Source organism: Molothrus ater, chromosome 9, assembly GCF_012460135.2.
Source record: "Molothrus ater isolate BHLD 08-10-18 breed brown headed cowbird chromosome 9, BPBGC_Mater_1.1, whole genome shotgun sequence".
Classification (NCBI taxonomy): Eukaryota; Metazoa; Chordata; class Aves; order Passeriformes; family Icteridae; genus Molothrus; species Molothrus ater.
This window is the reverse complement of record NC_050486.2, coordinates 14,911,029-15,019,512: the sequence shown is the minus strand read 5'-3', so window position 1 is coordinate 15,019,512 and position 108,484 is coordinate 14,911,029. Positions and strand designations below refer to the sequence as shown.

Here is a 108,484-nt window from a genome sequence, read left to right as displayed (position 1 = left end):
GAACAGGCAAGAGAGTTTTAGAGTATTTTAAAAGACATTTAACAACTGGTTTGCTGAAAATCTGGAAACAATATCTGCTTAAGTTGCACTTTTTTTATTAACACATAGCACTGTCAAAAGGAATATCTAGAATCTAGGATAATCTATCATCCTATTACTTCTGTTTATAAATCTAATTATTTTCCAGCACTATGAAAAATTCTTTAGAGAAACTGAAAGAAAAACCTGAAAAATATTACAAAATTTCCAACGAAAGAGTTTTTCCTTCACTTAAAGATTATTTGAGAAGCAGGACATGTTACTATAAACACTTAATCCTTTACTTTCTCTAATGGGATTTTCTGTTATCTGTTAAAGTACCCTCAAATTATGAACTATTCTCCTTTGACACATTTCAATATTTTTCTTTATAATCCTGAAAACAGCAAGGTCAACAAAAAATACTTTAATACTTGTAAAGCAAGATATTATTTCTTATGTTCTATAAATTCTACAACAAAACTGGTGTCTAATTTATTGTATATTCTATGCAGCAATCCAGCTATTAATAAATAGGTATACAACAGGAATCAAACTCTCTTGACTGGAGCCTTACTGTAAAATTGACTGTAAGTTCTTTCCCCAGCACTTACAATGTATTTTGTTTACATGTTTTACAAAATACCATCAAATATTCCAAGAAAGGGCTTGACATCATTGGTTTCATCATCAAGAAGAAATCTAAAGAAGATGAAGCAAACAAACAAATAAGGTATAGCACATCAAAACCTATGGAATCAGGAACACCATAGAGTCAAGAGAAACCAAGACAAGCAATTTTAAGTAATGTCTCTTAAGAAAAATTATTTGTTACTATTATTGTGAAAACTCAACTTTTTAGCAATGAATATTAGAAACTAACACATTGCCCAAAAGTCTGTATTCCATGAAGAACTAAGCACTGCAACACTGAAGAAACAGAAAAACATATGTAAGCTTTTCTTACCTTGGATCTACTTCTTTTTCCTGCTCTTTTGTGAAAATAAAAAAATCTTCTTTCCTAGTGAATTTAGAAGAGTCTGAGATTATTTCTGGGATGGAAGAACACTGTAAATTTTTTTGCTCTTGGGAAGGACTTGAATGTGTTTTTTCTTGAAAACTGAACTGCAACACAAACGTTTAAAAGTATACATGGTTAAACCAACTGAAACTCCCAGATTGTTGTACAATGTAGTACTGGTATTTAATTGATATTATGATATTTGACAAGGACCAAGCATGTGATGAATCTAAATATATACTGGACAGACAAATGATCAAATTGAGTAAATAGTTTTGAGATTGTGCTATATAAAGTAAATTCATATCCTTTTTCTTTGTATCAGGAATATCCCAATGAACAGAGAATGATTTGGACAATTTGAAATTAATGATATCCTAATTGATTCATCAGTCAGATATGGCAGATATATTTACACAATAAGTACTCAAATGATAGAAAATTCAGTTGTCAATATATTTTTACTCACCAAAGTTATATTTCTATTCTGTACAGATAAATTCACTTTTGATGTGCTATTGACCACAGAAACATCTGAGTTGTGAATACTGGACTCATCTTGTACCATGCATGAACTGAAAATACCAAGTTGAATAATTTCAGTATTTTTATGGAAGGGAAAAATTATTTTCTGTTCAATTCAGGTTTTTCTACTTATTTCTCTGCACACTTAAATAAAAACCAAAATAAATGATGCAACAAGGCATGCCTTTTAAACACTGAAATTTCACTCACTTTTATGAGTGAACAACCTTCTATACATTTAATTATACAGATACATGTGAAATACAGACAATATTTTAAACTGAATAAAACAGTAGTAAATTATGTAAGGCTTACTCTTTTGAGATGTTATTTGTGACTTTGCTTGATGTATACTGGCAGAGGGGCTGACATTCATCTGGACTTCTAAGGCAGATATTTCCATGTTCTGTGAAAGAATGAAAGCTTTAAAAAGAGGGTTGAGAAGAAGCCACAACCCCTTCTAAATATTTCCCATGTTATGATAAATAATACTTTGAAAATTATGAAAGTGTCTTAACTCTTGCAATATTTCTTCTTTGGGTTTTGGGCTAATATAAAGATAAGCAGAGATATACAGTCAATATACATTATGAAACAACAATTATGCAGTTGCAGGCCACAAAAAACTTTAATTGTGAGTTTTTCAACTCTCCCTTCTGTATTGGATTTGTCAAAATATATGTGACATTCAAGGCAGAATAATAAATCTGTCAGTCTAGTCAATTAACCAAAAATTTCAGGTGGTTCTATTCATTGTATATTATTATAATTTATTCTCAAATAATAGCCTGTAGAATAATTTTGGGAAAGAAAAAAGTTTGTTGAAATAACCTTACCTAATTCTCTACTGACAAAATTACTGGCAAATACCAATTTCTCATCATCAATATCATCCCAAACATCGTCTCTCAGTTCAAAGTCCACATTCAAAGCATCTGAAAAACAGTATCTGCTTTTATCTTTGGCAGAAAAGTATGAAGCATTAATTTAAACATCAAAACAGTGAACCCTGCAATTTTAAACATTAGCAATAACTTACTACTCTTTCCACAATTCCGGGATTGCAGTTGTTTCTGAGATACTTCTAAGGTATTAATATTATCCTCCTGGTCCACTGAAGGTGATAAAGATGACAGTTTATTGCTAGACCTATTTAAAAACAATAAATCAATTACATGTCTGTAAAACAATTACAGAAAGTTGCAAAATAAATTTATTCAGAAAGCAATTCCAATACCTTGGCAAGGCTGGCAATAAAGACTTAGGTGTAAAAACAAATTGTTTGAGATCCACATTTTCAGCTTGATTTAACATCTGCATCTAAAGAAAGCAAAATATTTTAACTTATAAGATATAAACATACTAAGAACTATTATTTTTTAACAGGCTTGATGGCATCATTAATATTGTTAGCACAATTTTTACATGTTGTAAAAGCTTTCTGATGTCTGTCTATCTAATCCACTCAGTTAAAAAGGTTTGAATTATGTGCTTCTAGTGGAGGTATGCAAGCACCCCGGCACAGCCAGACTGGTTGACTCTCATCTGTGTTAGTGTAGGCTAAATAATCCTCTACTGCAAACAAACAAGCAAACAAAACTGTGAGGTAGAAATAAAACCCTCCAATACCTCAAATGTCATTCTTGCTGCAGAAAGACCTAGTTTACCACTACATTCAGAGGAATAAAGTGCAAGCCATGAAATGTTTCAGAAGTTTAAAACCAATAGGGATAGTTTTCTTATAAACAAGTGGATCTACTTGCCAGTGAAAAAAGGACTCTTAGTAGCATGACTAATAAATGCCACAATTTGTTTCATTCAGGTCATGTTTTGCCAAACCAAGTCACAGTGCAGTACCTTCCAACAATGCCTCTCAACCTCACCAACCACAACCTATCAAATGCCATAAAAGAAAAAATATAGAGGATGTGCACAAAAGTGGACCAATGGAAATGTCCCAAAGAACAGTAGAACCTCTCAAAGATTCCTGGACCTTTGTACTTCCTTACTTTTTGCACTCCACACAGAAAAGTCAAACTTGGATGTTCATGTTTAGTGATAAAATTCTCTCTGCAAACAATGCCTACAAATATGTAACAGATTAAAATAAACCTATGAAATGGCTGACTGCATTCAAGCGAACCTTTAGACGTTTTACTGGGGGTATAGATGAAACTGAGTTCCTGCTCCTTAAATCAGCTAGGTACAAAGAAACGTTTGTGTCTCCATTCATCTGTGATTTTGGAGGTACTCCAGTTTTACCTGAGAAAATGAAGTAAAATAATCTTTAGATTAGTTATAAGGGATAAATCCTAACTGTTTTCAAATTACTTTGAAAAACTTTGCCACTAAGCTTAATATCTTCTGTTAAAAGATTCTAAAAGATTTCACATGCTAACTACAAGATCTAACATAGTATTTATATAAAAGCATAACAAGTTTGACATTTTTTAAGATCATATGCTAAGTACAAAAAGTATTATTAATCATTGTAGCACCTATAAAAGTGCTATTGCCAAAGCTACTTATAATTGCTTTTATGACTGCATCATAACAACCCATTCTCTTGCTAGTATTGTTTCTATTAACGTAGCCATTGGCATGATGGGAGCTGTTCTCAATTGCATTTCTCTAAAAGTATCAGAAGTAGTAGATTTAATGAAACTCACAGCAGTCATGCCCACACACATCTTTATTTTTACAGCGGTGGTTGCATTCTCTGTTGCCGTATTTCTTGTAAGCAATCTCCTGTTTAAATCTGCCTCCTAGATAAATATAATACAGAAATTCAAACAGTAATATTGGATACCAAACACCCATGATTTTTCTTACTTTCAAAATCATCAAAGAATTGCAGTGTAGTACTTTACAAGTAGAAGCAGCAGAGTTGTATTTTTATTACCTTTGAGAAAGAAACAGCAGTGATGAATAAAGATTTAGTTCCCTAGTGAAAGCAAAATTCAATTTTCTGTTGACTTTAGTATCAGCCAGATACTGTGATCTGACCATTTACCTGTAACTACTTTTGCTGCTGGCAAGCTTTGGGGTGAGCTATAACATTTCTCAAGTGTAGATTCAGCTTTCAATTTTTGATTTGTAACCACCTTACGTCCCTCTGGTTTTGGTGTTAAGTAGAAGGCTGTATATGCTCGCTGTATATCAAGGCCAACTTGGAAAATAAAAAGACAAAAATATTAAAACTGCATTCAACTATTTCTATACTACAATTATCTTCACTTTTCTAAAGTGTTTAAGAAAGTAAATGTTACTCAAAGATCATGGAAATTTAAAAAATTAATTTGCCCTTAGAGCACACTCTTGTATGACCAGATTCTTCAGGACTGAGATTAAAAACCCCAAACATTTTTTAGAATTAAATACATAGTTACTAGAAGAAAAACAAAATTAGTTCCTTTAACCAAATGTTCTTGTATTGTGTTAAAACTACATTTATCTATGACTTGCACAGCTGATAAAATTTTAACTTTTAAACTCTACTCCAGTCTGTTCAGGAGTATCAGCAGCTCTGTACTGGCAAAGGCAAAAAATGAATATGTTGATAATGCTTCTCAAGCTGAAGGCCAATATTCATGACAGACTGAGAGACACCCTTTGTAAAAAGAGTAATTTTGTCTTTTATTAGGGAAATAAAATTTGCTGGAAAACCAGACAGGCTTTTAAAAAATATGAGATTTCCTTGAAGTCTGAAATAGGAACAGACGTAAAAATAAGTAGAGACTAGGAAGACCTGTTTTTAGTCTAATTTCACTGTTACCAGTTTCAGAAAAATTAACTGTTGTGCTGAGTTTTACTGAACTCAGTACTGAGTACTTTATCTACTGTACCTGCAGATAAAAGGACAATTTTCATTTCTGTGTGGTTAGAAAACCCTTTTTTCCAGAGCCACAGGTCTAGCTATAGAAATATAGATTATTCCAGGCTTGATTACTGTAATAATCTCAATGTCAATATTTACCATGGAAGCATCAACTACACTTCAGTTAACCTAACACAGAGCACTTTTTCTTTACTGGTGGGGCACGATGACAGAATTGAACAGAGCCAGTTTATCTTTAAATTGTTTCTCGAAGTTTTGTGTTTCAAGGTGATAAGGTGCTCCTTGGCTGCTATAGTTCAAACTGCATGAAAATTATCACTGAGGGGACCCATGTTTAAATCTGCATATAGTAAGGCACAACATTTCCAGCTGTAGGAAGATCTTGTTACCAAAGTGGAGATGAACCACATCCAATACCTCTTTACTACAGTGCAAAACCTAATCATTCACAAAGACAGCTCTGCTCAGCATAAATAACCTGTCAGGCTGATAGGTTATCTCTACTGTAAGTTAGCTCACTTGAAGGAGAAGGACAACAGAGAATCCCAACCTGTATCAACAGAGCAAAATACTGTCTCCTAGTAACATCCTAGTTTTGATGCTTCTCAGTTCCTTAATGTGGTAGTAAATTAAATAACCTGATAAGTAATTGTGAGAGGTAGTATGCAACCCAGTAAAATACATGTTATAGAGGTTTGTTTCCAGACCAGCTCACTTTATTATACTTTGGCTTAATAGAAAGTGTTTTAGTAATTTGTTCCAAAATCTTATGCATATTGTTTTTAATTCAAAGAATATCTTAACCTACCATAATCAGAACTAATTAAATTTATACTAATGTCTTCTGATTTAACAGCTCTTTTAACTTCAATTTTCTTCATCCAATTTCCAGTTTTCAGGAGCACAGAATCCCTGTAATGCATCAGCAAAGTTGTTAGACAAGGACAACATACTATGGTATGCATACTGTGGTATCTGTAACCAAGTGAAAGAGCCTGCATTTGGTTCTAGTTCTTTCATTTTGCTTGATAATTGGCCTAAGAATAACTCTTCAATAATGTTTGATTTATGGCCATAGGAGGGCCAGGATCCTGCAGATGAGTTTCAATTTTGCCCAAAGTGCCAGATTTTGGCCAGAATTCTCATGAAGGTCAAGCAGTTGGAAAAGATTCTGTTTCTCTTTTCCCATTTGCTCCAAGCATCTCTTAGCCAACAGGAGAATTTAAATCTATCTCTGAGGGAAAAAAAGACTTTCTAAAATATAATTAAAGAAATATAGCTAACAGGAGGAAGCAACAACTGGTTTACCTATGTTTTTAAAAGGTATTTTACTTGTTTTATATTTATGGGAAAATTATTATGACTTTTCCATAATATGACACTGATGTTTAATAGATATTTACACGTGCTCTCTTCACTGACAAGCACACTGGCATGTTTTGGGGGTTTCTGAATCTTATGTAGCATTTTAAATGACAACAGTGACTAGAAAATGCTGTAGGAAAAAGAATAATTTTGTACTATTAGACATCAGTAGGAAGTATTGAAAATCTGCCTGAAAGTCACAGAACAGATGAAAAACCAACACCATAAAAACTATGTGAGGCAAAAAAACCTGATCATACATACATAATTTTCTGATTAATAATGACTTGGTTGTCAGCATCTCCTATGACCAATGTAACATAGTGAAAGTCTGGCGCTGTTCTCTTTGTCTGGAGCTGCTCATAGTTTGTTAATTTGATGGTTACTAAGATTTCTGCCAACGTGTCACTGTATTTGGGAAGCTAGAGAAAATGATACAGAAGACAGCACTGCTAAAATATGCAGAGGAAAATATATGCCCCTCCATAAATTTCTATCCATTGATACAAGCACAAAAACTCAACTCAAGCAATTTGATTGAATTTGTGGTACAATTTTATTTGTTCCTCTGAGACACTGATTTTCAGTACTAACTTGGTCATAAGCTGAATACCCTAAGTTTGATTCAGTACTGAGAATCAAGGACAAATGCAAAGAGAAATATGCAAGAATAAGACTTGTTATATAGAAGTTATATTTTGGCATCCCAACATTCCTCTAGAAGATATTTATAATTGTTAAATCTTCATTCTGAGAATTGCGCTACTCATCTGGTATTATGTCAAGGGAAAAGTAAACTAGAACTGATTGTTATACCAATAGAATTTCACACATCTATTGAGCTTTTAACTTCAAACGTGTCTTCATTTCTATCAACTTTAAGGTTACTTTTCAAATTTTGCATTTTAGAAAGCTAGAGTGTCTTTGTGATCCATATAAAGACAAAATGCATATCAGAACCTCAAAGCTTTTGATTACACATAGAACTGTACCCTTCTTTTGAAAGGGCACCAGCTAGGTTAATGTAATAACTTACTGTTTCTCTATATTCCTAAGTGTGCTGTTGAAAATAAACATGCATTAATACTATTTCAGTAAGCTGTATTTGGATGTTTTGCTGTCTCTAGGGTTTGTTTAAATTCAAGATAGAAGAGACCTCTCAGACTCACATATAATGCTAGAATGTGAATATACTGGTATACATCTGTAAGATAAAATGCTATCAACAAGAGAGGCCAATATATTATGGGATGTCTGTTCCAAGGCTCTCCTTTGAGATTTAGGAGTTTCATTCTACCTGCTAAGTGGGAAGGAGGTCACAATATTGTATGATCTTCTATCTGTGAAGACTCAGAACTGCTTTAAGTCAGTACTTGCTTTTTCATTTAATACAACCAGCATAAAAACATAAAATAAATATGAAAGAATGTACCTGTTCAATTTCAAGTTCATATTTTGGAAGGTGCAAAACAGACTCTTTTATCTGGTTTCCAAAAGGAGGATGTCTGTTTAAAATCTGCAAAGATGTAAATCCAAGGAATCAAAGTCACCTGAGTAATTATGTTAGCAACAAAAGCCCCTTTCACTCTTGGTTCTCTACTGTCAGTGATGCCCAGAATAGCAACATTACCAAAAGGAAATTCCAACACTTTTACAAGTTGCTACTGCTTCAGTTTAGTTAATTCAATCACCTACCAATGACTACTCAGGTTTTATATGAGATGACTCTTCTATGCTGCACAAGCTTTAACTAAAACAGAACAAATTACAAAAAAAAACCCACAAAAGGAGACAGAATGATAAATCAAATTTCCAAAGTCAAAACAGAAAAATCCAAGTAAGATTTAGAAGTCTGTTATATCTTCCAGAACACTGGAAAAACAGCTTCCACAGAAAAGAAGCCAAAAGCCAAAGAACCAGTCCTAGGGTAACATTTACCTTTCCTAAAATAAGAAGTGCATTATAGATGATTTAGAAGATTTTTATTCTACTCCTATCTCAAACTTGCAATAATGGAAACTTGGGATTTTCATAATTGAGATACACTAAGAGAAACTGTAAATACATATTCCTTTTTATAGTTTTCCAACACTCCTAATAGAGAATGTTTCAAACCATGTAAATGATGAAATTCTACATATTTAAGCATCTGCTTTCCACAGCCAACCAAATCAGTGAAATCATCATTCACATTAAATTTGCTACAACAAAACATCATACACATTTTCAAGGAAAACCAGCAGTAGCTACACAGTTTTAAAAATTCTACTAGATAAAATGAATAAATCACCCAAACATCTAAATTTTGCTATGGTCATATAGCAAATACACATTAACTATACTGCTTTTACTGCTAACAGTATTAATCCTCAGTATTTTTCCCTATCATATTTATCTATGTACAAAATAATAAGTTACCAATTCAAGCTCTCTTGCATTTATGTCTTCAATTTTTTTAAATGATGTCAGCCCAGCATTTACCATGGCATTTGACAATGATACACCTGTGAAAAACATGTATACCAGTTTTATGCTGTTAAAGGACAATGAATAACCTCAAATTATTCTAACAACTGCATTACAGCAGGTAAACCCAAAGCAAAAATACCTCTGTTACATTTGATGCAGCTTTCTGCCCAGCAAATCACTAAACTTATTTTCACTTAAGTATTTCAGTAGTAATTAATTTTTACTCCATTAGTAAAGAGAAAAAGAAATGCAATACAAACCAAACATGAAAATATACAATATTTCAATGATGACAACTTTTGCATTTTTACAGTAAAACAGACTTTAAATCGCTTTCTGCAGGAGTCGAGAAATGTGTTCTGTATATATATGATAAAAAAGCATGCCGTGCAGTCTCTTTGTCTCAGAATGTTTTCCCTATTCCAGAAATTATTTAATTATGTTAAAATCATAAAGACCTCAATGTTTTTTAACAAGTTAATAAGGAAATTCACTGAAAAAGAATTATTTATTATAATCTTCAAAGAGTCATTCCAGCTTTAGCAAAAAACTTTCCCATGGCATGTAAGCCACAAAAGCATAGAATTCCACGTACACATTTATTTCTCTTTGTGATTCACCATACTTCCAGTGAGATTTAGACTTATCACAGCATACGAACAGGCATTTAACTGACCTGGCATTACAGCCTATCATAATAACTGCAATGACTGTATGTAAAAAATAGTACCAAATACTTAGAATGAGTATTTGGATCCTTCTCACACAGTTCTGCTATGAATTCATGTAAGTTCTGCTAAAGAGCTCTGCTAAAGAACTAGTGTAAGAAATCTGAAAATTAAGTGGGAAAACTCTTTATATACTTTTAGGTTGCTCTTGGAAGACATTCCTGTAATCTTATAAGAAAATACTTAACTTGAGAATTTAATACTTTAAAGAAACAGAAGACCTTTTTTCTTTTTATGTGTATTTGAACATAATACACATGGGTCTGACTTGGGGAAAACATCATTTACCATCTTCCTGCTCCTTTGCAGAAGCTCTGCAGTCTGAATACTGAGAATTCTCACATATAACTTCTTCTGCTAGAGCTGCTGCTCTGTTTCTTTATAACTGAAGCTGAAGACTAACTCTTTTATCCTAATTCCTAAAATGGTAGAAGGATTTCTGCCAGTGAAGAGAACACCAGATATAAATAAGACTTTTTCTCTTTATTTTCATCTACACTTCTGAGCAAAAAGAATAAATGAAGGTGGAAATAAAATTGAACAAGTAGTAAACGTCATAAATCCTGTATGACAACTGATCATTATCCTGTCTGTCAGAACAAGGAAACAGAAATCAAACCTACCATTCAGTAACAAGAGGGAGCATCATTATTGGACAGGAGCTGTAGAAATGCAGTAAGAATTCAACTGAAATATCAGTCCCAGTAAGGCCAAGTGTCAGTCAAAGAACTGTCACTCTTATAATGGAAATACCAACTAATAAGGCATTTTAAGGTTCAAAACCAGCAAACTGAGGTAAGAGTTTAAAAATTAAGGATTTCTGAATGCTACATGGTATCAGCAAGTTTCTAGGAACTTAATTCATTTAACTTCAGAAAGAAACAGAAGATTAGCAGCCATAGGCAGAGGTTAAAAAAATCGCATCAGACTACAGGCATCAATTCAGTGTTTGATTCAGGAAAAGAGTGAATTGTCAGAAGAATGTTCAAAGAAGCTTGTGAGGGGAACAAATGACACTTTGGAAGTTAGCAGTTCTTTGTAACATATGCTGCAAGAGCTATGACAGCATAAGAAAAAAGTACCCAAAAAAGGAAAATTGGACAGAGATGTCTGTATATACACCTCTTATTAAAAAACTAAACGTGACTTTATTCTAGCGAATATAGTGTACAGGGAAGGATTTGTCTACACTGCAAGTGCCATATTTATCCCACTCATCCTAACTCCACAGAAATGCTGAACAAGAGGCAGATTCCTCAGATGATGGTGTCAACATTGCCACAGGTGTGGGGTAGTGGAAATGTGTTCCAGCACTGTGCACTGTGCTGTGCACAAGCTAACAAGCCCTGCCCTTGCTTTGAATCCACATGAATGAAGCATTACAGCCTCTGGCCTTGAGCAGGAAAGCCTGTAAAGCACTGGACCCGATGGACCTCTGGGTTTAGCCATTCTCTAATTTGCAGATCTCTGTACTACACTCTTCAGTGCAGAGCTGATGTATCTCTAAAGAAGAAATACAGAGAATGCTGCAGTGAATTTTGAAAGCATGAAGGTATGATAAGACCAGACATCAAAGCAGGAAGATACACTACTACCTCAAACAAGTATGACTACATTTTTATAAAACAGAAGACTCAAAAATTTCTGAACTCCTTTTCAAATAATTATGACAAGCCTGTACTTCCAGCCAGAAGTTCATTCAATAACAGGATACAGTGAAAGGAAGATCATTAGAAACTTTTGATCATCATGTGTATAAGAACCTCATGCATAATAAATTGATTTATATTTCATTATTCCTATCCTTTTCAATGTGAATTAAAAGGTTTTAATGCATACAAATAAGAGGACCTACAGCAACAGCTGCCTGGAAAGGAAGGCACAGCCTAGTCAGGGACACGCAATCACATCAATGTGGAATATGCCTGGGATACTGAGAGGAATAGTAAGGAATAAGAATAATTCTGAAATACTTTGAAAGCCTTAAGAAAGTTACTAAAGAGCTTGCTTTTGTTATGGCAGATTCTTCTCTCAACTGTGGTACTAATTGTGGCAAATAAGTAATTAGCAGACTAATTCAATTATGTACATAGATACCACAGAAATCAGCAGGCTAATTATGAGTTGTGATTCTCTGTCAAGATTACACTTTTATAATTTTTAACTAGTACCTACCAATTTTTTCCAATTGTTTAGACACATGAAGTGAATTTTCCCAAAGTCTGCACCTGAAACACTTTGCTAAAATCAAAGAGTTTAATAAAGCAGAGAAGTTGTTCTTAGATGATGCCAGAAAGTCCGATAGCCCTGTAAAAAGAAGAGTGACTTATGTTAATAAACTTAATGTACCTTATTAGGAGATGCACCAGAAAAAAAAATTAAATTTTACCATACATCTAGTAACTCTCAAGCCATTTCTAAATATTCTGCCAGTATCTTGTGTCAAAGTAAAATCTTGAATAGGAATACATCCCAGCTGAGCCTGAATAAGACTGGAAAAATAATGGGTTTGTAAACAAAGAACAACACCAAAGTTTTTCCATGGGAAAAAAAAGGAAATTCAGAACAGAAACAACAAAATACAAGATCTGGCCCTCTGCAAAATGACAAAAAATTTAGCAGGGACTTCAACAGCCATAAAATGGCAGTTTTTCAATAACAAATAAAAAGGCAATATAATATTTACCAGTTTACTTTCATTTCTCTTGTTTTTATCTTCCCCTCCATTGGAAACCTATGCATGAAAACATAAATATTTTCTAAATTCATTTTATTTATTGTTAAAAATGTACTTTCAATTTTCAATGTGTTTTTTAAATACCTGATCGTTATTTTGTCTTTCTCTTTATTCAAAGTGTTCAATATTTTCTTTTCATTTGTTCTTAACTTCACATCCACAAATTCTGTGCAGTTGGAGATCATTGTAATCTGTAATAATTAAATGTTTTTAGTAATTGCTTTAATTTGCCATTTTTTCTATTACTTCTTCTAATTTGTTTTTAAAAGAACATTTAAAAATGTATTGCCTCAACAGTATGACCATGAAGACACAGTCCATCAGTTCTTTTTAATACTGACCAACTTTCTTTCCTCTTCCTATAAAGGCTATTAATGAAAGGGGAAATTTTTTCTTTCAGCTTTTAGATTACTATTTCAGTTGAGGTTATCTAAAATCAACCCCACACTTGAAAACAAAATGTCTTGTGCTTCAGATAGCAACTTGTTAGCTGAAAGAGGAAAGTTACTTAAAACAGAAAGACAATTCCCTTAAAAGTAAAACCTGCTCTTGATGCAGCTTTTTTTTCAACAAGTAAAACCTACTAAAGCAGAAAATACATAAACAGAACAGCTTCAGCAACTTTGCATCTTCATAAGCAAGGTTAGTGAGTGAAGAAAGAGTTGGAAATCAAAAGATCTCAAAGTACAAAGTCTCAAAAATACTCCATATAGAATTTAATTAGATGTATTCTCTAAAACTTTATACAAACAAAGCCTGAGCTCTTTAAAATAAATAACACCTTATGCTTCTTTTCTCAGACTGTTTAAAAAAATTGAACATATGTAATTTTGAAAAAAAACCCAAATTACCAATTCATTTAGTGTCTCAGTTCCCTTAATTGTGAAAAACTGCTTCACTGTATCAAATGCAATGTAATACCATGCCATTAATCTTCCAGTCTCTGTAAAAGAAGAATATACCATGAAAAAATAAGTATGTCAAGTGTATTTTAGTAGCTTAGAGTTTTTTAAGCCACAAAATTAAATTAATTTTCTTGTTACAGGCCTCTGTGAGATTTACCCCCACTAGTCAGTATGTTATTGTCCCCAGCTGTGTGATGGACATGACTGACCCGATCACAGAGTGGCAGAAGGAGCCATGTGCCAGTGGCAATTCTCTCCAATGGAGATTAAGTCCCACTAACACACCAGGCAGTGAACTGTGGCTGCTAAGAAGCCAAACACCCCTCGCAGAGGACTCTAGAGCAGAGCAGGTATTGACAAAACCTGCCCTTCCTTGCACTGTGCCACAATCAATTATCTTGTCACAGTATTCTGCAATCTTCTAATCTGCAACAAATTTTCATCAACAAGAGAAGATCTATTCATGAAACAAGATTAAGAGAATGAACATCCATGACTTGGTCAAGAAACTTGTCCATATATTCTACTCAAAAAATCCCTCAGACTTTACTCTCTCCTACATTTATGTACTCTTATTAATGGGTCACAAGGGTAGCTGAGACCCTTCGTAGTTCACTACTATCTCTACATCACTTCTGAAAATTAGTTTATTTGAAACAAGTATTACCTGTTGGTTTGAAATGATTTGCTTCATCCATCCTGATCAAATCAAAAGCTGATAAATCATTTAAGTTCTTCAGACACAGTTCTGCCAAAAATTTGAAAAATGTTTTCTGCATGTACTAAAAATACCTTATCCATGTACAAACCACAAACATCATCATAAAATGGTATGAATGTATACCCAAGTAATTCCACTGAACACAAGTAAAGGTTTTGGAATCCTTCTATTAAAGTTGGTGGTAAACTTTTCTCTGGGGAAACTCACTGAAAGATAATTGATAAGGACAAGCCAACTCTTTTTCAGTAAGGCAAAAGTAGCAAAGGAAAAGAAACTAGAAGCTGGAATGTAGGTTGCCATATTCAATTTTGAATGACAGGTCAGAGAACCCACAAGCACTTATACAAAAGACTTTGCTATAGAGTTAACACTGAAAGGGTTCAAATTTCGAATACCCACAAGTATTCATGAATCCTTCATTAGATATTTTCATGCTGTATCAGGTGCATTTGTATTTATTTCACAAAACCTGTTGTGTCAGGTATCTGCATAAGAATGACCAAAGTGCTTTTCAGAATTTAAAAGTCAGTTAGAACAGCACTCAGAGATAGTTCCCCGAGCAATCATTCACTTTACAGATGAAATATAAGAAAACTTTATATACATTACCACAAAATATTTCACGTTGCAAGGAAGAGGAGCTAGTTTTTAACATCACAACTGCCACACTAAAAAAGCATTAATTGAATTCTTCTAGCACTACCTGTACATTTTAAACCATGCCTTCTCCCATAAAGGCTTATTTAGGTAGTATCACACTTCATTCCCTCTATTCCTTTCAATCTACATGGCAAGAATAGAAAACTCCTGATGTAAAAGAAAGGAAAAGGTAGAAAACTACTGAAAGAGGCAAAATTTCTTACTGATAAGTACTCCTCTTTTCACTGTCTGCAAGTTAGAGTCAATGTCTCTCACACTTGGGGACTTCAAGTGGTAGCAAATGTACTGTGTTCCTGAAGGCCCCTGAAACCCTTACACAATGAACAGCCTCAGCATCATTCCATGAAGCCCAAAATCAATCACAAATGTTTCCTCCACAGTTATGTTAAAAATGTGTAAGTGGAGTCCAAGTACAAGCTCTACAAATTTCTGGGCATTTTATCTGTTCATGTTTTCATGGACCAGACCCTCCTCCAGATATTTTAGCTCCAAGTGGTCTGCATGGACATGAGGACTTTGACCGAAGAAAGAAAATTTTATTTGTAGATTTGCAGAACTTGATAGCAAGTACTTTTTACAAATATACTAACATTTAAAGTATCAGAAAACTTACATTAAAATAAATTAACAAACAAACTACACGAAGAGTTGCATGCTATTTCTGTATTTAAAGTTAATAGGCACTGATTCCCAAAATGATTTTGTCCACTGTATGTTTTCTAATGGAATTGCAAATAGCTAAAATGCAATATTTTTAAAAAAAGGTTAAAAACTGAGTCTAAACCTTTTTTAAAAAAAGATTAATATTCAAGTCTTAGCAAAAAAAGCCTCTTAAACTCATGCCATTTTAAATTGTTTCTGGACAAGGCAAAGATGTTTACATTTTATATCCTTTGTTTCCAAGGCTAAATTTATGAATGGAAGGTGACATTGTCTGAAAAGAACTTTTCTGAAAGTATAGTAACAGAAATTAATGAAAGCAAGTGAGATCAATTAAAGGAAAATTAGGAAGAATGACAAACAATCAAAATTAAAGTGTTCTGCTCCACACTTCAGAGTATGTATATGGAGATGAGGTAGGTAAAGGCATTTAATTATTTTCCTCTATACGAGAAAAAATTTTCTACCAGTTAAAAGGTACCGATAGTATTTCAAAAATATTAATAACACACAGTAAATTACATTTGTTCTGCAAATGGATCTATTGAAATTAATGGACATAGATAATAAACATGGTTGAACCTGCCCTAGATTGTAACATTTTACTGAAAAAGGCTAGGAAGCCACTTACCTTGTAATTTTGCTTCAATTCCAACTTTATCTAATCCAGATGAAAAACCTTAATGGCAAAGACAAAAGTTGTTTTAACCTATCATATCATAACCTAGTACTATGATACACTTCCTCCTCAATGTCATCACCCATTAAAACTGATTTGCTGATTTTTAGGAAGCAGATAAATACCCCAAGTGTAATATGTGGGAATATTTATTATACTGCAAACAAGTCAGAAGTCTTACAGGGTGTAACTCTCTAAGTATCAGTAAGAGGCTGCTAGAACAGATGTGCAAAGGTAAAAGCTGCAAACATTGCCCCATGTAAAATATCAGAGTCCCAAAAGTTTCAGAAATGTCAGTAGAAACTTCCAGGTACAGTTTTCTTATTTTGGAATACAGGAAGCCACGTAAATTGTAACATCCGTTCAAGTACTAGAGGTGCTATGTTCCTTAAGCTATAAATCCTTATAAAAAATTGTCTCCAGCAATTATCCAATGACTTCAAAATCAGGCATAGAGCAAGTGGGCAGGAACAAAGATATGGTCAGGGCTGGGGACTGGGATAATGTTCTGGACAAGACAAACTGAAGACAGTGGAATTAAGATAACTAGAATTTTATTCTAGAAAAAACTATTAAATACTAGACTATTTTTTTTCTTAACAGATTACATATTCAGCAGTACAAAATACATTATGGCTTGATACAGTATTAGTACATGGTCCAGCATATTAAGATAAAAAGAAATGGATTATGAAGTTGTAAATGGCTTCCTCACAGTTTTTAAATGTTATACCATGCTGTAACTCCCACTGCTTATGTTAAAGAACAAAATGTTACAGGCCACATTGCACATCTTGTTTTCATCACATTATGAAATAACAGTCCATAAGAAAATTATAGAAACAAGTAATACGGACATAACACATCCTAATGCCATAGTTAGATGAATTAAAGAAATGAAACCAAACAAACCATAGTGAGTTGGATTTTTTAAGGCTCTAATGTACAAGAATGTTGATCGTATCCATTCCAAAGCTACACTGACATCCGTGACAGTATGCAGCACTATTTCTGCATTTAAGTGTTCAACAAGGTGCCTGTGCAAGCTAGCGCAAAAAAACCAAGAGTTAAGGACATTTACTAATGAGCAAAATAAAAAGTGCCAAAACTAATCTTTGGGAAGAAACAAAATCAAACAAACCCCTCCCCCCAAACCACAACTGTTCACTGTAATCAGTGAAATTGATAGAACACAGTAAACATTATGTAAGTAATCAACAATGTAATTTGTTTATTATGGCATAATGCCTAGCAAGCAAAAATAAACTGTCAACTGTGAAGTTCCACATTTACTAGAAAACGAAGTTACATGCATTTAAAAATAACAGCACAGACATTCTGTGCTGTTGATATTCTAAATATATTTGAAAAATTAAGTGTTAACAAAATTAAATGAGTAAAATTTCCTATTTTACCTTTTAATGTCCTAACTTTCCTACATATTTCTCATGATAATCTGTTAACAGCGAATATAGGTCTAGTACTTCCCAGACTCTATAATCTAGAAATTCAGAGGCATGGGCTGCATTAAATTCCTGCTCCTTGTCTTTGCAATAAATACTCTTTCAGCTTCCTCAGTCTTCCAGCAGGAATCTAAAACTATTTTTTTTGAGCTTAAGATGTCCTAAAGATTTTTTGGCTGATGAAACAAGAGACTACTAACTATGGAATAGCTTGACTTTATTTTCCTTAATTCTTTCTTGATTTCTTCTAAATAGACAAAAGCAGAAGCCCAAAATACATGTGAAGAAAAACACATTCTGTAGACACAATGAAGTTTAGCTACTATCTACAGAGTCTCATAAAAACATACTTAGTTACCTGCTCTCTATTATATCAGCACCATTTAACATCTGTATATATCTCTCCTTGGTACTGCAACGCGTCATAATAACTGCTGTGGCGGTAGTGTCAAACTGAAAAATAAAACCCCAAAATTAAAGCTGCTCTTTAGTTCTTAGAAAAAAACACAGTTGAATAAGCATCACATACCTGCTGAATTCACTAAAACTCTTTTCTCAAAATCCTGTCTGAAATGTTATTGAATGCCAGTTTCCTACTTTCTCTCTAATCCTCATTCACTATGTAACCCAAATGTAATCTTAGATCTTTTTGCACTGCAAGGTGAAGCAGTGATTTTTGATGGACAATACAAAAGCAAACAGATTTCTTTCTCAACAGAAAATTTACCTAGGAGTAATTTAAGTATTGATAAATGCTGCAATAAAATTCCTAGTATTTTACTTTCTTCTGCAAGAATAGCTTCTACTAATATGCCTATAGACAGCATCAATACAATAAAACATTCACTTACCTGAGGCCTTCCAGCTCTCCCAATCATTTGCAGAATATCAGTTTCACTGTACTCTTGAAACACTCCTCCAACATAATGCATTGTGGATTTTATAACCACCAGGTGTGCAGGCAGATTGACTCCCATAGCTAAGGTGCTAGTAGTAACTACATGAGATCAAAGTATACGAACACCATCAAAATGTCCAGCAGACTCTAATCAAGCAGCAAATAGGTAACTTAACTCTTGATGCCTAAGAGTTCTTAGTTTCTAGTGGAATCAGTGGGCACCACAAAGAAATTATGTAGATTACAGACAAGTACTTACATAACAGTTTCTGTGTATCTGATCATCAGCATTCATTTGTTCTCATATTCTTTAACAAATTACATCGCAGATACTTTTGCTTAAACATTCCTTTATACTTGGAGATAATCCAGAATATGATCCATGTTCAATATAACAGACACACAATGGAGAAACTTTACTCTTATTTCTTCAAGGGTATGTATTTGAATAGAGCCATGGCTTCATCTTGCTTAGTAGTGATCAGTATGAAGATATATTTTTTTAAGTCATCAGTCATTAGCATTGTTTCTACCCATGGTACCAAACCAGAACCACCACCAATACTATCACAACACTTTACCAATACACACTCTCACACAGGAAACATCAGTCAAGTATGTGGCAAGTAATCTTATGCTCATGTTTCCTAATTCACTTTCTCCAGAATGTCAAGAATTCAACACAGAAAGCCAGTCATATGGGCCAACTGATATTACTATTCTGCTAGGAAAACAAAGAATTATTGGAATTTCCAGTTCTTTTGGAAATGAATCTACAAATCATTTAATGTTGTATATGAGCCACACCGACAATTCCCCATAGGGTCTGGATCTTTTTTTTACAGGAAAAGAAAGCCCAGATGAGATGAGACAATCACATCTCAGATCTCTTCTCATTTCACATAACAACAGATGGAGTATTTCTTAGGGACCTCCCCATCAGTCACAACACCCTGCATGGGAGTTTGAAGATAGCATCCTACCCACCTAGGATGCATAAATTATTACCTTCAGGGAAGCCACAGTTGCAAAGAAAAGATCTTGGAAACCTGGAGGAAAGATTCACTAGCACAGAACTCTACCTCAATGGCAGGGTTCAATGGTAGGAAAAGGAAACAGACATGGCCAGACCTACATGGACGTAGGACGGGGATCACTTCCATGTGTGGTGAAAGGAAGATCTATGGTCTTTAGTAACAGTGCGTCTGTAGGCTCACAAGGTAAAAGTACATGTGAAACACAAAAACACCTTTACCTGGATTTCACAACTTCCAAAGGTTAAGCAAACTACAGAACCATAAAATATTACTTCCAAACTGCAATCTTCTCAGGATACATAAACGTAATTTTGGCTTTCTAAGTTAATTTTACTTACAAAGTACTGGCAAGTCTCCTACGGTAAAAGCTCCTTCAATTATTTTTCTGTCCGATATCTCCATACCCGCATGATGATAAGCCACACCACACGTCAAAAGGTCTGATAATGAAATTATTATATACCTCATTTGACTAGGTTTTCTCAAGCAAATATTCAATCACAGAACAGAGAAGTTGTAGGTTATATTTACCTCTCAGTTTGGAGTCCTTCAATGAGTTTGCAAACCCCTGTAATCTATGCAACACACACAAACAACAACAACAACAAAAAATTAGAAAACATACATTCTTTGGTTATTTTCAACCACTACCTTTCCCATCCTCACAGAGAGAACAGAGTGACTCTCTGGGGCAGCTATTGCAGCTTTTTGAGCCTGGTCATCTTTCCAAGTGACAATCAACAACCTTTACTGTGTTGCTTGCATAAAGCAAGTAAGATTGTATTTTAGGTCTAAAGCCAGGAGTAGCTTCTGCAGCTGCCATGACTAGGCAACCCTGAAGTAAATAATAATTAATATGGCTCTATTTATTAACAGTATCTGAAAAAGTAAAGACAACTCAAAACATTAGTAAAGTCACATCCAATTCAACTATTCATATGCTTAATCTTTGCATTACAAGGTCTCAGAGGGCCATAAGAATTAGCATCTTTATGTTCAGAAAGCAGCTTTGAGAAACAACGTTTGTGAAAAGTATCCTAAAACTCTGAGAAGCAAATAAAACTTTCCAAGAGTGCCAATTTACCAAAAAGAATGTCAACTGTGATGATGATTTTGTTGCACACTCCTCTGCTAGAAACTGTATTAGCTCAACAGCTTTCTTCACAGATATCACGGGTTTACTAAAATGTACAAACACTTATTTCCAATTTAAATAGAAAAATACCTTTGTTTCTGTTCTATACTCAGTAGAAATTTAGCATCTTTTGCAAGAACAGAAGCAGCCTGCTGTACTCCTTTTCTTGTGGCACAAAACTATAAATAAAAGATATTTTTTTGAATCAACACTTTCAAGAAAGAAATCATTTCAAACATGATAAAAAAAAGCTGCTGTACCACAAGTGCTGGTTTTTGCTCCGAGTATGTTTGTATAATGCTAGCAATCTTGTAGTTAAGAGTTAAGTCAAATTTGAATTCTGTCTGATTGTCACTGCAAGGAAAACCAAGGACAATTTTGCGTAGCTTCACTGGTCGTTGATCCTCATCTATTTTCAGGCACACAGCAGGCATCTTACTATCTGAAAGCCATTCTGCAATCTTTAAAAAAGAAGTAGAACAGAAAAGATAAATTAATTTTTTAATTGTGCTCCAGCTCTAATAGCATCACAGAATAATTAACTTATAGTAAACTACTAACACATTTTTTTATCATTGAAAATTACAGGTGAGGGTCTGCTTTTTGTAGGACCAATATTATTTGGACTGAAATCTCAAATCTGTAGTGATTTGTATGTAAGAGGCAAAAATCACAAGCAGAAATCTAAAACTGAAGCATGTTCATACATGGCTGACATTTCCACATGGTTGAAGGTAATCTTACATTAGCAGCAGCCTCATAGCTGTCTTCAGATGACAGCTTAAAAATTACTATTTTGCTATCAATCTAAAATTGTAATTCCAGACAAATTTAATAAAACACAACTCCACCGATCAAAATACATTAAAATGTAACTCTTACATCTTGAGTATTTGGGATTGTGGCCGAAACAGCTACAAATCTCAAGGGAAGAACAGTGTCATGTTTCTCTAAGAGACGCCAAAGAGAAGACTGAATAGTTTTCATCCGACTGACTACAACTTCCAAAGTTGCGCCGCGGCTTTCATCCTTTATAACGTGTACCTATCAGGAATTTTAAAAGACATGCTAAATATTTTCCAGTTACAATCTAGCTATGTGCTAAATACATTTAATATTTTCTAAGATTCCTTTTTATCTTCACAAAAGATAAAAAGCAGTGCATAAATCCTCATTCATTTTCTTACCTCATCGATGAGAAACAGTCGCACAAGCTGGACTATAGAGTTGTCTCTCCACCTTCTAGTCATGCTATCCCACTTTTCCTTTGAGGAAAAAAACAACACATCAAAACAACAACAGAAGCTGAAAGATGTTTTAAATGCCAACACAAGCCACAACTATAGTACATGGAGACATGCCTAAACTTAATAAATCTTTAAACAGAAACAATTAAATGAATTCAAGCTAATGCCATCTATGTTTCATCTGGCACATTATTATATTACTAACTTTTGTTTATATGAACTGAGAGAGTGTACAGCAGTGTGCAGAGAAACAAAAGGATCATAAAATCACTGTCTATTACAAAAAAAAAAAAAAAAAAAGGCAGTCCTTGCAGTATACAATTAGAAGACCGCTAATGTCTGTTTATTCTAAGTAACTGGGAATGAAACCTACAGGTGTAGTGATAATAATGTCAGCATGATGTATTTCAAATAAATCATCCATCAGTGTATCTCCTGTCAACTCCTTGCAGGTGAGTCCTATAGGTCCAAATTTTTCTTTCCAGTCATCAAAACGCTGACTGCATAGAGCTTTTATTGGAGCCACTAAAAACAACACCAAATAATGAGAATTAAATCAGGAAAACTAAATCTTCAACTGTATTAGAAATGTATGCCTTAAGTTCTTTAGTAAGATGCCTTCATGAATTTAATTTCCCTAATTTTCAGCTTTGCTTCCAGAACCATAACATCTGTAACTGGTGTTACTGTTCTTATTATCCTGCTCCATGTGCACAAACAATGTAGAGCTTTGGGCCCTAGTTCTTCCCATCAGCAAGCAGAAACAGAACCCTTTAATTAAGATTATTTATGCTCTCTCTTAATCCTTTATCCTGTTGGGTTTGATTTTTTTTTTGCAGTACCACATGGAAACAATCATTCAGCTATCAAAGGTTTTCTCACAGATGGAAGAAACCACAGGAAATACATCTTTTCTAATGGCAGATCAGACAAATACCAACCTTTTCTCAGTTAAGAATGATTTGAATACTCTGTATTCAGACAACAAAGTATAAGTGAGAAACCATCCAAGAGCAAGAAACAGACCTTTATTTCTTCTGGTACTCTATCAAAAACAAATGTACAGTTAGGTGTAGGGTCATATGAAGCAGCTAACACAGCAGGTAGCAGTTCACATGAACAGAGTCCTAAAACAATCTACTTTTTTTTTTTTTTCCTGAGAATACAGACTGTACTTTTGCAGACTCTTTTTTCCCAGAAATCAGACATCATTCTCAATAAGGACTGGTATTAACAATACATGTAAGGCTATACTAGATGATTAATCTATAAGGAAAATGCAGTGATTTAAGTGAAAGAGACAATCTATGCATGAGCCCTAAAGAGCCCTAGTATAATGTATCTTGCAGTGATTACATTCTAGGTTAGTTAGAGGCACTGGAATATGAATGATTTCTGCCTATTAGCTCACAAATGACCTTCTTAAAGAACCAGTGTCTGCTTCAGAAAGAGGTGTAAAATCTCATAAGAGTATCAGAGAAATAATTAGCTCCAGCAAACTGATTAAGCTACCAGCTAGTAATTCACAAAATCACAAAGCTAATCATCTTCAGCAATGCAAGAATGTGAGATGCAAGTGACTGCTCCTGGAACTACAGACACCAGTCCTTCCATGTAAAGCTACTGGAAAACAACTCCACAGAACTACTGCACGCTAATGCACATTTATGGGGCCACTGATGAACCAGGCACCAGTGCTCACACCAGCAGGACATGGTCTGGTTACCACCTCTGCTCCAACATTCAGAAAACTGACAAGTCTCCTTCTCCATCATTGTGGAATCTGGAAAGGTCAGCAGATTTAACTCTTACTGGCAGCTGACTGCTTCTTTACTGCCAGTTCCAACCAACCAAGTTGTAGCAATTCTACCAAGGCAAATGGAAACTATTACCATACACTGGTCCAGCTGACAGAGAACCTGTAGCACATGCCTGCTTCTAAGATCAGTTTACAATACACAGTAAACTCTAAAGCAACACTAGCTTTATTGTAAGAAATGGAACAAAATGGAATAAAAAAACAAATATGACGTTTTTGTAAATATAAGGATAAAACCTTTAACAGCAAGGCTGACAAACACGTATGAATAAATTAAAACTGGGAAAAAATCACCAATTTAACCAAATTCACACAATATTAACTCAGTTCTCCAGGAAAGGAAAGAAAAAAAGTGTAACTGATGTGAGTATCTCCAAGTATTTTCATATTTCCGCACGGATCAGTCGAATTCATGAAGATCACAGTTCTGGTGCCTCTGAGGTAGTATTCAGAAAACAGCAGGAAACTTTGCCAGGTAAGTAAATACTGGAAAATTTGATCCTCATCTCAGAGCAACAGCCAGTCATACAAAAGATAGTGTCAGCCAGAAACCACGCATGAAGAATTTGTTTTAATTTCCTTTGCTTCCTCCTTACCTTTTTGTGTACATCTCGCCTTCTTGGAGGACAAACATATACAGGACTTCCTAATTTTTATTTGTATAAGCAATGCTGAACACTACAATTACACAGTGCTGTTAAATACTTATAATAATTACAATGGTACCACAAATAAACACTGAATCAACTTTTTAAAGAATGAAGCAGGTTGAAATATCTTAATGTATTTAATCTCAGTATTATTCCTGGACTCACTCCAGATTTCTGAATTCCCAGAATGACATTTTCTGTTTTGCCACCAAAATATTTAAAGCTGCATAATACTTACTGTAAACAACTTTAATATTTAACCAAGGCAGTGGGGCTTCCATGAGTAATCTGGTAATAGCTAGTTCGAACATTACAGTCTTTCCAGAGCCAGTTGGTGCACAAATCACAAAGTTCCTATCTGTATATAAAAGCTAGGAAAGAATTGTCCTGTTAAGTTTTCAATAATGACAAATGAAAGATTTGCATGACTGGGCTTCCATCATATTTTATCCTTCACCACCTTAGAAGCCAAGTGTGTCCATGTCAAGCTCCCTCATTTTCCTCTGACAAGACTGATTCTTCCCTTTCCTCCTCTGCAGTGTCACTCACCCATGTCACTCATTCACCCACCCTTCCTCCTCCTTGCAAATATATTACCAATCTGTATGCATAAATATAATTCTCATCCTAACATAAAAGTATTTTAAACTGAGAAAAACACTTTTTAAAGTTCTTCCAGTCTCTTCTCCCAGCTGAGCACAACCCTGATAAACTATTCCAGGAAGAGATTCTAGATATATTATAGTTTTCTAATTCCTTTTATGCTCTGAATATCAAATCCCCACTTAAATTTATCTACAAAGCACTACTTGCAGCTGCAGTTTATGTTACATACTTACATCATCCAAAGCTTTTGACTGTGCATAGTTAAAATATGGGAACTCCTTAAAAACACTCCTAAATTGGGTTGCTTGAGAACATTAAGGAATTTAAAATACTAGAGCATAAATTATAAAATTATAGGAATGTAAGTGCATCTTGTCCTTGCAATCTAAATGCAAACTTAAAACATACCACAATATTACACATGCTTGTAAAAAGTTATCCAAAAGTAACCTATTAAATGATTCAGTAATTTTAGATTCTTGGTGTGCCATACATAAAGTAAGAAACAGTTTTCCATATCACTGAAAAAAACTCAACTTATTTGAACAAAAGCAGTTAAATATGGGTAAAGAAAAGCAAGTAACATTAGAATAAAGAAAATAAGGATATAAAAAAAAAAAACTTTTTTAAAATCCCTGCTCTAAATAAGTGATTTATTTGTAAACTAGAAAGCATTAATGATCCTTAATTGCTAAATTCACAACAATGAAATCCTTACTAATTTTGAAAAATGTGACTTTTTAAAGCAATTTACATGAATTTAAGGTGCCTAAATTTAGACATTTCCTCTTCCTGATATTTAACCTACCATTTGATAGGTTTCTAGAAACAAAATATTGAAAAGAGTGTGTAAAAAACCCCGAAGTTTGATAGATATAGATGAATACTTGATTATACTTCATGTTCGAGGCAGGGCCAAGAAGAAAGAAAATGATGGTAAAATCTGCTTTAAGAATGGATATACAGTATAAGCACACTACAACATAGGTACAGACCAACAAGGAATATGTAAAATTAATTTTCTTCTAAGAAAATGGACAGAAAGTAAGATACAGTTTTCTTATAAGCCTAAATAAGAATTATTTTTCCTTCATTTAAAGTGTATGGAGATATATGTGTATATGTGTGTTTGCATAGAAAATGTCTGAAATATATATTATGCAAATTAAAATTTTACATTTTATAAAGAATGTTTTGAGGATAAAATTTGAACATTTGAAATAAGAACAAGCTTTCTTAAGAATGATTGATCTACAAGTTGTCTTATTTCAGTCTTGTTTTGGAAGTCAAAAGAAACACATATTGAACATTTGATTCCAAGCATTATGCTACAAAGTGAAACTCTTACAGTGTAATGCATTAATTTCTATGCCTACAAATCAAACATAATAATTTTGCAAATGTAAAAGCACTGTAATAAAATCAGGAAAACCAGATCCAGCAAATACAAGGATACGTATTTCTGTAACGGCCCTCAAAATTTCCAATTTTCTTCCTGTAGTTCCTAAAGAAGTAAAAACCAGTACATTTATAAAATAAGATTCATTTTCAACCAATAACCATGAAAAGTATTTTCCTGACCCCAAGCTGTGTGTTCTGTAAAGAGCTTCAAGGCTGCAACAAGGTTCAGGTGATAGAAAGAAGATGAGATAGGACAGGGAGGCCACTAGCTCATCATTTAAAAAGGCCATAGTGGTGGCCCTTTCATGAACTCATTCCAGTTTAAGGGTATCTTGCATGTACCAGAGACTCAAAACTTGATGGAGTATCTAGTTGTGGTCTCAGAAGTGCCAAGAAAGGGATAATCACTTCTCTAAACCTCCTAGCTTAGTTAACAAAGCCCAGGATGCTGGTGGCCTTTGTTACTGCAGGGACACACTGCCCACTCAAGCTCAGCAAGCTGCTGGCCAGGCCCCAGGCACTTTTCCACGAGCTGCCCTCAGTCAAACCATTCCAGAGGAAGCCCAGAGGTTCTTCTCTTTCCCTGGGCCAGGACTGTGATTTGTTCCCGCTGAATTTGATGAGATGGCTGTCAGCCCCCTGCTGCAGAGCACACCCCTGCAGTACTCCCCTTGGTGCTGGCACGTGGGCAGTGTGACCCATTCACCACCCCCTCTGAGCCTGGCCAGCCACTTGGACACCAGGCAGTGGCTGATGCTCTCCTAGTGCCCCACGTGGGTACCAGAATGCCGTGGGAGTACTTTCCAACCTCTCTGTGGGATGAAAACCCTTGCTGAAGGCAAAGTGAACGGCACCCACTGCTGTCCCCTCACCCACAAATCAAATCACCACTGCTCATACAGCAATCAGAGGAATCTAATCTTGCTTTCCATTCCTGACCTGCTTCCAAATCCCATCCTAAGCCACTACTTTACCCTACATTTTTCTGCTAGAACTAATTTTCTACTCCATATTTCTGTAGTAGTCAGGCATATAAGGTACATTCCACAGGTGTCTCATGTCCCAAAAAGTTTAAAATCTAGAAATAAACTGCACTTACTTAAAAACTATTAAAAGCCAAAAATAATTTCTAAACCACGTATTTTATAATTTCATCAAAATCTCACCACTTCCCTCCATTTTCTAGATATCTCCTACTTAAAATATATTTCTACAAAGATACAAATATGAGTCACACCACAAATAAACATTTAATTCTCAATTTCTGTTTGCAAATGAAGATGAAACTCTTTACCGCAAAAAGTGACAAGGCTGGTTTTTTTTCAAATTGCTGAGGGGATGTGAAATGACATTTTCAAACAGGTTTACATGACTTAGCACTTCTGAAAATGTGAATCTTCTTCATAAATTGTGTAGCCAGTTCATATTAAAAAACAATGCAATCAAGTTCCACAGGACTGCAATACATTCTATCCATTTTAGCCAATTATCTCACTTTGAGCTGGTGGGAAAATGTTCTTCACTCTTCCTCAGATCTTGGATACCCTTTATTAGTATATACCAAAGACAGACAATGGACTATTTTTCTTGAAATAGAGTAAAAATAATTACCTGTCATATCCAGAATCTCTGAAGCATTAGAAAATGATTGAATTTTAATTCCATTTTCAGACACAATCTCCTCATTATTTACCCTATGCAAAGTAAAATCTGAGTCTTTAGTTATTGGAGCATGATGATTATTCCTCAAAAAACCTTCTTTTGTCACTTCTTTCATGTTTTCACTTGTATTTAAGTAAGTACCAATTTCTTTCACATCAACAGAACCAGCTTTAAATTCTGTATTTTTATGCACATTGCCAGACTTTTTAAATAAGCTGCAAAAGACCCAAAATTTTCATTAGCTTGTTGTAATGTTACAGTTTATCTAATATTTGAAAAATACTAGATATGCAATTGTATTAGCAGCAGAACTAGTAAGATAAATAGTAAAATTTTATCTAACTTTATGTAATCTGACCTAAAGACTCCTCTCAAGATACATTTTAACTTCACTTTCATTCCAGAAAGAATATGAAAGAATAAATTGCTTGTGCAGATGGGCCCTGACTCCTAATAGCAGATTAATTCTGACTTTCTGTAGCATTAAAACCAATAGAGAGATCCAGGTTCTGAGGAATGGGAGGAGCTGGACACAGAAAAGCAGTTTATTGATAAAATCTCTCCTCCCAGGCAGCACTGAAATCACACTGAGAACTGCTCAAGGTATTCCTGACTAGCTGACCTCTGCTCAGCAAAGCAAATGATCTCAGCCTTCTTCCTCGTCACCAGGCAGATAAAGAATTCAGAGCATTATTTTCCAAAAGCTTTGTTATCTAAAGACTTATTTAAAATTTAAGCAACAAACCAACGCTTACTTTTCTCATGAATGAGCTGAGTTCAGGACACATTTAATTAACTTACTAAAATATTGCCAAAAAAGATTTTTTTTTTCCTTACACTGAAGAATTAGCACCTAGAGCCTGCTAAAGTAGCTTCAATTGATGGATCCCAAACTTGTGTTCAAGAGATTTATCTAAAATAATAATATGATTCTGGCAGTGATAAATTGTCTGAGTTGACTGGACACATACCTTTTTCTTAATGTTGAATGGACGCTCTCATCATCACTGTTTTCACTTAATGCTTTATTTTGTGGTTGCTGAGAAAAATCTATTACTCTTTTAGATTTATTTTCATCAAAGGAAAGAAAAGATGAAATCACTTTCAGATTTTCATGCTGAAAACTAATTTTATCTCTTTCTCCTAGACTTAATTGTAGGACTTCCTTTTCAGGGGCTATGCCAAAATGAATAGGTGCTGATGATTTATCTTCCACTTTCTCTGTGTTACTCTTACATTGCTGTATAAACTTCTCATGCTTGCTCCCCCCTACAAAAATGATAAATTATTATTTCATTAATATTCATATTCTTATTCACAGTTATTTAATCAAGTACCTTTCCCAGAGAATCAGCCAAACTCACATCTATTATACAAACTGATATTTCTATCTTATTGCAAGAATTTTAGTGTGTATTTTATGACTTATGCTAATGAATGTAATGCATGCATTGTCAATAAAAAGTTATAAAAATAAGGTCACTTTCTTTCCTTCCTATGCAAAATAAAGGATAAAAACTATTCTTCAGAACTACAAAATAGTTTGTATGACAGAGCTCTTCACCCTGTCCCAGAATAAAGATAGTCTTTTAAAAAAAGGACACAATGACCAAGCTTGAAGTTCCTGCTACAAACAGCTGAGATAACTACTGCAATCTCAACAGTCAGAGCTGGTGCTGATGTTGGCGACAGGCTGGTTTCATAACCTTCTTGGTTAATTATCACATTTGACACGGTTAATTCTCAGTAGAATCAGTGTCCTGATCTGGCTGACCAGATCAACAAGCCTTGCTGTTGGCAACAGGAAGGGAAAGGGACAAACAGAAACAAGCAACTAAATGCAACAAGATAACAACAGCTCTATTTTGCTGTCTTAATTTCAATGGTATCCATCTAGAAACTCAAAATTACAATGCCCTGTTTGTAGCATAACCCCAGCAGTTCTAATTCTACAAAAATCAAAAAGCTTGTTTGAATAAGTAGCTCTTAATGGAATTATTTTTGCATAAAGCAGAAAAAAATTCACCTTCTGTTTTACTAAAATTCCTAAATAGGGATTATTATAAATCAGCACAGCAGCTAATATAAATGCACAGATCTAGCTGACATAAATAAAGAAATGGCATTCTTTAAAATAAGTTTCCTTAAGATAATCCTGAATGTCTAGGAATATGCCGCTTAGCAGCAGTTCACGACCAGATTCAAATTTGGCTGCCTGATCAATTTGATTAAAGCCCCAAAAAGGGAAAGAAAAAAGTGAGTTTCATATAAACTCTCTGTTCCTTGGGTGGCAGACAGGCCATCAGATCCATGTGACAACATTATGCTCTTACAGCCACTTCCCACTGTGTTACAATGCTTTGTGAAACAATGTGCAGTGACGGAAATTTTGACTATACCTCTTACCTTGCACACTTCTGCACAGCAAACCTGTGGCATGTTTATGCCTAAAGAGGACTGCTAGGCTCCTGGCACATCTAACACCACCATTCTCAACTCAAATACATTCTTTGTCTCTATTTGCATACCTAGAATATGTCGTATTTCCCAGCAAAAGAGGAATGATCTGTCACACTAATTATTTGTTGAGTAATTTAATATCAATGTCAAGTAATGCTTGACATTGTCTGACACTAGTTGGACTTTGCAGTGCTGGGTTTATGGGCGCACTCAATCATCCTAAACATCTTTTCCAATGGTTGCAATGATTCTATTCTCTGATACTTTACCCATGTGAGTGTTAGCTGAGCTTTTTTCCAGTTCCCTCTGTAACTCCTCTGCAGCTGGAATTTCAGCAATAGCTGGAGCAGGTGCAATAAACCAAGTATTACGATCTTCATTTTCCAGACACCTACTTTAACACACAAATGTGAGGTAAAAGCATTTTTTAAGCACCCTCCATAACAATTAGCTCAAAATCACTAGTCATAAATAACCTAACTTCTGCTAACCCTTATTTCTCATAGCCCTAAGATACACCTGCATCATTGAATGTGCTTGGAGAAACATTTCAAAGTATGGGTAATGGAACCAGAAATTTCTAGCCCCACATTTCTATCAGTGGATGAAAAAGTGAGCCATAAAAATGCAAAATTATTCCATTTGGAAAACAATTATATATATATAATAATAAAGATTTACCTTTGTCTCATATGTGGTTTTTCATAAAATAAATTATCCAGTGAAAAGACCATGTCTGCAGAGTTGAACATTTTTAGATCAAATGTGAAGTCTCTTAGTCTGCAAAGGGCAGCACAAGAAAATGTAAAACTGAAATTACTAGACTTGAACCTGTCTAAAGCAATACAAAGTTTATTAGTTGTAAGTAGCAATATTTAATTTCTATATTGTTTTCTTTTAGAGCTCTTGACTGCATTCTTAATCCTTCTTCAAATAGAGAATCTCTTTCCTGATAAAATGTGGTTCCTATTGCTTCTGCTAAAAAAGCCCTATGGGGCAGCCCTTGAAGCAACATTTTACTATCATGACATATCTGGGAAGAAAAAGTGGGTAGGAATCAAGATCCAGATAAAGTTAATGTTGAAGTATTTAAAGTCTAATAACAATGCTAAAATTCAGCCTAGAGAAGGCTAGGGAAGAAGAGACTGAGGGGACACACCACATTCTTCAACTTCCTCATGAGGAGAAGAGATGGGCAGGCACTGAGCTCTTCTCTGCGGTGACCAGTGACAGGACCCAAGAGAACAGCCTGCAATTGTGTCAGGGGTAGTTTAGGATGGACCTTAGAGAAGGGTTCTTCCCTCAAAGGGTGTTTGGCACTGGGACAGACTCCCCAGGGCAGTGGTCACAGCAGCAGCCTGACAGAGTTCCAGAAGTGTTTGGACAATGCTCTCAGGCACAGGGTGTGACCCTTGAGGTCTCTTGTGCAGGGCCAGGAGTTGGACTCCATGATCCTTGAGGGCCCCCCCCCAACCCAGAATATTCTCTGATTATTTTATACAACTGCAGCCAATGTTCTTTTTCTCCAATTGTTTTGTTATGATCACAGTCTGTCAAGTTTTTGCAAAACAAAATTATACTGTTATCTAAAAAAATAAAGTTATACTGCTACCCCAAAAATTATTTTAATTAACAATTAAAAGAAGAAGGAAAAAAGGCGGGTGCGGGAGTGGTGGGGAGGAGCCCAAAACGCTTCCAAGATAGCCACGAAACAAAGCGTCTTTTCCAGACGCTCAGTGCTATTGGATTCCACAGGGAAAATGCATATTCCAGATGGCAGAATGAGGGAGTTAGGTGTTCGCAGGAGCGGCACAGACCACTGAATCACATTTACTGAGAGGTGTTTGCCAAATCCTGGGAGCAAAGACCTCCCTCATGTATCTTCTGCTTTTAGAAACACCTTACTATAAACACCGCAGGCCACGAGGGAATTTTTTCAGTTTTGAAGCCATTTTACTTTTCACCTCCCTCCTAAAACAAATCCTTTCCTCGGTACACTTATTTCATCACAGTGCTCTCTCCAGGGGCCCAAAGTGAAGGTCATAACCTTTAAGGGTGCTGACCCAAACAAACCGCAAGTGCCCGGTGCCCCGGCGGCGCCGAGCGCATCCCCGCCTCACTGCGCTGCTCTCCGGGCCTGCGAGGCCGAGGCCCCTCACGGCCAGGCCCCCGCTCCCTCCACCGAGGAACGAGAACGCGGCGGCTCCCGCCTCACCGGCAGCGCCTCCCGCCGCTTCCACCGAGCAAAATGGCGGCCGCGGGGGCCGTGCGCTGCAGCCGCCCCAGCGGGAAGCGGCGATGGGGGCCGCACCTCCCCCGCACTGTGCGCGCCCGGCGCTCCCTCAGGGGCTCTCACACTCCCCCCTCAGGGGCCCGGCCCTCCCTTAGGGGCCCCAGCGCCGCTCCAGGGCTCGGCGCTCCCGCCGAAGCGAAATGGAAGGCGCGGGCCCGCCTCACGCCCGCTGCCTGCCCTCTGAGGGGCGGCCCGGCAGCAGCACCTGACAAGCCCCCTACTCGGAGATCCTCTAACGGGAAAGAATTGGCCTAAATTCCCCATAAAATCTGCCAGAGAAGAATGTGCAGACACTCCACTGGTGCTGGATTTAGAGCTTGTCCAAGCATGGATTTATTGGGAATTACTCTCTTGAGAAGTCCTTACTCACTTCAACCCTGATGGAAATTAGAAAAGGCAGCTGATTCTTGAGCCATACAACTCAGTTTGGAATATTATTCCTAGAGACAGAAATAAGGATAGCAAAAATATGGATCCTTTTTGTGGATTTTTGAAAATAATGGTTTTTTCCTTGCTGTTCAAATGGTACAGCAAAATTCTTCAAGCTATATGAATTGAAACAATATGACAAAGTACTTGCAAAACGCAGAATTAGGTCACTTACCTTGCTCCTCCCTGAAATACTGCAACATAAAATTCTGGACTTGCCATTAGAGCATAGCTTTTGAACTAGCAAATTTTAAATAAATGGCACAACTGTCTAAGAAAGTCTAAATTTTAAGCTGGTTCAAAGCTTCATGACATTCAACAAATACTATAGAGGCAGCTACTGTAAATATGTATTTCCTCATACATAAATAGATGAAAAGGAGAATATTTTCTCAAATATTGATTGATTTTAACATAAATAATTTTTATTTAATCAACTTTTTTTTCTTTCTTGAAAATATTAATTTTTAACTTTTCATTTCAAATTCTTAGACATTGTGTGTATTTACGTAATGTTTGTTCACTCAAGTTGTCCAAGCCCAGATCAATTAAGATCCAGTTCAATGCAAGAAATATTATGCTTATTTTTACTATCTAGTGTATATTGATGTCTTTCCTTTAATTTATTCTTCCATTTAAAAGACTTGCATCCGCATTGTGTCGTATTACAGTATTCCGATTTTTATACCACACATTTAGATGCTCTAACCTACCTCCCCATCTAATTACTGGGCAGACAGCCGAAGGTGAGAAGCACTTCATTCCTACTTCCAACATGACAGGATCTTGGCCAGCACGGAATAACAAAAGATTTTATAAGGAGCTTAGAATACAATCAGGATTGATAATGAACCCATTGTGTGAAATTAGATTCTGAAACCATCAATCTTATTCAGTAATCTGAATAAAAGTGGGAAAATGTTTGTGCATAAGCATGCAGTAAGCATTCATTTTTTTGCTTACAAAAAATTCTGAAACCAGAAAGCATTTTTCCTTCTTACTATTAGTGAATGCCTTCTTTGATTCTGGCCTCAGGCAAGTTTCCATCTTAGTTCACAACATCTGCTTTTAGCTGACCAGACTTTAATGTTTAAAGCCATAATACAAACAGTTCATTTTTTCAAGCTATTTTTTTTTCTTCAATTCCTTTCCCTAGGTGACATCTCCCTCAACACACACACAAATCACATAAAATATATAGCAAAGCAGTCTCTCAACTGCTCTGAGACAGTTTAATTTTTGATTTTCCCCAAGCCTAACATCTGATCTGCCATATGTTTTGAGTCTTTCCAGCTCATGGAGATCACATACTAAGTCATAAACTTGCATGTTCTGGAGCAACACAACTAGAAAATCATGAACACCAGACATTGGTCAGTGATCCATATGAGAACAGAATAATTCTCATACTTGCTAAATACAGGGCTGTTAGAACATTCGGTTTTCTCCAGAACTTACAAACTGAACAAATCAGCAAATTAAGGGTAGAAAAGTAGGAAGATGTGAGCTCACAATTGGTGCGGACTTCTCTCAGTTTCCTTTGCTGAGCTTTATCCACAATTTCAGAGACATGACAACACCACTGGTCTCTAAAAAGCCATGAGGAAGTCTCTGCCTTCCTCATGGCAGAAACCACTGGGAAATGTTAGAAGGCATGAAATCACAGGCAACCCCTGAACTGCATGACTTTTGTCAGTGCTTGAGGTGGTTGCAATCATTCATTCATTAAAGAAATTGTAAAACTCAATAATTTTAAAAAAATATTTGCACCTATAACCTTTTCCAGTAAAATAAAATATAAATGGAAATACTGCAAAAATGAAGTTAGCTAGTTAGGTGAGGAAAAGGGGAGCTCCTTCCATTTTATCATGTAGGCTTTGATGGATTTACACCAACATTTTTAAACGTAGAATTTACAAATGTGGGCCGGATGTTGCATCACCCCTACAAAACCCTGAAACAGGTGAATCAGTAGGTTTGCGGCAGCTGCAGTTACTCCCGTGCACGAGTGTTTCAAGGCCGCGCGTTGGGAGAGCGGAGCGCGCTCCCGCGGGGCCGCCCCAGTCCCGCTGCGCGTGTCCGCCCCGGGGCTGGCCCGGCGCTGCAGCGAGCGCGGCCCCCAGGGCGCTGCCGCCCGCCCTCGGCCGTGCCCGGCACAGGCTGCTCCCTCCTAGCTCTGATTCTTGTGTGGCTAAACTAAAATATTTTTAGCACTATTTTTTTTCCCCTGTATTGTTTTACTTTTGTTTCCTTTTTCAATTTCTTACCCATACACATTTTCGGGTTCTTTTTAACACTTTTAAGAGATGAACCCTCCGGTACAGACTAACCAAGTATTTTCATTATGTATAGTATTAGGCTCATGCTTCAAATTAACAAACCACACACATTCCACATTTACAACCCCACCCTGAACAAATCTTGTCACATACGCACACTTATTTTATGTCCTATACTGATTAGAGGCAATAGCAATTTTGCACATAGACAAAGGGGATATCGTATTGAGTATAGACTTAATAGTTCAATAGCTGATACTTGACAATTCCTGCATATCTAAATCAAGTGCTCAGCTGATAAAACAAGACATACACAGAAGGAAAGAAAATGAGATTAATGCTGTGGTGATACTTACTCTTTTGCAATGCACCTCCTAGAAGCCAAGTCATTGCTGCTTCCCTTAAAAATGAAACAAAAATGTCTCACTGAAAAGTGTCCGTGGAGTCTGCTTTTGCACAGATGACAAACCTGAAAGTTATATCTGCAAGCCCTGGTTTGGAAAATATCTGGCTATTTTCATCTTGTCAATTCCAACAATATATATTTTTAAAGGTAGGGATGGAATGGATTTTTTTAAGCTAGAACTATTTTGTTGAAGCCAGCTCTCAACAGAAATACAACAAATGCTCTTATTTTTTAAGCTTTTTGTTTTAAATTATTATGAATCAATTCTGCTTGCAGCTATACAGCTAACATCTGGATTCCAGATCATCTAATGGTTCATGCCCTTTGAAAATGTTTGCTGTCAGCAAGATTTCTTGCTTTGGATTGGAAATTATAATTCTATAATTTAAAAATATCCAGAACTCCTGAAAAGTAGAACTTTTTTTGAGTTCTTCCTTTAAATAGATAAGTGTACTAGGAAATCTATAGATTATTTCCCTAGAATAATTTTTTCATTTGTAAAAAATAAATATTTGTCTGTAGTCAAGGAAAAAATGATGAAAATTTGTGAATTTTGAAAATACGGGTCTGATATATGATGAATTTTTAGAATACATTTTGTTTTACACATAGCTTTTTTATTCATCAAGAAAGTTTATATTTTTTCAAATGTGGTTTATTACTCTGGCAAACAATGATTCGAGGAAACCGTGATACTATGGCCACTTACCAACTATGTGTCTGATTCCTCCTCAAGAGAATTTATTTTCTTGGCTTTGTGTCCGCTCCATTTTGTTTGGAAAAAAAAAAAAAAAAACAAAAACAAATATTTTAGGTACTGTTTTCATTGAAATGCTCATCCAAGTATTTCTAGAAAACTTAATCTTCATTTTCTGCCTTCCCTGGTCACATCCTAACTATTAAATTTTTACTGATTAAGGTGGAACAAAACAACTCGACCACAAACAGTGTTTAAAGCAGCAGTGTGATCCATATGCAAGGTGTGGGGGGTCCAGCCAGTATGATTAACGGCTTGATGCAGTCAGGGCTAAGACACATAAGTATTCCAAAAATAATTCTGTTAATTTGAAACTGTCTTTCCTAGAATGACAGCCTACTTACTCAGTTATAATAATCCTCCTTAATAATCCTCCATACTGTAGCTATGCTGTGCATTTTAAGTTAAACAGCAACAATATGCCAATTAAATTTCTACAGACTATATGATCTGAACACCCTACAGATCCTTCACTCTTTCAAAGTAGGTCCGTGTATACAGATTTTGTTTGATCTCTGGTTCATGTCAACCTGGTTTTGAAACATACCATAACTAGAAAATGTTTCTTTATGATATGTTAGTTATCAGGATTGTGATCTATACTGATAGAGGAGGAAACAAGTTCATGCACTGATCTTTCTTCAGAAATGAAGTTTATTCTTCTTGCATTAAGGGAGAAAGAATACATTCTTCAAAGTTTATATTTTCTCCCTGTTTCAACTTCTATGATCATCGCCTTAAACCTTATGATTTTAAATTTACTAACTTAATGCTGGATAATATATTTACTGATACATCATAAGAAGGTTAAGTGCAAAACTGTGTGTCTTGTACACAGGTACGAGACAAGGTGGTCTAGTCCTGAGGAGATCATTGGGATATTATTGCAGTGCAAGCAATGCACAACAGAAAGTGAAAGTACAGAAGTATTGTGCATCCTTGCAGATGATGGAATGGACACAAGCCAACCCTCCTGACTCATACATATCAGATACTAGGAAATTGTGTTTTACAGCACGGGAACTAAATCGATGTAGGAACTCAACATGACTTGACCTTTGAAACTGTACTCTTGTAGATGCAGCAAGATCCAACAACACACAAGAATGACAGAAGTATCTGATATCAGGATAAGAAGAAATGGCCTCAAGCTGCACCAGACAGGATGCATATTGGATATTCTTCATGGGAAGGGTTAGCAGGCATTAGAACAGGCTGCCCAGGGAAGTGGTGGAGTGACCATCTCCTGGTGGGTGGATTTAAAATGTCTGCAAACATGGTTCTTAGGGATGTGGTTTAGTGGTGGACTCGGCAGTGCTGAGTGAACAGTTGGACTCGATGATATCAAAAGTCTTTTCCAACCGAAAGGATTCTATGGTTATCTGTTCAGTACTTCATCACAGTCCATGGGCTCACTGCCCTTCATTACAAATCTATGCAATTCCATTGCACAAGTCTCAAAGGCATTTGAACAGAATATTTTTTTCCAACTCAACCAAATTTGTACCACTGTAAACTCCAGCAGTATTGTATTTTGGAACTGAAAATCCTTGTGAAACAGTATAATTCAAAATTTTAAAGTAGCAAGTGTCTTACATTTTGGAATGCAGTAACTCAATACAGATGTTCAGATTCCAGCTGGGGCACTTGAGGCAATTGTTCCTGATATATTCTGAAAAACAACCCCAAAACAAAACAAAAAATTTTATGAGAAACAGTAGAATAGAATGTCTGAGTACACTCACATTTAAGAACTTGTCCATCACCAGATGGGTTTGTTCCAAGCAAACTGTGGACTCCCAACAGCTGAGCATCTCAGGAGTAGGCACAGTACTAAACAGAAGACATTCTGGGAAACTTCCAAACTAAGAAGTAAAGACAATGACTGAAGCTTGGGGACTTCTCATCATCACAAAAACATTTGAGTACAAAATCCCACTGAACTTTGGCACAAAACACTGAAGATGGTTTACACAGACTCAACTTATCCTCAAAATAGCACAGCTGCTTTGGTGACAGTGGAGAACCTGAGATATCAACACGTTTCAAATAAAAACTTCTGTCACACAGAATTTTTGATAAAAATGGAAGAGGCAGCAAGGAGCACAGCTGAAAAATGCAGTATGTTGACACACTACCAAAAGAAACAGAGTTAGATATGAAACACTTTTATAACAAGCTGACTACTGACAACGATACAGAAAGTAGGTGACAGCATTTCAAAGTCAAGACATTCTACATACTTGTTGATGTGTTTACAACATAGATGAAAGAGCAGTTTCAAGATTTCACAGAGAAATGCAATCTGACATGTTGACATTGATAAAGTTTTTAAAACATCTTCTCATATAAAGCCTCAAAGAAAACTTTGTAATTTGCATATTTAGTCCAGCTATTCACTAATCAACCCTTTCATGTATTAATTCAGACCATACAGACCTATTGGTAAATTTTGGGTTAAGATGTTCAGAAGAGGACATATACATTTAAATACACAAAGAAAAGTCAGAATGATCACTGGACTTTGTCTACAGAAGAATTCAGGGTGTCATAATGGTCTGACAGTTTTGTGAGTCTTCTTCTGGAAGGTGGTTTGTGTGTTTTCTGCTGAAACATTCTGTAGAAAATTGGAAGCCCTGGCTTCCTATGTATTTCTAAAGAGGACTTGGGAATTTATTAAGTCTAGCCCAGCACTATGAAGTATGGTAGGGTTCTCCCTTTTCATTTTACAGCATTACAGTATTCACTTGAGATCCCTTCCCTTTCTGTGAAGTGATTTCAGTCCACATCTCCCATCTCATGAGTGAAAGCTCCAGTCACTCCATTATTGAGTTTTGTGATCCAAGCCTGTACCAGCTCTTTGAGGGTAAAATCATTTAAAGTTCTTTGGAATAATTAAACCTTATGTAGAAAGAGCACATATGTGCCAATAACCACTGTTTGGTTACCACTAACCTTAGACTTGTGAGACCCCCCCAAACCAAATCACTGCATTCCCCTAGTTACAGAGAATACAGTCATTTGTGCTCTTGTCCAAATGTTTATTTCATACAAAGGAATTAAACCCACTATATTTGGGAACCAAATACCCACTATAAGTAAGCAAAGTATTTCTAGTGACATCAGTGATGTCTGGATCACATTTGCAAGAAAAGCCAAAAAGTCAAATCACTATTTAAAAGTGAAAAATTGTTCTCATGCTAATAACATTGAATTGCAGGAGTGGACTTAATATATGTCTTTAAACTGTTTAATTTAGTATGGAAGAAACTAAAGATTAAAACCCCACGCCTTAACAGAATGTTTCTGCAAGTCATACTAACTTACAAAAAATAAGTTAGTATGCTATAGCATAGATAAATGTTATAAAGTGTGAATTTCTAGTGTTTATTACTTCTTTGTACTTGTGTCATATTTTCCTGTTAAACAAGCTAGATTTGCAACATCTAGGCAAATTACTTTAACATTTGGTCTTCATAAGCTGACTACAAAATACCCAATGTGAAAATAAATTATTTCATAAAAAGTCTTATTTTCTTTGTTGAGAACTGGCTGACAGATAAAATTCTCATTATATTCAGACAGTATTTTTATTTATACATATACAAAAAGAAATCTATCTCCTATCTCCTTGTTTTAGCTCTTTGTTCTGACTTAACCTCTACAGAGCCAGAATGGTATGACCAAGGAGGCTGTAAGAATCCCCAACCTGAGCTGCTTCATGTAAAAAGCCATTAAAGTTCACTAAGTCACCCCCTTTTTGAGACCTGTAACTTTTCTCTCCACCCTCCTGTATTCTCCAAAGCATGACCTATGGCCTAAATTCACAGTCTGTGCATAGACTGTGGAAGCAGAGGGATTTGAGGTAGAAACATTTCCTTGGGCAATAGAAGTGGTAACAGCAGGAGTACCAAGGAAAACAAAGTGTTAGGATAAATCTCTTCTTAACAACAAAAAAAAAAATTCACAAAAAAGGTGTTCCTCATAGCTACTCTATAGGTATGGGGAAGAATCTTTACCACCTGTGCACAAGATACAGAATATAGATCTATAGAATTAACTAAAACTTACAGTATATTTTAAAAATAATAGTAATTATAAATTGTAGCATGAGCAAGAAAAATGCACTAAAATATTTTAATATTAATATTTTAATGCATTAAAATATTAAGCCCAGCAATAATGCTGTTTTAGAGCACATCTTTATAATACTGCCAGTCAGCTCCAACCACTGCTTTCCAGATGGCAGAGGAGAGCAGAGGCACAAGGCAGTTATCCCGATGGAGCTGAGATCTATCACCACAATAGCAACTCTGCAATAAAACAGGAGACAGCAGAAAAACAGAGGAAGTTTACTCAAAAAAAATCCCCAAAACCAAAAAACATAGGAAAGGGCTCCAAGAGTGGCTAGGGCTCCTGAGAGGGATATCTGGACCTTGAAGCCCCTTCTGTAGCACCTGCCTAGGTCAGCACGAAAAGAAAGATCTGGTTACAGATCTTACTTACAGGTATTTCATGTTTCAAAAGAAAATTCCTATTTCTCCAAATGTGTTCCAAGCTTTTAATCAAGGTTGTTACTACTGGTTCTTGTCATCTGTTTCCCAAAGATTAAAAGGAATTTGTCTTTCACAGTCTTTCTGCTTTGTCATTAGCTCACAGGTGTGGATTGTGTCTATTTCAAGGTTTGAAAACACAGTTTGGGTGTCACCTGGTCCTTTTTATCTGACACTGAGGGCATGAAACATGCCTCTAGCACTAAACAGAACTAAACTTCCATAAAAACCTTGGGCCAAGTTTCTATCTTCAAGTGGAATACTCTTATTATGGTAAAAATTCAGCAGATTGTGGCTTTGCTTCAACAGTACTTCAGTAATTTCTAATTCATTCAGAACAGTCTTGTAGAAAAAGGCATTAAAATTAGATTTTTAGGTGCAGGATTTTCAAACATTTCAGTTATATTTTTACATGATCCAAATTTTTCCTAGTTTTACATTAATAGTGAAAAATCTCAGCAACGTTATTTGCTATTGTCATAAAAACAAAACAATTTTCTCCTGATGATTTATATAGCTAGACAGTATGCAGCATGTATCTCAAGTCCTATACAACTGAAATTTTCACAAAATGGTATTTCTAACATATATTTTGACATTATACAAGGAATTGTGTGCCATATTTTTGGAGAGGATTAAAAAAGCACAATCCTCACATTAAACTGGGCACAGGGGCTTGCTACTTACATTATTTCTATTCATGTCACATTGTTTCAAGTAATTTTATTCTATTTTAAGCATAACAACCCTCAAGAAATATCTACAGAAATATTGGAAAAGAGAGGAAAAAACCCCCCTGATACCAAACACAAAAGACAATGCTGAATTTCATTACTATAATTGTTGAGTTAAACCGAGCATCCAGGTTAGTTATCTACCAGCTCTCAGGAAAAAGAAACAAAATTTCATTCATATACATCCAGTTTCTCTGGTTTAAAATTAATTTCTTTCAAAGAAGGTATCAGTTAACACCACAGAGTTTTGTACCCCTTTGCAATGCTCTATAGTTCTGAACCACTAGCTGAAAATAGGACTTCAAGGCACTGGAGGAGAGTATAAGATGAGTTCAGGAGCTTTCTGTGATTCTGCATCCATTGAATTATTAGTACTTCTGAAAGTCAAGAAAACTGGGTATTGTGTAAAATAGCTTGAGGGAACAGCTTCAGTACATTAAAATACAGTCCACAGGCAATTTTCTAAAAGAACCCTCCTTACCACAGCTCTGTCCTCCTTGTTAATGTTTTAAGTTAGATGCCTTAAGTGACATGTGCATGACTCTCCTTTCGGTATGGCACTTCCCTTTGACAGAGTGCTCTGGTGGGAGGGCGCTCCCAGCTGCGGGGGCTCCCTGTGCCCACCGGGATGCCGGCACAGCTCCACCAGGGTGCTGCCGGCCGGGCAAACACAGATTCTCTCTCCTGTGTGCATTTCCTCTCCTTCTGCACGCAGCTGTGGAACCCTGCTCTCGGGAACCCCGGCTCTCTGCTCCTGGGCTGGCAGCTCTTGGGAGGAAACCCCAGACAGTCCCATTTTATGAGCTAAGGGTTAACTCCACCTCTGTTATACTGATGGAAACGAGGAGGAAATACAGTCTACTCTACAAGGCTACGCTAAGAGAAAGTATACATTAAAAGGAGTAACTAAAGCCTAGAGTTTTGGAGCAGGGATGTGGCGGCTTTTAGAGATTTGCAATCTTTTGATTTTTATTTGTAACATCACCCATAGGGGTTTGTTTCTTTTTTTACAAACAATGAAGAAAAAGAACTAGAGTTTAAAAGCTACAGTTCAAAAACATAAATACCTGTAATTTCTTCTGGGTTTAGAGTAGTAAATCCTTGTGCATGCATATTTGCAGATAAGTGGGCACAGTTTTACTTGTCTGGAAAGCTAAGTGTTAGATTAAAATAACTGTTCTCACATCAGTGACGACTTCAAAAATAATATAAATGCTACAAGTATAAAAGATATGACAAGGAAGGTGTTTCAAACAAAGTCAGTTTTCCAGCTTATTAATTCTGGGAGCTGACTCTCCTCTTTATCGCCTTTTTGTAAACCACTGATGCCAAAATATGGAGAGCATGAATACTAAGCAGCATAGCAAAAGAAAATCAAACAAAGAAAAACAACCTCTAATTTTTTAAAATGAGGATCAGTGGGTACAATGCACAAAGAATTCTGTTTTAAAATCGGAATAAAACTGTTCAAGAAATAGAGAACAATATCATGCTTTCCTAAAATGATCTTTTAACTTGAAGAATTTAGTCTTGCTAAAACAGAAGGCCAGTAACAAACAGGTGAATTTTTACTCATAGAAGATACACAAGAGAAGAAATTCAGCTAAGACCCCAAAGTAATAGCAGTGAAACAATGAAGTTACAATTGCCTAGAAACAGCACAGGAAAGTGGAAAGTCTAGTCTTGTGCACTGATTTAAATAAAAGCCTGCATATAGGTTGTTAGATCATATTGGAAGTGACATTGTGTTAAGAGGTTTCAGCCATTGAAGTTGTACTGATGCAGGCTCGGGCAGGATTTGGCCCTGCCTATCACATTTATTATACATGTGCTGCTCCCTCTCTTGTTTTGCTCCAGCCTGACCTATTGGCTGTCCCTGCTGGCTGGGATGCTGGCTTCATCCTTGACCCTGGCTTTCTTCCACACCCTGATTCTCCTGTGGCTGCACATTACTGCTCTCATTGCTTTAGCAATCTATTTTTTACCGTCATTTCATCCTCACTGAAGTCTCCCATTAAGAAATCTGATCATTTCAAGCTATCATCGAAGCTGTTTGCTTTCCTAATTTGAAATACTTGTATTTTGACCTCAGTGTTTCTCAGTATAAGCACCCTGCAGAAACATTAAAATTAATCCTCTAAAGGCCAATTTTAATGTAAAATTATGTCAGTTTTCATCTTCAGCTATCCCTACCAGCTCTTCATTGATTGCAGGCTCTGTTAAGAAATGTCTCTCCTTGTTTTCCTCCACGGATTTTCTCCAGACTACCTTTTCATCTAAGGCTGGACTTTTAATTCCACCTCTCCTTAGGAAGTAACTTTCATCAGAGCTGTGTGGATATCAAATGCCATCAAGTAAAACTGTTACATGCAGCTTTGTTTGCATTGTATATATGCAAATGCAGATAAAGTCAGCAGAGAATAAGGTCCCATTGGTCAGTGCTATGCAAGAATGCACTGGGATAAACAGACCATCTACAACACAATACCCCTAACTGTGCCGAAAGGATGTATTTTGGATAAAAAACAAGAGGAAATTGAGTTTCTGAGTTGAGAGGGAATGGTTAGGACACAAAGCCTGTGGCTATACGAATATTGAATATAATAGGGATCAGAAAGGCTGAGAGGCTGTGCCTTTCTTCTGGCATGAAAGGCAGTGTTCATAGCGGAGGGAGGCATTACAGTTGCCTTATTTCCTTTCCCTACTCAAATCTCTGAAGGAAGACACCCTGCTAAGCTGTGTGTTTCCACAACAGCTTTAGGTCCTTGCTAGAAGAACAAACACCAAGACTTCATCTCTCTCCAGCCACTCCAAATGAGCTCTGTGATGTTCCTGTGAGTTCCCACTCCCTCATTAAGCACCACTGGCTCCAGTCTGTTCTGTCCTTTGTTAGAGTTTTACCAGCATTGGTTACAAAACTGCTTCTGCTATCTGTAAAAAATCCTTTTCTCAGTCCTTCCATCCAATCCTATTGCTTTCCCATTTGTTTTCAAAATTCCTATGATAATACCTGTTTCTAAATGACTCCTTGTACTTTGATACAAATTTCAGTTAACAGAGGGTCAAAAGAGAGAATACAAGATATTTCAGTGACAGAGAGCAACATCTGAGAATGCCATGGACTTGCATAAAGGCCAGTTTGCTACCACATTTGTACCAAAACCAGGGACATTTCAACATCCTGTGTTTGTTGAATACACGCATTTGTCACTAGGTAGCTGACAACTCCTATGGACAAAATATGAACAGCAGCCATTGCATCCCTCACGCCCCTTTCAAGGAATGCTAGCAGAAATCTATTTTCAGTTCGGCAAAATATCTGGAATACTCCCTGTGCTACTTGTGAAGTAAATTAATTTCCAGTTTCCTTCTTAACATTAGATATTTTAGAAATGCCTATTAGAAAACAACATTTCCATTTTCACAGGTAAGTGTTTTGGGCTTGCTGCTTTCTTGAATAGTGACATAACTTTTGATCAATTTAACTCATAGTTTCCATATTTTGTAGCTGTAATAGGAAGCAGTTTTGTAATGAGCACACATATTTCTGTAGCTATACCATATGGTCCTGTGGCTTGCATACCACAGAGTGAAGAACAGAACTAAAACCAGAATGTAGTCACCAAAAGTCTCCCTGGAAAGCTCATGTGCAGCAAAACCCACTACTTGGAGCATGCTCACACCAAATTACAGCACTAAAATATTTCCTCACCGAGGATACAAAAGGGATCCACAAACTCCAGAAATGGTGGTGTGTAGGAACAATTTTGGAACAACTAACGTCCTGTATGCCTCCCCACAAAAAACATATTACAGCAGACAGCAAGCAACCAGATATAGGCAAGGCAGTGTCACAAAATAAAGTATTCTAGGTGAGTTTCTGTGCTTAAAGGAACATTAGAAGATTGAGGCAGTTGAGGGCTCAAAAGGGTTCCTTTTTAAGTGCATGTCCTGTCTATTCCAGATGCAGCCATATGTGCTACTTGGTCCATTGCCTCACCTGCCTGGAGAGGGCTTGTCTGAGACACCTGAACATGGAACTTGGTAACAAGGAGAACATGGCTCCCATGTATGTGCCAGAGGCCACAGCAGACTAGAAACATGGCATGCTTTTCCATGCAGGGAGGAAGAGAAGCAGAACTGCCTTTCCACATGATCACATCCCTGCCTTCCCTGTGCCAGTTTGAGAAAAGCCTTCTGCTGTACCCTGACACGTGGGGCTGAAGCCACAGTAAACTTCAACTTGTTCCTCTGCCAGCCCACAGAAGTTACCACCTTATTCTGGCATAAGAAAAGTCACCTCATTGTAGTTTTTCATATAATAACAATGAAGCTAGTTTTCATTTCATCACCTGTAGCTGAGAGTAACAACAAAAAAAGGAAAAATAAAAAACCCCAGACAATTGTCTTTAAAAATAAATGAATCAGTCAAGTCACAGCAAACTACTCACAAGAGAATTCATCCTTGGAATTTAATACAGAACAAGCTCTGCAGTGCACCAGTACACACTTAAAATAAAGCCTTTCCAAGGCATGCTATCCTCTCAGTGAAAGGGAAAACAATCCAAAGCAAAAAACAACCAAAAAAAGGTCTATATTCAAATTCAGTACTGTTATTCCTACAGTGGCTGGCAAGCACTGCAGTAGTATTGGTGGCAGCTGACTTGGAAATATTACTACTTTCAGTATGAGAGATTGCAAGAAATAATTAACTTTTCTCAGATTTTACTGTTTCTGCCCCAAGGAAAAATTGAAGTGGCAACAGGAGAAAACTACAAGTATATCACAGTCCAGAGCAAGGAATTGTTCCAATTTACTCCTGGGCTGTGAGAGCCTAAAAATTAGGTTGCCTAGTTGCCCAGACTAGGATATGTGGCACCCAATTTAAATTTCTATATTTGCTTCCTATGTCCAAAGAACCTGGGAGTCTGAACCAGCAGCACATCCAGTTATGTGCAAAGAGCTGCCAGGCTTGAAACACCTGGGCCAAAACCTACCTGCTCTGGAAGGCTTCCATGGAGAGTCTCTGCTGTACATCTTTGCTCTGGAGGAGAGGAGTACAGGAGAACAGAGTCTGGCATTTCTTCCTCAGTAAAATTTACCTATAATAATCATAATATAATCTTGGAGGGCTGGGAAGGACCTCCAGTGTAGGCAGGACCAGAGCAAGGCAGGGCAGGGAGGAGACAGCCCCCAGAGCCCTCTGTCACCTCCTTGGGCACAGGGACAGCCCAGGACACCAGCCCACAGCCAAGAAGGCCTGGAAGGAGTAAGAGAGCAGCAGTCCTACAACATCACCCAAAGCCAGGGCAATGAGCCCAGGCTGGGCTGAAATGGGGAGGTGGGCAAGGTGGGGAGAGGCCTCAGGTGGGGATGATCAGGCTCATCATTACTGTACTGACTTTTTTCTTTTTAATTAAACTTCAGAAATTAAAATTACAGAGTTATTATTCAAAAATTGATGCAATGACTACTTTAGGTGTAGTGTTTTCAAGTCTTATTCAATGTTATAGAAATAAGTGGTTATACAAGCTAGCATGAAAAGTGGGTGGTTTTTTAGGAATTTTCTCATTCAAAACACCTGGTCACATGTTAAAGGGCCAGAATTAATTTACATTATTAAGTTTTGCTCTGACCATAATTATGTCCACAATGACTATGCAGAACATCCTTTGCCCCTGTGGTTGCGTTATCCAAAGCAGGATCCTTCAGGTAGCTGCCTGCCCATTTACACACACTCACAAACTCACTTATCTACCTGGCACATGCTGCTAACAGCAGCACACTGCTGCTAACCCAGCCCCTCTGCCCAGAGGAGGCATTTTCTCTACCTGCTTCTCCCTGGCATTTCTTATAGTCTTTCTTAGACACCTTCTTTTATTCAAAATTGTTTCAGTGTGTATGATTAAAAAAGGTATTAAGTTTCTCTGCCTTTCATAGGCATTTCTTAGAACTTAGTGATGGAGACAGGTTTTGTCCATTCTCCAGAAAGTGCCTCTGTCAAGGAGAAATGCATAAAGAAAACAGTATTTCATCTGGATAACCTAGTGTTTCCATTAGAATCACATAATGTCTAATTATGTACTCCATAAATCTTCATATTTTGTTATGAAGCTCCTAATAACAAAATCTGATAAATAGATTCTCTCCCCTGGCCACTACCAATTGAGTAGAAAAAATACTTATTTATGAAGCTTTATTAATAAAATCTGAATAATTCAAACAGCTTCTTCAGTGAAGAAACAGCATATTCCTATTTGCATATAAATGAAATGATGCTTTAGTGTCAGAGTGAAGAATTAAATAATATGAATTTTTACAGTGCAGTCTTGACAGCCTCATAAATATTATGGTCATAAGCTGCAGTTTCCTAAAAATCTCATTTTATCTTTTATTACAAAAATATGACCAAAGGGCCAAATCCTATTCATTTTACATGTGTGAGTATTCCCAATGACAACACAATCATTCAGTAAGTGAAGTTAGCACATTCAGCTTTAAGTCAGCTACTAGAGCAAAACCACAGTGTTATCTGCATATCTACTAGGAGACCAGAATCTCTTATTTAACCATGAGGAAATTCTTGTGTGTTGATAAAACATAAAGAACAAAGAAAACTGTAGCTCTACCTTCAAAGAGACAATATACAACATGAGGAAAGGAAAAGCACACAGCTCATACACATAAGATGCCAGATTTGCTCTTAGTTACACAGGTACCAGTTTGGCCAAGCCAAATACTTCTGTTAGGTGTAAGCAATCACAAAAGCTGCTGCAATTACAAGAACACCTGAATTACTTCAGACAGACTGTTGTTGCTGAGGAAAGCTTTGATTTTATCCCTTTTCTTTGAAAGGTTGAAAAATCTCTGAAGCACAACCCCAGAGCAGCTAGAGAGAGAGCTGAACTGGATGAAGCACATTCTCCTAGAGGTCAAATGAAATTGAGGGCCATGACACTAATTAAGAAACTTCTCAGAGAGGTGTTGTGCAGTCTCAGCAGCTGAGACAAGAAGTGGGTGCCTCCTTAACCTGTCAGTGATATTTATCCAGCCACAGTGCTGTGCAAGTGGGACAAAATTGTCATATACAGATGAGACACACATGGAAAGTAAAGCTAAACTTGGGGTGGGAGGAAGAAAAGAATTATTTATAGATGTTTTGGAGAGTTTAACAAGTACATAAATTTATTTATAAAGTCTAAAGAAGACTATGGAAGTATATAGTGTGATCTGTAAATTACAGGCAAGTGTATTCAACCCTGAATACACTGCTGTACTCGAACACAGCACAGCCTATGTTTGGCTAGCCTGTGTTTTCCAGGGAAGCACTGGCTCTCAATCTGAAGACACCCAAAGCCAAGTAATCAATGACAGCCCTTAACTAGTCCAAGGAATACTTTATGACAATACTGAACACTATTTTATTTTGCTTGATTCCAGCTACTAGACATTATTCCTTCTTATTTTGGTCTGCCAGGTTCAAATGTCCCTGATATTCAACATTCTTTTTGTGCATTTATGTATACAGTTATTGACTCACCTTTCAATCTTTTTGATTCAGTAGGTAAGTTAAGGTTTTTAGTTCTTCATTGCATTTTCTCTGACTCCTGATCATTCTGTAGCTCTTCTCTTTGTTTTTTAGTATCCATCTTGCAATGTGAGCATCAGAACCATGCACACCATGGCCCAACCACTCTCAGCACTTTGCACATACAGATAAAAATTGTAACCATTAACAGCTGTGCTCTGTCTATAAGTCAAGGTTTACACAAACCCTTTCTGTTACAGGAAACTCATCAGCTTACTCAGCTTGGCCTTTTTCAACTTTTCCATTGTGTAGGAGAGCCTACAGTTCCTTATTAGGTATATATCAATAGATTTTATTAAAACATACTTTGTTTGAATGAGACCCAGTTTATAAAAGGTTGAGAATTCCTCTGTCTTTGCCTGAAGTAATTTTTATATCTATTTTTAACTGCCTTTAAATAGGCTGTAGAGACTGTTATTGTGGTATGTTTTCTGACACCACAACAATTCTTGATATTTCAGATACAGCTGATCAGAAAATGCTGGCAGAGACAGTCGCTGACACATCTGAGTTCATTATTCTAGGGCTGCACTCATCTGCATGTGAGAGCAAAGCTGGCAATCTCAGTTCTCCTGGTTAAGAAATGGAAATTGAAAAACAGAAAAAAGGACTTTAGTCTCATGGTTTTCAAATCAATCTCTTCATGTTAGTGCAAGACTCATGAGTCCTGAATAATTGAATTTGACAGTATTCCTAAAGGGCACAATAGCATGAAGAGATGTGTCTCAACCTGGTGCCAAAGAGAGCAAACTTTTGCCATAGACTCATATTGCTAACAAAAAGAGTAATTAGAAGTAGGAAAGCATGTGTCATTTAGGCTAATGAAAACTGAGTAGTACATTTAACGGTCTCTACTGTCATTAAAATTGACTTTTGTCTATATGGGTATATGTACACTTCTAATACTGACAGGGCAACACCAGCTCTTATTTGCCCATTTCTAAATAGCTTCTGACTTCTAATTTTAAGTTTCTAATTTATGAATGGATATTCTTGGCAGCAAGAGGATGTTAAGGATCTCCTGCCTCTGTTTGTGCTGGATACAATTCATCAATTACCTTCCTGGATCTTGCTTATTGTTTTTCTAAGGCTGGAGGACAGCACAAACACAGGGAGGCTTCTGGTTTAATTGACCTAGGGAGCTGTTAATAGATGTGCTCTAGTGTCAGCACAGATCCTTTTAGGCCTGTCAGCAGACAGCAAAAGTTTGATTCAGCTGCAGATTCTGGCAGCAGTGGATGCAATCACACAGCAACGTTTGGATCCTTTCTTGGCAAGCTCCCAGATGTGGGTTTTGGCCATTGCTTGTCAGCCGTAGGGAACATTCTGCACGGGCCTGGCTTGTCATCTGGCTTCTCACCCTTCATTTCCAACCTGGAGATAAAGCCACAAGAGAAGGCAGTGCAGCAGTTTGGCTCACAGAGCATTATATGTGCTGCTTTGTTTGTCAATTCTAGTTAATGCCATTTCTTCTCTTTCCTTCTGAGAGGTTCCTGCCGTGGTGCAAGGCTGGAACTGGATGCTCGGTGTTGAATGAGAAGATGGAGCCTTCTCTGCCCCACGAGTGAAGGAGGAGTTTCTGCTTATCCAAGCCAAGAGCAAACAGGGAGTGTCTCATGCTACAGCAGAGGCAAAGAAGCTGTGCAGATGCAAAGCAGAAGCTATACCTTTACTTTTTCTAAATTCATTCAAATTAGAGCAAAAATAAGCTGAAGATACTTAAGCAAGTACTGAGGAAATGGAGTGGAAATGGCACATATAATCTCTCTCCTGTGAAGATGTACATGCAGAAAAACATTGATGAAGAGGTGACTTTTGAGAGGATATGAGAACAGTCATATCCAATTTGACTTAACTTCCTCCTTAAACAGAGGAGAAACAAGAAGGTAAAAAGACAAATGAAAGCAAGCATGAAGGCTGGCGTTTCTGGCAGGCTAGAAAGAGTGGGGCAATAAATTAAGAAACAATATGAGATTATACTGTAAGGCCAGTTATGCTCATGGGACCAAAAACTATAAATTTGACATGATAGAGAACCAGAATCACTGGAAGGATGGCATGAGAGAGCACAACATATTTGGATCAATAAGAAAGGAGGAAATGGAGAGGAGCTAATGATCAAGCTAGATAAATGACCTGGGTCTAAATGAAAATAATTTTAAGTGTTGAAACCAAGATGAATTGAGACATTGCAGGGAAAGAAACCACAGCTAGACAGGGTCTTGATAAGAAGACATACAGAAAGCAGATTTCTTGCTATGTGAAAGTGCAACTGAAGTTATGAGGAGGAAGTTAGCATGGATATGACTGACAGAGAAGTGCCAATAATGGGAGCTGCATAGAAATGGTGATTTGGTATTCCACATGAGGACAACTCCAAGGCAGGGAGGCCAAGGAAGGCGGATGAAACTCTGACCTGGCCAGGAGGCAGCAGAGCTAAGTATGCAACCTGTAAATAATCTGCAGCTATTTTGCAAGTATTAACTGGCAGATAGAATTCCTGGTTCAACAGTATTCAGAAATGGCTGTAGGTAAGATTGTCCCAAGAGGTTAATTTAGAATGATGTTGCTTGTCATTAGCACTAGGACAAACCTGCACTCATGAATGCTTAGGGTGCCCGTTGAACTTCTGTAAGATTACATGGATAAAAGAAAGAACAGAATTTGGCCTACATTATTTTGTCATTATACCTCATTTAATTAATGTTTGAGATAATCTGCTTTTAAATTCAGTCACACTTAACTGAAATTAACTTCACTAAATCTCAAACTGCTGCACTGACTTCTTAGAGCCCTAAATAGAAAGTGCAAATGAGAACAACTGTAGGAAAAGAAAACCCCACACATCAAATCAAAACCTACTAAAACCAACAAAGGAGCTCAGCAACTCATTTCAGCACCCTCCTTCTAAAACGTGTAATAGGAAGAGCAGCTTAACAAAAGTGGTGGAACCTGTTTCTGCATTTAACGATTTGTTAACTCAAGTACAGCTTGCTATAAGGGCTGCAGTTACAGATCTCTGCCTGAATTATGCAATAAACAAGATTATTTCAGTTCATATTGTAGTGAAGAAGAGATTTATGTATTATCAAGTGCAGTGGAGCTACTCTTCAACAAAAGAAGCTTTTTTATCTTTAAAAAAAGAAAAATTGACCAAAAATGGGTAATAGACAAAAAGTGCTAAATACTTTCATTTACAAGCATACAACTGCATTAGTTTCAGTAAAATCCAACTACTCCAAACATCAGGAAACCTTACAGTGAATAGTTCCAAAATTTCCACTACGTTTCCTAGTCCTACTCATTGCTGGTCAGCAGTTACAGCGCAGACCAGAGCCAAGGTGCAAATGTAATGTTGTACTCTGTGCGATCCTTTTCGCTGTGTAATCAGCAGTAAGGCAAAGCTGCAAGCCAAGCTCCGTTACAATGGTGTGGGTGGAGCCTTCCTTGGCCTCTGGGTGATTTGACTGAATTTTTAGCGAACCTACAGAGAACAAGAATTTGCTGCGGACTTGAGGTTGAGTTATTTCGCAATAACCACGGGTAGAAAACGAACTCTAAGGCACAAACACCGTTCCGGTGCCCAAGACCCGGCGGGCTGCTCCCGTCCCTGGCGGGGCCGGGCCCCGGGGCGGGCGGGGGCACAGCCGCGCCCCGCCCCGCGCGCGCCGCTGCGGGAGGGCCCCGCCCCTCGGTCCGGCCAATGGCAGCGCGTCCTTCCCCGCCCGGCGCCGCCATTGGCCGGGGCCGCGGCTTCCGCCGAGGGTCGGGATTGGCGGCGGCGCGCGGGCGCGAAAGGTGGCGGCAGCGAAACCCCGGCGCGCGCCGGTGTCCGCGTGAGTGCCCCCCGCTCCCTCCCCCCCCCCCTCCCTCAGCCTCGCCCGTGCCGCCCCAGCACCGAACCGAACCGAACCGACCGAGCCGAGCCGGCACCGAGCCGCTCCTCTGGGGGGCCCCGCTCCGCGCACCCTCCGCCCCTCGGTGCCCGCCATCCCCGCGGGGGCGGCTCCCCTGGCCGGCCGGAGTGGAGCTGAGTGACGGCTCCACGCGGGGAGCCGAAGGGCCCCGTCTGCGTCCCGTGAGCCCCGGGGCCGATGGGGAAGCCCGCGGCGTGCGCTGGGCCCGGAGCCTGGCTGGCGGGGGCTGTCCCGTAAGGGCAGTGCCGAGCTCGGGCTGTTCCCGCTCGGTGCGGCCCTGGTGCCAGCACCGGCGTTCGGATGTGCGCCGGCTCTCGCTCGCCTGCAGCGGACGGCAGCTCTGTGTGTTAGCTTGCCGTGCTTGCGCTGCTGCTGAGGCCTGGTGGTGCGCGTTGGGAACAGGCCAATGTGCCTGCTGACCTCTAGCAGCGGGAGTGCCTACCTGTGAGAGACTGGAACCGCCTCTAATCCCGTTCCAGCAGCGTCCCAGGCCCGCTGCACTAAAGCTCCTGCAGAAAAACGGAGCTCCAAAGAGACGGCTCCTGCCTCTTGGCCCTGTTGTTGCACAAGGATGACAGAGTAAAGGGAGCTCAAATTCTTTGGGGACAAAATGTATTTCTGGCTCCACAGCTGAAACAGATGAATCCTTTCATCAGGAGTTTTTCAGAATTTGTTTCCCATGTGTGGAAAAGTTCATCCAGATCTTTAAAGGTTTGGCAAAGTAACAAGGAAGGAAAGTTTTTCAATGGAACCAGTTTTAGTAACTGTCAGAGCTGCTGCTTCCAGTCTTACTTATCACTGGTATTACTGCCCTGGGAGTCCCTGCCACTCTTTTGCTCCTGAAAAGGGATTATCAGTTTGTTTTTTTTATTGTACAGTACTAGTGGACTTTATTAGTTCACAGTTTTATGTAGTGTTTCCAAAATTTGGGAATAAGCATTTCAAAATAAGCATGTTCTGTTTTTCTTGTGGTGGGAGGGCAATGAATAATTATGTTTTGCTGAATTTATCTAGGAGGGAGAGATTTCTCATATGGAAAAGGTATTTTTTTCTCTTATAATTTCTTTCAGTCTTTCTGGCTTTCTATAGCTTTTGCAGTGTGCAGTGCAGCTATTTCTGTGTGCATCCATTCCTTGCCTTTCAAAGCAAACTTTAGGGAAAAGACAATGCTTTAATGCGAATGAGGAAACATGAGAGATGAAAATCAGCTGTATTTAAGCTTATCCTGCTAAAGTCTTCCTTCCCTTTCCCTCCCCCTTCTATCCTCATTGCTTTACTGGTTTACTGTTTCACTGGGATGGTGGGTGGCACTTTGTTTTAGGTAGCACAGAGGAACTTCCCCAGACTCCCTGAATCTCATCTCAGGAACTGAGTGCAGGGCTAGGAAGTGTCTTACCAGATATGCTTGCTCCCCCAGGTGTCCAGAAGTGGCCCTCAGAGTCTTGGATTTTTTTTTTTACTTCAGACTTGTTTTGTGATGGAGGCGGTGTTGAAGTCTCCCTGTGATGAACAGCACCCTCGGCAGGCTGAAGACTTCCACGGGAATCTGGAGCAGAACAGCAAGCTTTCAGGTATCTGCTGAAAGAGGAATTGTCAACATTACATTTTGGTGTTGACAGGCTGCTTCATCACTTAGGGAAATTTCAGTATTGATTATAAGCCTGTCTCTATATAATCCTTTTATATAAAGAATTAATGAAATGAAAACATTTGAGGTGGCTTTTGATTTTAAGGTTATTCCTGCTGTTTGTGTGTTACAAAACTTCAGCAACAGTAGTTTTGCTAAACCTACTATTAATATATTACAGAACATATTATAAGAAGATACCAGAATAAAAAAAGCCAGCCCTTGAGAATAAAACTGACCAGACAAGTGCACAAACCCAGTATTTTGCCCAGATTGATGCTGAATACTGCTGGTATTGCTTTGCAAATATGAGAAGAAATCACTTTAAAATCTGCTCACAGAAAATGCTGGCTAATATTACTGGTATCACTACCCTGATGGCACAATGACTGTATGCTCTCTGTACCCAGTGAGGATTCAGGCCCCCAGAAGAGAGCGGGTGATGTTTACACTGCTGTCCTTCTGCATGGACAGTCACTGACTTGTTCCAGCACTTCTCTCTTTCACCCAAACCAGCTCTACTGAGCTCCTAATGCTGTCAGTGCCTTGGGTAGGCACTGCAGCCTCTGCCACCTTGCTTCAAATGGTCTGACAGCTTTAACTTTCTCCAGGGAGGAATCTGAATTCAGTGTTGGACAAAATGGGGTATCTGGCAGATTCTATAGCAGTTGTTGAGTTAGTTCTCCATGGTGGTTAGTATATACCTTAGGAGTTTTTCATTCCTGAAATATTTCCCAAAATGTCTTAAAACAATTTGAAGAAGCAGAGAGAACAACTTAAAGGAAAAAAAAAGGAATGTACGTGGATAGTTAAGTGAGGCAGTAGGTTTCACTTCTCAGAAGCATTTTTAGTATGTTAGTTTTTATAAAATCTTGAAATAAAAAAAAATTGAAAGTGAAAGCTAACTATGACTTGAATTACTAGCTGATTTTTTGGGGTTTTAGCAGGAAGAATGTTCTTGAGGCAGTTTTTGTTGTTGTTTAAAGTAAGCTACACAGAAGGCTAGAGATGCATGCTAATCTATGCTTTGGTTCTAGCACATCTGATTTTTAAAAACAAAATCTTATTGCTTATGACTTAATGCCCTGGTGGAACATGATCCATTTTGACATATACAATACATTACAATTTATCTGTTTATGTTAAATTTAATTTATTTATTTTTAGGATGAAAAATGTATACTCATTTGATTGACTTTTCAAATACCAGTTTGTGCTTAGTTCTGTATACTGTAATATTCTTTACCCCTGGCTTCACAGAAATTAGTCACAGCCTCTACACAATTGGTAGCTTCAAAGGAAGTGTATTCTTATGTGGGGTATAGAAAAGGCTTGAACAACAAGGATTTGTAAACTGAATGGAAAACTACATGATTTTTTTGAAATAATCCAGTACAGCATCCTTGTCGTGCCATCTAGTGATTGCAGCATGAAGTGCAGCAGCTGAAATGCAGAACAAACATGGGCTTGGATGCCAGCTATTTTAAGTAACAGTGGGAAAGATCGCATTACCAATCTTAAAAATATCTAAAAAATACTGCTTTTTCTGCATTTGTGATTTGCATCTTATGGATTTGCACCTGTGCTTACAGAAATTGTTAGAGTTTTGCCTTTTGCAAAATTGCTGTTGCAAATGCCACATAAACATTTAGTGATGAGCTGTAGGTGTCCTACAAACCAGGCAGCTTTTGCCCTCTCAGAATCTGCTATATATCAGATAAGTAAAAAAAAATAGTTTAAATGTTGCAGCTTAGAAATGAGTGTGATGAAGAACAACAATATCAAGTATCCACATAGTAATGTCAATAGGATAGAATACCTTTGTGCTCTTCTTTCCTCTGTGTATGTGAATCCACAGTCCTATGAAGTGTAATTTGTGATCTCCAAAATAGATCAGATATTGAATCAAGTAATAAAATTTCTAACTTATTTTCCCCATTCTTCCCACAGCAGGAGTAAAAAAAGATATTGAAAAACTTTATGAAGCAGTGCCACAGCTTGTAAATGTGTTCAAAATAAAGGAAAAAATTGGGGAAGGTAAATGTTTCATTTTATCTTGCTTGCAGTTAAGATTTCTTTTGGCATTTCTAACTTAAAAAGTATGAATCTAAGATCCCAAATGGTCTCTGTAGGAATTCTTTCTGAGCACATAGGTGTATTAATTAGGAACACTTTCAAGCTATTTTTCTTGAATATCTGGTATATTAAAGCCTTTTAAAAAAACAGCATTCCAGTTTTGGCAATTAAAAACTTTTTAGGTAGATTCAAGTAAATAGTCTTAAAAATCCATTCGTTTTTCTCCCTTACATGAGAAATCTACTTATGTGTAGCTGTGTTTTTGACATACTTAATTGGTGTTCCTTAAGTTAGCTTTGTTTCCACTAAAATCTCTTGGGCAGAAGTGGATGAGGAAACTGAAAGGTTGGAGCTGCTTTACTTAAAAAATGAACAATTTTTTTATTTTTGAAGACATACGGTATCAAAGTTTAGGATGCTTTTGTTCACCTTGCCTTCAACAAGACAGTGTTGCAAATACCTTAAATTAGTGTCAGCCATGACTATAAATAGATCCAGGTTCTTCTGAGCGTGGGATTTCAGCACTTTTTTAGATGCCTAAGAGTTTTTATTTCAAAAACCACCAAGCTACTTAAAAGCCCCCAGCTCCATTCCCCACAGGAATGTAAAATTAAAAAAAAAAAAAAACAACAAAACTTTTTCCTATCATAAAAAAGATTGTGTAATTAAACAAAATTTCTGGTTATGAATAATACTCTGATATTGCTCTTGGGAACAAACAGTGTTTTTTAAGAATACTATTTGCAGTACAACAGCATTATGAGAAAACAAGCTTCAACTTAGGATTCCACTCTGGAATCACTTTCATTTTAGCAGTTCTCACCACCAAAAATAATGTCTTAAGTCAAATTTGGTAACCCTTGTTGCTGCAATCAATTCTGTTGGAGGTGTGGGTCTCCAGGTTGTTTGGGATTTTTTTTTATGCTTGCATGAAGTATTTAGGTTTTGCTGGCATTTTGATGTATGTTTGCACTCAGACTGTTGAACCAGCATGATGCAAACACCTTACTTAAAATGTAATCAAAAGTAATTTCTATTCTTTATTCATATGGAAGAACACTTCAACTTGTATGTTCAGATATCTCAGATCATTAGGATAAATTAACCTCCTAAGAGGCTTATTAGGATATCCTTAAAATGAAGTGGCTGGGTAAGCTTATCATACTGGCTGAATACTCCCTTGCTCAAGCACGGGTATCACATTGGATGGGGTAAAATGCTCTGGGCAGATAAACAGTGCAGTGAGACATCACGTGGGAAGCCTTACTTTATAGATAAAGTACAGAATTAAGGAAAATGTAGCAATTTCAGAAGTGCTTTGAGTAGCACTGGCAGTGCTTTCCAGATTAGCATTATATATTCCTCTTACATTGTAGGGAGAGGAGGTAGATGTCAGATGAAAGTAAGCTACCTAAACAAGAAAGCAAATCAAAGATAGGAAATTTACATTCAAAGAGCACTGTGTCCCAGGCAAGTTAGACAGTGTTATATTTGCATTTTTACTGACATAAAAAACTTGTATACAAGATCAGTATATTCAGTAGTAGAAAAAAGGAACTGGATTTTTCTCTTCTAGAATCTGCTTTTGATGTAGTATCAAGTGTACTGCAGGATTGTGAACAGTCAGATCATTTCTGTAAAAATCTGCATTGACCTAATTAAAAATGTTGAAGACTGTGTTTTTCTCCTTTGTTTACAGGTACTTTTAGTTCTGTTTACTTGGCCACAGCACAGCTACAAAGAGGATATGAGGAAAAAATGGCTCTGAAACACTTGATTCCAACCAGCCACCCTCTGCGAATAGCTGCTGAACTTCAGTGCCTCACAGTGGCAGGGTACATAAACTAAAAAATTATGATTTTCATAACTGCTGAACATTGTCTCACTGTTCTGTATTTAAGTTTTGGCACTTGTCTTGATTTGTATTTAAACACACACAAATACATTCTTTTTCTTGAGAACAAATAACAAAAGGAGTGTCTTACCTGTAATGGATGCCCTTTGCTGCTAGTCTCAGTTTGGAGGGGTGCTCTATTTACCAGCTGAGAAATTCCATTATATATCTTTGTGGTAACAAAGTTCCAGCTCTGAAATGCTTGGAAAAAAGAATCACTTCATTAGAAATGTGGTTTTAGGAATGGATATTTGTTGATGGAGTGTGCTGAATAGCACTTTCTTAAAGTAGTAGGATCATGAAAGTTAGGGCCTATATTAATTGCAGTGGTAACTACAAACTACAGCCCCAAAGACAATCTGCAGAGTTCTATTCCAAACTGGAGAATAGAGCATAAAATGGAGTTCAAATGGAACATAGCTGTGAGCAGCAAGAGCACAAGTGCTGATTGCTGATAAGACTGCTGTCAAAATATAAATTAGGATTAAAAGAAAGCTTGACTGAAGTTTTTATTTTGAAAAAATAAAGGAAAATAGACATCCATCTTCTGTTCTTTGTTCAGTAATACTGCTTTTCTTCTAGGGGACAAGATAATGTTATGGGAGTTAGATACTGCTTTCGGAAAAACGATCACGTTGTTATTGTTATGCCATATCTGGAGCACGAGTCCTTCTTGGTGAGTCTCAGACTTCTGATATGTAGCAAAACATTTAATTAAAAGCAGATGCATAATTATTCTATAATTCTATAAATTACGGTATCCAAATATTCTTTCAGGACATTTTGAATTCCCTTTCCTTTGAAGAAGTGAGGGAATACATGTTTAATCTGTTTAAAGCGTTGAGGCGCATCCATCACTTCGGCATTGTTCACCGTGACGTCAAGCCCAGCAACTTCCTCTACAACAGGCAGCTAAAAAAGTGAGTCTGGCCACACTGTGGTCTCATCTGGGGATGTGTGCCTTGGCAGAACAGAGTCAATTAGGCTTTTAAGCTTCTTTCCTTCCAGCTCCATAACATGTGCTTAAATAATAAAGCTGAAAACATGGGGTTTTATGTGTAAAATTTTTCTTTCACTGTTAAGGGACTTGAGAAGAGAAGGATTTCTTTTTTTTACTTAAGGTAGTATCTGCTTCATAGAGTGACAAAGACCTGATAAAATGAAGATTTTACTACTGAGTAAAAGTACTGCATTTTCAAATAAGAATGAGAAGAATAAAATATGGGGTTTTTTTAAATAAGAAAGTCAGTTATGACTTGTGGTGCAAAGAATGATCCTTGTACATTTTTAATAGTGGATAGAGTAAAACTGATACAGGTAAGATAGCTGGCTTTGGGCTGTTTTCACCTTACATTGAATGAATGTTTATAACTAGTAGAGTTGGCTCTTTTGCCTGTAAGTTACAAAATATAAAGACTGTAAAAAGTGAGGTACTGCTTCTTTGTGAAGAGCTGAACTAGACAGAGTGCTACAGTGCTAGCAGTCCTATAGCTGTACTTGTTAGCATAGTGCTTGCAAAGCTGAGACACTGAGGTATTGGAGTGTGTCCAAAACAAAGCACTGTAGCAGGATGCACATCCCCAATGTGGAAATGATAGGAAACAGCCTCAAGTTGCATCAGGGAAGGTTTAAATTAAATATTAGAAAAAAGTTATCAAGCATTGGAATGGGCTGTCCAGGGAAGTGGCTGAGTCACCATCTCTGGAGGAATTGAAAAGACCTGTAGATCCAGCACTTAGGGACACGCTTTTGTGGGACTTGGCAGAGCAGGGTTAACAGTTGGACTTGATTTTAAAGGTCTTTTCCAGCCTAAATGTTTCTGTGATTCTATGCAGTGAAACTTTGTAGGGGAGATTTGATTGCATTTTGCTAAATCACAAGCTTAAAAGTTTGAGAAATACTGTTTTGTTTTTTTAACCTGTCAAAATGAACATGTACTGTCATCTTGCTCTTCCCACATTTTTTTGAGCCTTAATCTCTACTTTGTGTGTAGAGGTGTGGAGTTGAGTTTGAGACCTGGGGGACAGATAGATTGTCTCTGTACTGGTTGTAGCAAAAAATAATCCTTTTAGAGACAGATCTGAAGTGTGAACTAATGTAGCCTTACCTGTTTGAAGACTAAAGTAAATTCCAGTAGTATTTGCCAGAACTCTGTCAAAACTTTAAGCACTGTTGGTCTGGTCTGTCTTCACTGCTACCTTTGTCCTGTGCCCATGGGAATCCTGCACGAGTTGAGTCACTTGTACATGATTGCTGGCTGAAGGTTCAGGGCTGTAGGATTAGAAAAACTTCAGAAAGGAGTTGCTGGAAATATTTTTTTAACACCTTTGGAGGAAGGATGCACTTGATAAGATTTTGGGACAAGAAACAATGAACAATGGTGTAGGGTGAAAACATTGAGGAGATAGGTAAGATGGGTCAGTAGGAGGAGAAGGAAGAAAATAGGACTGTGATGCTGGCAAGAGTACAGATAAGCAACATTGAATGAAGTGTGAAAGAAAGATAAATAAGTAATGAATAGTAAATTGAATGACTAATAGATACTTTGTGACTCCTGATTCTGAATTTGTCTTTTCAGGTATGCCTTGGTAGATTTTGGCTTGGCACAAGGAACCCCTGATACGAAAATTGAGCTTCTTAAAACTGCCCACTCTGAAGACCAGCAGGGAAGTTGCTTGCAAATGAATCCCATTGTAACCTTGGGAAATGGGGTTTCTGTCAGTGTCACAGCACCCAAACAGATAGCTCAACAGTCAGCCTCAAAAGCAGCTGACAGAAGGTCCAGCTCACTTTCAAAAGTACAGATGAAACAAGGAAGAGGAGGAAAGGTTCTCAATCTCTTTCCTTAATGCTGTTGTATATGTTTAATGTGTTCCTTCATCCAACAGGGGGAGATGCAGTACTTGCACAGAAGCTGAGCCTGCACAGCAGCACAGTGTTCATATCTAAGGAGCCACTTCTACAAAACTATTGGCTTCATCATTATCTGTTAGATGTAATACAGGGCTGAAGGCATTATAAACCCTAACATGAGTTACTATTTAAACAGCCTTAAATCCTTTTTTAGAGACATGGATGGGGAAACTCCTCCCCAAGCCAATAATCATTCACCTATGTTTAGTTACTAGTTGCATAACAAGTGCAATACAGACTACACTTGGATTGTCTTCGGGGCACTTCAGAAGTGTGGTTTTGTAAACGTGTTTGCTGTTCTGTCTAGACCATGTTTCTTCATCCACAGTAACCTGATGCCTGAAAATTACTTACATGCAGCTGTTTTTGTTTTGTGACACTCCACACATTTTTGAACTGTCAGTACCCAGATGCCTGTTAAACAGGATCCTTACTGTCCTTTTTGTTGGTCTGTAGGAGGACTCTGTGCACCATTCTGTCCAGCGCTCTGTCTTTGGAGAGAGGAATTTCAATGTCTACAGCTCCACATACCAGGAGAACTCAAGCACAAAAGTAAGAAGTATTGACTCATCAGTAGGATCAATCTGCTGCATATTTAAAAAAGTATAGAACTGGTTGTTCTGGAAGACAGAGCACTGCTCCAGAATGCTGTGCAACTAAAAGGTTTTGAGCAGACTATTAAACGTGTCTTTCCTGAAAGGCTCAAAGAATTTTTCATTTCTGTTTGAGTCCCTTTTGAAGCTCCTAACAAGGAATTCTGTAGCTGTCTCCCTAGCTGATCTTGTTTGGATGCTAAGTTAATCTTTTTTCCTATACATCTATCTGTGCAGCTAATCACAGAATCACAAAATAAAGTGAGTTGGAAGGGACCCATGAGGATCATAGAGTCCAACTCCTGGCCCTGCACAGGACACCCTAGAGTCACACTGTATGCCTGAGAGCATTGTCCAAACACTTCTGGAGCTCTGGCAGGCTGCTGCTGTGACCACTGCCCTGGGGAGCCTGTTCCTGTGCTAAACTACTTCCTACTTACCTTGTGAAATTTAAAAAAAAAATATTTTGCAGTTGAAGCTGAGGATAAAACTTGTAACTATTTTTTTTTGTAATCAGTATTTAATATGACAAGGGGCAAACCCCAACTAATTAGAGGGTTTGGTTTATGGTATTTTATTGTAGAACTAGAGTTAGTGTGTTGTTGTGTAATTTCATTTTTTTTTTCTTATTTTCATATTGAGCCAAAAAAAATCTTGAAACACTATACTAACTTGAAAAATATTTGCCTTGTAGCTTCAGAATATCTAATATATATTGGTTTTTCTGTAAACACTGAAAATGTCTTCTGCAAGGGAGGAAGTCCAGCTATCTAGAAAGTTCCAGTGTCTGTTTTATAGTAGTTTTGGTACTGTTAAAGAGGTTTGCCGTCTGTTTTAAAATTCTTCTTGTTCATCACCACCTGTTAGGTCAGTATTTTAGGAACTGTCCTATCTATATGTAAAGGAAGACTTCTTAAATATGTCACCTTCTCTAAAATATCTCCATTGCAGCTCCTAAAACAATCAAAGGTGATAGATGTTTCATCCAGGAAGTTAATAACAAAGAAGAAGATTATTTCTACCAGAACTGTGAGCAATGGGGCAGCCAGGAAAGCTGCCAGTGCCTGCCCGTTAAACCTGACCTGTGACTGTTATGCAACGGACAGAGTCTGCAGTGTTTGCCTTTCAAGGTAATTTGCTTTGATAATGTTGTAAAATTGTCTACTCTGCTGTCAAGCAAAGTCAGAAACTTAGATTTACTAGACTGCTGATTTAGTGTGAAAGATAGTATTTGATCTCTGCAGCCCTTAAAACACTGAGTATGCTCTTTTTAAACAAAAATAGTTGATAGAATTCATGGATTAGTTCACTGCTATCTGCAGCTAGAAAGATTCACTGGTAATTATTTTCTTGTTGTGTTTATTTATTCACCTACATGTGCTGTAGAAAATCACTTGAGTTAATTACAACACTTAGAAAAGTGTTCTAAATTCTGTCATTTAGTAGTTATCTAATAGGCCTAAATTATAGCAATAGTCAGAAATCAGGATGTTTACACATCTTACACAAGTATATTCTAAAAATAATAGTAAGTATTATTAGATTTAGAACTTACTTATCAGCTTCTACATTCTAATATTTTTGTCTCTTATTACAAGGCGTCAGCAAGTGGCTCCCAGGGCAGGAACACCTGGGTTCAGAGCACCAGAAGTATTAACAAAGTGCCCCACCCAGACCACAGGTACTGCCCAACAGACTCAAACAATGGCTTTTTTCACCTTTTCATCCTTCTCCTTTATGCATATTTTGTTGTCTTTTTTATGGGAGGATTTTTTTAACTTCTGAAATTCATTTGTCATCTTTCTAATGCTTTTCAGGTATTTCCTGATTTTAATTAAAAGTTTATTATTCAGAGGAAGAAAAATCTTGAATAAATCTTGGGGAGAGGGAGCATTGTTTAGCCTTTTCTAGGCAAGTTGTAACTTATGCTGCCATAGCAGGCATAATTAATGTTATAATTGCAAATGTGTTCTAGAAAGCATTATTTAATGGCTTTTTATCATATTTTTTACTTTTTGCTAGTGGTTTAAGTAGATGGTGTATAATTGTCGTAATTTTTCTGAACTAAAATTTTAATTTCCCTGTTAAAATTTAATTCATAAGATTCAGTGGTTTGGGTAAATATTGGGACAGAGCAGAGGGATGGTTAATGCATTACCTGGTGCAAGCAAGGTGGGAGAGGTGGTGCCTACCTGCAGGATGGAGAACCAATAGGAGCAAAGTTACCCGTTAAATATTTGCTGTATGGCCAGGAGTTCTAACTTACAAAAAATACAAATATCCCCAAAAACTGGATTTAAAATATAAGGTTTAGCCATTTTTTTTCTGAATAGCTTTTGAGAAAGCTGTCAATTTTCAGTAAAGTATGTAAGAACACTCAAAATAGAATTATCAATATATTTGATCAGCTTATGCCTAGGTAGCTTACTGCTGTTTGGAACAGCATCTGTGCTGTGAGTATGACTGGGATTTCAAAGGTATGGCAGCTTGTTTGGAGTTCTTGTGCCTGTGCTGTAACAGCCAGCTTCATGGGCTAGCAGTCATCCAGAAATCTAGGACAAGTTTAGACAACCTCTGAATCTGTCTAGACAGAACTGAGGCAGGAAGAAGACGTACCTAGGAAATCTTGGACATGTGCTGGTGTTAAGCACGCTCTCAGATGGATCTCTGTTCTTTAGGGTAATGAGATTACAAAAAGGAGGGGCAAATCTAGACACCCTTGGGTATGGCACAGACATCCCTGGACTGAGTCAGTGGTGCTGAGCTCCTGCAGTACAACAACAAAGCCCTGAACTCAAACTGGGTACACTAATTTTTATGATACCATGTTTTATTTGAACTAGCAAGTATTACTGTCCACTTTCATTTGGGGCTGCTGGAGTCACCTCCTTGTACTCCTAGCAGTGTCACTCCTGGTTTTGGCCTCTGTGCTGACCCCAAGTTACTGGCTGAATCCAGGTGACTCTGCCCAGAGCTACTACAGCACATCTGACCCAGGTTCACAGTGCTGGGAGTACAACCCAAACTCCCAAGCTGAGGCTACACAGGTCCAGTTCCACTTTCCCTTGATTTGTCCCTTGCTCCCCTTTCCTCACTAGCTGGGTAACACTAGACAATAGCATAGGGAGGAATCATGATTTTCATGTCATTCCACAAGATCTTGCACTCTGCTGATGATCACAGCTCTACTACAATTGTGGGGCCAGGATTTACTGCCCACTCAAATGGATAAAGCCTTATAATTTCAGCAAGAGTTACATAATTAAACCTTCTCAAAGGTCTTGACCTTGATTACTCCAGCTTACCCAACCACATCCTCAGGGGGATGCATGGCCCCTCAAACAGATAGTATTACTGTATCACTGTTGGAAAGATGATACTAAAACATTTTACAGGAACTGTGCAGAAGGCTGAAAACCTTTCCACTGTAAATTGTGCCAAATTATTAACTTGGATTTTTTTTTTAATAAAAGACATAAAATCTGGTTTTGCAACTAAAGTCAACCTAATACCTTTTGTCCAAATCAAAGTCCTGTGCTGAGTGTTTCTAATTAGAACATCCAAATTAATTACTGCCTATTTTGCTGCTTACTTTTTTCAATAGGACTAGGATGAATATGCCTCTATTTCCCAACTGTTAGTTTTTCTCTTTGGAGTTTGAGATCCTTCAAACTTTCTCCTTCACTTTCCTTGCCATCTCTTAAAATGTGCACCTTAGTGAGCCAAAAAATTATGGCAGACAGGTATTCTTGTAACTTTCAGCACTGAAGTTTCCATCAGGCTTTGGCCTCTATCCCCAGAGTACTCTCTGTACTCTTCATAACACAATGAAAGTGATGAATAACTTTGAACTATTACAGTTTTTAAACTGCCTACCTTGTCAAGTGAGTTCATATGAGAGAAGAACAAAGTTCATAATAAGATCAGTTTCTTAGTACTGCCTACCTGCCAGCCTCAATCCCCAAAAAATTTTCACAAATATTTTTTATTTGTGACCCTTATATAGATTTTCTCCATAGAAAGTAAAGTTAAATATTTATCAAACCAGCCATTTCATTTGCCCCCCTCTCATCTTCCCAGGTAAAACAACTTCAAACATTGTTTTGGTTCATTTTAAGTTTAGCAAGTTAATGGAATTACTCATATGAAAAAACTCCCTCTGCATTAAAGTAGGAAATTATTCTTCAATCTAATTACAGAAGTTTCCACTATTATCTGAAGTATTATCTGTGTGACCAAAGTCAAGAAGTACTTCAGAACATAACTTTTGCTCATAGAAACTTTTCAGATCATAATTTATTTTTAAAGTTGAGATTGTGTTTGTGATGAAATTGTGAGTTTAGTTATTAATAAATTTGCTTTCCTTTGCAGCAATAGACATGTGGTCTGCAGGAATCATATTCCTTTCTTTACTCAGTGGACGGTATCCATTTTTCAAAGCAAGTGATGATTTAACTGCCTTGGCACAAATCATGACAGTTCGTGGATCCAGAGAAACCATTCAGGCTGCTAGAACTTTTGGTATGCAAACCTTCATTTTGGGGGAAGGGGGGAAATGTTACTTAATACTGTGATTTACAATCAATTTTTTTTTGTGTAAATAAATATATTTTTAGGTTTGAGAGTAATTTTGGAAGTAAATCACATTTTTTGAAGTGTATATTGAGAGACTTTTTAGACAGTTTTGTGTTTTTCTGTCTTTTACAGTCTGTGTATGGGGTACTTTATGTCATAGTTTTCCCAGCCTGCCTACTGCCTTTCACTAAGTCAGGGCTACTTGAGGTGAAGTATGCCAATGAAATGTTTCCTACTGGCATTTGGTTAGAATTCTTAAGACAGTGTTTCTATTTCTACAAAATTTGGCCTGGAGGCTTAAGTCAATGTGACTTAAAATTTAGATGATGTAAACCTTCCTTTTCCCCCACCCCTTTCCCCAGAAGGCCTAGTAAAACAAACAAACAAACAAGCTAAAAACCCAATACCCAACAGCTGGCCTGTTTAAAAAAGACACAATCACCACAAAACACAAAATATCCAAATAACCATTCCCCTAATTGCTTGCAGGCTAAATGCTGCAAGCACTTGCTACCTGAATGTGTAACTGCAAGCATCACTTTTCATTCTCCAGACAGGGGTGTAAAAATCAGGGTATTTAATTATCTTCAGTTCTGTTTAAATGACAGTGAAATGCAAGTTGGTGTACAGGGCGGCTGACAACCTGTCACTACATAACTTGACATAACCCAAAGCTCTTTGTTCTTTGAGCAGAACTGAGATGATGACCCCTTCCTTCTGACTCTCAGGGGTTGCTGGCTGCTTCTGTAGCAGCAGGGCTGGTGTGGAGGCACAGGGGGCTGGATTTGGTTCTTTGATAGATTTGTTTTTCTTTCATGCTGGTTATAATTTGAGACATGAAGTTTCTCTGAAACGGAAGTTACAGTTGCATAGAAAGTATAATAAAATGTGGCTTCCTGTACAATTTTTTTTCCCTAGGAAAATCAGTTGTGTGTACCCAAGTTGTCCCAACTCAAAACCTACGAACCCTCTGTGAAAAGCTGAGAGGAACAAATAGCAGCTGTAAGGGATCTCAGGGGGAAGGGCCCAGCAGGTCTGAAAACAACACAGCTCTGTCAGTTGCAGCAGACAAACCCTGTGCTCCTGAGACACTTGGAAAACCAATTCAACACTTACAGAGTCTTCAGGAAGGTGATGGTGCTTTGGAAATGAAGGAAAATGACATGAAAGGATGGGATCAGGTTCCTGATGAAGCCTATGACCTACTTGATAAGCTACTAGACTTAAACCCTGCAACAAGAATAACTGCAAAAGAGGCTTTGCTGCATCCTTTTTTTAAAGACATAAGGCTCTGAGAAGATAACTTACTTTGTTATTCCTTTCATATGTTTTGTATAGAAATGAAATACTGAGGCAGTTTTACCTTGTTGCCCTCAACATTTACGCTCACTGAAATAAGGTCACACTGTGCTCTGAACTACTGAAATTTTGTCTTGTACAGTTAGACTGCAAATGTCAGTTTAAGAAATACTTGCAGATGCAAAGTTACATAAACATCACTAGTGTCTTATCCTAGGACACTTCTGAGAGGTTATTGCTGTGTATACCTGTTCTCTAAAGAAGTTAACTTTGATCAAAAACAACAAAGAAAAAAGAGTTTCATAAGATCTATGCTTAATTCTCGAGATATTCCCTTAAAATTTACAAGTTTGCCTTAAGGTAAGACTGAAATAAGAAAGTGTTTGAGATACTTTTTTCTGTACTTGCAAATCTCTGCTTTGTTCCTGTTTGGTACATGGGGGACTGAAAATGGAACAAAGAGTATTCATTTTGTTCAGACTATTTTCAGAGAACAGTATTACTTTGGGAGTGTTGCTAGAAGAAAGGCCAGGTGCTGGAGATTACATCATCAAAAGAAAAGCATAACTTTTAAAAGTACATTTTTGTCCCTGTCTGGTCTTTGCTACTTAGGAAATAGTAATAAATGCAGTTACTCATTTTGCATGTTTCCTCAGTGCCATGGGTAACTGCCAGTGTTCCACAGCTGCTGCCTTCAAGGATGTCGAGTGCCAGGCATAGGTTTGATTTCTGTTCTAGAAACTGATTTCTTAAAAAATGCTTGTTCAATAAATAATTTGGTTTTATACCTTCAGAAGCTTGTCTAGAGATGCTTCTATAAAACTCAGGTAAGGTTTTCCTGTAGGATGTTTCTGTTCAGGGAGTCTTCCACATTGGTTTCCTGCATTCCTTCCTCAGTGATAGAAGCCACTTGGGATAGCTCTAGTGCGTATGGCTCTTATAGCAGACCTATCCTAATTATCAGGGAACTCTTAGCACAGAGTTAGCTAGCTGTTTTCTGGTCCTGAGGAGGAAAATCCCACACCTTCAATATGCAAAGTAAGCTACATCACATCCAACAGAAGTTTCTCTAAACCCCTTGATGATTCTGGAGACTGAAACATAATACAGTGTTTTTCCATATACATTTCTTGAGATGCTGATGGAGTTGCTCTAAGAGGTTCTTTTAATAACTCCTGTAAAAGCCTTCTCATATGAGCTGATGGTTATGACAGTGCAAAGATCCTGACCAGGACTGGGGCTGAAGAGACAAGATTTCAATATTTTCAAAATCTTGAATACATAGAAAATAATGGTAACGTTGCTCTGTTTCTGGCATCAGCTGTTAGGGGAAAAATATTTGCAGATGTCAGAATATTGATTGCAGAAAATCTTGAAACCCTCAGGACCCTGGGGCCCAGGTCTTGTAATTTTTGCTGTTTATATAATTTCAACACAGCACATCACTGGGAAATTATTTATCTAAAGGAACTGTGGCCAAATTTGGCAAGCAATGCTGTCTGCCAGTGTCTGCAGATGTATTGTTTCCTCCTACATTCACTCGTGCTGTCTATGGGCTTATGAGAGCACCAGCTGACAACAAGCAAAAATATGTCAGCTATCTCTTGTGAGCTTTCAAGCTTTCCCTGCTAACAGCCTTCAGCAGCTCCTCTCCTCAGACCCACAGCAATTAAACTCTGCATTGGTTTAAAAGCCAAAAAGGAAAAATCATTGCTAATGGTATTTTTACCAAAACACTAAGGGTAAATGAAATTTGTAAGGAACAGTTCTAAGCTCTGCATATTCCATAACAAGCTGGAAAAACACATTGGTATTCCTTTTTCCAGTCAGCTATTTAAAATGTGGAGAATTCTTGTTTCAAGTGGAAGGATGAAGGATGAAGTAAAAAGAAAAGTGCGCTTGAACTAGCATATGCGAAGGAAGTAATTTTTGCCACACTCTACAGAAGAAAGCCAGAAGCAAAACGTTAAATGCAATGGGCTCTTACAGGGACCAAAAAAAAAAAGAAAGAAAGAAAAATATGAAGGAAAAGAGCAAGAAAACACTAGGGCTGAGCAGTGGTTGCCACTAGATTTTCTGCTTCTCTCTGCTGTGTCTCTAAGAATCTCTAAAAACCATAGGTAAGAGCCAAGTACTAAGATTCCTTTAAAGTTTAAATACATGATTTGAAATATTTATAAACTGAACATGAATCTTGTACCATGAGAGCTGCAATTAGAAAAAATTCTGCACAGAAATTACATTGCTTCAACAAATGTTCACTGGTTGTGAGGTCACAGCTGGGTGAGTGTTAAGTTCTGGACACCATCTATGACAAGGCTAGTAACTAATTGGGCAGAAACCAAAAATGGCAGCAAAAAGCTGCATGGGCTTGGAGAGATGAATAGAAACTGATACCTAGAATTCTGAGAACAGGATGCTGGGAGCAAATCTAAATACATCTGTGTATTTAGCATAGGGAAGACTAGCTTATTCTCAGTACTAAGCCAGACTAGGTGAGGAAACTGTGACATGTTTATTATGTTGATCCTAGTTGAAAAGGGTAACAAATGCATATTTATATTTATTTTCCTAGCACCTTTCTGGCCATTACATTCTACTAGTGAGCAAAATACAAAGAAAGAAAAAAAATCTTTAGAACTTACTTCATATATTTGTTGGTGATGAAAAGGTATGTTCTGAGTGAGGTGATATAAATAATGCTTGCATTTAGCAGGGGACACCTGAATTTTTCTGCCTCATGAAGGCAGACCACACAAGGCAACTGAAGTCAAAACCTCAACAACCCAGGTTCCTCATTTGCTCAATTTTACACCACATTTAAAAGACATCTTGGCTCTATAGAGAAAATGACTAACCTTTCAAATCACTTAATAGAACAACAGCATTTTAAAGGAAATTAGTACTTTATGGCTTTATGAATTCCAAATCTATAATGGAACTATGCAGATCAAGTGGTAGGCTTATAGCAAGGACAGTTCTCTTGAGACATTACTGAAGCAATGCTCTTCCTGCAGCACAATTGTAAATGTTTCTTGGTTGGGTGTTTCTAATGTTTATTTTTTTTAGAGCACATAGTAAATTATTCTACTAATGTAGCCACAGCATGTTCACTTCAGAATTCTCTTGTAGCTTATCCAGAAAACAAAACATGTCCCAGGTCAGTGGCAGTACATATGTGGTTCGTACCCCTCTCTGCTGCTGCGTTCCTGGCTGGCCAGTTCAAGGGGTAGTAAATATTTAAATTGGCAGCCTGCACACAGTGGGTGGAAACTGGATAGTCCCTTTGATCATAGGCTTACAAAGGCCAGCATATAGAGTTTTGTTACCCTGGTAACAAAAAAATTCTGGTACTGCTGAGCTGAGGGTCCAGTAAATTGGATATTTTGCATCAGCATAACGTAGATAACCAAGAGTTTTTAAATATGCCTGTTGTGTGCTCAATTCTGCCTCTCCATGACTCAACCCTTTCTACTTTCATGTCCACTGACTGCTAGAATTATCCCTATACAATGGTTTATTGTATCATGTTAAAAACTAACCACTATATGCATTCCTGAGTATCCCCAGAGTATTGTTTATTCCATTTATGGAAGGACTCACATCTTCCTCTGGGGATATGGCAGGGAAGAGAGTGGTTTTGTTACATGTTATTTGGTTTCTTGCATAAAGTTCTTCCATAGTTTTCAGAAGAGTTGGATTTTAATCTAAGACCTAAACTTCTGTTTCAAAAATTCTAGTGCTAAAAGTGTTTTGTGTAAGGTATTAATTTGCTCCATGTCTTTTATATGGCATAAACAAAGTAATTGTAAAAAATAATACATAATTAGTTTTACTTCTTGATGTGATGAGATAGGGATGTAGCCCAACAACTGACATTAAAAAAAAAATAAAAATCAAGATCTTGGGAGGAAAGGCTAAATGATTGATATAATGAATGCCATAGGTCATGTATAACAGCAGGCAGCTCATTGATAAAACCTCTCTCGTATTTCCCATTCCTGTTTTTTCTCATCATCTCCCCCCAAAATCTCCGCTCAGATGCACTCTGTATTGCTATAAGGCATTTGGCTTTAATCATTCTTTGCTGCTTTAAGTGTTACTGTGTGTAATGTGAAAAGTACCAATTATTTCCAAGTGTCCCTGGGAGTCCTCTTGAGCCCTGCTCCTGTTTTTCTGTCTGTTTACTTGTTCCAAAGAGCTCAGTTTCCTTATCAAAGTCCCCCCTCCTCCCACTTGAACTTGGTGGTAGAGGTAAGAATGCTAAATTTCTCTGTAGCATTTCAGTTTTCTTGTCTGTAGTCTCTTATCAGATCTGGGAATGCCAATTTCAAAGAGAACTGCTGAAATTTCTACTATGTGAGCATACACTTGTCAGGAGGAAAGCACTGAGGGGAGATTGAGTAGTGTGGATCTCAAGAGGACACAAAATGCTACAGCCAGCTTTTTTCTTGTTCTATAAACAACATCTTTTTTCTTCACCAGATTGATATTAAGCTATAAATTTTTTTCAAACTTTCTTTCAAAACTCGAAGAAGTTACTCCACCTTCTGAAGGCCAACCCACTTTCATGGGCTGTGTTAGCTGCTTGTGGGGCTCCTTCCACATCCCAGAAGTGAGGGGATTACAATGGCTCACTTACTGCAGCAGGGAAAACACAGCATCAGAGTATCCTGAGCTGCAAGGGACCTACCAGGACTATCAACTCCAACTCCTGACCCTCCCAAGAGTCACACCGTGGGCCTGGGAGTGTTGTCCAAATGCTTCTTGAACTCAGATATATCAAGGCCCTTTTCTGTTCTTTTAGTGCATTTAATGGATTAAACTGTGGTATTTACTATTGACAATTCACCAGGACACAGAGTTGTCCTGCACACAGCTTACAGCCAAGCAGTTATTGCCTGCTGGGATCCTTCATAATCTGGCATATGTTTTCCATTGCAGATCTGCTTACAACTAGTTCTGGAACTCTGTAACTTGAGTCACATTCATTGCAGTTGCTTAATGAAAAAACAGTGTGCAGTTTGAATTTATAGGTATTTACCCCAGCTGTCTTTGTAAAACTGACAGTATTCTGAAATATTCACTTAGAGGCAGCCTGTGCTGGGAGGGGAGGAAGGTCTGTTAATTACCTCCCATTAGCTCAGCTTTTTGTTCACTAAAAATCAATGCTTGTATTAATTTGCTGCATTGTGACATACGTGTGGTAAGTCCTCTATCACAACAGCAAAAAGAGGACTGTAAAATCTGTGGTAAATTACTTTGGACAAGGATACAAAAATACTGGACCAACAGTACTCCAGAACTGTATTCCCTGGCCTTATTTCAGGGCTTAAAATGGAGACTTAATGTTGGGCTTTTCCTTGAAACATTTCCATGGAGTTTCATCACCTACGACTTTCATAGAGCGCATCAAACTGATTAATCAAGGCCTACTATTTGTAGCCATTTTGGAACCTAATGAGTGTGATAGGACATTACTGAGCCACTTCAGCTGAACTACTGAGCTCCTGCTGTCACACTGCCCTTAGGAATACAAACTGATCCCTGGAGATCAGAGCATAATCTAGACATGTATCACTCTGCCCACAGCCTCCCAGTAAAATGTGAGGTAAATTAAAATTACCAGCCCAGTTGTTTTTCATGCGGTGACAGACCATAATCACAGGTTGTGACATGGTGTTTAGTTCTTCCAGGTACTAATTATTCAAAAGAGCCATATCATCCTGCTTACAACACACTGCCTTTAACCCTGTAACATTTGTATATTAGAGCATGAAATGCGGAGACAAGGCCCCACATTTAAATTGTAACTACAAGATCTATGTGTCAGCTTCAAGTGCCTTAGTACATGCTAAGATTTGGCATGCAAACCTGAAAATTAGATTTACTACAGAGTTTTCAAATATTAACGTCACTCATTCCTGATCACTAGCATCAGCCTGAGTGAAATGCTAATTTGAAATGTTCAAAGAAGTCTCAAAATATCCAGGGGAGAAATACATTGGTGTGATTCAGCCAAGAGCATGTAGTCTGGATTAATCCCAGCAGGTCTATTTTCTATCTTCCAGTGCAAAAAGCTCCTTGTGAATTTACTGGAAGTTATGAGGCAGGCTTCTGTAAAAACTAGGACTACATTGAATAAGAGATCAAAAGTAAAATTCAGGTAGCACAAGAAATACACCTGCCTCTGCTAGTTTCAGTGTTTGTGGCAGGGGAAACCAATGGTCCCAAAAGCACTGCAGCTGGCACAGTTAAAAAAGCATCCCCACGTACGACTGAGCAAGGGAGCTGTGGATGCAGGAGGAGCTCTGCCCACAGCAGGCTCTCAAGGTGGTGCTTACAAAGAGCACAGCTCTCCCAGGGCACCTTTCAGCCCAGGAGAAGACATTATCCTTCACCAGCAGCCCTGGTCCAAGCAATCGGCTCCCCAGCCCTGGAGAACAGGGCAGTGCTGTGCACAGCTGCTCCTTCATGCTTGGCCACACAGGGACTGGGCAGGAGCTGCAGGTGTGGAGGAGCAGCAGGGAGGTGCCCTGGTGGGGTGTCCCCCACCCACCTTCCCTGCTCAGCAGGAGCACTCAGCTCCCTCCCTGACACCATCCAGTCCTGCACACAACATGAGCTGCAACCCTCCTTTTCTCTTCCCACTAATCTTTTCCAGTTTATAAAACTGACAAACAGAGGGTAATTGATGGTTTATAAAGATATGCAGCTTATTTATCAGGAGGAATGAAGCTGGATACAGCAGCACAGGATTTTTTCCTAATCAAAACAGACAAAGGACTGAAAGATAGATGTGACCAGATACCACAATAAATCCCAATTCCCATCAAACAAACTGTAACGAGTCATTAACATCCTCCCACTTGGATGGAGGGAGATCATCCTGTTGGTCAGTTAACAGAAACAGCATTTGTTGTCAAGCCTTATTTGCCTCAGTTCAGAGTTAAGTATTTGTAGAAGTAAAAGGTGTTTGCCTCCCACTCTCTTCCTTTGACTTCTACATTCTTCTTCCCAAAAATGAGTTTGTCAAGTTTATAATGTGTAATTAAGGGTATCAGACCTAAGCACTGCAGGGATCTTGAAGAACTTTACTGAACTCACTGGTCCAAACCCACTTCTGACCAAAGAGTCAGAAGAGGCCTCCAAAGCTGAGTTCCTTTATTTGGGTGGATCAAAGCAACATTTTCCACTGTCTGGGAGAACAGAGCACAGCTGAAAAGCTTTGACAGACTAGTGCCATTTTTCTGGCAGCTTTTCAGATAGAACATCGGTGTCATGGCAAGAATGCAATTTCCCCCGAGCTTTTTCAGCCATGGTTGTTCTTGTAGAGTTCTCTTTGACTATGCTATCATTAGAACTAAACTGAATTTAATTCAGAACTTGATTATAAAGTAATATATAGAATATATGTATACAAATAGAATAGAATATGTATACAAATGTAGAATATATGTATACAAACTATTGCAGGTAATAATTAATATGAATACAGAAAATCTTGAGAGGCAAACAGAGGAAAATACATGAGAGAGAAACAGAGGAAGAGCAGCAATAAAATGAAATGGGAATGGAATTCAATCCAAAAGGAAGAGCAATTTGTTTTCATAGCTTGGGGGAGTAAAGGAATAAGCCCACTGCAAGTGTTTACAGCCAGAGTCCCTCAGATAATTGCACAAACACTGGTTTGTGCCTCAGCCCACACACTGAGGTATTACTGAACACACCACCCAGCCAAAAGGGAAATCTCAGCCCTACGCTTTTTGTAGGCTATTTGTACACTGAGGCAGGTGTGCACCCAGCACCTCTGCATCCCTTGATGCTCCACCTGGGATATTTACATGAACAAGCCACAGCTCTCTCTTAGGCTGGCTCCCCCCCTCTGCAGAGGGAGAGAGAGAAAAGGAAGGGAGAAACCTGGGAACTTGTATGCCTTTGCCTTGCCCCACCATGTGAAGGCAGGCTGAAGCTAGGGAACAAATTCCATCCTGCTGGAAAAGTGCTTCCTAAGTGTAACCTTGCAAAGGAAAGCTCTTGGAACAGAGATTAAAAGCAAACCCAGCCCCCCTTAGCAGCTCATGTCAAAGAAGCTTAAGCACAAGCCTAAAGTTAACCAGATGTTTAGGTTTCTGCTGGTGGGGCCTGTGCTGACTCTGCAGGATTGCTGGTTTACAGAACTGACTCACAGCAACCCCAACCCTTCATTCTGCTGTACCTCTGCTCTGCTGATATGTGCTCCTTGGTATGCACACTTTGCAAGCACAGACCCAGGTGCCAGATTTCTGTAACATACACAAAGCCATAAAAGTACTTTTCAAACTCTAGCTATCTAGTTGATTCAAATAAAGCTCATAAATTTCTTGAAAATTAGATATAGATATATTTGTGTGATACACAAGTACAAAATAACGTAACATTATCATAAAAATGTTATGATATAATAACATTAATAAAGTAATAACATTTCATAACATTATCATTCACCCAAATATCCTAAAATGCAATAAAGCAATAGTGGCCAAAGACAAAAAAATGCAAGAGAAAGGAAAAAATACAGATTTTGTTACAAGACATTCTTTTCAACCAATCACATGCTTAAAATTGTCTTATCCACAATGTCTATAAATAAGTGTGTTAGTTGAGTTTAATCTCTAAGTTATTCTTCAAAACTCTTTGCCCTTTTCTAGCCTAAAATGTCAGGTTCTTCCAAATGGACATTATCTAGTTCAGAGATAGACTCCACTGTGGGGGGAAGCTCCAGCTGCCAAGCACTTGGCAGGACAGATTTGCAATTAGGTACTTCCCTCTGCCCTAGGGAACCTGGGCTATAAAAAGAGAGCAGGAGACAGACCTGGATTGAACAAAAAGAACTGCACCCACTCCAAATGCTGCATGCCAAGTTTCAGAATAGTCTGACTTGCAGGAAAGCTTTAAAGACAGGTTTGCAGCAGCCTGCTGAAGGCACCAGCACATGCTCAGATTTAGTACAGAAATACAGTCCATACTGAGGCCTGGGTAACACAACTTTTTCCAGAATTAGGACATATACCAAGAGCATGCTCATGCACTACTGTAAAACTCAGTCCATTATTTACAGTTGGCAAGCAACGTATACAGGAGTCAAGGGTGGTTGTGAAACAGATTGCAAGATGTGCTGGTCCATGCCAGAGGTACAGAAGCAGTCTGTGAATACATGAGTGTATTCCTGCAAAAGATTATTGACTACAAAGGCAAACTGGCACACAGATCCTTCCCTGGTGCTCCAGACACAGCAACTGACTTGCTAATCAAGCTACGCTGAAAATACCTCTTCCTTAGAGTTGTCTTTTCAAAAAAAAAATGCTGCAGATGCACATATCATTTGGGAGGGAGACATAAGAGGGCCAGAAAATGCTCAAGTCTCGTCACAATTTAAAAAAAAGTATTTTCTAGTCCTTTCTAGTTTCTGAATCATATGATGAAGAAGCAAGTTAAATGATCCATTTAAGAGGAATCTATGGGAGAAAGCCTAAGCATTTCTCTTAAAGGTTAAATATATTTACTCCCTTCACATGTGAAATTTGCAGTGATAAAGTGCACATTCTTCATATTTAAGCCGGTTAAGTTTGCTGAAACATACTAGTTCCCCAAAAACTTCAGCTGCACAGAAAAAGATCATCCCTCATGGGGATAAATGCACACATGCAAGTGCAAGCAATCTGAACCATTGGAATATGAACTAATGCAATACAGAGCACGAAAGTGTACTAGAAAATATTTTCATTTATAGTTTTTTAAAAAATATAAACATAATATAAATGTATAAAAGAAATTTACACTGTTTATGAAATTCCTTCTATTAAACACTCTACAATGATTTTAAAACCAGATCTAAAAATGATCAATAGCCTATGTAAGTGCTGGCTGTACCTGCCCAGTCAGGTTGGTAAAAATGACCAAGGCCCTGCTTGGATTTTCAAACAAATTCCACTGCCTCTTCACAAAGAGAGGACACAGTGAAGCACAAGGAAAGAAACAGGATACCCATAGCAAAAAGGAATCAATTTTTTTTCTAAAATTGCTGGATTTCTAGTAGCAGAGAATCTGCATAATATCTTTTCCAAATCTGATTTTTCCATTAGCTTTCATAATAATAAACAATGGTAGAGGTAAGGCAGTTCTTCTTCTCATCCCTAGAGAGCTATACTTTTAAAGTGATTGCTCAGATGAGGCACTGCTTGAGGCACCAGAGTTCTGCAGTATCAGGTTAGCAATCCTTTCAGAGGAACCAGAGAATTTACCCCCAAAAGATACTGGCAGTACCTTATGATCTTCTAAATTTTATATATAATGTATTTTAGTCTGGTTTTATCATTATGAAACTGTAATATGAAAAAAGTTTACAAAGTGTCTTGCTTAGGGTGTTGATGATGATAGAAGTACGTAACTTCAAAACAAAAACTAGTTTAGCTCATGTTTAAAGAATGTACTGACAATGACCATCTCTGGTAAACTGAGGAACCACTGGGAACCACAGCAATGAGAAGTTCATTCTTCTCTGAAATACACAGGAACTGTTCATTTCTTCATGTGCTCAGACATAATCTGGATTTACATTTACTTTTTATTGGAGCACACTGAATGAGAGTGGGAGCATCCTGGTAAATTAATTACCACCAATTCCCTTCCATCTTTTCTCTATTTTGATTCTAATTCTAGAGAACAGGCACAATATTTCCACTCCTTCCTCTAAATTCTAGTTACTATTTTGAAAGGACCAAAAATCACCTGAAAATATTTGCTGATATTTTAGAAAGATTTTACTATATATTCCTTTCAAAACATAGGTTTGCTTTTACATAGCATTTCCATTTCCAATCATTTCCAAACAGGTGAAGCTCAGCCACTGCTGTGCTGTTGGAGCTGCAGGTCCTGATTCAGGTCAGGCAAACCCAAAAGCTTCCTCCTTGTATAATCTCTCTTCTTCTTGGAGTAAACAGAGTATTTTGCTTAAGAGTTCTGTTTGTTCAAGTCTAACATATCTGCATTACAACCCTGAAGGTCTCCAGATATCACCACATAAAATAATTTTCAACAAACATCAGCAAGGTTCAAACTTGCAGCAAGAACCCCAAAGCCTGGTAACACACTGTAACACTAAAGAAACTGTTGCCCTTGCTCTGGTCCCCACAGCAACAGGAAATTTGTTGAACAAAAGCCTGAGCTCATCCCAAGAAGCAATCAATGCCCTCAGTACACAGGAAAAAGATATGATCTGAAAAGAGAGGTCAGGAAACATGCTGTCAATTGGCTTAGTCTGACTACATGACAGACACCTTGAGAAGTTTTGTTACCCCTTGAGAAGCATAAATGGCACATGATGAAGTTAATTTCCATCAGCTTCTGTAGCAGTTTGGTGATGTGCAAGGCAGTTCAGCCCAACAGTTCTGTGGAGTTGGTGTGTCTCACCCTTTCAGCACCACACTGCTGAGGCTGGGGTGTCCCACCCTGGGACACGTCCAGTGCCTCTGGCACGAGCATCAGCTTCAATCCAGCAGCAAGGAAGGGCCACTGAAGGCCAGTAAAGAGCAGCATGAGCAGGGCTGCTCCATGAAGGGCTGTGAGCCAGAGGCTGAGGTGGCCCAGTGCAGACAGGGCCCTCACACACAAACCAGTCTTGCCATGTGTGACCAGGACAGGTGGAGCTGGGTGCCAGCACATCAGCAGTCCCTGAAGTGGACATAAATTAGGTCCAGGGTTTATGCAGAGGGTCCAGGCAGTAGCAAAAGGAGGTGAAGGTGGAAGCAAGACCACAGTGCAGGTCCAAGATGCATCCAGGAGGTAGGACCAGGGCTGGAGACAAACATACTGACAAAGCTTGAGCTGAAACACAGCCCCAGGGCCGGTGGCTGCACTCAGGGTCCCAAGATAGTGGTTCAAACCTTAACTGCTCATCTCCTTGCAGAAGGCTGTTACTGTTGTAATCCTATTGCCTTTATTGTCGTGTTTCCAAAAAGAAAGGCAGCTGCCTTACTACTTCTGTCTCTCTCTTAAGAGAGCAGTTTTTAAACCAGCTGTTAGGGTAATTTAAGCTCATGCTGTCAAATAAATTGACCATGCAATTTTTGAGGTTTACTTCATTTTTACCTTTTAAAACCAGCTTCAGGGACTTTAGAGTTGCTGCTCAAGTGAGTATTTCATTGCTTCAACTAAGTATTGAAAACATATTACTGTCATCTCTCAATCTCCATTTGGGCCTTTCATACAAGCTGCTTCCTGCCACATCACACTCATTCATTTCTGGTTTTCTGTATAAAAGCCACAGCCCCGGCGTGTGCCTGTTACGTAACCCCTGCTGACAGGCTCAGGGATCCGGGATGCCGAGCAGCCGCAGAGGAGTGAGCAGACTTGGCAAGCTCAGAATTTACTTCCTGTGGAACTGGAACGCAGAGCAGCTTGCTGGGCTTTGGAGTTTGTACAGTAATTATTCCACTAAAGAGTTAGTTTGCAAAAGGAAAATAAGGCAGGCGTTGAAGCAAGCCTCCTGCCAAGCCAGCAGAGTGGGGCTCAGCTGAAATCGAGTGTGTCAGGACAGCACACTGCACCTCTAAGTGGTCACTGTTGTCAGATGGCCTGTGTCTTACAGGGCTGCAGCAGAGCACTCAAGAGCAGGTTTTCAACTGAATGGGACTCAGAAGAGAAGGACTAGGGCAGGCTGACTTTTCTAAGTCCTATCCCAGCTTCTCCAAATATTTCCAAACTGCTTGATTTCTAATCAGGTGTCTGCTATGAGCAGTGAAAGGGGAGCTGGGTTTACTTTTGAGATCTACAAAGGGCTGCCTTGTTCTCAAGCTCTGGCACCAAGGACCCCAGATGTTTCCAAACATCTGGAGATGTTGCTTCAGGACAAGCTGCCCAGCCCTAGAGTCCTGGGTTAGGATGGGCCCACTGACCCTGGCAAGATAGCTGCCCTCTCTAAACACTCAGAGTATTGTGGAAATGCATTAAGCAACAAGAGACTCCATAGAGGATCCCACATTTCAGAAATGTGAAATACAGAAAATATTTGTAAATCCCCTGTTCTGAAAGAGTTGGGCTGAATTGCTGCACCAAATCATAAACAGCCACGTTCATCAGTGGAAATACAGAAACACATGTCCACTCCTCCCCTCCAAGACATGTGGTTCACTTTTTGCATGGAAGCTTGAGTATAACAGTGATAAGAAGTTTCACGCTGCCTGTTTTAGGCAGGGTTATCTCCACCCTTGGGAACTCTGTAAGGGGGAGATGGATAGTTGGATAGTTTTGAATAAACTGTACAAACAAAATTGTGAATTCTTTTAAGTTTAGTACAGAAGGCAGAATAGAAGTGTCCAACTCATACAAAGTTCCCTGCAAAGGGGGTTCCTACAGTGTTGACAACAGAATCCACACCTGCTATTCCTGGAAGACCAGACCTTCCAAATCCCACTTCTCCTTAAATTTCACCCTATTTCATACCCAAGCAAGTGCTCCAGTTACCACCAGTGTCACTTGTCACAAAATGTTATATAGTAGGCATGCATTAGCAACCCTCCTCATTTCTGCCTCTCCAAGCAGAGATGACTTTCTTCATGCTAGAACACAGAGCAGCTCTTCATAATTGAAGAAGGATCCAGGTATGATCCTTTCTTCCCAGTCTGAGGGTTTCACCAGTGTGTGCCACCCAGCAAGTTACTGGTAAATGTCATCTCTTTTCAGCACTGATGAGTCCATGATGAACAGAGTTCACCAGCATGGAGCCCATGAGGAAAAACTAACATTCTTCTGTCCCCTTGTTTCCCCCAGGAGTGACCCATTTGCTGTAAGAAAACACAACACTGGCCCCTGTAGCTCACATCTGCTTCTCTGCTGCTTCCCTGTGACCTGGCTCAGGACTCTGACTGATGGAGCTCCTCCCGTGCCAAAGTGAAGGGAAATACAAGCTCCTCCACCCACTGCTCCCCATGTGCTTTGCTAATTTAAAAAACCCCAAGAATTACCTAGATTTCTTGGTTTCGCTGAAGTTCGAAATTAAATCCTCTCTGGTTTTTTGGTTTTTTTTACAGATATAGGGGAGCTTTGTATTTTAAAAAGAATTACTTTTGTAAATTACACTAGTAACTTCAATTATAATCTCTAGAACACAAGGGTTTCTTAATTTTTTTTGCTTCCTGAATTAGGAATATATAAACATGTCACCAGTTTAGGACAAGATCCAGAAACAGTTAAATAGTCCTTGTTCCCCTAAAGATAATGAAATTGCTCACATGAGACAAATTTGAAGCATAGCAGATTTTTAAAAACATTTCTTTTGGCTTAAAATATTTAGAATAAGATTCCTAATTTTCCAACAACACAGCTGTTATATGTCTGCCTTTTAACCCAAATCTGTTTGTATCATACTAAGATTCCCAGTGAATAGCTGCAAAACCTCAGGGCTGATTTTCTTTAGCATTGAAAATTTATCCTTCATCCTTCAGTTAAATTTCAAATTACTTCAGTTAAATTTCCTAAATTTCCTTTGAGGATGCATTCTGTCAAATAGATATTTGATAAGATTAGGGCTAGCTCAAGTCCCTAGCCCAAAACGTGGAAGTGAAAATGTTGGCCAGTGTCTCAGTAGGAAGTTGTCATTTCCAGAGGAAAAAAATATCCTGATTTATCAGAAGATCATCATAGGGAAGAGTTTAATTTGCCTGAGTATAATTGATTTTTATAATCATCAGCATTCAAAAAAATTAGATTCTAAAATATTTATATCTACTGTCTCATAGAGAAAAATCAAAGAGTGAGACTTTAGTTCTCTAGATCTTTTTTGCACTTCCGAAGTTGGAATCAATTAGATTTTTTAAGTTTAACAAGTCTATTTCTTTGAAGAGAAAAAAACCCTAAACTTCCTCAATATCCTGCTTCCATCTGAGTGCAGGCTGAGTCAGATTTGTTCAACAGCCTCTTGACTGGGTGGAGGCAGTGGGAAATACTTGGCCATACTGATTGTTCCTGACAACAGTTGCCCTGAAGGAAAGTGATGTTATGCTACAGAGAGAATTGTGGGTGTTCCTGTGTAGGGAAAACCCACAAAAATCTAGTATTTGTTCAGTACTTGGTGTTTATAAATCTAAGCAAAATAATAATAAAACCAAGATGTTAAATGAGATGCCAGCATGCATCAGGGATCCCATTTTGCCCACCTCTACATGTCAGCAGCTACCATGGGAGGAAATGAGTCTGTTTCCCCATTCCTCTCATGGTGATGAAGCTACTTTAACCCATCTGGGGCACATAGGTAACACATGCACATTCACCCCAGAACCTTCATCTCTCCAAAAGTCTTGTGCACAATCAGATTTCACAGATGCAAAAAGCCAAGACCACTGTCCAAACTCTGCATCTCTCATCACCAAGCTCAGGTCACTGCATCAGGGTACAGGCTCCCTGCACAGGCCACCTCCTCTTAGATGATAAAGATGACTCATAAACAAAGATTTCATGAATATAAACCTTTCTTTAAACAAAAAATTCAGGGCAGAGACATGCCAGAGCACACAGGACCCAGCCATCACAGAACAGTATTGCCTGAGAGTACATTTTCTGTCAAAGTACAAAGCAGCAGAGTCAGCCACCAGATCCTGGCTTTGTGGGGGAACACCAATACCAACACTGACTCACTTGTGCCTTCTGCTGTTGCTGCTATTCGTGTATTTCTGTAGCTGTGCACAGTACCATAAATCCAAAGTTCCCCTTTGCAGTTCCTGTATGACATATAAGGCAAAGTCTCCTGGCAAGCTGGTGTGACTAATAGCCCAATTTCTTTGCTCTGAGACTCCTCCAGAACAGATTTGACCGAGCTGTCTGTAGACCCCAACAACAGTTCTGTATCAAGTTAAAGTTTAAATAAGGTAGGAATTGAAGTGTAATCCTTATGTCCTATAGAGAAGTGCTATGGACCCTTATGGCCAGAATACAGCACACAGCTTTTAGTGAGTTTCCTCAAATCACTCGAAAAAACTAAACGCACGGTATGATCCGCTGCAGTTTCACTAGGTTTACTTTCTAGATTGTGACAGCAATCTACAGATTTCAAACTCTTGAGATGCAATACCTGAAAGATGCAGCAAAACCACCTTTCCTCTAGAAACATTTTTAGGAGGATCCCTCCTGCAGAAGAACATCTTCTGCCCTCCCACCCCCTGACTCTGTCACACTGACACAACTGCTTTTTTTGACCTTGCTGCAGAGTGAACCACAAACAATGGAGCACCCACTGCGTCCCCTCAGAGGCAGATCATCTCACCACTTCACCAGCACAGCCTGGGGGATAATGAACTACAGGGAGAACACAGGGGGATGAAGGGGCTAGGCTGTGGGAGAGACATGATTTTTTTTCTGATAGGCCTTGCTAGAAGAGCAAATGTATCAAATTATACTTTCAAGCTCATTTACTCCAAATTCATGCCATTGAAAAGGACACATCAAAATCCCCCCATGCATGTATAGAGAACACATACTACCACAGTTCTATGGTTTCCTTGTTCGCAATTTAAAAAAATATAAATTATCTCTTCTGCTCAATGCCTTTGAAATAATATTTTCCTGGAAATTTTTATTTTAGTGGTTTTACAACTGCAGTTGTGTGGGTGCTGAAGTCTGAAGTTCAGATCAGAAATAGCTGATTAGGAGTTTGATTTTTTTGGATAAAATAACAACACTGATAAGGTGCTTTAAAACCAGCTCACTTTCCCATCCATCCTCACCTTTGAAAAGACAGCAAAACAGTTTTGCCTATATTATTAAGAAAGGAATTCCACATAAAAGTAAACATGCAAGAAGCATCTCCTCCATTGTAGGGCACTAGCATGACTGGAGTTGCTCAACTTCTTCTGTTTGTTTCAGCCTTTCCCATCTCTGTACTTTCCCAGTATCAATGTTATCTATCTATTAAAAAAAAAAAAGGGAGATCTGTCTCAATTCCAAAGACATAACACTAGTTTTAGCTGCTTTTGTGCATTTCTGGAATCTTTTCTCAAAACATATTGCGTCCCCACCAAATATTTTCATTTGTGTCCAGAGGAACACTGGGAACAGAACACTAGGAAAAGACAGAAATTGATGCTGTGCAAACAATTTGTTTATAGTGAATATTCTAGAATTTGCCTCATCAGATACTATTCACTGGAGCAAAGCTAGGTTTAAGTAATTTGGCTGATGCTATTCTTCCCACTATTCCATTCAAGTCAGCAGATGAATATTGTCTCTTGAGGATTTCTTGGCTTTGCAGAAATTCTGACACTACTGTCTGGTGCTTTGAGTGTTACAATGAAATGAGTCCCAGCTGTTTATTTCCCCATCCCAAAGCACGTTCTTTCACTCAACACACCCTTCAGTTAAACAACTGATACATTTCTCCTTGCATATTACCTAGCAGACCTTGGCTTTTGGTCTGATCTCCTGCAGTAAGGAGGTTTTAGTGATTGTACTGTTTGTACATGCATCTCTTGTTTATCCACTAACCCACATTGGACTTTTTCTACCAAAACTGCTGAAGAGTAGAAACCTCTAAGATTTGTTAATAGATGGCCCATGGGACAGACCCAAATTTCTTCCCCACAAGAGGACTATCTCTAGTATATATAAAAGAGCACATAGAATAGCAAGACATCCACCCACAGGCATATTAGGAAACCTGGGAGCAGAAAGCCTGAGGTATGGCATCAGCACCCAGATCGATTTCTACACCCTCAACTCTTCAAGAATACTTACAGGGATAAGGTATGTCCAGGCTTTAAAATCTCCTGAAGTAGAGCCACCTTGTACATTGTACTGGCAAACTCCCAACCACTTGAGACACATTAACAGACAACTTCAAAGATTTTGCAGTTCACTTTCTTTTCAGTTGTCTATTTTCAGATTTTCTGTTTTTTTTCCCTAATTTTTCGAGTATTATGAGTTTGGTGCTATTGTTGTCTCTCTTTTGCTGAAAACGACATCTCACTTTGCCATTAAATTCCAGAAGGCTTTAGCACTGAAATTGCTTTTTCTATAAATGGTGTCACCAGTTAAAAATTGCCATTTAATCATGACTGATTATTTTGCAGATGTTTGCACAGGAAAAGTCCAGCACGATCTGCTTGCATCAGCAGTATTTTCTTTTTTAAGCAAAAAACTGCTAACACTTCAAATTTTCTCTCATCGAATAGTTTAAAATGTAGAATGCATTTCATTCACAGAATTATCTATTCCCATTTTTTACACTGTTTGTTTAAACTGTACTGCTTTCTGCTGTATTACTCCATAAATGGTATGGTTTATAACAGAAAATACTGAAACTGCCTTTATCTTTTATTTTCCGATCCCTTGCATTACTTTGTTCTATTTCTAGTTAACACAAGCCTATTGTAGCCAGCAACACTGACTGTTGCTATGGTTTTGCACTCCTTATGTTTTGTTTCCATTTTCTACTGGTCCTTTTTCAGTTGTTTGACATGTTTTTAGTTGCTTCATCTATGATTAATCTCTTTATTGACTCACTTGCTTAGGTATCATTTGGACTCAAATAATCTGATCACATACTGGAATACTTCCAGACTTTTGAAACAATATTATAGGGTATTATGCTTAGAGTTAGATGGCAGTCTAGCTCTTAGCTAGCTGTATTTTCCACTTGGGTGACTGCAGGGAATGATGTATACTCCACACTTTTATGGTTGTATGGATGGAATTGATCTTCAACTGAAAATAAATTTATATCTTATTACTCCTTACAATATGGAGACAGACAGGAGGTCAGGATGGAGCCTCTGTAACAAAGTGAGCAGCCCCCATTTTTTTTCATGGTCTGGCTTCTGGTGGCTGGCAGCTGGGACTCCGGTTGTTTTCTGACCTTGCCTGGAGAACACCAGGCTCAATCCCTTCTTGGAATCAGTAATTTCCAATAGTTCCACCTATTTCTGTGGAGTTGAAGTCTCTTCAGAGCAGGTCATTTTCACATCCAGAAAGAAATGAATGCTTCTATCCTTGTGACAGTGCCTCATTACAATATGCACCTGACTTTGATAAATGCCTTGAGCAAGGTTGGACAAAAAGAGGAAAACTAGAAAGCAGAAGTTGATTGTGTTGGTAAAACTTATTGCCACTTCCACCGAAGCCAAAGATATGAGATATGACCCATATAAACACTCACCATCACAACTACAGGTTACACAATCAGAATACTAAAAATAGCAGCAAGATTTAGATATTGACATAATCCTACTTTCAAATCAGCAGCCAGAGAGATCAGCCCTCAATACTTCAGGCCAATTTGCTTTTTGTACACAGATTGGCTGAAAATATTACTGAATCTTTTAGTTTGTCTCTAACACAACCCCACCTTTTTCATGTGACATTCGCTGTCCCAAGAGTCCCCCATTCAGCTAAGTTGGACCGTGGTTGCAAAAACTTGATATATACTAGACATAGGATAACCAAGATGATTATTGAGGTTAACCTGATGAGCAATCATTGCCTAATCAGGGATGTTTTCTGATTTATCCATTCATACTAGAATTTTTTAACACTTTCCCACCCTCATCCCATTTGTAATTACACTGGATGCATGGTATTAACACCTGTGGCACCAAGAGCAGAATTCTGATTCAGTTTTTCTCACATATTAAAAAGTGTCCAAAATGTAATTATCCTTTACTTTTCACTTCTTAAAGTTCTTTAATTTCCTTATGCAGGACTTCCATACTACTAGAGAGTAATTTGTATCTTCTAACTCTTTTCTGTGGGGCTCCTTTAAGGAATATTGTAAATTGTACATAACAGGACAGAACAAGACATGAATACAGGCATTCCCCACTCCACAAGATCCGGGAGATCGAAAATGTGCACATTTACTCTCAATATTCATGTTGCATTACTTTATGTATATTCTCTAATATTACATTTTAAAAATATCTGTCTCACCTGTTCTGAACATATCCTGTTCTACAAATACAACCATGCACACAGAACATGTTTGGGTAAAAGACTGTAAGCTTTTCTTCCAGAACCTTCCCCCTTTTCCATGCATATCTAAGTATTTTCTTATCAGGGATTCAGAATGTGTCTGTTGCAAAGTGGCAACAAAACACCTAGTCAAAATCCAAAAATGGCAACACCCTTTTAATTAAATATTTATTTAGTGCTAAAGTTCATGTATGGAGTGTTTACAATCTCATAATTTATGAAGTAGTATATTTTCTATCAGATTTTCATAGGGAAAATCTACTTTGCCAGGAAAAAAAACAAAACTTCACTACTTTTCACTAGTGAAAAATCACAATGGAGATCCTGCTATTAAAACCCCCCTCATAAACACTATCAAAGAATCATACCAAATAAGGCTTGTAAGGATCTTTTATTTAAATAACTAACAAACTATTTATACTTTTACAAGAGTCTGTCCTATTTTAGTAAATATTTGGCAAAGTTATTTGATTAAGAGAGCAACCTGACCCTCATTTAACATGGTTATTTGCCATAACTTATTCTTCCATCATTTTGGTTTAACTACACAGATAATTTTTTGACATCTTTAGGTTAAGTAATACTTCTCATAACTTGATTAAGACTGGATTTGCCAAGATAAGTGGCCAGGGATCTTTGAAAAAACTTCTGTACAGACATCTTAGAGCTGAAATCACTCTCAGCAACTTGCCATCAAATCCTACAAGGAGAACAGCACAGTCACCTCTTGTTTGATCACTAGATGCATCTTTCATTGCCTAACAAGCCTTGCTTTAGAGGCAATTTTTTTATCTCTGAAAGCTGTTTAGAAGCTGTGATTTCTGCTCCCTGTTCAGACACTGAAGTGCACCTTGTCCCCACGGCACGTTTCCTAATGTGGTGTCCTAAAGCCACTTGTCCAGATCAGAATTGAGGGAGAGCTTGGCCCTGGTGCTGCAGAGAGCAGGGCAGTGGGCACCACCACACACCCTGCAGCTGCGTTCACCCTGCCTGCTGGGGCTCACCAGCCCTGGCCATGCTGCACTCCCTGGACAGCAGCAGCTTGTGCAGCATTCACGCACCAGCCCCAGCTCCTGCCACACAGCACTCTGCTGCTCTCTGCTATTAGGCATGGCACAACACACCACGCTAGCCTTTTACATACTGAGCTTGACTTTTCTTGAGGAATTTTAAAGAGATGGAATTTAGGTCAGTCATGCTGCAGTACACTTGGAATAAATAACAGGCTTCATAATCCAGCCATATTCCAAGTACTCGCCTCCTCCTGAGGAACTGAACTGCCTGGTTTTGGGAAGCCTTTTAGGAAGCTCATTACAACTTCTGGAAAGAGATGGATATTTTTCCAGGACTCATTCAAGTCAACACTATCAGGCTCTTGTTAGTATCTTCTCAGTATTTCCCCTCCAGGGAGGTAAAGGGACAAGGCCTTGAAAGCTGAACTCAATAATCAAGTAGCATTTGTGGCATCTCATGCCACATTGTGGAATTGTGGACACATTCAAATCAGATCAAAATACAGTTATGGCCTCAGAGCATGTTAGTCCCATATGAGTTCTAAAACTGTTTTGAATTTCAATATTTTGCATGAATTCCATACCACATACTCTTCATAGTTACAACTCTTCATTCACTGTTTTTGACTAAACCAGATGCTTAAAATGGCAAACCAATGGCTGTGGGGAACTGTGCTTCTGATTATCTTGCCAAATGTGAGGGCTGTACAGACTGAGCTTGGGGCAGTGGTTTTACACTTGTCTCATGCTGATCTGAGTGCAGGCTGCTGTCACAAGAGCCAATTTTACATTCTCCTCTTTCTTTATCAGCAGGAATAGCAATGCAACCATGAGATAAAGCAGGGAGATGATTTGGGTGAAAATTAATTTCCGTCCCTTCCCCTCCTTTGAGACAGAAGGAACTGTCTCAAATGTTTAGTTTTCACCTTTGCACATGCCACCAGTGTGGTTTGCTTGACAGTCATGTACGTGAGCACCAGTTCTGACACAAAGGCAGGAACTATCAGGAGGGCAGGTTTTCCCCAGTCACAGCAGCAGAGTCTCTCATCTGATGAAAGCATCACTGTTGCCATGACCCGAGCTCCACAGGAGCTGATCCAGAGACTGAGCTGGTGCCTGCAACTGATGACTTACAAGAGATGAGGAAGAGGACCTGCTTTAGCCTAGGAAATTTTGCATTTTCTTATGTATCTCAATAGAAGAGGTAGACTCTGCAGAGTAATCCTGTTTCTTTCTTGTGGAAAAGATACCATGTGTAGAAGCCCATACCTTCTTAGCTGTGGAGAGAAGCTGCCTCACCAGCTACATAAAAATGTCCATTTTCTCATCGAATGCTCACAAGATATGAGGTGAGATGTCAAACATTAACTCTTCTCAAACCCAGAGGGCATCTAATCCAGAGTGTGTGAGAAATTGCTCTGCAAGAGGCCCTATTAAAAGTGAAGAAAGTTGGTTTTGCTAACACTTCTTTCCAGTAATGTAGACTAATAAGATAGAGAAAGCAAATTCAAAATCATAATGGAGATTAGCCATCTCCACTGAATAAGCTGTTCGTCTCTTGTTGCTTGTGTCTAGCAAACCCTCTTGTAGTTTCAGTTCTTTCTGGATATCCTGCTAACTGCTGTGAAGAAGGCTGTTCAGACATTATTCCAACTGTTGCTGCCATCTGTAAATATTTGTACATATTACCAGAGCTCTGAATGTGCAAATTTCTGACAACCAAAATAAATCAAGCTATTTAAGTAAAAAGACTTAAAAGCCAACTGTAACAGCTGAAGAAAACACAAACTTTCACCCTCTCCCAGCAGAGGCTTTTAAGGAAAATGTGCTCGTTTCTGAAAATGGGCTTGTCATTAATGTAGTGAAGTTTTCCAGTCCAGCACAGAAAAAGCATACAACGAGGTTTTAGAAAGGCTAAGTTGTCAGTGGGCACCTCCAGCACTTGGGAGAAAGGTCTTGGCAGACCAGCAGCATGTGGAAAGAAAACGAGGATCCAGAGGAAGGGGCTATTACAGCTAACAAGAAAGGAGCTCAGATCCTGCTGAAAGAAGAGGGGTGCTGCCCCTCCACTGCCCTTTCAGACTCCTTCGGTGCCAGAATCCCCTCAAAAGAGTCAGAAAATAGTCACCTCTAATGATAACAGATGACATCATTCTGACAAGGATTTCATCACCTGCTAGTCACAGGCATCTTAGGAAATGGATCTCTGTACCGCAGGTCTGAAGTAATGTTAAAGATACTGAAAAAAAAATTCAAAGGACAAGGCATCATGTTTTAAAATCTGAAGGTTGAAGGAGAATTAAAACACCAGGCCAGTTGCTTTTTACCTCTCTTGGCCACAGGAGTTCTATATCTCTATTGCCCAGAGAGGCACCTTCAGCTTGAGAACACTAAAGAGAGCAAGTTTCTAAAGGACTTGTAATCCATTTGCTCATATACCTGTTCTTTCCAAATACAGTGGCTCACAGCCTCCCCATCTGCTGTATTACAGCAGGAAATTCTGTTTTCTTTCAATGTCATAGAACTTCTCTGGACCGATTTTGGACTCCAGTTTTCACACAATAAATGCATTTTTCAGAAGCAGATCTTCAGGATTTGCCTTCAATATTTTTGGTGTTTTGTTTTGGAGTTGGGTTTTTTGTTTTATTTTTTTTTTGTTTTTGTTTTGTTTGGTGGAGTTTTATGTTTGTTTGCTGGGGAGTTTTTGTTTGGTTGTAGGTATGTTTTTTTTTGTTGTTGTTGTGTGCTGGTGGGTTTTTGGGGGTCTTTTTATGTTTTTTAAAAGGATTGCATTACGTTCCAGTTCTTACAAGGAGGATGTCACAGATTATAAAAACTCCTGAACTGTACTGCACAGTTTAAGCACATTCTACTGCATGTTATTTCTGCACATCTGCAGGTGACTAGGACAGATGTGATGTATTACCTGGCTCAGTGCCCACTGAGGTTAGCTGTTAGAACATTTCCACTGGCCTTTGAGAGCTTTACACAAGGCTATTAAAAGAAGCTTTCAATGAGAGAAGAGTTGCACTCTGTCTGTTCTTACTAGCATGAGCAATGTCAGACTAAGAACCCTTTAACATTTTGGACATCTTGGTGCAGCCAAGGGGTGCAAAAAATACACAGTCCCACTGAGCACAGCCCTGCTTTCAAAACTTGATTCTACTTTTGCAAATAAACTTGCTTCCCCTTAAAACAAAGGGGGAAAAGCATCCTTCTTTTTTCTCCGTTTTTCCTCAGTGTGGTTTGATAGTCTCACACTGACAAACACTCTCCCCAGAACATTTTTTTTCCAAAAATCAATTTAACCAAACAGCAGATTCCCCAAGACAGATGCCTTGCATGCACAACAGTCTGTCCCTACCCAATGGCACTCCTGACTCCTCTGTTTAAAATTCTCTGTAGCCTTTGTGGGTACACAGCTTCCATGCTTAGCATGCATGTCTGTCATGTTTATAAAAAAGCTTTCAATTAACATCCCAGACAAAAAACAGATCCATAAATAAAGATAAAATAAAACTTCACAAGAGAATACTGATTAAAGAAGGGAACAGTAACAAGCAACAGGAACCATCTTTTCAAGCTCCTTAGGGAGCTGAGAGCGTTCAGCAACCATCAGATTCAAGCCATTGATAAGTCTCTTTTCCTGATCACTTCAAATTAAACTTCTAGCATAATCAATATCCAGAACATACACATTGGCTCCACAGGATTATTTACACAATGCTCACACTTTCCTGCCAACTCCATATCTTTGCATCTCTTGCACACAACTCCTTGCTGTCAGCTGCACTCCTGAGAGCAGGCAGGATTAAGCTGCTTTTGCCTTTCCCAGTGCACCCAAGCTAACTGCAATGAAGTGCTGACAGTGCCTTCACCTATGAGGGAAATGTGCTGTGATAAGAGAGAAAGAATGTCAGGATAGAAGGTGACTAAATAACTTGTGCATTTCCAGGCCTCATTTCAGTTAGAATACTTTTGCTCCTCTGAGATACTGTAGGGTCATGTTTTACATGTTTTTTTCTTTTCAGTTTTTCAAAATTCTGTGATAGAACTGGAGGCACCCCTGCAGTATTCTGGCACAGATCCCACAGAATAAAGAACTACAAAATGGACATATCCACCTTGACACATACACTCCAAGAGATTTTGCAGAGAGGGGAGAAGATAGCCTGTGCAGGGTGCTCAGGGCTAACATATCTAACATGCTCTTGGAGCAGAACATTCCCAAAGAGCATGGGAAGACAGCACCAGATACTCCTTCCCATTTATCCAGGGAACTCCAGCTCCAACACCTCTGCTGACCTCTAGAGAGGCAGGACTTTCTTTACAAGGGCTGTCCAAGCCACTTAAATTTTATAACTTAAAACTCAAATTAATGCAGAAAAATTGGTAATCACAGGTTATTATAATTGCTTTTAAACCATAGTATAAATTATGACAAGTATATATTGTACAAATTTCACGGAGAGATTCCTGAGAAGACTGCAACAGCTGATTGATCAGTGCCTCAAGACACATGTCCCAGGAGGCTCTCTCCTGGCAAGCAGGCTGCACCATCGTGTCTGGCCCTGTCTTCCAAAGCAGAGAACTGTTGCTTCCCTCAGACTTCAAAAAATTATTTGTTCTATCCTGAAAACTGACTTATTGTCTTCAGTAAAAAATTATTTTGGTTTTGAGACTTATAAGTGCTGTATGCTTTCTTTGGGGTAATATACATCCCACAGAGTTTTTTCTTGTTTTTTCTAAAGTATCATCACCTTTATCTTCATCATTCTTAATCTAATTCTGTTTCTGAAGGAAACCTAAAATGTGAAATTTGGGCCTCCACTCAATTTGATCTGTTGCTTGTGTGTTCTCCTTCAGTTTTTCCATTTACAACACTTATTTTAGCACTCAGCATTTCAAGGAAGCCAAGAAAGATTATAGTTCCTGGTATCTGGAAAAAATGTCTTCAGACAAACCCTGGTAGTCTGCTCAGTCTCAGCTGTTTCTCCACTGGCACCCACAGCCTGGGTGCAGTGTCACCCAGCTGGTGCATCACGCACCGGACCAAGGCATTTGCAAATTGCTTGCTTCTTTTTGCAGACCCAAAATTCATTCCTCCCAAAGAAATACCCAGGTAGATTCTTTTGCAACCAAATGCTTATATACAAAGTATTTCAGTTTTAATAAGTTTTTTCTAGAGCAAAGAGACAGCTGTCCCTACCCTCCACACTGGTGCAGCATGGCTGGTCTGTGAGTTTTCTTGTGTGAAGTAATCATCTACTAAAGGTCAGAAATGTAGTAATAACTAAAATATGTACACTAACTAATATAATCTTTCCTAAGCACTTAAGAACTCCTGTTGTCTGCTGATGTATTTGATATGTTTCTGCTAATGGCAGCTTATATCAGCAGAAAGTGCCCATGGCGTCTTCTTCAGCATTGAATAAAGCTGACTTTTGTGAACCACACACAGGCAGAAAAACACATATTTAAAGATAAGTATGTATCTTTTTTAAAAAAGATATTACGAGGACCTAAATATTAATTGGTCCTCACAAACACAAAGTCAACCACTGCAAAAAAAGCTTTCACAAAAGACTGTGTGAGGAGATGACAACAACCTTCACATACTACAAGACACCATAAAACTATATTTGAGCTAAACAAAGTAGCTAAATAAATTTAATAGCTCTGCATTTTGAAGAAACAGACACCAGAAGCCACTGGCCAGGATATAGGCTGATTGATGAAGACTTAGACTGTTTGCCTGTGAGCTTGGCTTCAGCAGCTCCCTCAGGGAGCAGAGCAGTGTCAGGCTGCAGCTGGGGGAGCCCAGCCCCAGCCTGGCCACTGTACCTGGGGCTGGGGGCTGGCACTCGGGCACTGCACTCTCGGGAAGGCAGGCTTGGATGTCTGAGCAAGGAAACAGCATTGCACTCACCTCCAGCTTGAGGAAAGAGGACATTGTGTACTGTTGTGTGTGTGTGTAACAGGTTGCACCTCTGCCAAGGAAACACACACTCCTGCCAGCGTCTCCTGACAGGGCAAGCACTGACTGGCCTTCTGGGCACAGACAAGAGTGAGCAAGAGGAGTCCTGGCACCCTTCTTCTCCCCAGTGAGGGACATTCATGAGCACCATTGTCCTCATCAATTCTTGTTTTTGCCAGAAGCAGGAAAAAAACCCTAGGTGCTTAAATCAACAGAGCACATCAAGTGTAGAGGCTAATAAAGCCCTTTATTGCAGACTGAAGCCAGACTTCAGTCCAAGTGGTTAATGAGCTTTGGTCAGCTATTTGTTTTTCTCTCAAATTTGTTCCTGACCGCTTCATTTGCTGGCGAGGTATTTGTGTCTTTTTATTACTTTTATTATTTATATGAGACATAAACCAAAGACACTTTCCATCCTAACTGGCAAAACAGCGCAGTGGTCTGTTTCTCTTACACAGAAACAGCCTGGAGGCATGACAGCTATCTTGCCTCTCCTCATGTTAGTCCTTAAACAGGCAAGACTTTCTCCAAGGCCAACTGTCCTGATCCATCATCACAGGCTATCAGCAAGCTCAAACCACCACAGTGACATGATGAAATACCAGTTCCTGGCTAACTTCTGCTTCTTCCCAGCACTGCTAATGGTTCAACACCCTCAGAAACACGAGAGGTTAAGGACAACCAACAATCTGCCAATCAATTTTAGTACAAGGCATTATTCACTCAAGTAGGACATAAATCAGCAAAGACACAAAATAGTGGTTGACATAAACAGAATTTACATATTCTGAGCTAGCCTGGAGCTTTTTGGTGGACAGAAAACCCTCAGAGCAGAAATGGCACCCAGCTTCACTTTTTGTCCTTTAATGGGGGTATGAAATGACAGGCTGATTAAGAGTTTGTTTGAAGTCCATGGTGGCAACTACTGTAGTTTATCAGCACTCTTCAATTTTGTCTTGGGAACCTGTTCAATAAATCCCTCGGATTTGATTAAGGAGAGTAAGCTGTTTGTAGCTGTCCTTGCAGCTTTGGTTAATCCTATGGTAACTGCTACTCAGATCAGAGATGATAAATCCATGCCAAATTTAAGACAGCCAAAATGAATAACAGTAACTTCTCTTTCCTAGCATACACTTTGACATGGGTTTCAGCACCCACTAGAGAAGCAGGGGAAGTACCTGGAGCAGCTTGCTCTGTCTGAGCCTCTTCTGCAAACCCTGTACCACAAAGCTTCAGCAAGCCTGAGTACATGATACCCAGCTCAATCATGAGATTTTTAACAGATGTGATTAGAAGGCCTGAATTGTAGCATTAACCAAATACCACAGCCAACAGGGCATGGGGATAAAAAGCAAAGGGATGTTGTGGGAAGAAAATAAAACTAAAGAAAAAAAGAGAAGAAACTAAAATTAAAAAAAAATACAAAAAAGACAACAGAAAGGTCAGGAGAAAAATGCACATGAATGCATGGGGAAATAAGCCTGATTAAGAGCAGGAATGCCTGAGGAAAGCAGTTAGGGAGAAACAAAAGAGAAGCAATTGATGCCATGTTATTAATGATGTGACAAATGCTCACAGTATATTCAAACAAAAGAATCTGCCTTCCCCAGTTACCTGAGGTAATTAACTTCCACCAGTTCTTGCCACTAGTTTTGGCTAATTCACCAGCACGGAAAATACCAACTCTTCCCAGGAGCTGCAGCAGAGTGCATTTTGAATGTCCCTAAATCACCTTTCCTTAGTTGTTAAAATAAAATTCTTTCAGTTTTCCACCCAAACACAGGCAAGGGAGGACACAGAGGCTGGGAAGTGCACAGACTATGGCAGCCTCTTAGATGCCCAAGTGCCCACAACAATATTGCTGCACAATATACTTAAGGATCCTCAGACCTGTGATCCACTTTATTTTCCAGAGCAGAGTAGATCTGATCACCAGTGGGGAGGCTGTGAAGATTCAGGTACTGCTGCTATAGACAGTGCTGCGCTGCAACACCTGTGCTTACACCAAACACACCACCAGCCCGAGGGGAAGAGTCCTAAACTACCAAATAACAGTACTGAGACCATGGTAAGTCAGTGTGGGGGACCATTGCTGAACAAAGTGCACTCTTTCACATCAGAATTTGTATCAGTTGTTATCTCAGAAATACTACAAGCAGAAGTTGCTCTAATGACCTTCTATACCTTAATTGATCTTAGCTGTTTCATCCAAGGCCAGGTAGGGTTACCTGCTTCTCCTTGAGTTAACAGTGACTGGATTGTTGAATACACCCTGCTCATATCTATGTTAGCACAGAAGAGACTAAAAAACCTAGTACACACCCTTGATTTTTATAAACAAACATGCATAAAAATCTTGCAAATTATACAATGCAAACCCTACAATATAAATTACAAAGCAGACCCCTGAGAACAGGTTCAACAGCTTCAGAATCAATATTCCACAGAGTGCTAACTGTGGCAACAAACTGTCTTGAAATTCATGTGTCCTTGTTGAGCTTCCAGCTTTCACTTTGAGATGTAAACAGTCATGCTCAAACTCATGTTTGAGTTCTCTCTTTCCCTAGAGAAAGGGATACGTAGAGATTTCCAAAGCTTTGTGAATTCCTTTGCCACCTCCTAGCTGAGACCTCCCCTTGCCAAAGAATGAATATTTTACCTTGTGACATTTCTCAAAAATGTGACACGATGTACTGGACATTTGGTCAGCATTACATTTGTTAGCATGTTTCCATGAGCTTGACAGTGCTTTGGTCCCCTACTAAGTGGCTTGAGTCAGTAATCATTTATTCAAGGCTACATTTCAAATGAAGTTGCTGAACACAGAACAACAGTCCTGAAATATCACACTTTTTCAGCCTTCTGAAATTTGTGAGTTTGGAGAAAGGACATTCCAAACTGTCCCACCAGAGAGGCCATTTTTCAAGAAGAACACAAACTGTGGCCATGACAGGGAGGTTTTGGGGAAGGCTCTGTCAGGAGGTAGCTACAGCAAGCCTCAGTACAGACCAGTGTAGAATCTGTCTGCCAAGCAGAATAGGCCTGGAGAAAAGGCATTTCTTCTCTTCTCTTTGTAATGTACTTGTTCTTAGGAACATGATGTAATGAGGGCTGGATGATCACCACCCAGTCTGCTCACTACCTTGAAAGAATAGCTCCAGCTGCTGGGGGATGGAAAAGGGCTGCCAGAACAGGAGGTTGGCTGCACAAGGATTTCACCCATGGCCTCTGGGTCACGCTATGTGGCCACAAGTTGAGGTTCAGCCCATTCCTAGGGTTAGGAGAGAGACAGCTCCAGGCAGGGACAGAATGCAAAAGGGTAACCAAAATAATAGATTAGCCACACAAATGAATAAATACTGAAGTATCTGTCTGGGCCATAACTGGGCATTATTACACACTGATCAGAGGGAGGGGTAGGCTGTGCAAACATTAGATCCCTGGCAGCTCATGCCTCTGGGCATAAATGGGGGGTCATGGGCTCAGGCCAGGAGCAACAATGCAGGTTCTGATTTGGGTCAGCATTTACTGAGGCTTTGTCTCTCTGTTAACCCTAAACCCAAGTATAACGCCAGGCATGGGCAGAACCCTTTTCCACATTCAACAGTCATTTCCTAAACTGCCAAGTCCTTGTGCAGGCCACCCCTCATTCTGTAACTACTTTTTGCCTCTACACCAGTTGTAGTCCTTGGCTTTTTCTAATTTTTACCCTAACTGTAGCTGGGCCACCTCCCCTGAGATCACTGGAGCTCTTTCAAGAGCTGATTCTTACTGCTTTTTCACTTTGATAATTAGTCTTGCCAAACCCAAGCTAGTCCTGAGCTGTGAGCATGTAGTCCTTGGAAATCTTAGAGAGTTCCACCAGCTCAGAGAGCTGATTATCCTGGCCTGGAATATGGGCTGTATTTACTGGAAAGGAGATGGGAAATTAGAATATCTATTTGTTACAAAGATAGACCAGCTTGCAGGCTGCTAACATTGCAAGTGCTGTTGTAAACTGTATTTGTGGCCACTTTCTTATCTTAGCATTAGTATTTTATGAAGATAAACCACAAATATTAATGCTGTACTATGGGAAAGCTTTAACTGATTCTACCTTTCAGCCCTCATTTTGGACCCTTGGAGTACAGCTGCAGAGAATAAACAGCCCAGGAAAATGACATTGCTTGCTGGAATACTAAAATAGGAAAGTGGCTGAGATGGTGTTTCTGTGTAACATCAGACTACTTGCAGAAGGAAAGGGAGCAAACAAGGCAGTTAATGCTGTCAACAACTGCAGACCTGTAAACACTAAAATTATTAAGGCAGATGGTAAAAACCTCATGAAGAAAAACCACAGCAAACTTCTCTCTCCAAAAGTAGAAATAGAGATCAGTTGGCCCAAATAGCTTATTGTATGTTGAGTACTCATCAAGATTCCCTGGGGATTAGATGTATTTTGCAACAAACAACACCTGCAGGAGCACTACAGAGCCAAGGGATGTAGTGGGTAGAAGGCAAAAAGGATAATGATGGAAATCTTGCTAGCCAAGCTCACCCCTTTCAGGAAACATTACAATACCACATTCCAAAGCGCCTGGGTTGTTTTTCTTGCTTTATCGTTTGATTTTCCATATGGTTTCATAATTAGCCACCTTAAATCATGGTACCATTTCACATCTTAAGGAAATCTGTCCTATAAAATGTTTCCCCGAAGCATTTTATAAGCAGCTAACAGAAACTCCCTAACAGTGGTTTTGTGTGTACAGCAGCAACAGAATTAACCTGATTCCTGGAGTTCTGCCAGAAAACAGTGTCTCTCAGTTCTGCTTAGCTGGCAAAAGAGTATGGAAATAGCGGCCAAGATGTAACAGTTGTACTGATTTCTTGTAATTCCATCAGCATAAAAAGGTGAGTTGGTATAAACAGACCTTAGGGTGCAAAAAACTCCCAAACATGTATTGCCTCAAGAAGCCAGTTGCCATTAAAGCAGATGTAGTACCTAGGTTACTTGCTGTTGAACAACAGAAGAATTTAGTGAGCTCAGGCCATTGCACAACACTGTCTGCAAAGAAAGGGAGGAATTAGTTTTTCCAGACTTGGAACTGTATCCGAGACAGCTCAGATGCATTCACAGCTGGTTCTTATTGGACCCAGCACTGACGTGAGTGAGCACCAGGCAGCAAGCGACCTGGTGAGTGTTTGTCAGTGGAACTTGGAGCAGACCAGGACAGCAAAGTCATATAAAAAGTACCTCAGACACAGTTGCAGATTGGCCTTTAAAACAAAACAAAACAAGCAAAATTGAAAAAAACCCTAACCCAACATTCAGATTTAGCAATCTTGAAAAGGTTAAGCAACAAAATATATATGTAGCAATGGCAAACATTGGCTGTTCTTCCTAATTGATATCCACAGCTAAATCTGATTTTGCCTCAGGCTTTCTGCCAGCAGTGTGTACCAATTCTCCTGTTTTTATTAAAACTAAGATTGTGCTGTAAATTAACAGCTGTAATTAAGTGCAGTTTATGCTGCACTTGAATCACCCTTTGCCACTGTCCTCCTTTTTCAAACATGATGACATTAGACTGCCTTTGCAGGCCTGTGCCAAAACTAACAAACCTTAGGTAGTTCCTAAGCATTTCAGTATGGGTAAATATTCTCAATTCTGCTCTTTTTAGAAACATGAAAAACTTTACTGAATCAATACATTTTAAAATAGGCTCAGAGTTTCGAAATGAAAGAAACATAGTTGCTACAGCAGAAGTTATTTGTATTTGCCTGTATTATTTTCTTTCCTCTGCTTACCTTTTCTCTTAAAACCTCATTCAATGACGAGAGTTGCTTAGATAAACAACTAAGCATATCCAAAAGAAACAACAGCAAAAGTCAAAGAAAGTTCTTAGGCCAGCAACATTTAAAAATATCATTGTGTCAAACCACCAGTATTTTGCACAAGCTAACATTTCTTAAGATCTCCACTTTGGTAACATACGTGGTCAAAGATGCATTTTTCCCTCACCTAGCTAGCAATGTATTGAATTTCCTATATATTTGCAACATTGCTTCTTTTTATTTTTCTTCTCTTTCAGAGGCATCGCTGAGGAGGATGAGAAACGCTTTGCAGCAGCTGTGCTGCATCCCCTTGAAGCTGTCAGCCTGCCCTGCCGTTCCCGCCTGAGCAATGCCCCCGGCTGCTCGGCCAGGACACAGCGCTGCTCCTGGGCGATGCTCCCAGGGAATCCCGGAGAGCAGGCAAACACACATTTATGCAATACAGACACTGAAATAGGATAAAACCACAGGAAAATGTAGCCACGCCTAAGCGCAAGCAGCTAAGCTCAGCCTGGGAGCACAGGCTCAGTGCCGAGCCTGGCCTTGGCTCCCAGCCCGGGGCAGAACCGAGCCCAGCGCTGCTCCCCCGGCAGAGCTGCCACCCAGAGACCCTCTGCCTTCAGTGTCCCAGACTGGGCTGCCGCGAGAAATCCTCGGGTGCTGCTCTGGTGGCCAAGGAAAGGAAGAACAGCCTTAACCTGCCCTAGGGGCTGGCTTGTCCCCCTCCCCAGCTGGCACAGACACATCCCCGACTCCCACCCCCACTGCGAGCAGGGTCAAAGTAATTCTGATATTTGAAATTCTAATTGCAAGTTCAATGGAGGTGGACAAAAAATGGCGCCATAACCTAAGCTCCCAGTCCACAAAGGTCAGCCTTTGCACAGACTTTGGAGGAGACATCGTGACATGTGAATTATTTAGGAATTTTAAACATGATAGTTCACTTTGCTTAACATGCACATTTTTCTCCAGATCAGTTTGCCCTCCAACATGCCCTCCTCTCTCCCTGCTAGCAAAGAAGCATGCATTTTTTCCTGAGTCTTAAGTGAAAATAAAGGAATGCAGGGCTTATCTGACGTTCTGTTTACTCTTATATATCACCATTGTGTAAGGCCTGTAAATATTTTCCATATGTTGGCTAAAGCAACCCCTCCATTTCAGCATCTGCAAAATCTGTCCATGCAGCCTTTCAAATTAGGCTTAAAAATTATTTCTGATGAAAGTCAAATATAGACAGCACAAGGGCTCTTCATGCACCCATCCCCCCACTCTCCCACTATTTGCTACAGCTTTACTCTCAGAAACAAATTCACCATAGGGTTCATGAAATTTTAGGTTCAAAAGCCTTATTTCAAAAGCAAAAATCAAGCATATTCATTTTTTTAGGCTGCCTTACCTTTGCCTACCAAGCTCAGAGTGGACTCCAGCACTGAAGGGGGTTGATTCCTTCCCTCTGCATCCTGCACCAGCAAAGAGTCCTCAGGCAGCAGCCCCACCTGGGTGGGACCCAGGAGCCACACCCCACACACCTGGAGCCTGGGGCACGTGGGGACAGCTGACCCCACTTAGGTGATGGTCACCTAATGAACCTCCACTGGGCTGGGGAAATAACAACAGAAGGCACATACAAGAAATCCCATTTAAATATTTTGAAAACAAAACACTACTTTTGGCACCAAAACTTCAAGTTAGTGAACTGCTCTGATGAGGAAGAAGAACCTTTAGAATGGTTTCATGTAATCTTATTCCCCCAAAGTCACCTTTCAAATGAAGTGGTCTCCCTGCTGGAGAGAGTCCCATCTCCACGTACAGTTTGCTGTGCCTGGTGGATTTTAGTGAGCAAGAAGTTGATCACTGCCATGGTCAAAGATTAAATTAAGATTTATGGACATAATATACTCTGTGTAAACAAATACTCAAGTAGAACCAAGAGTGTTAGTGCATACATGGGAGAGGTAATGGGAGTAAAAAAACCTGAACCATACTTTTGTGCCTTTTGATTTATCTGACTAAATGGATTTCTGTAAGGATATCTAAATTACTGAATTGCAGGAAAGTATTTATACAACCCCGAACAAGCATAAATTGCAATGTATTAGAAGTTATGATTTTAATTATTGTTCCTTTTGCCTTCCACCTCTCTTTCCTGTGTTACTTACTCATGTCCCCTGTAGTCCTTATTCTGTGCTGGCTGCTCAGATGGGAAAATGTCTTCCTCTGTCAGTAACTTCATAATTACACTGAGAATAGGATGAGGGTTTTCTATGAAAAGTTAAAACAAGAATGGTTAAGAGAAAGAAAACTCAAAGTTTTCTACAAGGATACAGCCAGCATCTCTTGTTTCTCTTCCACCCCCCTGCACCCAAGCAACGAGTGAGTCACCTCCATAGTGCACCCAGCATACACTGATCATATCACACAAAATAAATGTCTCAAAACCCCATGTGTTTTTCCAAGAAATCTCCAAAACAGTTTGAACTTCCCCTGCCACTTCTTCCAATTGCTCATCCTAATTTCAGAGCAGTCATCATGGATAAAGTACACACCTCCCCCAGCAAAACTATCGCCCGTGGCTTTTTCACTATTAAGTATTTTTGTTTATTTGAAGGTGCTGGATACCAGTCTGAATGGAGTGCACAGTTAGAAGAATTAAAAATGGAGAAGACAATCTACAGAAGGAGTCTTTCTTGTGGGTTGGACATGTCTGGCTGGAAGTGGAGGAAGATGTCCCAGAGCAGGAGCAACACAGTTGCTTCAGGTGGTCCAGCAGCAGGAGATGGTGGACAGGAGTCCATCAGATCCTAAAGAGTCAGGATACCCCTCATTCCTAGCAAGACAAGAGCACTGCAGTGCAGAGCTCCACAAAACAAAAGGCAGATTTTGCAGCCAAACTTCAGACTTCCTGTAGAAAAAGACTAGGCAAAGACAACAGGGTACAAATAAGGAAATTTTATAATATATTCAAATTACAGAGTAGACAGAGGTTAGGATCACACTGGGGTATCCCAGCTCCCAGCATGGGGGTCAGCCTCAGAATGGGAGCTGAGAAGAGCAGTTCTGAGCCTCAGCCACACCAGAGGTCACCCAGGTCTCTAAAGAGGAAAATACTTTGTACCAAAGGTCTCATTGGATGGCGTGAATCACCCAGCTGTGACACAACTTTCCTCCTTTCAGCATGAGAAACTTTAAAATAAACTAGCCACAGCTGAAGTGCAGGATCCAGTGCATTTCAACATCTTTTAATAATCAATGATCATTATTAGACTAATTCCATTGACCTACAAATCAGCTTTATTAATCTGGGATATTTTCTATATCCATCATTCTACAGAGCACTCTTCTATGTAAGAGTGAAAAGCTTATTAAATATTACAGGGCATGGCAGTTCATCACTTAGAGCCAAAGTGATCTCAGAATATGCAATTAGTTTTGAAAGTGGGAAACACAGTTGTTCCAAGTTTACCCAGGAAAATAATGTTTCTTCACCACATGAACCCCTTCATGATGCTTCCCATTCCTGGGAGTGTTTAGTTTATGGCCTGGCATTTAACACTTGTGCAGATTCACTCCACAAATTCTGTGTGCTGTGACAAAGGTGCTGTGCTGTAAACACACCAGATGAGAGCTGGGAGCAGGAAAGAGAAAGAACAGCCTCTTACATCCTATGTACTATCCTTTAATGTAGCTTATGTATTTACAAGTGAAAAGCTGCATTGGCAGATAGAATGGGGGAAGAAAACTACCAAGAGGAACAATAGGTTCTTCAAAAGTTCTTCAAAAGTTTAGGGAAATTTTCTTGATGTAATGCTTTAAAAATACAGTGAAGGACTACTTTTTTTCTTTTTCTTCCTTTTTTTTTTCACCTGGCAGAATGTGCCTTTCAGCAAGAAAATTTCAAAAACACTTAGAGCAAAGAGTTTTAACCTTTCACATTTTATTTCAGATTGCTGAAGTAGTGAAAATAGAACAGAGACCTCCCCTCAGAACATCAGGTCTCAGACATGCATCTTCTTTAAATTGCTGAAATTATTAGGGAAGCCTCACCAAAACAAACAAACAAACAAAAAAAAAAAAGTGAGGCAAAGAAAATCCAAATGCCCTGACATGGTTGTTGGCAGAACTGGGTTCTTCACTGTGCTCTGCCCTCAGAGTGCTTTACACCACTCCATAGGAAGTACAAGTTACCTTTCTCGAATGGCATTTTGGCCAGGGAATGTCATTCTTCAGAACTAATGTCTAAATGAAACTGAGCAGATAAGAGCTGCCTGCCCCCAAAGGACTTAAAGTAGATTGTATAAATCTCAAGGAATATATTAGTACACCCCAAATCCCCTGCATTTAGACCTATCAAGATCTGCTCTGAGTTTTTTGTGTCTGGGTACCAGTACCTGACTCACTCAGGTGATAATCAGGAGTTGTGTCACAGAAACCAGCACTAATTCTCTGCTATAAAATGTGCATCAAACCTCCAGATGTCTCAGACAAGGTGGCCTAAATAGATATTTTGCTATGTCTCATTTACAATGTTGAGTACTTTATTACAAAGGTAATTCCACTGTATTGCAATACCTGGAGTATGCAGAAAAACAAGAAATAGCTTGCTGAGACCTATTTGTCACTATCAGGGTTTAAAAAGAAAGGAAATAAACACAAGCTGCTTCTATTGCAAAATGAACTCAAACTGTGAGAAGAGGAAGATGCATACTCAGAGAACAGCAGTAAAGAGCCCATTTTTCATTGGATCTGCAGGAGAGAGTTTTAGGGGAAAATTCCCATTAGGCCTTCAACGGTTTATACAGAAAACTCCTTATGCCTTGATTGGCAAACAGACCTGCAGTGTGAGATACCAGTGACACTCTAGCAGCAATCAGGTTTCAGCTCTCTGGCATTTGCCTGTTTGCACTGGCCCAACAGGAACATCAAAGGAAAACCACTGCCAGGGAGAAATGTTTCTCTTAATTAGCATCACCAGTGAATAGCTCTTATTACTGTGTTATGGAGAGCAACACCTGACAGGTTTGCAAGATTTATATGAAAGCTTTGAACCAATCTTCCTCAAGAAAAAAGAAATGGGTAATCCTTCTATGAAAGTGTTTTGCACTATCCCAATGACATCCACATGAAGTTATCAAGTTATTTTAGAGGAATAAAAAAAAGTCTGAAATTTCCTCAGCTGGCTGCCTATTTGAATTCACAGCCAGAGGCATAGAGAGTCATGTGATGTAATTCAGTAAATCCGTTTAAAATAGGCTTAATTTTAGCACTAAACTGTTCAGGAAAATAAAGCAAAGTTTCAGGGAAAATGCAAGTTTTCCCATTATATACTTGGTCAAGTCTCAGTTTGAATCACACATTAGAAGCTTTTAGTCAGGGGTCATGTAATGTGCATTTCAAAGGCAGTCAGTCCTAGGGAAGGTGAGAAGTTCAGAGAACATCCCTGAAGTTTCTTAGTCCTTGGCAATGAATCACAGAGTATGTTGAAAGCACAGCCCATGACACATGAAGAGTGGTTTCCTCAAATTTGATGACTGATAAAAGAACAACTCTAATTCCTCAAAAATATTTTAGCACTGTGCAACAGTTTCATGTGTCTGTGTTTGCAAAACTGAATGGTCATTTCTTTCCACAAACTCTAAATCTTTTCCAAAGGCTTCAATACAATGAAAATACTTATCCCATACAGTTATTCCCCCCCCACCACCACTTATCTATTACTTGTCCAAGATCACTCTGTGATTTTACTATTTTAGTTGATATTCGAAGGCATTTGATGAGCCTTGAATGCAAGTTGCAGTCTATGTAATTTTTTGCAGACTGTTGTCTGGAGATATTTCTTTAATACTCAGGAATTCAAATGCCTCATGCTACTTCTTTGTCTCAGTGACATCACCTAACCTACAAACTGACTCCCAGAAGACAAAGGCAGAAGTGTTAAGATAGAGATGTGCTTGCTTTGTCCAAAAAGCATACTTGGAAGTGTGAATGGACAGCACTCAATGCTGGAATGGCAATGAGTTCAAAGGAAAAGAGGAAGAAACCTTCCTGAAAACTTGGATGAACAGAACAGTTTTCAAGCCTCCCTGATGATTGGGCTTCATCACATGCAGTGCCAGCTTCTCCAGTCCTGGCCACAGCAGGGACACATTTCAAAGCAGTTGCCAGCTGAAACCATCTGGGAGCAGGCAATGGGAATAGGATGTGTAAGGGTGGGATGGGCACAGCTGATGCATGTATGACTAATGCTGGTGTTTTCCTTGGAGACCTGAGCAAGTGCTGCTGAGAAAGGGACACGAGAGCAGCAGGGGCCCCTTGCAGTGACAGCCTGGCAGCCATTGACCTTCTCAAGTGCCAAAGTGACAGCACCTGGGAAACACAGCTCAGTGCTCCACACATTTCTCTCCCTTTATGGGAGTGACATTGCCACAGAAAGACAATGTCAAATATAACAAGGGGCACTTGTCTGGGCAAGCCCACAGCCACAGTGTGGGTGAGGAGACCTCAAGTGCCACCCTCTGTGTGCTGTGATCACGTGTGCAGAACACCTGCTTCAACCTTCTCTTGGGGTTTTCATAGCAAAACCCACCCACCTCATTGAAGCTAGGATAGCTCTTATGCCTTGCTGCCTTACATTCCTTGCTCAAAAGACATCTTTTTGTAAAAAATGAGCATGGCATTTTGCACTGGCTGGTCTGAAATGTGAGCCTTCTTGACTTAAATGCAAATAGGAGGACCAGCACTGCAATTGTCAGAACTACAGCTGGAAATAAGAGATTTTAATGCTGATTAGAGTGGAGGAAAAGGACTTTACAGCTATGGAGCAGAATTCAGATGTTTGGAGAAAATGGGTAGTGTGCTGAACTAACATTGCAATAAGTATGACATGAGAGACTAGGGAATAGGTCCTGTTTTTAATAAAAGTCTAAAGAAGGAGGGAAGAGCTGAAGTTCAAGAAATCATCTTTGGATCTGAAGTACACTGGCAGCTGTCAAAACTGTCTGCTTGCCAGATTATGTTTCTGTTATTAGGTACTAAGGAACAACTTACACAC

The 108,484-nt window shown here is 38.6% G+C and overlaps 2 protein-coding genes across 2 annotated transcripts; one reads left to right on the top strand and one right to left on the bottom strand.

Annotated features, from left to right (window-relative positions):
• Positions 1-272: 272 nt before the first annotated feature.
• On the bottom strand, positions 273-32,818 carry HFM1 (helicase for meiosis 1). Its single transcript, XM_036387875.2, has 39 exons — positions 32,768-32,818; positions 31,386-31,484; positions 30,974-31,095; positions 29,216-29,522; positions 28,194-28,459; positions 26,638-26,685; positions 25,415-25,485; positions 24,814-24,946; positions 22,480-22,631; positions 22,047-22,124; positions 21,742-21,903; positions 21,120-21,320; positions 20,950-21,038; positions 20,256-20,299; positions 20,063-20,164; positions 18,641-18,786; positions 18,148-18,242; positions 17,239-17,372; positions 16,279-16,326; positions 14,274-14,354; positions 13,553-13,644; positions 12,786-12,892; positions 12,651-12,698; positions 12,359-12,456; positions 12,140-12,271; positions 9,186-9,271; positions 8,200-8,283; positions 7,032-7,189; positions 6,211-6,314; positions 4,578-4,733; positions 4,234-4,329; positions 3,708-3,826; positions 2,802-2,884; positions 2,604-2,713; positions 2,401-2,523; positions 1,880-1,970; positions 1,509-1,614; positions 986-1,143; positions 273-720 (listed from the first exon to the last, which is right to left on the bottom strand). Exons 2-39 carry the CDS (start codon positions 31,454-31,456, stop codon positions 654-656), a joined length of 4,368 nt encoding a protein of 1,455 aa, XP_036243768.1. The 5' UTR covers positions 31,457-31,484; positions 32,768-32,818; the 3' UTR covers positions 273-653.
• Positions 32,819-53,521: 20,703 nt separating this feature from the next.
• CDC7 (cell division cycle 7) lies at positions 53,522-69,424 on the top strand. Its single transcript, XM_036387869.2, has 12 exons — positions 53,522-53,579; positions 55,126-55,231; positions 57,238-57,324; positions 59,063-59,198; positions 59,840-59,933; positions 60,035-60,177; positions 61,836-62,085; positions 62,627-62,722; positions 63,715-63,893; positions 64,362-64,444; positions 67,135-67,284; positions 68,257-69,424. Exons 2-12 carry the CDS (start codon positions 55,138-55,140, stop codon positions 68,631-68,633), a joined length of 1,689 nt encoding a protein of 562 aa, XP_036243762.1. The 5' UTR covers positions 53,522-53,579; positions 55,126-55,137; the 3' UTR covers positions 68,634-69,424.
• The last annotated feature ends 39,060 nt before the right edge of the window (positions 69,425-108,484 follow it).

Excerpts from the sequence above, each read along its gene's own strand:
- HFM1 (XM_036387875.2), bottom strand. The coding sequence starts at position 31,456 with ATGTTCAACTCTGCAGACATGGTCTTTTCACTGGATAATTTATTTTAT. Across the intron at positions 4,330-4,577 it reads AGCAGCAAAAGTAGTTACAG|GAGGCAGATTTAAACAGGAG; the intron begins GTAAATGGTCAG and ends ATATTTATCTAG. Across the intron at positions 1,615-1,879 it reads ACAAATAACATCTCAAAAGA|TTCATGCATGGTACAAGATG; the intron begins GTAAGCCTTACA and ends TGGTATTTTCAG.
- CDC7 (XM_036387869.2), top strand. The coding sequence starts at position 55,138 with ATGGAGGCGGTGTTGAAGTCTCCCTGTGATGAACAGCACCCTCGGCAG. Across the intron at positions 55,232-57,237 it reads GCAGAACAGCAAGCTTTCAG|CAGGAGTAAAAAAAGATATT; the intron begins GTATCTGCTGAA and ends TTCTTCCCACAG. Across the intron at positions 63,894-64,361 it reads TGCAGTGTTTGCCTTTCAAG|GCGTCAGCAAGTGGCTCCCA; the intron begins GTAATTTGCTTT and ends TCTTATTACAAG.